Source organism: Neofelis nebulosa, chromosome 15 (genome assembly GCF_028018385.1).
Source record: "Neofelis nebulosa isolate mNeoNeb1 chromosome 15, mNeoNeb1.pri, whole genome shotgun sequence".
Classification (NCBI taxonomy): Eukaryota; Metazoa; Chordata; class Mammalia; order Carnivora; family Felidae; genus Neofelis; species Neofelis nebulosa.
In genome coordinates, this window is record NC_080796.1 from 15,531,222 (window position 1) to 15,652,855 (window position 121,634).

General features: G+C 38.2%; 1 protein-coding gene and 1 long non-coding RNA gene across 4 annotated transcripts; one reads left to right on the top strand and one right to left on the bottom strand.

Annotated features, from left to right (window-relative positions):
- Positions 1-5,538: 5,538 nt before the first annotated feature.
- GREM2 (gremlin 2, DAN family BMP antagonist) lies at positions 5,539-116,390 on the top strand. Of its 2 annotated transcripts, XM_058702431.1 has the most exons (3): positions 5,542-6,081; positions 10,869-10,948; positions 112,937-116,390. In XM_058702431.1, the coding sequence occupies exons 2-3, from the start codon at positions 10,893-10,895 to the stop codon at positions 113,442-113,444; spliced, it is 564 nt and encodes a 187-aa protein (XP_058558414.1). In that variant the 5' UTR covers positions 5,542-6,081; positions 10,869-10,892; the 3' UTR covers positions 113,445-116,390. The 2 variants fall into 2 exon arrangements, with proteins under 2 accessions (XP_058558415.1, XP_058558414.1); XM_058702432.1 differs by lacking the exon at positions 10,869-10,948 and having other exon boundaries at positions 5,539-6,081.
- Positions 104,042-110,847, bottom strand: LOC131496631 (uncharacterized). Of its 2 annotated transcripts, none has more exons than XR_009254580.1 (2): positions 110,747-110,847; positions 104,042-105,235 (listed from the first exon to the last, which is right to left on the bottom strand). It is a non-coding gene; the product is annotated as an uncharacterized LOC131496631 (long non-coding RNA). The 2 variants fall into 2 exon arrangements; XR_009254581.1 differs by lacking the exon at positions 104,042-105,235 and adding an exon at positions 110,035-110,343.
- Positions 116,391-121,634: the final 5,244 nt, after the last annotated feature.

Consider the following 121,634-nt stretch of genomic DNA (forward strand, 5'->3'; position numbering starts at 1 on the left):
CTTAGGGATGGGTACAATAGAGTGGGGAAATTAGTATTTTGAACAATAATACAATCAAGCACCATTAGCCACTTACTTCAAACAGTATTTCTCTTGGACAAAACAGATTGGAACCCCTTTTTTTAGAATTACATTCCAAGCCAATTTACAATCCATATAAAGAAGTTATCTTTCCATTAACAAACCAACTCATCAATCGGTCAATTTTCTCATAAAATTATTTATAAAATAAGCCATTCAACTAAACTTTAATGAGTGCCAGCTATGTACCAGGAACACTCGTAGGCACTGGATATAAAAAATCAAATGAGACATAGTCCCTGCCCGTAAGGAGTGTAGAGAGACTCATCATATAATTGTATTGTCTTAATTTATTCTAAAATAGAAATAGGCAGCCTAGTCTCTTCCCATATGGTACAACTCTGAGTGATTTGGGATCATCTCTAAAAATCAAATCAGTAGACTATATTGTGGGTGTTAAAGGCAATTCCAGAGAGGACAACCTCTTCCCAATTCATTTTGAACATAGATTCTCCCATCCACATTCAAATGCTGATTAGTGAATTTCTGCAGCTCTTGCTATCCATAGCATATGAAATGTCTGCTCTATTGAGTTTGGATTCCTTATGTTATTAAGTATTTTCTCTGGACCAAGCATTGTACAATCTCTCTGAAGCAAAATCTACTTTAATCTTCCTTGAAGTCTGCACTGTGGGTATTTTAACCTTATTTTATATATGTAAAAACCAAAACCCAAGAAGAAAAGCAGAAATCACAAACAGTAAGTGACTCAGCATTCACCCTTGTGTTGACATCAAAGTCCACATACCAAATGATAGTGCAGTAATGTCCATCGTCCAAAACTCAGCCTGTGGTTAATCTAAACTTTTCAGATTATGGGAGCTTCCCCCATATTTCACTGCATTCTTTTCCTCTTGTAGTCTCATTTCCAAGGAGGAGAAACTCACAAAACTTACCTCAAGCATGGGGAGATTTGGTATAAGAATGCATACAAACGAGAGAAATATAAATAGAGCCAGTGGAAGCTAAGAAAGATTGAACAACTGGACCTCATCTTGGCTTGCATTCTTAGTGCTGCATTCTTAGCCAAAACTTCATAAATGACCATTTTTAGCATGATCATAAGTAGGATATTCTCTTTTCTCTGATTTTCAGACTTTTTAAGCTTATGTTATTGCTATCAATTGTCAACTATAAGTGGATAGATGGAAAGATATAGATAGATGGATAAATAGGTAGGTAGACAGAGAGAGAGAGATACATAAATAGCCTTAGTTCAAGATTCTCAAAAGAGGAAATCTCCGTGACAGTTTACCACCATTATCTTTGCATGGATTGGCTGCCATTGAGCCTAGTCCAGCCTGATATCTGTAGCGATAGGGACATGAGTTTGATGCATTTACACTCATCTATGAAACTATCTAGTACTTCCTTAACTGGGCTGTGAGGTTGGGGAAAGAGCTGTGGGGTGGCAGGCACTATAATTGAGATTGTCCTGGCCATTATCTCAACCACATTTGTCATTACTAAATCTTATTTTAACTATCTCCTGTATCTGCCGTGTCATAAGCACATTGAACTCAGAGGTGGTTCTATCTTCCCTTTACTCTGAATCTGCCCTCTTAGCTTCCTTCCATACATATCTCAGAACTAAGAGTACAGTGCAGAGGCCTTGCTGACATCTAATGAACAGGAACTAATGAATCAAAAACACCCGCAGCCACCTGCTCCCTGGGTCTTAAGGGAAAATATAGAGCTTGAGCTGAATATGTGGTCATTCCCTTTCCTGTTAATTTCCCAAGCTCCTCTGTGGGTTGTGCTCTCTGCTCCATTGGGGTGACACAAACATGACAGATGGCACTCTCATGCTCAAGGAGTTTGTTCTGCAACCCAGTAAGGGCTATATTTTTTGCTATAAAACTCATATAAATCTTATAAATCACTCGTATGCATTTGGAGCAGGAAGATTGTGACACAAGAGAGATAAATGTTATTCCATACATGTAAACAGTAGAAATGTGTGAGTGGTAAAACTGTAGATTCATATATATCAGGGAATCGTAAATATTATTTCATTTGGAGATTTTGATGAGAGTATGCAACATTAATAAACAGTTTCTACCTTCTATAAAATGAAGATTTTTATCTGATGTATGACGATAAATTTAAATTGAAGAATTAAAATTTTTCACATATAAAAATCATTTTAATAATTTCAAATTTAAACTGTCATAATAACCTAAGGGAAATTATTGTAGCAGTAAAAGGACTAAACAAGCATTTATTTATACATTTATCAATAAATTGAGAGGTTAGAAGAAAGCTACTAATATGAATATGAGATAAGCAAGCAAAAATATCAGCATTAAAAAGGTATCTAATATAAATTGGAAGGAAAATGATAAATAGGTATAGGAAACATCAAGTATGATGCTTATATTATTAGGAATGCAATCAGTCTTCAGTATGCTAGTTATGTGGAAATCTCATATCTTTGAATACTAGAGAAAAATTGCAACCTCTTTTATTTTTCCCCATATATCATTTTTTATTTTTTTCCTATTACAAACTATACATATTATAATACCTGTAAAACGTTAAAAGACTGCCTGTAGTCATTTTTACTACAGAAATATACTTAGATCATAATCAAAGCCTTTTTAAACTTAATAATATATCATGAAGATCATTTGGTGAAACTACAAGTTCTTTTATAATATCTGAAGGCCCATAATAGAATCAAAGATGCTGTCAAACTGAAACAGACCATGGATCATCCAGTTTGACCCTTTCTGCGATGCTTTAATAATCTCTTTCAATGAATGTGAGCCCTTTCTTGACTACTTCAGTCCTTGGCAAAGCATCAATTTGCCAGGAAATCCTTACAATTAATTGCATCCCCTTATTATGAGAAATCTTACCCTATTTGGAACTTAGTTCACCTTCTTTACCTTCTCCCCAGAAGAGCACTGGGCTTGGAATGTTTTTCAAGTTTTTCCCACCCTTTACTGGCTTAACCATAACTAAATCATGTTAGCTTACTATCCTTTTCTATACAGACTTTACCTGTAAAATCAGGCTAATACTACTTATCCTATATTCCTCATAGGGCTCTTAAAAGATTCAAGAAAATATTTGTGAAAATGACAATACATGAGAAGCATATATGGATGATAAATATATTTCCTTTTTCACATATATTATTTGAAAATTGTTATCATGTTCACCTCAAGTCCTTTCTCCAAGACAAACTTCCCAATTCTCTCCATCATCTCTTATAAATTATAATATCCAGAATCATGTGTCTTATTGACTCCTCTGGATACATGCCAATTTGTGAACGTCTCCTGTAAAAAGTGCCACACACAGTGACCTTAACAGGATGATCCTGATGTGGCTGAATGAGTGGAAAATAAAATAGGATTGTTCTGCCATTAATCTGCTTGCCGGTCTACTGTAGCGCATTCTGAGATGCAGTTTTTCCTATTACTGCCACCTATGTCATGTACAAAGAGCAAATTGGATTGCAGCATTTGAGAAAGGTATTCGAAAACTATCTTTTAAAAGTAGCAAAATGATCAAAAGAATAAAATGTAGAAAAATAAATACTAATTTATTTTCTCTTAATCACGTGACTAATTGGTTAGAAGAGGTGTCTCTTAACCATCCAGTTTTGCTCCTCATTAATGAAAAGAAAGAAGGCTTGAATTATCACCTAAAATAAAGTTTAAGATTTCTCTGTGACTTTAAGTTATCCATGATTTTATTTACACTGTCTTTTCAGGGATACAAAGAGTGATAGTGAACCCTCAATAACAAGCAGAAAATATCATAACCTGCTTGTTTTTATCAGTCAATTCTTTCTTTCTAGAAAGACAACTCTAAGAAACTACAAATTATTGGCAATTTATCAGAACATACCATGACATGTCCTGGAATAATGTGTAAAATAACTATTTACCAAGTTGATCATATGATTTCACGAATTGTTAGCTCTTCTTTGCAAAGGCACATGGGAATCCAAAATCTGCTGTATTAACACTTTACTTTCCTTTGAGCTGAATAATTTGTATAGAACAGTAATCTCAAAAGATAAGAAGGAAAGCAATCATTGAATCCCCCAGCTCTGTTTGCTGTCTACCTTCATAACCTAACGCAAATCACTTTATCACTCTCTGACTCTGTTTCTCCACCTGGAAAATCTGGAAAGTCTTACCTATACCTCCTTTCTTTCTACACATGTTGAGACCTTTAGAGGAAATACACTTCACACATTCAAAGATTTATGACAGTGTTATTTTTTTAACTAAGGAAAAGGAACGGACTGGAGTTGTAAAAGTAATAAGGAGATGCCATTTCAAGTTGGATTGTGGTTGACAGAAACCAATGTGGATAAATGTGGTTTTGTTTTGTATTTCTTTTGTCAATTTCGGCTGGTTTCAGGTTGGCCTCTTCTGAAAATAAGGCTTCTTGGAACATGTCCAAGCAAGAAAAACAAGCAGGTAGTTTGTTTGGTGATAATAAATTTCAAAACTAATTTTTATTTCCTGTGACTTTGCAACAAAATGTGTTGCGAGCTGGGCTGAAACCAGAATATCAAATACTAAAATAGTATACAAAAGTCATAACATTGGGAAAAAATTTCAAGTCAAAAATCAAAATAGAGTTCAGTATTTCAGAAGCAATGTTTCTTATCAAAAATAACTGTCATTAAAATTTTCACAGGCACAAGTAAAAATGATTTTACGGGGGATGGAAGCTAAGGGAAGGTCTGTTTGAGAAAACACAGTGAAATTTTATTTTATTCTTAATTTTCCAAGCCAAGTTTGTCAGACTCAGAAAATTTTTCTTGGGCTCCTTCTCTGCTGAGGGGCCCATTTCCTCACTATTGGCATATACAGATTGAAATTTTTAATTCAGGAAACTTTATCAGCAGAGTTTCACCAGCTTTCTTTGGCCAGTGAATCACACTAAGAGAGTGTCTGTCTTGAGACCATCATGGACCGAAGACCAAAAAATAGTAAGAGAAAGCAGGCAGGCGTCACTGGAGCCTTCTGATACAACACACGGAGCCCACGCAGCACAAGAATTGGTCTGGCGTCATTGTTCCATGTTCACTGGATGCTGTAAGAGTCTGATCTGCATTAAAAACCTCTGCATTCAATAAACAAAAATAGGGATAATGACCAAAGCTCTATTTGGAGCAGAAAACAAACTCAAGCAATGAGTGTTTTCCACTGAATTCATTCAAGATTTTATTAGTTGAGCTCTCACTTAGGTTATTGGGCTCAGCTTGCCTTTAATTTCACTGACCTCAGTTATTCAAAACAAAAGGAGTCTGGTGTGTGTGTGTGTGTGTGTGTGTGTGTGTGTGTGAGTGTGTGCGTGTGTGTGCGTGTGTGTGTTCGCGCGCGCGCACACACGGACGCATCTCACACACACACACACACACACACACACACACACACACACACGCAGGCTTTGTACATTCTTCACATTGCAAACCCATCAACAAAAGGAGGAAGATCTGAGGGGAATGAGTGGTTTTTGCGGGTTTAGAGGATGGAGAATTTCTCTACATAAACAAGAAGGTTTGGATTGGAAGTCTGCTAAAAAAAATGTTACAGCTGACCACAGGGTTGTAAATCCAGACTGGAAGGAGGAAAAGAGAAACACTGCAAGCGAGTGAAGTGTGTGTGGCTGCAACGTTTGTGGCTTAGATGAGAAACAAGCGCTGAGTGAAACCGAGAAGGGGGGTGGCGGGTGTGATTTGTTTGGTGCGCGGAGCCAATAGAAATCCCAGACCGCGGTAATATCCCGGTGCAGCGCCGCGCCGAGTCAGAGCTGAGTCTCGCGCCCGTGCACATCTGCGAGCCGCAGCCCAGCGCGCCCCGCGGAGCCGGCTGCCCGCGGCCCCCAGCCCCGCGCGCCTCCGCATGCGCGTCCGCGGCACTCCGGCCCCCGAAGGCGGCAGAGGGAGAGCCAGCGCGCGGCCGGCAGTGGCCTATATAGCTCAGAGGAGAGGGACCCGAGGAGGAGGCTTCCATCACGTCATTGCAGGTATGCAGCTTGTCACGACTAATGTGGCACAGACAAGGTTTCTGGTTTCTACGTTCGCCGGGCACTTAAAAGTAATGGACATCGTTGGTTCCACTGCCGGTCAGAGTAGAAAGCACTGAGTGAGTGGCTCGCTTGATTCACCCTGGATAATCAAAGCTGTTAACATGTGTTCGGGGGCCACAGGGTGTATTCACCTATCGAATTATCCGTGAGTGTAAAACAAGGACCTTCAAACTTGACCGTCATCTCTTCCTTTAAAATAACATCAGTACCTGCATGTTGCCATGCTGCCCACTTCTGTATCTCGGTGACCTCCGTTGTAACTGTGACCTACAGCAACTCAAACACTATCTGATTGTTAGAAAGCAGGCTTTGAGCATTCCCACCTACCTATCAGGTTAATAGCCTCCCCAGAGGAACAGGAACCAGAGCGGACTTGAGCATGGTTTTGATCTTTAAAGCGAATGGCCAACGTGGACTAAGCTCTTGAGTGAAATATCTCTGTATCGCTTTGCTGTGGTTGAAGAAGAAGAGAGAAGGGAGAAAGGGATTTCTCAGTGTAATGGGCAGTGACTCTTCCTGTGTACCTGATTTATTTTTACATCGTCTTATGAGTGGAAAATGCATTTGTATTCTGCACCCTCAGGCAGGATGAGTTTCCAGACCTCATATATTACTACATGAAAAAGTCGTGAATTGGAAATGTATTATAAATGTGATACTTGTAAGGAAATGCCCATTTTTGGTTTGATTTTATTTGATACTAAATTCGGTAGACATCTGGCCATTTCTTTTCCATTTTTTCTTCATTTTATTTTGAGACATGAGTTTCGTTTAAAAAAAAAAAATCTATTCCCTGGGTTTTTACCATGTTTGATTTCAAAATTTGAAGATGGTTATATAACTTTTTTTTTTCCTGTTGATTACTTGTGATTAAATTAACATTGCTTAATGAGTTCGGTCTTGCCCTTCGAAAAGCCAATAGAGATTGAATGAAGCCTGAGTTAAAAGATTAGTCTTGCTTTGGGCGATCCTCAAATAACTGGTGTATAACTGCTCTGAATGCCTGGAAAACCAGCTTTTCCTGCAGTGAAGAACATATTCGGATTGAGGCTCTAGTTCAACAAGAGAACGTCACTGCAGCAGGTGCAGGAGCAATAGAATACCTTATCTTACTAGCACTGTTCTCTGTGGATTCTTGGTGGAACATATTCAAACCATCCGTTGGTAATTCGCAATCAATTCCCCATTCTGTCATGGCTGGTTTTCAGGGCACTCCTTATCCAAGACATGTGCCTGCCCAAGGTAGATAAGGAAGTTATAAGAAAGGTATTTGTTTTACATATCACAATGGAGAATTTACATTGACCCGTTTTTTTTTTTGTTTTGTTTTTATCAAATGAACATGTTCTTTTGTCATTAAGGAAAATGCATGCATGTAGTCATGAAAAATGTCCATATTTTTGCCATTGCCAAGTTTGAATGATTTAACAGGGTATTTTTGAAATCCTGTCAGAGAATATACATGGCAAATGAATATTTTATTTAGGAGAGAGCATTTTTATTTTATAGATGAATACTTTTCTCTTTTTACATCACAAAGGAAACTGACTGTGAAGAATTCACCTATTTAAATAAACACTAATTAATTGACCCAACTAAATTCTATTTACAGTTAAAAGTGTAGTCTTGTGTCACTATAAACATTTTCAATCTATAAATATAATATCTGAAATAAATTGAGGCCCATTTCCCTCTTGCCATTCAAACTCTAAAGCAACTTTGGTCATGTTGGTGGCGACAAAGTAAATTTGAGACTGAATGTATATACACACTTTGTCTGAACTAAGAGACACGATGGCTTTTTGAAGATAAATGTAAACAATGCTTTGATTACTTATTGTTTTGTGCTATCATTCTTCACTGAGAGAAGTAATCAAAAGTTCATTCCCTGTGCATTTTAGTATAGCCAGCCAGAGCTTTAGATGCCCGCAAGTTACCCGTTTGGTAAAGTTTAAACAAGGTACATGCCTTTAAATCTCTTTAGAGTAAACACCTCTTCCTTAGCCCTCTTCTTCTAAAGCAAAGGAATGGAATTAGGCTTCCAGCCTGGGCGCCCGAGTTCCTATTGATATGGAGAGGCCTGGCCAGCCTAGGTCAAGGACAAACATTGAGAGGCTGCGCAGTCACAGGCACACAACAGATTAGACCAGCCATGTTTGTACCCCAGGGTCGCTACAGCAATCATGCCAGATTGTAAGCATTTTCTCAGTATCAGGGTCCTTTAAGTATTTAGGAGAAAGTAATGAATTATTGCAACCAAACGTGCCAAGTATTGGGCTTAAAACAAGTCACACAAAGGACCAGCCCAAATAAGACAAATTGTTTCGAAGGGGAAAACATGCAATTACAAATTCGGCCTCCGGTGCCATCTATTCCTGTGTTCACTTAGCTGTTTCTCTTCCTACGACAGAGTACTCCTTTATATGAATTGGACGTGCTGACTAATAATGCATAGAATTACTCTTGATCACATGTCAGGCTGCAGTATGGTCCTCAAACCACTAATCTAAATACAGATATTTCCCATGGCCACCACTTTTAGTTGGGAAGATGTCTTTGGCCAGGACATCCATAGGACCCAGCTCATGTGGAACACTGATTTGCAGAGCAGAGCCCCACATGGCAGTAAGAGGACGAATAAGGAGAGGGTCAAAGCACTAGGGTATGAGAGAAGATGGCATAAAGATTGGCATCCTTGGGGCGCCTGGGTGGCGCAGTCGGTTAAGCGTCCGACTTCAGCCAGGTCACGATCTCGCGGTCTGTGAGTTCGAGCCCCGCGTCAGGCTCTGGGCTGATGGCTCGGAGCCTGGAGCCTGTTTCCGATTCTGTGTCTCCCTCTCTCTCTGCCCCTCCCCCGTTCATGCTCTGTCTCTCTCTGTCCCAAAAATAAATAAAAAACGTTGAAAAAAAAATTAAAAAAAAAAAAAAAAGATTGGCATCCTTAAATACGAAACCAAGAGTCAAAGCAATAATGAGTTTATTTCCTCAAATAAGCTTCAAGTATAAAATTTAGTGAGATTTTCTGAGTATTCTAAACAGTCGCATGTGTACACAGGTACCTTGCACACAGGTATGGGATGAAAATCGATACACTTGATGAGCTGTTAACACTCCTGTATACACAGGCCAGGAGAGGGCAGCATACAAACTCTGAAAAGTGTTGCCTCCTCTTGACCAGGGGGAGACTCCAATCTCCAAATAGCTGAACCTGTCTCCCTAATTGTCTGCACCTTCCTTCTTTTGGAAAGCAGAGTCTAGGGCCTTACTTAACAAGGGATACCACATTCAGAAAGGTTTGTTTCCACCTTTGCCTCCAGACTTGGTGCCGCCTGGCAAAATAAGGAAAGCAACATAGTTAAGAGAGAACTCAATTTCTCTTGCTTTGAATTAACTTCACTCTTTGAAGCTATTCAGTCTTTATCTTTGCTCTGCCCGCAGGTGGGTGGGGAAAAGGGAAGTAGGAATGCAGGGAATAAAAGATAAAAAAAGAATAAGGTTTCTTGAGTTGGTTCTCCAGGGGAAAGGCTTATGCGCTGCTTTAGCCATAAACCTAGCCTTTACATGAAGCATGTGTCAGAGGCAGGTTCAAGGCCACAAGAATACGTTTTATGTGCTGGCAATCAATAGTGTGTCTAGAATCCTCGCGAATTTGGTTTCAAAACAGAAGGGCTGGAATAGCGTCTCTTAGTGTTCCAGAGTTTAAGAGCATGTGCTAACAAATAAGAATTATGCATCCACCTCTTAGAATCTCAGAGATGGTCAAACCTAGTCCTTAGCACACCTGGTCCAGCCTTTTAAAAACTCAAGGCTCATAAGCCTCGCACTGTTGTCTCTTTCACGGATCAGCCAAATCATGGGGGCAAAGTATAGATGTGCATAGGAGAGATAATCACTCTTAAAGTGGGAAGCCTGTAACTGGCAGTGGTAATTTCTGCACATTTCGTCTCAATTTAGCTAGGTTGGTGATTTTAGCTACAGGATACTTTTGTCTCTTTGCCCTCTTTAGTTCAAATGCCACACAACTTGCTGCTAAATATGAAGGCCCTAGGAAGCAGCTCAGGAGGGGGCTTTAAAACAAAGTCTGAGAGGCCCAGAAAAAAACATTCTCGGTCAAAAGCTGAGGTTCCTCCTGGGAGAAGAGGAGGCAGAACGGACATTGGGCTGGGGACAGGCACATGAGGGTGAGGGAAGCCATGACCTCTGTGTCAAGAAAGGATAATTCTGAGGCTAATTCAGGAAAGTGGATCCTGGGACCTTCAGGGGCTGCCCAGCAAGGCTCAAGTTGTGTGTACGAATGAGGCCTTGGAGGCTCTGATCGCTGCTTCTCTCTGGTGCCACTCTACTCTGCTGGGAGGTATGGTGTCCTTGAATCAGAGAAAAAGGTTTTTTCAAGGACAAAGTAAAGATTTCTTGGTGTCTGGGAAGAAAGGGAGGTCACTGTGTGTCCTCCGCATTTGCAGTCAGATTAGCCTCTGTAACACTCCCATGTACCGTCTGGAACTATGCAGTGCCCCAATGCTGAGAAAGCTTGGATGAAAGGGGAGGATTCATCCAGGGTCACCACAGAACCAAACACAATGCTTTAATAGTGGGGTGTTAGCAACAAGGGAGGAAGAGATGAATCCTAGAGGCTGAGAATCTCCACCGTGGCTTTTCAGTTATTGTATCGCTTCGAAGCTCCTTTCAGTCAGAGAAACTCTGGTTTCCATCTCTTTTTTTTTTAGATTACTTTGCAATAAAGGAATCCCATGGCTGAAGGAGAAATCTCTTTGAAGGTACTTACCTGTTTGAGAGGCAAAACAGGGTAAGTAAGATCATAGTGTTCTGGCAGATACAGGAACCCTCAGGAAAAGACATACTTGAGGGTATGTTACACTAAGAAAACATTTCTGAATTATGAATGCAAGGGAATTAGAAACAAAGGAAATACATGACTTAATGGAAAAATTCTCCTGAAATAGAGTTTTTGAAGGATATGATGCCAAGAGCACAAATATTCGCAAACATGACTTTCATGTTATGGATTAGTAGCAGTTCCAAGCTAAAATTCTCCTCTCCTATAATTTATTTAAACAGCAAGAGAGCGGAAAAAGAGCACACACTGAGCAGGCGAACACTTGACTAGCTCATGTGAAATGCTAAGCCAAATTGACTTTGTCTAGTACAAATACTGTCTGCATTAAGAATCATTCCACCTGGTTCTATGACCATGATTCTAAAAGCTGGAGGAAGCTAATCTTATCACCTGTGGGAAACTTGCCACCTTCGCTCTGCTTTTATGCAATTACAACACAAACCCTGAGTAATGCATTATATTTTCTAATTGCAGTAGCGGCATTTGGGGAAAGTTGATAAATGTGTGATATTGTACTTAGAGTTCATTTAAATCCAGCAGCTCTGTAATGAGATTTCATTGCCAACTGCTTTTTCTAGGAATCTAAGTTTCATCAAATTTTCAAGCTATCTTTAATTTGTCCTTATTAATCACTTTACAAGTTAAGATTCGGCTAACATTTCTTGAATGCTTAACACTTACCAGATTATACTAGACACATTCCTGCATATTATGTGATTTAATCTTTACTACAACCTCGAGGATTTATCTTCTGCAAGTTTTATTGATTAAGGCAGTTGATGATAACCACAACATTTGATAGCTAAGAACGTGGCCATTATGCAAGCATTCATTCAACAAATAGCTCTTGAGCTTCTTGTTTGTATAGCAGTAACAACAGCAACAGTAATAAAATAGTATGGTTATTATCACCAGCATGACCCTTTATATTTCCACATACATTGTTGCATTTAATTCCTGTATAAGCCATTTGCTCGTACGGTTAAAAACAACAACAGCAAACTTCTTTCTATATCACCAACTCATCGCTAAATGATTAAAATTACATATATGGAAATAATCTTGATTGACTGTGGCTTGATTTATATCTGTAGTCACAGGAGTGTCTCATTTGATAGACTATAAACAAATGAAAAATATTAATCCTCAAGCCTAGTATCTGAGAGAAAAATGGATAGGTGTCAATTTTAACACTTTTGCTAAGGATGTGCTCGTGTCTCAGGGCCACATCCTCTAGCCTGCAGAGAGCATGCCTCGTTGTTCCTCATTAAATATTTGTAGCAATAGAAATGCTTCAGGGATATATATCCAAGACTTCAACTTGACAAATAATATGGGAAAGGTACTTAAGGTATCTCACTTTTATGAATTCAGAGAATGTAAACTTTGGGGTAAACAGACAATAACATTACTTTGTTTTAGAGAACCAAATGGTATTAAGACTCTTTTGACCTAGAAGAGTGTTATCTGGTTATTATTAAAACTTACTAAGCTGGGAAGCTCAGGAGAACTGGGATTTCACCTGTTCCTGTTTTTCACACTGGAAGTATGGCCTTAGGGACAACGTGCAATCTCTCGAGTTCACTCTTTAAAAGGAGAGAGTGGAAGTGGGTCATCATATTTCATTCCAGCTCTGAGCATCAGTTCTACATGCTTCCTTCTGTGACGATAGCTGACATTCCTTGAAGGATGATTGTTTGTTAAACAGTTTATAGGTATCGTATAATCTATACCAAAATCCTAGTACTCTTGTTATTATCCCCGTTTTACAGGTGAGATGACTAAGGTTTAGAGAGAGATTAAGAGCTTTCAAATTTAACACAGCCAAGCAAATGGCAGAACTGGGTTTCAAACCCCTGTCCTCCACCTTTCGCATAGTATGTTACACCTTCATTCACTTATTTATATTGTGTGTGGAGAGGATACCATGTGGGAGGCGCTTCAAGGTTATACGGGATAATTGTGAAGAGCTCAAACAAGTGGGAAAGACAAAGAATATCCTAGTAATTATAATGGTGTTTGCATAGTATTATAATACAGGATGCCTTGAAAGTCTATGGTATCATTTTGCCCTGTTAACAAAACCATTTGATTGACAATATAAGTCTACTGATTATTATCTCTTCTTTACATTATTTGGCTATTTCTTCCCCTCCAATAAACGATGGTTTCAGTCTCCCTTGTGTAATTATTTTTGCCATATGTTTACATCTTTCAATAAATTTTAGGTTCCCTTGTGGACAGAAGCCATTTGTTATTCATCTTTTTATTTCCCAGAGCAGAATTGGTGCTTAATTAATTGTACCTCTATTGAGATCCAATTATATCTAGTTTATGGCTAGGATCAGAGACTCCTGCTTATTATCTGTTGAAAGGTGCAGTCTTCAAAAACCTGTAAATACACACATGTAGCATAGGCCAAAAAAATGACAAATCCAGTCATCTTGGGAAAAAACTTTTTCATTTTTTGCTTTGTGTTGCTGATGCCTTGTGTTACACGTTTGTTTAAAATGATCATTTCAGTAAGAAAATCAACTGTCATTAAAAGTCAATTACTCCTCTTTTTAAAAAAGTATTGCTTTGACTTTAAAATGCTTAATAACCATTTTGACAGACTTTTCTCCTGTGAGAGACAACTTCATTATGAGAGGGTGCCAGTGCAAGTTTATCCTTCATCCCTTTGGGGTTTTGTGGGCTAGTTGTAACACACTGGGATACTTGCTGACTTTCTGGTCTCAGTGCTTTAATTAGGAATTAGCAAACTATCTCATACAGACAAAGTGATAAGGTTACTGAAGAATATGGAAACAATGTCAGTTTTTGAATTGGAGGGCTTAATTTAGGAGAAGCAGGAGAGTTCAAGAGGACTTATTTGCTGTCTGTGGTTGCAAGGAACAGTTTTTTAAAAGTCTCTGTGAAAGAATTCTTTACTATGGGGTAGTCTATGAGAACTCAGGGGAGTCTGTGAATTTGGGTGGAAAAAAAACTGCATCCTTGTTTCCACTACCCTGTGATTGTAATTTCCCATTTCTTTTAGTTACGAATGTGAGCAACAAACCACAGTGGTGTTAGCAGAACCATCACTTTGTCACCAATAGAGATCAGAGCTATTTTTCTTTTTTAACGTTTATTTATTTTTTTTTTATTTTTTTTTTAAAAATTTTTTTTTCAACATTTTTTATTTATTTTTGGGACAGAGAGAGACAGAGCATGAACGGGGGAGGGGCAGAGAGAGAGGGAGACACAGAATCCGAAGCAGGCTCCAGGCTCCGAGCCATCAGCCCAGAGCCTGACGCGGGGCTCAAACTCACGGACCGCGAGATCGTGACCTGGCTGAAGTCGGACGCTTAACCGACTGCGCCACCCAGGCGCCCCGGCGTTTATTTATTTTTGAGACAGAGAGAGACACAGCATGAACGGGGGAGGGGCAGAGAGAGAGGGAGACACAGAATGGGAAGCAGGCTCCAGGCTCCGAGCCATCAGCCCAGAGCCCGACGCGGGGCTCGAACTCGCGGACCGCGAGATCATGACCTGAGCTGAAGTCGGCCGCTTAACCAACTGAGCCACCCAGGCACCCCCAGAGCTATTTTCATATCACATTACAGTTGATACAGATGTCTCAAAATATCACACATATCACTACTTCCAAATTATGGTAATTATTATACCTATTTCTAGATCTTATTATTAATAGTTTATAAAAAAGGCCTCATGAATCTATATCACACTTTGTTTTTAATATATGTTATATTTTATTATATTACACACACACACAGTTTTCTTTTTTTTTTTCTTTTTTCTTTTTTTCGACGTTTATTTATTTTTGGGACAGAGAGAGACAGAGCATGAACGGGGGAGGGACAGAGAGAGAGGGAGACACAGAATCGGAAACAGGCTCCAGGCTCTGAGCCGTCAGCCCAGAGCCTGACGCGGGGCTCGAACTCACGGACCGCGAGATCGTGACCTGGCTGAAGTCGGACGCTTAACCGACTGCACCACCCAGGCGCCCCAACACACACACAGTTTTCTATTAAGAGTATACATTTCTGAACTTAGAAACATTATCCTGAAAAGGAGATTCATCAGACCCAAAGGAAGTCCCATGGGGGACAAAAATGTAAGACACCTCACTCTATAGGATGGTAAATTTGGCTTATTCGATGGCAGACTTTCTATCAGCTGAAGTTGCTTCAACTGGAATGAGCCACCCTGTGAGCCAAGGAAGCTTTGCTGGCAGGTGGCAGTGAGGGGGGCACTGGATTGAGTTCAGTTGAGGGGAGTCATACATCAGATATGGAGTTGGCCCTTGATGCTTTCACACATAACACTGAGGCTACATGGTCAAGACCAAAAGACAAAGACGTTGCTTTATTCAATTTGGATTTGCAAGGGTTTGAGCCAACCAGCTTCTATAAAGAGAGAAGAGTCCTGAAAGTCATGCCTCATACCACATATCTTTGCTAGTGTTTCTAGGCTAGTCTCAAACATCAGGAAGGACTTGTTGGATGAGTGAATTGGATGGCTGAAGGCCACAGTTGCTGATCAGATCTGGCGAGTGCCCTAAAGAGTCAGAGACTCTTTGCATGGCTTTCCCAGTCAGTCATAGATAGCTCTATGCTGCATTCTAACTGTCTTTTCATTTGTTTTCTCCCCTGCTGTCCTGTGAGATATCTAAGGGGCCATGCATTTTCATCTTTACATCTCTAGTCCAAGATGCTTAATGTTTGGCAAATGAATCGATGAATACCCCTGTAGAGGTCACTGTTGTTGCAGAACCAGTGGCCGCATTTTTAAATAATAAATTAAGGAGGAACATATGAGAAAGGATACCTGTGATTTTACTCAATATAAGTATCATTGTGAGATTGGCTCATGGAGAACATAGTTCTGGACCACGAAGTACTCAAATAAGACCCAAAAAAGAATCCTGTATATGGCAGGATGAGCAACTTCCATTCAACTCAATGGAAGTGTTGATAGCAAATGGCTTTCAGGATGGCTGGAGCCTTGGTGGCTTCCAGTAACTTCTAGGGAGGTAAAGCATTTTTTATTGTTACAGACTTTGTTTGGGAAGGCAGTGCCTATGCTGAAAGGCAGATTCGGGAGGGGGACAAAGAAGGACATATCGAGCACATACTATGCATTTCAGGTATTTCAACGTACAATATCTCATTGAATTTTTTATAAAAACGTATTGAGATAAGTGCTATTGTCCACATTTTACTGACAAAGAACTGAAGCTTATTAAGCTTCAGTAAATTTCCTAACATTGTGAAGCCATCAGGGGGCTAAGTAAGCGTTAAATTAGGAACTCCAAATAAAATTCACTGCCTTTTCACTACAACAAAGCTCTTACATACTGCCTTTTTCTTCAATAATTTTAGCTGTATTGCCTCACATTGATGTAGGGTTCCTACTAAAGACTCACAGAGACAACAGTCTAGGTAGGTTGTGTTGGGTGGATAATCAAACACAGAGGGAGCATGCACTGGTAAGCATGAACTTTGGAATCAGATAAACCAGGCTCCATTCCTGTCTGAGTGGCACTATGACTTAGTAGCTACTTAGTAGCAGTATTCCTCATTTAAAATTCCATAGTGTTGTTTTAAGAATTATATAAGATAATATGTTCAACCCAGGCACAAAGATGTAACTGTTGTTTTTATGTATGTATGTATGTATGTATGTATGTATGTATGTATGTATGTATTTAGCAGGCTTTTGGTATTAGTGCATTGGGGCAAAAAAGCAAAGCTTCTCAGAATGAGTACCTGTGAATGTTTACTAAAAGAACAACTCATTTCTGTGAATACTTTAGAATTGAGAGTTCGAATCCAATTTTATAAACTGAGATCAATGTTTGAGTCTTAATTTTATCTTTCAAATGTAATAATTTTTAGAAGAATTAAAGTTAATTAAAGAATTAAAGGGGCGCCTGGGTGGCTCGGTCGGTTAAGCGTCTGACTTCGGCTCAGGTCATGATCTCACCACGGTCCGTGAGTTCGAGCCCCGCGTCGGGCTCTGTGCTGACAGCTCAGAGCCTGGAGCCTGTTTCAGATTCTGTGTCTCCCTCTCTCTCTGCTCCTCCCCTGTTCATGCTCTGTCTCTGTCTCAAAAATAAATAAACGTTAAAAAAAAAAAAGAATTAAACATTAAATCTGAACCATTGATTCTTTGGACGATTATTTATGGATCCAGAGCTAGAAATGGCAGAATATAAGAAGATGGACTATATTTTCAAGGAACTTATAGCTAATGGGGAAGATAGAACATATATTTCAATAATAAAAACACAAGATGAAAACTGGATATAATTGGTAAGGATGTGGGCAGATAAGGTGCCAAGGGTGTTGGAGGACTGAGATGTCACTTCCATTGAAGAATTTTTGATGCTTAAGGCCTGGGCAAATCATACCGTGTGCCGTTTTTCATGATTACCTTTCTGTTTTCTCCACCCTATGACCTGTGTTATGTATTGGTCTTCTAACTTCCAGTTTTAGAGATACAAAGAAACAATTCATTTGATCTTCTCATTTTACAGATAAGGAACTGATAGCTCAGAAAGTCATGTGATTTTTAAGACTGCTAACTGGGGGCCCCCGGGTGGCTCAATGGGTTAAGCGTCTGACTTCAGCTCAGGTCATGATCTCACAGTTTGTGGGTTTGAGCCCCACATTGGGCTCTGTGCTGACAACTCAGAGTCTGCTTTGGATTCTGTGTCTCCCTCTCTCTCTGCCCCTCTGTCTCTTGCACTTTGTCTCTCTTTCTCTCAAAAATAAATAAACCTTTTTCCAAAAAAAAATTTTTAAAAGACAGTTAACTAGCTTTTTGCAGAACTAGTAGTAGAATCCCTGTTCCCTATCTCCCTGTCTATTCCTCTTTCTACTACACCGCGTTCCCCAGTGGACCTCCACCACTACGCTAAGCCTAAATCAACAGTACATGAAGTGCTGTAGGAGATTTCACAAAGGTCCAAGGTGCAGCCTTCAGGATGTGTGCCAAAGTGGGGGAGAAATCACTGTGCTTTGGGGACAGTAGAAGGATTTTGTATAAATGCAGTGGAGTTTGTTGTTGTTTAATTTGGATGAACTTTTCTCCTGCTCTCTGTAATACTAAATAATCCCAGAGCTTGAACTCTCCAAGGCTGAGGTCCGTTGAAATAGTCCCAGTCATTTTTAGAAGTCCAACAGTGTCTTCAATGCAAGTGATGAACAGATAGAAAATGGAATAAAGTAGTAGGAGGAGTAAAGTAGCCTTAAATTCTTCTTCTCAGGTCTCCAAGTGTCATAGTACATTTTGGCTTACTGAAATAATGGCAATGACTTTCCTTTCCTTCTGTTTGGATCAAGGATGGATCTTTCTTATGATATATGTAGTCAGGTTTTTCCTCATCCCCAACAACTAGTGTCTTCTCTGGTTCAAATGCCCTAGTTAGACTGGTTTACTTGGTCATACTTAGAATTACTTTCACCAACAAATGCAACCTCGGGACAGGATTTGGGAAAAGAAAAGAGTTGGTGTCAGAGTCCATCCAGAACTTTCTCCCCCTTTTTTGTCAGAGGAAGGTCACTCTCAGGAGGAAAACATTCTGCTCTTCCTTAGCCAAGTCATGTTGGCACAGTGCTTTTTTTCCTTCCTCTTTCCTTTTATTTCTGGAACCAGACATGCACAACCAGACGTCCACCTGGGACAGATCCCCCAGTAAATAGTGGGCACCTCCCTCCTTTACTCTCTAGTGAATGAATGAATGAGGCTCAGCGGTCCTTACTGTGGTGCCCCCAGATTACCATGAGAGTTGGCAACAGATGGACTGTTCAATGTGGGAGAAGATTATCCTTTGCAAAGTCAGGAAGATGTTTTACTCCAGGAGAGAAAGCAGCAGGAAGCAGGGCATAGATGAAGCAGGGTCTGTTCAAGGCAGGAAAGCCATACTCCTTGGCTACTTCACTCATGTTTGCTTCCCTACTCCAGTTGAGTTTACATGCCATTGACCTCAAGTAATTGGGCTGTGCAAGATGAAACAGCTAACTCTTCATAAAATTTCTTTTTATCCATATTTGGAGCAAAAATTGTGAACGCTATTCTTGGGGTTGAGTTAGACAGTATTGCTGATGACTGATGTCTGAATAGGCACCATATGGATTTGTACAAAGGGAAGAAAATAATCCTCAGTTGTAAAAATATCTTTGGTCTTCGCAAGGGTGATATGCACCCACATGTTTCTGTCAGGTGGTTTTGCTATAAACGATTATTCTTGGACTAATAGGAAAATTTCCTTTTATAGTGATTGTACATTTTCCCAGATTATCAGTGTAGCATGCAAAATCCCACAACTTTAGAAACTCAAAAGATCAAAGGCAGAGAGGCCGTTGGAGTCTTTAGACTCACCACACACCAGAACAATAGTTTGGCTACCAGAAAGCCCTTTTAATGACAACAAGAAAGTGTACTCTCATAATTGCCACACTGCACTGTGAAAATTGATATGCATTCCTAATTCCTGCATTAGATATTCCTGTTGTTTCTCAATGGCAGTAAAATTCAGATTGTCTCCATATGATTAAAACATTGGCCAATTGAGGTTTGGAGCTGTTTAGTCAATAGTAACTGCTGTGGTGTTGAACTGATTTTCTGTTTCAAATGACAGCCAAGACTATCAAATAAACCCAAAAATATTTATTAGGGAGGCTTCTGAATATATAGACTGTGGCTCATGACACAGACTCAATAATCTCATTAAAGGAGGGGAAAAGATTTTTTCCATCTGTGTAAACCCCTTCAGTAGCTGGCCTGAAGGGTAGGTGCATTGAAGATGTTTTTAGGGTGCGTGAAAAAACGAGTAACTTGGAGCATGTGGAGTTGAAAGTAAGGATCTATAACTGTTTAAATGTAGAAGAAGTCGCAGGTAATATTAGCAAATTGGCCATCAGTTTAGAACTTCTGCCCTGTTTCGCCAGGGTTCTGATTTACACACATACGATCAACACACATTATTGAGTGTTTACAGTGTGCCAGGCACTAGGAATATAAAAAAGGACTAAGCTGTGCTCCGGGCCTCCTGCAGCACCCGGTCCAGCAGGGGAGACACACGCTAACCAGGTAACGGCAGCATTCAATAGGGAGGGCTACCTCTGAGCTAAGTGAAGTGGGAACGGGGCAAAAGGGGCAAATGTGAATCACTAGTTTTGCTTTGTAGAGACTAGGAAGCACACGTTGTACGGGAGGAGAGCGTGCGCCTGGTATGCTAAGCAGTTTACAACTCCCACACACCATCTGCTTAGCAGTTTCGTTTTTGTTGTTGTTCTGCTTTTGTGAGAGTACAATAGATGTGCTGTGCAACTTTTTCCTAGTTCTTTGAACTAAGAGTAAATGCAGACAGTCCGTGGCATCTAAAATGTCCTGCTGGTCTGCCTGCCCGTGGCTCAGGAGGCTCCCTCGGCACTCTGCTCTCAGAACGCTCTGGCTTCTGGGTTTTGCTGCACACCAGAGACAGTGGTCTCATTACTGGCTTTTTCCGAAAGGATCGTAACCACGATCATAAAAAAGGATTATTGGAATCCCAGCAAGTCACATTCAGGTGTAGCTCTTCGGAAAAACATGATCCGAGGAAGGCAATGTGCCTCAGTAGAGTAGTAACGCTCCTTGTTTCTGGTTTCATATCTGGCGTTGGCTGGATTTTAGTTCATGACGAAGAATGGCACAGCAGGCTTGTAGTTTCCAGCCTTTATTTACTTGTCCACTGGCCAGAACGCAGGATGGAGAAAGTGAATATCAAAAGGTCAGATCCTTTTCTTTTTTTTCTTTTTTTTCCCCCTCTCCCCCAAGTACGCACAAGGAGATAACCAAATGTTTGTTTTTCTGTCAGAGCATAAGTTTGGGTACATCTACGTGACTAGAGGCAGCTGACCTGGAATCCTGTTTCATAACAGCGGCTTACCTGGAGTGCTCTAAACTGCTCTCCGCAGCCCAAGATGGCATTAAAGATAGATCCAGTCACCTTGTCATATCGGGTGGGTGCATGCAAATGACTGTGGTAAGTGGTGATGGGGGACAGAAAATAACAAGTGATCTGTATGTACTTTTGCATTTCCTTAGCTTCTCCCTGGAAAAACATAATGGATTTCAAACACTGACTAAGTTGCCCCTACATAAGAAATGTTATTATATAAAATGATTGATTAGATTCAGGGTTCTACCTTATGTTGAAATAAGGAAGATATCCATCTCTCAAACGAATTCAGAAATGCCAAAGATTTGATAATAATAATGACAAGAAAAATAATCTCTATCACCCATCGGGCCCGTCGATAGTAGAGCAATCTAATTATAACTGTTATTATAATAGCCACACCTCATTTAGGACTTACTATGTTTCAAGGACTGGAGTCAGTCTTTTTTACGTGCACTTAAGCCTTAATAACCATCCTGAGAAAAGCACTACTATCTCTGTGCTTCAGAAGCATGGATGTCAAGTTATTTCCCCTTAAGCAAAAGTTAAGCCTTCTGTCTATCTACTTCCAAAGCTCTAACTCATAACCTTCAGCAAGATTACAACCTACACACGTATTATTAGGTGTTTTACAAAGACAATCCCATTTAATTTTCAAAGCAACCTTAGAGTCACGTCTTATTGTTATTCCTTTCACACAAATGAAGACCCAAAGCCACACTTCCAGTACCAAGGAGCCAGAATTCAGACCCAACTCGGCCGAACTCCAAAGCCCATGCTTTCCATCCACTCAATATGCTGCCTCCAGACGTGTTCCAGGATGCTATCCTCATCCTCAGATTGCCTTTCCTCCCAGTGGGTTTTCTGGTGCCTGAAATTCCCTTAATAGGAAATAACACCTTCCATTCCACAATTTGGAAAGTGACTTGGAAAGAAAAACACTGCTGGGGTATTTGAAGATTGACCAAAGAACTCTGGATTGCCAAGGCCAGTATACAGGTGCACAGGGGGAGAGAGACACAGGAAACAGGGTACACAGGGAGGGGATGGGGGCCTAGTGCTGAGAGAGCAAAATAAGTTAAGAAAAGGAACCTGAGGATTAATGAGGAAGCAAGTACTGCACCATTTTCCTGAGGGCTAGGCCAGTGAATCACACTGCCTAGAATCAAAAAACAAACAAGCAAACACCCAGAAAGGTCGGAACTAAGTTTTTTCTTTAAATTTCATAGTAGTATTCCCTGAAAATATTATTCATAAGTAGATCTGAGGCCAAACATATATATATAAGCGTATATACCCTTAACTTGGGTTTTTCTTTGGTCTTGCCCTTATATCTCATTATGGATTTATTATTAAATGCTCTCATGTTCTACCCAGGTAGGGTGATGCCACTTCTAATTCTAAATGGCAGAAAGAGTTTCCCAGTCCAATATTCCTAGCTTCCTAGACTCATATCCTGTATTCACCCTATTTTATTTCCCCCCAAAAAAGGAAAATAATGACTCAATTTTCATCCATTTATTTCTATCAACTATTTATTGAATATTTCCTCTGTAGGAAGGACTTTAGCTCCAGAAAGCAACTGATTGACTGTTCCCCACAATGTCAAATGTAGTATGTGTTCTGTACATCAAGGAACTTAGTTTCTGGGAATAAAGCTGATGAGATGCCACTCAAAACTAGGTGACCATAAAATTTATTGTCCAAACCAGACATTTTTCAGAGGTTAAGTGGGTGCTGTTAATAAATATTCTGGGACAACAGGCAGAAGGCAGGCCATTACAGGCAAACAAGGGCATGGAAGAAGAGTGGTCTGGCCCCTCGGGGAGTATAAGCCCTTCAGGAAAACACAGTCCTGGAAAATCACATGTGACACTGAAGGCAATCACATATATTCATTGACAAGTACTAAGAACCTCCTGTGTGCCAGGGTGGGGCTGGGCACTATTAAGAAATCACTATTGGGGCACCTGGGTGGCTCAGTCAGTTGAGCATCTGACTTCGGCTCAGGTCATGATCTTGCGATCTGGGAGTTTGAGCCCCGTGTCGGGCTGTGTGCTGACAGCTTGGAGCCCGGAGCCTGCTTCGGATTCTGTGTCTCCCTCTCTCTCTGCCCCTCCCCACTCATGCTCTGTCTTTCTCTCTGTCTCTGTCAAAAATAAATAAACATTAAACAAAATTAAAAAAAAAAAAAGAAATCACTGTTGACACTCACAATCTAGTGAAAAAAGATACATGCATGACTTATGTTAGTAATAGTAACAGTGCCAGCCAGCATTCCCTGAGAACTGTCCATATGACACCCTCTCTGTTAATTGATTTTTTGTTCATTATCCCGTGTAATTCTCACTCAGTCCTATAAACTAAGTAGTATATTTATGCTGGCCTTTCAAACTGGGATACTGAGACTCAGCAAGGAGAACATGTCCAAGGTCTGTCAACATACAACTGGTGGAAACAGGTTACAAGCCTCGATGCGTGCATAGCCTCTGCTCATAGCCACCATGCTTTTCTGCTTCCCAGTGGAGGACACTAAGACAGAGGTCATGGTGGACGTAGATGCCCAGTGATGGTGGAGCACAAAGAAGCCTCCCGTTTCCTGTGGTGCATGTGGAGCATGCGGGGAGGGGAAGCATCACACAGGAGGTAGCATTTGCGATGGGCCTTGAAGAAATCCTGGAATATCATCAGGGAGTAGAGGAGTGGGATGGGGACATTCCAGGCAAAGGGCCAGCCAGGGAAGCAAATTTCTCCCGTTCAGCATCATGGTGTAAGGGGCAGTGACAGGACCTGTGTCTTCAGAGTGCTTGTCTCTGTGGTGGAGAGCAGAAGGCCCAAAGTTGACAGCATTTTGAAGGTGCATAAGCATATGATTTTCGGCAGTTTTCTGTAAGTTTAAGATCACTGTTAAGGCCAGAGATGGATGCAGAAGCTCGGTCCCCACTGCACCTCGAGCATTTCCTTTCACATGACAAACTGACTCCAAATATACTGCTGTCACTAGAAAGTAGTTTCTGTCACATCTCAGAATTGTGATAGACTCCATGTTACACAGTAAATCAAGGAATAAATCAAGAACAGAAAGACTTCGGAAAACCCTATTTGTCAGATGACATCAGGTGTTGGACTTCCACCCTATGTGAGTTTTGAAAATAATCACAATGTACCACTCTAACTGCTATTTTTTTTAAGTTTAAATGTTTTGTTTTCCCTGATGGAAATATTTTCAAAATTGTTTATTTTCCTGCCCTATTAAACATAATGTACTAAAAGTGATAAAACCCTCCTTTGTAAAATCATTATCATCCTAGAGAACATCAATTGTGCCGTAGGCCCTCATGTTTTATTAAGCACACATTTATTTATATTAATTTAATAAGTATCTATAGTGTGCTTGCTATGTGCCAGGTACTGTTCCAAATGCTTTATAACTAAGTCCTGTCATCTTTATGAGGCTGAGACATTTCTCATCTGTATGCTGTGTACTGAATCACATAAGAACTCTATTCCTTTTCCTCCTTCCAATCTGTGGTTTCTTTTTCCTTACTTTCAACCATGGTGAATTTGTTTCATTAGCAACAGAAAGCCAAATAACAGAGCTTAGTAAAATTAAGTATTAAATAAAAGTACACAAGCTTGTGGAAGACGGTCTTCTAAAAAAATGGAGAAGATTTTGTGCATGAATTTTGCACCACGTATTTTTGCTATTCAGAGATCATTTTAGCTTGGTTTCCGGTTCTTGACTGCATTCAAAGATGTGAGATAAATAATATTTACATATACGAGGAGCCACTTTAATCATACAGCTCCAGGAAATACAAACTTTTACCTTCTATTCGAGCCATGGATACTTACCTACAACATAACTTCGGGCAATTCATATACATATGTTCCTTGGGTTATTCTAACGTTGAAATGTTGAGAATGAGTTGTGTTATGTTCGTGGAGGTACAGCAAGAAATCATGTGCTTGAAGGGAAGAAATTCCACATGATAAACAAAGGTAGGGCTTCCCTTCAAATAATCAAAACTGCCACTATTGTGATGATATCTCATTGTGCCCATTTATTGGCACGATAAAAATAATTATAAAACAAGTAATTCCTTTCCACATGAACTCAGTTTAGGAATAAACTGTGTCTGACAGTTCTGATTGCCTTTCACTCTAGAGATCATTGGGCGTGTTAATTAATGTTCTTTCATTCAGCCTCCAGGTGAAACTTAATTTTAGAAGTAGTCTTAAATCAGGCCTACCAACCTTTATACATTGATTCTTTAGTTTGATGCATTTTTTTTATTCAAAAGCCAGGAAGAAGTGTCTCTCAGCTGTAGCCTCAGCTTTATGATTCTTCCAGTTGTAGCCTGGAGTAGAGGCTCCAATCACAGATTTTTATATCCTTGAAACAAGACTGTAAAATTTTATAGCCAATTGTAGGACCATGGTCTGAAAAACCTATTCAAACATTTCAAATATGAACTTCATCATACAGTGGAATTAAGAGTCATTTATTTTCTATCAAAAGCATCATAAACAGCTCCGTACCTCATAGTAAATCAGGAAACCAGATTGCCCGGGAAGGTACTGGGTCTACTAGTTTGGATGCTGGAGCTGTTTCAAAAGCTGCTGGATGACCTCCAAAGGCCCCCTCCACTTCAAAAAACTCCCTTTCTTTTCAGCAAGTCATGACTTATGACCAGGTCTTGGGCAACTCAATCGATGGCCATCTGCAAGAGAGCAATCCATTTCCAGATCATTAGGAAAATTACCAAGCCTAGCACTTAGTTGAAATAATGGCCAGAAAATGCTGGAGGTGGGAAATGTGGGGAAGAAGGAACAAATGTAGTGAAAGGAAATTCCACCTAGAAACGATGCATCAGCTAGCAAGGAAATCCAAAACTGTATGATATTCTACACACTTGAGCCAGTATGTTTCAGAGACCATAATACAAACCTCCATAATCAGATGCTGAATACCTTATTTAGAGATATCTCAAAGCAGTGTAATGTCTTTCAGTTTTCTAACAATATTAATCCTACTTCATTCAATTTATTCATTCAACAATTTTTTTTTTTTTAGATTCTTGTATGTATTAGTCACCCTGCTGAGCTCTGGGGATGCCCTGAAAGACTGTGACTATAGGATCTGTGCCCTCACAAGCCAATTACAGTGGCAGAGAGGGTACAACAAACAAATCATAAATAATTTTGTTAGTTTCTATGTAGAAAATTGCACAAATGTTACTTTAGATTGGGTGGGCAAGGGGATTTTCCTTGAAAAAAATGTCAGTTAAGAAGAAGCCAGCGCAGAATTGGAGGAAGATGGTCAGAAGGTATAAACCTGTGGTACAAGACAAGTAAGCACCAGGATGTGACATGCACCACGGTGACGACAGCTGACACTGCTACAGGATGTATAGGAAAGTTGTGAAGAAAGTAGATCCTAAGAGTTCTCATCACAGGGAAAAATGTCTCTTTTTTTTCTTTCTCTTTTTATTGTTTCTATATAGATGATGGATGCTCACTAAACTTACTGTGGTAACTACTTCACTATATATGTAGGTCGCACCATTATGCTGTATACCTTAAATTTATGCAATGATCTATGTCAGTCATACCTCAATAAAACTTGGGAGGTGGGGGAAGGAAGCCAGTGGAGGCTGGAAGGAGGAGCAGTGTGGAATCCCTGGGCCAGAGATGAGCAGAAGTAACTTCCAGGAACTTCTAGAAGCAAATGTGCTCAGAGCTAAGTGTACCAATGGCAGTGGCACGATATGAGGTGGAAAGCAGGCACAGCCAGATACTATACAGTGTCAGAGTCATGGCAAAAGACTCTGATGTTATTCTGTGTGAAATTTATTCTATAGCAAAAAGATGACTGAGTACAACACAGTAGCATTTAATAAAAAACAAAAAACTGTGTCTTCAGATAAATATTCTTGAAATACACACTAAGTAAGACACTTCCTTGCTCACAGATCTGCTGCTCACCAAATAAAATGATACCCCCCAGGCACTAAGAGTAGAGTCCTTTGGCATGTAATGTTAAACACGTCTCTCCCATCTCTGACGATGTGCTCTGTGAACCCGTTACCCCACTCCACTTGACGTTCCCTGAACACATATTTCATTTTTCTTTGCTCATGCTGCTCTTTTCTCCTTGCCCCTCCCCACCCTGACATCCGCCTGTTGAAATCCTACCCATCCTTCCAAGTCCAGCTTAAAGGCCACCTGTTCCATCAAGCCTTCCCTGCTCCCTCTGCCAGAATTTATCTTTCCTTCCTCTGTCCTCCCAAAGGACTTTCCACCTCTCTTAGAGTGCTTACTGCACACTGCCTTGAACTATAACTATGCACATCACTGTCCCCCCTTGAGTCCAACCTACTAAGGTTCAGCTAAATGGCACTTAGGAGTTTATGACCCCATAGAGTGCATGGCAGAGACAGTTTACCCTTAGGTGACAAAGGAAGTGAGAGAGGTGCTGCAGACGTAACATAAAGAGGATGGGAAGCGGAGATTATGATCAGGAATAAAGCAAATAACTATGCTTTTAAAATACTCTGAATAGACTATACATTTCAAGGTTGAGACTTCATAAAAGATATTCAGGCAACATATCCATCCCAAGCTAACCTCACTTTTGAAACACAACTGCTACTTAGTAAAGATACAATTGTCTAATAAGAAAACAGATCCTCTGGTAACTAGCTGCATGACCTTGTACCAAATATTCTTAACCTCAGAGTCTACAGTTTTTCAATATGAAAAATAAACGTGGCCTTCACTGCTTTGCTTTTCTGTGAATACATCAAATGCTATACGGATGTGCAGTGAGGAGAGCATTCCTGTCTGGTGACTGGGTGAATTCCTACGTTACTTCTGCAACAACACAGAGGTGGTGCCTTCAGCACCCTCCTGGTGAAGAGACCATAACAGGTGTCTTACTTTGGGTAATCCCAGAAGCAGACCCTGGGCCAAGGATTCAAGTGCAAGCAGTATATTGGGAAGTGCACAGAAGTGACCAGGGAAAGCAAGGCAGTCAGTAAGGAGTGCATTTTAAACCAGCAACCATGGTGAGCAGTTGGCTCTAAATCCTGTGGGACAACACCAAAGTACAGTGCAAAATTCAACCTCAGAATTATCTTTGCCCAGAAGTGAAAGAGCTGAGATATTAATACATCTACATCTGTCAGTCAGTTACTGGTTGAGGGTTGCCCCAGGGAGAACATGGACTCCCAGGCACTGCCAGCTGCCTGTGCATGCAGGCACAGTGAGCTCGGTGTGGCGGTGTGATGGCAGTCTTCCATCAAAGAGGAAGGCGCTAGTTCCTGAGAACAGGTTGGAGTGCACAGAAGTGGTAAGGAGACTGAGGGAACATGGTGGGGCTCTGGCAGGCTTTACTCTTGTGGCTTGCACATCAGGTCAAAGATTAGAGGGGCGCCTGGGTGGCGCAGTCGGTTAAGCGTCCGACTTCAGCCAGGTCACGATCTCGCGGTCCGTGAGTTCGAGCCCCGCGTCAGGCTCTGGGCTGATGGCTCAGAGCCTGGAGCCTGTTTCCGATTCTGTGTCTCCCTCTCTCTCTGCCCCTCCCCCATTCATGCTCTGTCTCTCTCTGTCCCAAAAAAAAAAAAAACACGTTGAAAAAAAAAAAGATTAGAGATTACACCACATAAGTGAGTTCCTAGTAAAGACCATATCTAACATACACAGGGTATTTTTTTCATAATTAAAAAAAAAAAAGAAAGAAAACCAAGCATTTGTGGTCTATCTGGACTAATGAGGATGCCATTCATTATAGTATATTTCAGTCTAATCTAAATTTAGCATTCATAACTTCTATGATATCTACACAGTGGAACACAATCCAGTGGGTAAGAATAATGTATGAAAGCTTATTTATTTACATGACAAATGCTCATTAAAGTGACAACACAAGTTAAAAATTTTTGGACATAAGCATATGTATATAAGTATGCATAAAAGTCTGGAAGGAAATATTTATACACAGTGTACATTTTAGCAGAGGTTATTTTTGGGTGGCAGTTTTCTCAGGGATTTTATTTTCCATTTATCTCTGCCTTTTTATTTTTCTCTGACATATTGCTTAGAACAATTTGACTTTAGAATAGCAAAATTAATCATACCCAAGAGTAGGTCAAACGATCAGATTAGAGAGTAAAATCAATTTAATCCAGAAATATCTATAATATATGTCATATCTATTTCCAGAATTCTCCACTGACTGCTTTAATGACTGATATGTATTCAGCCCTTTTCTGCAGTCTCTGATTTTGTCCAATTTAATTCACTTTCAGTAGAAGAGTGGGTTGCATGGAACCCTGGAAGGATATTTTCAAACATGTTTCTTTGCCTGAAGCATCTTTAGAGATTGAGTAAATCCCTGAAATCAACACTTTTGAACTTCATTCTTTAAAAGCCATCTTATTTATAGTGAGGTAAATGCTTTTTCAGCTCTCTTTGAAGGAAGCAACATATGAAGGTTGAAGGCTGCCTAACTCTGTATTCTCTGGAAAATCACCTTGAATGTGTAGGGTTTAGTTATTATTTTCCTTTGGGATTGGGGGCCTGGATTGTGGGTCTTTCCTGGGCCTTTCTCCCCAGGCCCCCCTCCTTCCTTACATGCCAGCCATCGGGCACTAGATATCTTTTATGCTAATAATCATAGCCCTGGACAATTTTCTGCACTTGGAGAACTCACTGAGCATAGACAGGGTATGATAAAGAGAGAGAACTATGCTGTAAGGTTACTCGGTGAGAACTGTAAAGATCTACTTGTTCTTTACAGAGAAGGGAGTCAGCATCCATTTCTGCTAAGCAGCAATCAGGAGAAAGTCAAATTAGATTAATTACCTAGAATAAAAATGGACTTGTACTTTTGCTAGTAATGGATTCCTAGTCCAGAGAACTTTGCAAGTATTAATAGCATGCTAGTTCTTGGCACATGATAATCATTAGTGAGCAAGGAACTCTATCCTCCTGAGATGATTTAGCTTTGTCACTATGTAGTAATCTTTGTCTTAATGTTATGTTGAGGCAGGGAGAAATTTCCCTTCAATCTGCTTGTGAAGCATAACAGTTTCTAGGATAAGTCAGAGAGAAGGCTTCCTGCTCTAATTATGTGTGGGTTTTGTTTGTTTTTAATGTGGGTTCTGAATTAAATATAGTAAAATTCTTCTAAATTCTTTTCTTTGAGGACCCAAGTGGGAAAATTGTTCTGAGAAGGCGCTCAGTCAATGCAAATTCTTTTTAAAAGTGCAAGCTTCCTCCCTGCTAGTACTCTTAAATCAGTGTTCTTGAAACCCAGGATTAGCCTTATTCGTGGGTAGAGTATGTTGCCATGTATCCATTGCGAATTTTTGAGGGGTCTTTCACCAGCTAGGAGCTTTATTTCTTTTTCTTTAATCCCCAAACTGTTGTCTCTGTTAATTACATCCCCCCTGGGAAAAAGAATAGTGTTTAATCTATTTAATGCCAGTTTTTCATTCTGATTTTAACCCCTTAATCACAGCTGAGTTGCATGTGACAACAACAGTTAAGGGTGGAAAATTGCAGGCAGCCTTCACACTCTGCGTTGGCACAACCCTGAGAGTGAGCACCTCCCTAAATGTTGCACCCAGGCAATTCACCTGCTTTACCCTAGTACCAGCCCTGTTATGTAGGTTATGCTTACATAGCATACAAAGAAACTTACCTGGATTATCTAATTTGATTCTCACTACTATCTCATGAAATCAAACAAATATGATAAGGAACCTAAATTTGTAGGTAAAGGTATTGCAGTTAATGGATAGACTGGAGCCTACAGCTTCATTTTAATGCCACACTGTGTGTACTAAACCACACTCTTTTTTCCAAATGGAAAGGAAACTACAAAAATGGGAGGGTGGCAGCAGTAACCAACTCTGCAGTATTCCTTGCACATTCTTGTTCAGGCACCAGGAAGGGAAGGAGATGGCCGTGTGTCTAGAAGATTCAGGTTCAAAACTAGATGTGATGCAGAATCAAATGGACAAAAACAGGATGAGGGAAGAAAGCAGGAAGAAGAGGATAGAAAAAGGTGATTTAGAAGTCTGAATTCATGTAGAGCATATTTTGGTCATCAGAGCAAAATTATAGAAGGCAATTCAAGCCCTGTTGTTTGAATGGAGCACTTGCCTCAAAAAAAGGCACTGGCTTCAGGCATATTTGGTGCAGCACCCGCAAGGAAAGTTCCTGGTATGAATGTTTGGTGAAATAGGAAAATTGGCAACTTCTTATTAGCTATTTGTCACATCTTTTTATTTTTCCTAAATGACATCTGCATTTTTTGTGGTTGGATACCTCTGATGTTTACTCAGGCTTGAACATATTCTTATCCTCTTTTGCCCCTTTATCCTCCATGAAATTAATGCATATTATGCTGAATAAGCAACATTTTCTGCAATTAAGGATTATTTCCAAAGTGTCACATTCCAGAAATTGTACTTTCAGGTGGTAATTCAATGTAACTATAGATCATAAGACAATGTACAGGTAGATTCAAGGAAATATTTTTTTTAGGACTTAGGCAAAGAAAAATCCTAAAATCCCATAAAGGGAGATTGTCATTATCACTAAAATAAAATATGGTGAGGAGAAGAAATAAAATACAAAGAGGTCTTAGTAGAGCATATCTAAAGTGGAAAAAAAATGTCAGCAATGGAATCCAGAAATCGTTTCCCAAGAAACAGATTTTCCTAGATTTTATTTACTCTTTGAATTCAAGAACAAATATATAGATAAGTTGAATCACTATGTTGTGCACCTGAAACTAATGTAACATTGTGTGTCAACTGTACTCAAAGAAAAAAAAAATCTAAAGAGAAAAAAAAAAGAAAGACAAAAGAAAAACATACAAATAATTGGTCCTTGGTTCAAAGAAGAGAAAAATAATATAACAGATTTCTTAATAAAGTTTTGTTCATATGAGACAATAAGAATCCAACATTTTCAATTCTTGGAATGAATTATAGCAGTGGTTTTCAAAGTGTGGTTCTCTGACCAGCATCATCAATATCACCTGAAAACTTGTTATAAAGGCAATTCTCACCTCCACCCAGACCTCCTGAATCAGAGATCTGGGGATAAAGCCCAGAAATCAGTGCTTTAATGAGCCTTCACATGATTCTGAAGTTTGAGGACCACTTTATTACAGAATCTCCTTACAGGTTCCAAATAGATATCTATTGAAGAGTTTACTTGAACTATGAATATTAATGCTTTGCTCTGGTGAACCACCATAATCAATTATATATTCATATTAGCTTATTTTGTAATTAATATCTTTTTAAACATTAAAGGCAGAAATCTTTGTATTGAAAATTTGATGTCAGAACCCTTATTTAGTCAATAGCTATTTATATATGTAAATTAACAGGCATAGAAATGCTCAATTTCAAGTTTAATTCTTTATCTAGAAAATATTTCATGCCCAAAAATGCTTCTGGAAATCTAAAGCAGTACAATTGAGAAAGAGAATTCATTTTTAATAAAATATCAATTAATTATTATTTTATAGACATATTATTTATTATATAATACATTAATATAATTATATAAATAATATGTAACACTTAACATATATTATATTTATGTTTATGTTTATATTGTTTATTTTCATTTATGTTATATTTATTATAATATCACTCTATATATTCACATTAATGTAAAATATAATTATATAAATCACATACAATATATTATATATGTGTTATATATTACATTATTATAAGATGCATTACTTTTATAAATAATAAAAATGTAAATTAAGTAAAATTATTAATTTTTATAACTTAATTTAACTAAAATGTTATTTGATTTAATACATTTTATTAACATTTTTATGAGGCTATAAAACTCTCTTTAAGCTTTTTGATAAGAGTCAATTTGATTTAAAATATTTGGACTTAATATTAGCTACAATCCATTCAGAATTGACTACATATAGGGTCCTCCTAGTCTTTATAGCAATTGTAAAAGATGAATACTATTAGCTGTATTTTGCATATGGTAACTGACAGCTAGAGGTTGAGTAACTGGCTTGAGATCAGAGGGCTACTGAAATCTCAGAGCTGTGTTAAAAACTCAGGCTGTCTGACTCCAAGTTCATGCTCCTTTTTTTTTTTTTATGTTTATTTATTTATTTTGAGAAAGAGGGTACTAGCAGGGAAGGGGCAGAGAGAGAAGGAGAGAGAATCCCAAGCAGGCTCCATGCTGTCAGCATGGGGCCCAACGCAGGACTCAAACTCACAAACTATGATATCATGACCTGAGTCAAAATCGAGAGTCAGATGCTTAACCAACCAAATCACTCAGTTGTCCCAGAGTTCATGCTCTTAACTAGCTGGCTACCCCCTGCATTATTTCAGGTTTTTAAATGCAAATATTTATATAATATATACAATATCTTGAATATTTTACAACTAAATTTTGCATAGAAGATGAAGTATGTAGTAGTAATTAACAAGTTAAGACAAGTGTCTCCATGAACATTTTGTCAAAGAGAGTTATCAATTTTTTAAACAAGAACTATATATTGATTAAGCATGCCAACAAATGAAAATACTTGTTGATGATTAGTATGAAGAGAAAGCTTGTGAAAATTCAATTTTTATTTTCAATACGCTAAGAAGAGAAATTTAACAAAAGCCTAATTTATCTATTCATGTTCCACCCTTGCATACATATTACTGTGAACTATTTTAGCAATAACATGAACTTTTGATAATGTTTTACAGTTGCCCAAATTTCAAACATCTTGGAGAGAAATCTCCATTTTTAGAGACATACTGGCTTAGGTTTCTTTGAGTCTCATGAAGAGCAACAAGCATATATGGCTGACCCTAGCTACTCTCCTTTTATAGCTGCTCTCTGTACTGCCACATGGAAGAGTATGGTCCCAAGGTAGGGATGGACTTAGAGGCAAAGTGTATCTTCTCCCAAGCACATCTTCCATCCTTGAAAGCCTACATTGTTCCTCATGTCCTCTCTTTCTGAGAAATGCCCGTCTAGTTACTCGTCATTTGAGATCCTAACCACACTTCAAAGCCCAAATAATATGCCGTTATGCACTGCAACAAAACTTTCCATGTGATCCCAGACAAAATCCTTCAGAACTTTAGCATTTCATCCACTCCCATGACATTCACACTATAGCTGCTCGTGTGGATGTCAACACCTTATGACACTGCAGTTACTCTGAGGGGGGAGAAAACATGTCTTCGACATCCTTGCATTCCTGTAACCTCTACTGCAGCATCTTGCACATGGGAAAAAGAATGCTTGCTCTGCATTAGAGTTTATTTTTAAGGTGCCTTCACCCCAGATACCACTTCATCCTCACATCTACCCTGTAAAGTAGGCATAATCATGATTCTCTTACAGTACATGATGAATCTGAGAGTAATAGAAAGTATTTGGCTTAGTTGCACTCTGACTCTGTGCTCCTTCCAATGCACATCTGTCCTGAAATATTTGTTGAATGAACTGACAAATGTGAAACTAAATTAATCAATTCTGGGGTAGTTGGTATCCTCCTGTAAAGTTGATGTTACGGCCTTCCATTGCTTTCCCACAATCTGTAGACTTCTCTACAAATCTCTACGTTTCTCCACAGAGAGTAGTGGCAGAGAGAATTTGGTATGGATGTAATTGCTATGTGGAATCTGGCAGCTATGGCTTAGGGAATTCATCCCTCCTCCCTGAAGGTTTTCGAGAAATGCCCTCACAACAAGTGTCTGAACAGGAGGGAGAAGATCTTCTAGTCTCAAAAGTGCCAAATACCAGATGAATTCCTACCTGAGTGTGAAGATTGTTCCCTTTCAATCAATTTCCTTCTTATGAGACTCAATATATACTATTTATTGTATTCTGGATAAGTATCACTCCAGTAAACAATTGCCTACCATCCCTTCCAAATCATTTCAGTTGGGTATCTCAATGAGAACTGTAAACTAGGAGTCTAACCAGGGGAAGGAGGAAGCTGAGAGTAACAGGGAATGACAGCAGCACCCTGATTTCAGCTGATATTCAGCTCAAGCTTGTTCTCCATGCCCCGTTGTGTAAAGAAAGCCTGAGATATAAAATTCTCAAATAAGATTCACCAACTCCCTAATCTTGAGATTTTTTAAGAATGCAGATTTTCAATCTCTGCTCTAGGACTTCTGATTCATTAGTGTCTACCAAAGTCTTGTAATCTATGTTTTAACGTAATTCTAATAAAAGTGATTAGTAGATCACAATTTGGGAAACAAGGGAATATAATGTGCCCCTGTGAGTCCAGCATGTGGATTACTTGTGTGATCATTTTAACTTGCTGTTTCCTCCCAAGAGCCCTTCTTAGATGTTAATCTTATTAACCCTCATAAGCAGCCGTAAAGCTTGCCATGCATTTGGCTGAAACCCGTAAGAATTTATGGCGAAGCATCTGTTAAGAATTCCAATTTCATTTATTTTACCATCAGTGAATTTGAGATCTCAGAACCTGAGTGGAGGCAGGTTGGAAACAAATAAAAACAAAATAATTGGGAAATATGACATACAAACCAGCAGCATTGTTCAGAAAGCCTCTGTCAGGCTAAATAGTAGAGTAGCAAGTGCTTTTATACCCATTGTTTAGAAGAGCACACTGGAGAAAGAGAATTGCTTTGCCAAGGGTCATAGAGTGAGAAGCCAGAAAGAAAAGAATAAGCCAACACCCTACAGTCTTCAGACCACACACCTTCAGCTTCCTGCTCTTTGAATTTAATGCCACAGGTATACAAAGATTCATGACTTGCTCTCAAGAAATGATGGCCTCAAATTCTTGGATATTTTATTTTTAGAAAATAAGTTGCTTAGTCACCTCAATTATTCTAAAAAATGTAGATTTGCTTACATGGATTTGATTTGTACTTGATTAATATTCATTGTGAATTTTCCATAAACCTATAGCTAAAATCACAAAATATTTTATATAGAACATACACATAGGTAACCATAAGCTTATGATTTAGAAATTGCTAATATCATTAACCAGGTAATTTAATAATTTGTGAATTAATCAAGCTATCTAAAAACTTGGCATTCAGACTAACATCCCAAACTATAATTTCTCAAAGAAATATGTTTCATGATGCTCTGGTTTTCAAGTTAGGACTAACACCCTATTTTAAAAAACATACGTGTAAATAAATAGTAGACCCACCTCTCATTATCATCCATGTATATAAACTTTATTTTTTAATGCTGTGTCCAAATGGTGGGAACCAAACATAAAAAAAGAAATTCCTTCAATACTCAAGAGCAGCACAACATATTTGTGTGTCGTTGTCGGAGAAAGTTATGTTTATAGTAGAGAAGAGGAATCTAAATTAGGAACACACTGAGTTTTCCTTTATTTCCAATTTTTTTCTTGTATGACACATGACAGAAGAAACATGTTTTTAATTTTAGAACTTCTCTTTGTTGAAATAAGTTGCGACAACATCACTTTTATAGCCGACTCAGTTCCATGTTAGTTTTCAGGAATGGAACTTCTATTTATTTTGATACTGACACTGCCAGGAATGTTTTTAAAACTCACTTAAAGAAGAGATCCTGGCTTTGCATGACTTTGTAAAGGAAAATAAGAAAGACCCACTATAAGCCAAAGATGAATTTTGAAGCCTACTATAAATAGAGACAAAATAATTCACTTGGAAATTTTGTATAAATATTTCAAATATAAATCTGTTGATTTGTTTATTAGATGAGTACTGAGACTGAGCAAGGAAACCATGTAGCACTTTACTAAGAAATATACATCAGAAACAGAATAAAAAATATTGCCAAGTATTCTTATGTATTCTTTTCTGAAATATTGATTATGTGGTTATTTTAAAAATAAAATACTGGAAGCAAATGTAAAAAGAACTAGCAGAGCTCAATGAATCTCAGTTTATTGAGTGCAATATAGTTCCCGTTGGGATACTTGAAATTTTTAGAAAAAAATGTTATAATTTCTGATATGTTCTTTATCACATCCAAATGCTTAGTTGTTTTTACTCTAAAGAGTTCGGTTTAAAATTTTTGAAAGCCTTCTGAATATTTTAATTAGAGTTGTATTCTTTAAGTTTCACCCCTCCCCATTTCCACTACAGTACTAAGTCAACCAGGGATGCTTGGAAGCCTTTGGGACTATGGACTCGTGTGGTTTCACGGTTTCTTAAAAAATATTTTGTAACCAAACCAAACCAAAGCTATGATTCTCCAGAATTTGTGGCTTGCCTGATATCTGAACAGAAAATATGGAAGGGTGATGCTAGTAATGTGACCAGCTGTCACAAATGCTGCATTACATTCCCTAGAAGAAAGCAGGAAGCTCAGTCAAGAAAGGGAAGGCAGATCCATTTACAAGATTGGAAAAACACTACATTTGGGAGGAGGGGGGTGGAGGAACTAAACCAAGGTGCAGAGAGAACATAGCCAATTCTATTGCTGGCCCCAGTAATTCAAAGTGAGTAATCTATGAATTCAGACTTCTAGTTCAGCTTTCATGCTTGCCTTTATGGATTAGCTGGTGTACATCATTGAGCTCATAGGTTTTCTTTCTTCATTGTCTGTTTTCTAGAGAGAATTCATTTCTATAAGATATGCGGTTGTTTGCCATGAGGAGTTGGAAGAAATGTTTTTAAAAGTTACTTCCATAGGACACATAGCAGTTTGATTAATTTTGCTTCTTACTTTGGGAAAATAGCCTTTCTTTCTTGGGTTTACTATTGATAATGCTCTATGATTTTACAGAAGTGATTTTGTTCTTTCCTCTTTTTTCCCCAGTATAGCATGTATCACCCAAACTCTGATATTGTTATTCATTCTCCTTCTGTATAATCTTTTTTTTTTAATGAACAATCTTGCTGTGATGGTACTTGGAATGAACAACATGTTAATAATATAAATGCAACAGCACGCTAAATGGAAGAGAAGAGTTACCCTTTAGGAAAATTTCCTAAATGAAAAATGAAATGTTATTGAAAACTAAGTTTCAGTTAAGTAAATCTTAGGTTCGTATTCTCTTCCACCATGTAATCTTAGATTTGTTCCCATTGGCCTATGATCTTGTGGTCTTATTTTTTGTGAAAAAATTAGAATAACTCTCACCACACTTACCACAAAGAGTCTTCCAAAACTGTCCACCTCTTTGCCCTCTCCTTCCACATTCTCACCACCCCCATCTGCCCACCAATAGTTCCAGTGTTCTACTTCACTGACTTCCAAGCTGGCTGTCTGGAGCAACTTTAACTTTACTAGTTCTACCTGCAAATATCTGATATTCCTCTTCTGTTCTGCAAGTAAGCATTTCCCCTTATTTTTAGCCATTGACATCTTCTGTCCTATCTCAGAGGAAAGCACCCCTTCCTCTTCCAAGGGCTTACTTTTGTGTACCAGAGCTCTTGCTTGCATGAAATAAATGCACAGGTGAGGTAACATCAGAAAAGCACCAGGACTATGTTAGAGAAGTTATTGTTTCATCATTAGGCTATATAAAACTAGATTCTTCTCTGAGAAATTACTCCTTAGATGTTACCATTTTGCATTACCAGTTCCTTTTTTTTTTTTTTTTTGTCTTTTTAGGGTTGAATCCTGTCCAATAACAATAACAAAAAAAAAAATGTAAAGATTCCTCTGACATGAGATAATTGGCTCTTAACTCATTCCTGGATCCCTGTCAAAGTTCAATCTCATCTCTGAGATTGTTAGCTCTGGATTTACTATCCCAGTCTGGAAAGAAACAAAGCTGGTTTCTCCAGAGCTGTTAGACTGCACAGCCACTTTAGGAAGTATTAGACCACAGTCCTCAACAGAAGGCCTGATGAGGCCTAATGTTGAATCCAGACTTCACCACTTATTGACTGTGTGACCTTGGAATATCAATCCCTGACCTTGTGCATTGAGGTAGAAAGCCAGGGCTGGTACAAGGGCAAGACAAGAACACCTCTGGTACAACATTCAAGAGGGTGCCAAAAACCTAAGTAATCAAGATAAATAATATTTTAATGCAATATTTTAAATAATCAAAATTAGTGCAAAAAAATCCATGATGAACAAAATATCAAAGTTTTAAATATAGGTGGTGTCAGCAATGGTACTGTGTCAAGTTATATATACTAAGCTCAAACCACAAGGGATAAAAATCCAAATAATCTCGATCTTATCTTTATTAAAATTTTGATATTTTTACTCATCATGGATAGTTTTGCATGGACTTGGTGTTGGCTTGGTTTTGGGTTTTCTTTTTAGCATCTTTTAAAAATGTTGTTTCTCAGGGCGCCTGGGTGGCTCAGTCGGTTGGGCGTCCGACTTCAGCTCAGGTCGCGATCTCGCGGTCCGCGAGTTCGAGCCCCACGTCGGGCTCTGGGCTGGTGGCTCAGAGCCTGGAGCCTGCTTCTGATTCTGTGTCTCCCTCTCTCTCTGCCTCTCCCCCGTTCATGCTGTGTTTCTCTCTGTCTCAAAAATAAATAAACGTTAAAAAAAATTTTAAAAAAAATGTTGTTTATCTTAATTACTGAGTTTTTTTGCTCCTACTTAAATTTTGATTTGAGGGAAGCACCTTACTTGCTTCACCCTAGTCCCAGCTCTGCCCACATGTTAGCACTATTTTGATAGATTCACTTCCAAAGGCAGGTGACTAACTCTAATACAAGATTAAAGACTCTATGATTCAAATGAAAGATACATCATTTTATTTTGCCAGTAAAGCAAGTTGAGAATTAGTGTCAGCTGTGTTATCACAACAAAACTCCTTTTTCATATCATTTCCCTCCTTATACCTCAATGTGTGGTGCCAGTCTAGACACTTGGGTAAAACAAATGCTTAATTTAATGATTATGCAACTAGTCACCCTATTTGACTGCTTGCCTGAAATAGTTAGGGTTTTCAGTGAACATTTTTGAATTGATGATATCCCATATCACAAGAAAAACAGGGCCTTATCTATATGAAACAAGATTTATGGGAGATTACTTCAAAACTGTAAGAAAATTGATTTTTAACTCTCTATAATCATTAGTCAAAGGCAAAGTCCACCTGGGGATAAAATAAACCAGATGTTGTCAATGTCTCTCCTTCGTTGACATAGGGATGTAACTTGTCAGCTGCTGGAGAAGACTTAACTCTTTAAGGTAATTTGAGTTAATGGTGGTGTGTCTAATTATATAGAAAAATAAGGTTTAGAAAAGTCATTCTATGTCTCATCTGTCAAGTACTTTCATTATTGTTCCAGTGCTACTGATTCATTCTATTACCTTATAGACAGTTAAAGCGATGGGAACACACCAGTGCGATAAACTCAATTTCCTCATTAGCTACTGCTTGAAATTCTTCTACAAACTATGTGCGATGTAAAAGATTTGTCTGGATACACCAGAACACAAATATCTTTTTAAATAATAAAATAAAAAAACTCCTAATAAATTTATTGGAATATTCCAGCTGTACTTAAAACTAGAGAAGACAAGAGAAAGGGAAGAATAAGCTTATTTATCATTACTTCGGCATCAATTACATCTTGGATCAAAAGGTGCCAAAATTCTCATGGGGCCCTGTGGGTGTAATTAGACTCCCTCTTGGAATCAGCCAATTCTCACTGGTGATGCTGACGTAGATGCCTGATTCTGGCAGTCAGAATGTCTCAGGAACTAGAGAATTGATGATGAACCCAGCACTTGCATTTGGCTTCATTATTTCCTCAGTGCTCAAACACAGTAATTCAAATTCTTCAATTAGAAAACTGAGAAGTAATTGGTAGTGGAACTTGAGGACCCATGTAGCACCCCTAAAAAGTTCATTGCATGGCAGAGACTACAATAAATACCAGATATGAAACTGACCTGAATCCTTCTCTAAAGATATGTCCTAATCAGGTATGTAACACTGGGAGGGGTCTTGGAAATCAGTCAATCCAAACAGCTCTCATTCTACAGGTGATAAAACTTCAAGGCTACTCACCTTTTAGAATAGAATACAGATTTATGGAATTTGTTATCCAATGTTCCTTCTACTAGTCAGTTCTGCTTGCTCATAAGGATTGCCAGTTTTAAGTTGAATATAATTAGAAGATCATGGAATAGAATCAATTTTTTCCACAAGGTAGAAAAATACATTCACGTGAAATTTCAGTTTAAAAAATCTGGATTTTTCTTTTATAGACATACAAGTTCTTTTTTTTTTTTTTTTAGATGTACTGGTTCTACATCAAAATTAATGATAACATTTTAAAGGTGTTCCAAATGTTGAAATATTATATGAATGAAATTGGTAATACACAGATGTTTAACCTGGATAGGCCAGGTCTCTCCTATATGCACTGTTTCCTACTTAAATCATAAGATTCACTAATTGTATGCCCATAGGGTATGGGGCACTTGGCTCAGAACAGTAATGATTAATATCAAAAGAGCAAGGAATTTAACATAGAATTATATGCAGATGATTACATCTTGTACATTTTACTAATATACTCACTCAAAAACAACGTGGCACATGACCTACAAATACATGATTACTTAGGTTACCCGTCACTGTCATTTTTGGAATGACTTTATTGGTGGTAATAAATGAAGAAGTGAAACTACAAAACAGAATTATCAGTACTACATTGACTTTTCCAGGAAGACACTTTGAAAACCCCTGATATAGACCGCAATTCCATCAGTAGAGTATTGCTGTCTAGACAATAAGTGTTTCAGGCATTTTATTAAAATGAGGCATATTTGTCCTTTACTAGAGCTTCCTCAACTTTCTGCAACTTATTCACAAAACCTTCATATCCTAATTAATTTAGCTTTAAAAAGGTAGTATCAGAGACCTAACAACACTAAGCCCAGGGAAAGTATTTCAATGCCTATGAAAATCAAACAAGCAATTCCATCTGTACATCTGCAACTTGAAGCTTCTGAAGAATACAAGAGATTTCCAACCAAATTGTAAGAACATAATGGATCAGAAGTCCACACGACCACCGGGAAACCAGCGGGAAGCAAACAACAGCCAATACAGAATTAACACACATTTTCAATTTCATTTTTAGAAAGCTTTAGTAAGGTATAATTGTACAATAAACTATGCTTAGTTAAAATGTAGGATTTTGACATATATCACCACAATCAGGACAGTGAGCTATCCATCACCCTCAGAAGCTTCCTCTAGCCCCTTGGAATCCCTCTACCACCCAGCGCATTTTCTAGAGTTTTGTATAAATGGAAACATCAAGTGTGTCTGGCTTTTAACTTGGGTGATTGTTTTGATATTCATCTATGTTGTTGTATGTATCCTTTTGTTCAATGTGTCCTTATGTTCAGTCTTTTTTTCCTCTGTTTGGCTCTACCACAATTTGTTTATCCATTTACTTTGTTGATGTGCATTTGAGTTGTTATAAATACAGCTACTACAAACATTTTTGTGCAAGTCTAGATACAGAAATACTTCCTTTTCACTTGGTTAAAGCCTAGAAATGGAAAGACTGTATCAAATGGTAGGTGCAGGTTTAACTTTTTTATTTTAACTGCCAAACTGTCTTTTAAAGTGGATGTACCATTTTACATTTGCACCAACGGTGAAATAGTTCCAGTTGCTAACACTTGATATGGTCACCCTTTTTAGCATTTTAACAAGTATGCAGCAGTATTATTATGACCTTAATTTGCATTTCCCTAATGACTAATGATGTTGAGTATCTTTTCATGTGCTTATTTGCCATCTGTATATCTTCTTTTTTTTTTTTTAACATTTATTTATTTTTGAGACAGAGAGAGACAGAGCATGAACGGAGGAGGGTCAGAGAGAGAGGGAAACACAGAATCCGAAACAGGCTCCAGGCTCTGAGCTGTCAGCACAGAGCCCGACCTGGAGCTTGAACTCACCAACCGCGAGATCGTGACCTGAGCTGAAGTCGGACGCTTAACCGACTGAGCCACCCAGGCGCCCCTGTATATCTTCTTTAATGAAGTGATGACTCAGTTCTTTTGCCCATGTATTAGTTTATTTTCTTATTAATGAATTTGGAGATGTTAGGATATACTGAGTCTGGATACAAGTCCCTTATCTGATATCTGTTCTACAAATATTGTTTCCAAGTCTGTGGCTCTTGTCTTCATTTTTTAAATAACATCTTTCACAGTTTATTTTGAAGAGCAGACATTTTAAATTTTGATGATAAAATCCAATTTATCAGGCTTTTTAAAAAATACATTTTACCTTGGGTGCCATAGCTAAGAAATATTTGCCTGGCCTACAGTCACAAAGATTTCTTCTGTTTTCTTAAAGGAGTTTTTATTTTAAGTTTTACATTTATATCTATCACAAATAAATTTATCACAAATAAATTTATATCTATCACAAATTTGTGATTTTATATGTGATTTTATATCTATCACAAAATTTTTGCATACAGTGCAAAAGTATGGATCAAAGTCCACTTTTTCAAATATGGATATTCGGTTGCTTCAACACCATTTGCTGAATAGTTTGTCCTTTCTCCACTGAATTACCTTTACATGCTTGTCAAAAATCATGTGTGGATACATGTGTGGATCTATTTCTGGACAATCTATTCTTTTTCTTTGATTAATTTGTCTATCTTGATGCTACACCACACTATCTTTTTTTTTAAGTTCATTTATTTATTTTGACAGAGAAAGAGAGAGAAGGAGGGAAGGCAGAGCAGAGAGAGAGAGGGAGAGAATCCCAAGCAAGCTACATGCTGTCAGCACAGAGCTCAATGCGGGGCTTGATCTCACAAACCGTGAGATCATGACCCAAGTTGAAAGCAAGAGTGGGATGCTTAACCAACTGAGCCACTCAGGCACCCCTACACTATCTTGATTACAATAAATTCATAAAAGGTTTTAATGTCAGGAAGTGTTCACCTACAAATATTGTTCTTCTTTTTCAAAATTGTTTTGGCTATTCCAGGTTCTTTTCATTTTCATTTGAACTTTAGACTCAGCTCAGTATCTACAAAAAAATAGCCTGTTTGGGTTTTTATTGAAATTGAATTAAATCAGTAGATCTACTTAAGCATAGTTATCATCCTAACAATATTGAGCATTTTAACCCATAGACAAGATGTCTCTCCATTTACTTAAGTCTGCTTTAGTTTATGTCAGCAATGTTCTGTAGTATATAGTGTACCTTTTGTTAGTTTTATTCCTAAGTATTTCATATTTTTGTTATTATTATGATATCACTTTTTAATTTCAATTTACAAATGTTTGTTCCCACTATATAAAAGTAAAATTGATTTTATATATTAACCTTGTATTCTGTAATCTTTCTAAGCTCATGTGTTAGTTCTAGTACCTTTTAATAGATTCCATCATATTTTCTACATAGACAGTTATGTCATTTGAGAATAAAGACAATGCTACTCCTTCCTTTCCATCTGGAACCTTCTCTAGCTTTCTTTTGATTAGTGTTAGCATGGTGTACCATTTTGCACCCATTTACTTTTAATCTATTTTCTTATTTATTTTAATCTAACTTCATATTTAAAGGGTCTTTATTATAGATATAGCTGCTTTTTCATCCAATCTGGCAATATCTTCCTTTAATGGACTGTTTAAACCATTTACACTTAATGCAATTATTGATATCGTTAGGTTTAAGTCCGTCATCTAACAATTTATTTTATATCTGTTCTCCTTTACTTCTTTTTTGCCTTCTTTTGAAATAAGAAATTTTTATGAATATATCTTACATAACTGCTTTGTTGGCTTATATCTATAATTCTTTGTTGTTATTTTAGTGTTTGCTGTAACATTTTCTTTTAATAGTTTAAAGATGTTCCCCGGTCTTCTCGCTTGCATTCGTTCAGAAGTAAAATCTCTTCCTATCCTTACCTTTGTTTCTTTGTACATATGTCTCTTTTATATTGCTGCTTTCGTAATTTTTGTATTTCCTCACTGTTTTTGAGCAATTCAATTATGATGGTCCTTGACATAATTTTCTCATGTTTCTTTGCTTGGTGTTCACTGAAATTCTCAGGTCTGTTGGTTTATAGTTTTCACCAAATTTGGGAAATTTAGGCTATTTTTTTCAAATATTTTTTTCTATTTCAGCCCCTCCTTTGGGGATTTCAACTGTACATATATTAGACCAAATGAAGTTATGCCTCAGTTCACTGATGCTCTTTTCATTTTTTAAGTTATTTTTTTAAGGTGACTCTTGGACAACACAAGTTTGAACGGCACAGGTCCACTTATATAGGGTTTTTTTTTTTATATAATAAACACAATACACTACTGTAAATGTATTTTCTCTTTTTAATGATTTTCTTAACAGCATTTTCTTTTCTCTAGCTATGCTATAAGAATATAGTATATGATACATATAACATACACAATATGTTTTGATCAACTGCTCATGTTACTGGTAAAGCTTCTGGTCAGCAGTAGGCTATTAGTAAAGTTTTTGAGGATCCAGAAGTTATGTGTGGATTTTCAACTACACAAGGGGTCAGCACCTTTAATTCCTGTGTTGTTCAAGTGTCAACTGTAGTTTCTATTGCTGTGTCTTCAAGTTCATTAATCTTTTATTCTGCAATATATAATCTTTCATTAATCCTTACCCAGTGTATTTTTAATCTCAGATATTGTAGTTTCCATTTCTAGAAGTTGTTTGGGTCTTTTTATATTTTTTGTGTCTCAACTTTCTGAACATATAGCTATAATATAATAACCTTTTAGTATAATTCTTTGCTAATTTTATCGTTTGTGTCCATTCTTAGTTGGTTTCAATTAATTGCTTTTCCTCTTTATTGTGGTTTATAGTTTCCCAATTCTTTGCATTCCTGGTAATCTTGGATTGGATGCCAGACGTTGTGAATTTTACCTTGTTGGGCACTGGATAATTCTATAATGCTTTAAAAATTCTTGGGTTTTGTTCTGGGGAGTAGTCAAGTTACATGGAAGCAGTTTGATCCTTTTGGATCTGTAATCCATTTAGATAATTCTTTTCCTGGCCCTGGGTAGTTTCTTCACATGAATTCTCTGATCAGTACTCAGCTGAACGCTATAAGAGGACCCACGAAAGACATCTGAAATTCTCTCCCTGTGCTGTTCTTTCCACTTATAGACTCTCTTTTGAGAACTCTAGCTACCTTGATCTCCCCGGACTTTCAGCTTTATCTCTTCAATTCAGGAGGTCTATAGGGCTCCACCTGTGCTCCCTCTCCCTGCAGTACAACCTAGAAACTCTCAAAGCAGTAAGCTGGGGCAATCATAAGGTTCACCTTTCTTGTTCTCCATCTCTCAAGGATCAGTGTCTTTTGTTTCCTTGGGTTCATTGTTTTGAAAACCACAGTTTCAAATATTTTGTCTGTTTTATTTAGTTTGATTTTGGTTTTGGGGTTTGGTTGTTTGAGGCAGGAGCACAAATTCAGTCCCCTCTTTTCTAACTTGGCCAGAAACAGAGATCCTCAATTTAATTTGTAACCTGTTATAAAACAAATCTACATTTTCTTTTGAAGGATGTTGTGTTTTTATATTTCTCAGAATCTTTAACTAATACTTTAAAGTTTGATGCTGAAATATCAAAGTAAAAAATGTCCCCCAGTTTCAAAGAAAAACACAAAAGCTCAAAGATTAAATGATTTAGTGTCCATCTGTGGCTTTGATGCAAAACACTGCAAATAAAAAATCTAACATGAGCATTCAGAGTTAAATATGACTATTCCCTACACTGTCAAATAATTCAGTGACATTAAGTTTATGGAGGAAACAATAAATAGGAATAACTTCAGGTAACCAACAGGTAAACGTTAGGTATGTACTGCCTAAAACATTGCTTTAATCGATGACACTCACTGCAATTAGTAAAAACATAGTCCACAAAGCCATATGTAAAATATTCATATCTCAAACCTTTCTCAAAAGTAAATACACTATGGCATTAGAACATATAGAGGCTATGCATAACCCTGAATAGAACACTGTCCTGAACTAAATTTGTTAAAGTGTTATAAGAATTCCACAATCATATATTTAACAACAGGAAATCTTCTATCCATATAGAATAAAATATTAACATAAGGCAAACACCAAGACACATATAAAAGAAAGTCAAGGGAAGATCCAGGTTTCGTGGGGCTTAAAAATTAATTTGAGGAACCTCTTCAAGGAACAGAATCTAAAATTACAAATATATAGCTCTGACGAAAAGAAAGTCAATGCACTATTCCTAAAAGGCATCAATTACTGGAAGTTCATTCACCCGTGTACAGGAGTGACTGTGAACCACATAAATGCATCCTACCAAACCCAGAATGAATATATTTCCAACTCTGCTTCTCCTAGAGGTGAAAAGTGCAAAGTAGGCCCCTGGCCATGCCGGTATTACCTGACGAGGGAAAGTATGCAGAAGGGCAGGTTGAAATGGAAAGATTTTCAGTATTAACCAATTGCAGCTAATATACCTTACCTTTGCAAATGTTACAAAACCATATGACCATGTGAGTATATTGCTAGCCTCTAGGGGACCCTGAGGTTACACTTCATTAGCTTTATCCTAGATTCAGCTCAGAGAAGGAAGGGTAAGAGACAAGGCAGTAGTACATACTGATAATAGGGCTTAAAATTGTCACACCTTCACCTCTCTCCAAAGTAGTTTTAGACAATTCAACTCTGGGTGCTCCTATGGATCTTCTTTTTATATATCCCTAAACACTGAAAGTTCAAAAGCCATTGGGAACGAGTCTGTCTTATTTTTTTTATTTGGCCAGGAACATAAAGTGGAAGGAAGGTTAATGGGAAAAAGTGGGTAAGGGATGGGAAGGTGGGCGAGGCAAGGCCATCTAGGTAATGTGGTCCTACCAACACAGACATTTGCAAGATGCTGTGGGATTCCAGGTTGCCCTGGTCATGCTAGCAGTTGCTATGGAGACTGCCTAAGTTACACATGGGTCCCCTTGACTAACATCCTGGGAAACTCAGACAAAAGGTAGCAATCCTATCCCATACTTGGATTAATAGCTGGGCACAGAACATTTTTTTCCATCCTCCGCTATTTTGTTCTTGTCTAAATCAATTTGTTATGCCATTATACGACAGAATGTATCCATACAGGGAATTTTGCTAACTTGCCTCTTACTCTTTAATGTACAGCAACAAACAGAAGTTCATCCTCCCTGAATTTAGCCCAAGGAGCATTATGTTCTCCAGACACAGGACTTCATGCTTTTGGGCATATGCAGTGGGTATGTAAAGAGATGTTAAATTCAAAACAAATATGTTTCTGCATACATACACTACAAAGTCTGTAGTTCTACAAATGTCTATATAGGAAATTCTAAAGGGAAAGCCCTACGTCAGATATAAATAATTTCCTCTAGAGACATTGGAAATCCCGGGACATTCTCCAGGATCCTGTCTCTTGGTGTCTTTCCCACAGAGAAATATTAAACTCATGGCATGGATTACACCTACAGTGAAAGGCGAAACTGAACACCAAGGCAGCCCCTGGAGGATTAGGCTCTGCTTTCTGACACACCACCTGTTAGCGTAGGAATCGTAATCCCTCAGAGCACAAAATGGCTGTGTCTCAGAGGCAGGGCTGCTTCTAAAGGTTACGGCAGCTCTGTCGTTTTTCAATTTCAGTTATTCCATTAGACGGACGAGGTAAAATGATGTAGTAGAAGGGCATCATCCAGTGCCGCAACCATAGATCTGTTGAGCTGGCGTCACATAGTTCACCAAAGGAATGGGACCTTGGGACCATCTGTTGATGTTTACAATCGCTTTGCCCTTCTGAGTCAGCAACAAGCAGGCGATTGCATCACCTGCCTCTAAGCAACTACCATCACCCCAAATGCACACCTCATCCAAAAAAGTTTATGTTTTTTTCTTTTGGTAGGGCATCTTTCAACTAGCAAGAAGAAGCATAGTATTGCATTTAGTAGGCACAGAGTAGCTTGTAATATATTTAATTAGTCAATATTTCATCAGGCTATTTTACATCTTATTAAAACAAGAAATCCTTTTATGGGATAGAGAGAAAAGAACATGGGTTCAGACTATAGTGCCCAACACTGAACCCACACTTAGACATTCTGTGACTTTGGTCAAGTTTCTTACTCTTTCTAAGTGTCAGTGACTTTTTCTCTAAATGAAGATAAAAATACCTATTTTGAAGACGTGGTGGGAGGGCTAAATAAGCAATATCCACGTATCTGACAAATAATAAATATACAATAGATATTTCCATTTCACAGTTTCTATGGTGGTTTTTTTTTAAGTGCTGCATTATTTTGTGAGATTGATGACCAAATCTCAGTTTTAAGCAAGTGTCTCAAGGAAATTTTTTCAGTAAAAACCTTGTATCAGGACACAAAAATGACTGATTCTGTGAAAATTTTATCTTACTATTATTGAAAGAGCTATTTTATGTAAAGTAATCTATTTATAGAACCAAAAGGCTTTATTCTTTTTAACTGCATTCTTCTTTTCCACTCTTGCCTGGTCCTATTATGGTGGACAAATAAAATATAATTAAAATCAATTGGAAAACTGGAATCTACCAACTTTACTTGGTTTTGCTGTGTTCAAACTTACCACATACAACCCTTCAAGTCTTTTAACTCCCTTGTGGGTAATCTTTCTCCCAAATAGCAACCCTTGCTTTCTGCATTCAGTTAATCTACAAGTATTTATTGAAGACCTATAATAAGCCTGTATCATATTAACACTATGGAGTCTGCAAGAAAAATAAATGATGACAGATTATGTAATAATTATTGGTTCACAAGCCACTCATTGAACTTGTCTCCTTCCTTCTTGGGCTCATCTTGAAAGAGATGATTTCCACACTTCAAGAGCTTGATGTCTAAGGAGATAAGTTTAATACCCATGAATCAATTAGCAAGAAATTGCTTACTTATAAAATCTTAAGTCATGTGATCTAAACCTAACCTAAATCATTGGCCAGGGATGGCATATGTCACTAGGGTCAGGTGACCAGGAAATACATCATAAAAATGTTTGGATTTTAGCTAGATATGAAAGACCAGGGAAAACGTAGGAAATAGTTAGGAAATAGTAGAAGGATATTGCCTATAGGGGGACAGAACAATCAGCTCTTGGAAAGAAACCAAGTAATTTATTAGGCATCAGGGAAAAGAAACTGTAAAGGCATTGGTTTCAGCTGGATGGAGAAGTCTTGGATGCAAGGCTTGGCGTAATGCTGATTTGTTCTATAGGCCAATATAGTGCCAGTTGGGAAGCAGTAGGAGAGGTGGAGGATGAGTGGAGGCCAAGGTTTAAGGAAAATAGTAAGCAGTAATATCATACAGAAGTTTAAATTTGTTATTTGAGGGTCTGCCTCTTGTCACATTCTCCCATGAATTTACTATTTTCCACATAAATGTTGCATTCAACTATCTTCATTCAAGTCATTATATTTTTGACCATATATTATAGAAACAAAGAAGAGTAAGGATTAATCACCACTTTCCAGGAGCATACCATTTAGCCCAGAATGAGTCCCTGAAACAGTTTCTGGCAGTCCAAAAGGTCATAATAATACTAAGACATTATTGGTCTTTTTAACTGTGTTGACATTGGCAATTATGGTACAAAAGCAGTGGCGGCTAAAACTTAAAGTGTCTCAGCACCAGTCAGGGCAGTGTCTCCAAACTGTATCATAGTCGTATTTGACCATGCAATCACAGAAAAAAAAAAAAAAGAACCCTGCCAGTTTCAGTTTCACCTAAGGACATTCTCAACAGAGTGGTAAAAATTCCTAATTTTATTAAATATCAACCCTTGAGTAGATGTCTTTTTAATACTGTATGTGCCAAATGAGAAGCACACAAAAAACATTCTTACTGCACACTGAAACACCACGACTGTTTCAAGGCAAAGCACTTGTGTGACTGAGTTGAACACCATTGAGTACCAACAAACATCAGGAAAACTAGGGTTGCTCCAACATGTATATCTGGAAGAATTTAACAAAACGGAACAAAATGAGTCTGTCACTTCAAGGAGAGCAACTGACAGTATTTATTGCCAATGGAAAACTCCGACCTTCCAAGAAAATATTAGAAGTTTGGAAAATATTATCTGTCACAGTAGTTTGACAGCTTGTCAAAGACTTTCTTGATGAGACTGGCAGTGATATAATGGCTGATTTATTTCATATTGTATAAGTGTGTCAGCATTTTCAGGATCTTTGCGTTTCAGGAAGCCAGTGCATGATGTTGATAAAATCCTGTTTGAATACAAGATCCATTTGAAGTGAATGGTAGACGGATGAGTTTTAATGTAACAGAGTTCAGGAAGTTAATTGATATCATTTTAAATTCCACATTTCAACTAACCCTTAGAAACAATTTTATGTCAGGTTTTGGTGTACTACCAAAGAACATTCACAATAAGTATCTAGAAAGGGTACATAATTACATATCTTTGTAAGGCCAGATTTTCTTCATGTACTTCAACACAACAGTTTGAATGCAGAAGCAGATTATGAAAATCCAGCTGTTTTCTGTTAAGCCAGATATTAAAGAGATTTACAAAAGATCTAAAAGAATGTTATTCTTCTCCCTATTGACAAATATACTTTTCATAAAACACATAGTGAATCTATAATAATTATTTGTAAATTTTTTTTTCAACATTTTTTATTCATTTTTGGGACAGAGAGAGACAGAGCATGAACGGGGGAGGGGCAGAGAGAGAGGGAGACACAGAATCGGAAACAGGCTCCAGGCTCCGAGCCATCAGCCCAGAGCCTGACGCGGGGCTCGAACTCACGGACCGCGAGATCGTGACCTGGCTGAAGTCGGACGCTTAACCGACTGCGCCACCCAGGCGCCCCATAATAATTATTTGTAAATGAATTAATAAGTTAATTTAAAAATTTCTAAGTTTTAATTGCTAATATGATTAATATGATAGATACAACCCACAGAAACAAAAGCTCTTCATGATTCTCAATAATTTTTTTAAGAGTAAAAAAGGTTCTAAGACCAAGTTCAAGAATTGCTGGAGTAGCCAGTTGTGGAGTGTCCAAGGAAGACTTTACCCACTTTTCAGTTGTTTCCTTATCTTTTCAATTAGTAGAAATCAGTGTAGAAAAAAAGAAAAAGAAATCAAAGTACTTCACTAATTATCAGAGTTTAAATTATAATTCAGGACTTGCTGAACTTCTTCGATCTGCTTTTACTAGTTATGTATTTTCTTTCCATAGTTACTATTTTATTCATTTATTGGAATGCTTTATATACTTTTAGGCTTTGTTTCTTTTTGAGTTTATTTTTTTAATTCATCAAAGTTGCATTCTCACAGTTTGGAGGCAAATTTTTCTACAAAGCTTAATTAAGAAATCAGAAACCCCTCAGATGCTAGTCCATCACCAAATTTTCAACTTTTGAAAGGCAGTTATTTCCAATGTTAACAGCTAATCTTTTTGGTATTTACCTCTATTTCTGTATATAACTTGCTTATATGTTGAGATGTTAATTTTTCAGCCGTTAGCATCCGTGGAAGATGAAGATTGAGATTTGTCACCTCATGGCACCAAAACCATCACTGTCATCTCCCAAATACACACACGTGTTCCCTAATACACATCCTCCTAATACTAAAGATTTGGTTAGGTAAAATATTAACTCCATATACCGTTATAAATATGTAAACACAATTCACTATGGAGCTATGCGGTGCACTATTGTTAATTTCCCTTTCCTGCATCTTTTATTTTCCCTGAGTTAATAATTGGTTGTTATTTTTATATTCTTTCTATTTATTGCTTCTCCAGCCACAAACTTTCCATAGTTGCATCATCTCCTGTTGATATTTTAATCACATTAGCTGTTCTCTGATTTTCATCTTACTGAGGTAGTGTTTGTGAGTGCCCTCTGACCTGGTCCAGTCCGGAAGCTGCTCTGGGGCCAGCTGCACAGCAGCCATCTTTGGGATCTCTCACACCAGCACAGCTCACCAAATACTGCATCTGTTTCTGAGCCCATGTCTTTCCCTTTATTATGTTTCTCCTTAATTTGGTGTGGCACAGTCTGGTAACTTCATCAAAAAAGACACATGGAAGATTGAATTTCCTACAATGTGCATGCTTGAAAATACATGTATTACTTCAATTGTTAATGAAGAAATAAAAATAAGTTTATTAATTTGAAAGAGAACTGCAGTTTGAAAATCATTTTGCCTCAGAATTTTGAAACCCTTGTTCCATTATGCTCTGTTTTTTAGTAGAGCTGTTGAAAAGTCCAATGCTATTTTCATCCGTGGTTATTTATGTAAAAACTATTCTTGTTTTTTGTTGGTTTTCCTTTCTGGAAGAATTTGGGATTTTCACCTTGCCTCACTTTTGAAAATTCTTAACAATGTATTTAGGTATGGAGTTTTCATTCATTATGATAGATAATGGTGGAGTCTTCTATTGCTTGAACATTTTCTTCAATTATTTTCTTGATAATTTCTTCCCTTCTACTCCTTCTGAAATTCCTTTTATTCAGATAAATCCTGGACAGGTCCTTTAATTTTTTTTAATCATCTCTCTCCTGTTTTCCATTTTTTATTGTTTTGTTTTCAGTTTGTAAAGATTCCCTCAACTTTATCTCCCCATTTTATTACGTTTTTCTAATTTTTTGCGTTATTATTATTATTATTAATTATTTTGCTGTAGAATTCCTTAGCTTCCAAGAGCTCTCTTTTATTCCCTGAAGAGTCCTTTCTTGGTGGTGTTTTCTTTTTTCCCAAAGGTTCCGTTGAGGATGTCTTCCTTGAGGATGTCAAGATTTTTTCTCCCTGAATAGTTCTTTCCTCTGAATTGTTTCTGCTCATTGGTTGGCTGATTCGGGGCTTTCTTTAATACTAAAGGCTTTCCTCAGATGCCTACCACACATCCTCGCAGTTTTTGGTACAAATTTAAAATTGAACTAAAAAACTGATTGGCAGTGCAGTACTGCTGAATAGACTTGGTAATAGTAAAATGTACTATGAGTGATCTATGTTAGTTCTTTATTTGGGGAGGCCCCAAAGGCAATATCACTAGGCCTTTTCCATCGCACATTGGGTTAACAGATTTCCCTGGGAAGGCTCTTCCTATCCTGTCTAGGAGATGGCTGCCAGAGTTCTGGTTGCTGAGTTAGGAGGATGTCTGGAGACTTCCTGTTCCAACATTCCCTCAATCACCCTCTTTTTAACAAGTGTCCTCACTTTATAGCTGTCTTTTAGTCCAGAGACCTTCTGCTTTGACCATCTCCAAAGAATGAATGTACATGTGTGTATTCAAAAAATAAACATATACATCACACTCTGGGGCAAGATGATCTCTTTCTACATAGAGCAGTAGAGGTGCTAAAGTCTGACTCTGTCCTAAACAGACCTTAAACCAACTTTCCTGTTTTTAGCCCCAATTCACCCCTATTTGTGAGATTCCTTGTGTACTTAATTACTTTTTGACTGCTTCCCTGCTGGCTTAGGGTCTTTAGGGAATTACCAACCCCATCCTTCCAGCCTCCAACATTTTGTTGCTATTGTCTGTTCTCCTGTTTGGATTTGTATGCATTTTGATTTATATCTCTTTTTTAACCTAATACCTTCATCGTTTTCTTTAAAAATTTTTTAATGTTTATTTATTTTTGGGAGAGAGAAACAGAATGCAAGCAGGATAGGGCAGAGAGAGAGAGAGAGAGACACAGAATCTGAAGCAGGCTCCAGACGCTGAGTTGTCAGCACAGAGCCCGACGCAGGACTCAAAACTCACAAACTGTGGGATCATGACCTGAGCCAAAATTGGACATTTAACCGACTGAGCCACCCAGGTGCTCATCCTTCATCTTTTTCTTAATATCCTGTCATTTAGGCAGTTTTTTGGGAGGCATTGGCAGTTTTTGTATTTGTATGTGTTCAACTTGGTACCTTTAAATAAAAGCCTACTTTGATTTTTATTACTTATTGTTCAGCAAAATTTCCCAAACTTGTCAGAGATTTTATATTCCAGGATTTGCAGAGACTAAGAAAATTTTAAAGATTTTGTTAGATTTTGAACTAATTTATAACACTAACTGAAGATTTATTCATTTTCAAACATCAAACGTAACTTAAATGAATATAGTATGTAAAGCCGCATACAGATACTGGAATCTGATGACAGAGAAAGCTGTAGCTTATTAATAAATGGTGACTAAAGTCAGTCTCTCAGCATTTGCAACAAGTATTTATTGAATAAACACTTTTAGGATATGTTCTACTAGAAACTCATATAAACTGTAAAGAGATGTCACAAAGCTAATTTTTGTCCCACCTTGGAAAAATAAATTTGACAGAGAAAAGAAAACCCAAGGACTATTAAATCAAAGGTGACTAAAATGTCCTGGCAACTAAAATCTATCTATTCTGTGGGAATTATGAATTGACTGGAGGTTTTGCATCTGTTTCAAATAACATTATTCTCCAAGGATAGCTGGGGTGAGTAGTTAATGAATAACATGCTTTGAATATCTTCCCAGTACAAATATCTTAAACTCAAATCATTGAAGATCTATTTTATACTTATCTCTTGATCTGCCAATAAATTACTCCTAAAAAGATCATCTGCAACCAAAATAAGGGTGACATCAACATTCCCTGAGGTATATACACTCAATCCTAGTTTATGTACAGCTTTCTCTTCCATCCTCAGAGATGGTAGGAGGGCACACCAAATACTGTCACAGTGTCATTTTGCATCATTCATTTCTGCTTGATCTTGGTACTAATCCTCTTTATTTAAAATGATATTTGAGTTATACACCCCACTTTAGAAACCAACATGTACTCATTTTCACATTGGCAATAATCATAGCTATTTCTTCCTTTTTTAAAACTTTATTCATTTTGAGAGAGAGAGAGAGAGAGAGAGAATGGCAGAGAGAGAATCCCAAGCAGGCTCTGCATTGCTAGTGCCGATCGAGGAGAGGCTTGATCTCATGAATCACGAGATCATGAACTGAGCCTAAATCAAGAGTAGGGCACTTAACCAAACCAACCAGGATCCCCAATCGTAGCTATTTCTAATGCTTTTTAGGCTATGTTTTACACATATAAACTGTATCCAGTCCTTATAATAACTCATTATTATGAATGTAGAACCAAAGCACAGTGAGGCCTGAACTTGGATAGAGATTCTGCATTATTTAACATGACAAAATATGGCCTCCTAGTTATGTGGCCATAATTCTTAAATTATGATTGATTCCTTTTTTAAAATTTTGTAATTCTATTTTAGGGGTGCCTGCGTGGCTCAGTCAGTTAGTGACTGACTCTTGATTTCAGTTCAGGTCATGATGGCACAGTTTGTGGGATTGAGCCCCACATTGGGCTCTGCACTGACAGCATGGAAGGAAGTGAGAGGGAGGGGACAAGATATGCCAACTCCAACTCTAACAGGGGAAAACATGCTGTGGTTATGGGAATGAGATAAAACTGTGAAGAATAAAGGAAATGCAGTGCACAAACGATGAAACTTAAATCCCGATTCTGTTTTTCTGTGACCACGTGAAATTTTTATAACAATTTAGTAATCACTGCTGCTCTGCTTATGCAAACGTGTTTGTCCATGTCAACATTTACTCGTGGACATCAGTGCTTACTTGGACAGCTGTGGTTAGGAGATATCACTACTGCAACCAAATACTATCGGCTCTATGGGAAAAAAAATCTCATACTGTACCTATGTTCCTGGTGGTACCATTCTGGAATAGATTTAAGCACTCTGAACTAATGCAACATTTGTGTATTTACCAGCTTTTTTGTCTAGGATTCCTGGGCTGAAGTCTGAAAATTTTTAGCATTATACAAAAAGGACTATCAGAATTAAATAAGTACAACTCAGGAACTATGTAGTATCTGAAAATTATACACCATGAAACATTTCAGCTTATTCAGTTCTAACTTTTCTTTTGAAACTAATTAGGGATTTCTAAAATCTGAACTTTAAGTTTAGGTGCTGAAAGCTTCCAAATTAAAAAACACACTTTCTCTAGAAATTATAGGCTAACATCCCTGATGAATATAGATGTAAAAATCATCCACAAAACATTAGCACACCAAATTTAACCATACATTAAAAGGATCATACACCACAATTAAGTGAGTTTTACTCCTGGGATGCAAAGATGTTTCACCATACACAAATTAATACATGTGATACACCACATTCACAAAATGAAGCATAAAAATCACATGATCATCTCAGCCTAAGGGTTGGTCAGCAGATGAATGAATGAAGAAAATATGGTATATATGTACACAGTGGAATATTATTCAACCCTTAAAAAGAAGGAAATGCTGCTATTTGCAACAACCTGGATGAACCTAGAGGGCATTACGCTAAGTGAAATGAGCCAGGCAAAGACAAATAATGCATAGTATTAAAAAAAAAAAAAGTCAAATCTGTAGAAAGAAGAGTAGAATGGTGGTTGCCAGGAGCTGGAGAGTGAGGGAAATGGAGAAGTTGGTAAAAGGATACAAGCTTTCTGTGATAAGGTCTGAAACTGAATGTATAGCATGGTGACTACAGCTGATAACGCTGTATTGTGTAATCAACATTTGCTGAGAGCGTAGAACTTAAGTATTCTCATTTTAAAAAAGAAAATGAAAAAAATAAAGAAGGTAAATAAAAAAAAATTTCTGCCTTCTATTTGTTCTTGATCATTCTTCTGAACCAGAAGAAAACAAATTAAATTTCTTAAAAATATTCTATGGAGCTATAGTTATTGTAAATAATGTAAAGACAAATAAGACCCTGTTTCTGTTCTCAAAAGAACCTAAAATCAAATGAAAGAAAAATAAAGTGGAGAATGGCTAAAACATGTTTATAAATTATTATAACAAGGAGCATGAGATGATCTACTTCAAATGAGATGGACAGTGCAAGAGAATCGCTTATGTGACTGGAGAGGAGGCAATTATCTCTAATTTCCATGGGCTACTCAGGGCAGACAAATACTTTGCTACACTGGCATTATTGGTCATCTATAGACTGTGTGTCATGAATCTATGAGCCATATATGCTTTGTTCTTTTTAGTAGTTCCAGTACCTGGAACATAGAAGATGTTCAAAAAATATGTTTGAATTTGCCAATTCATTCATTTTTTTATTAATCCATTCAGTCTTTTGTATCTTCCCCACTGCTCTTCCAGAGTCATTAAATTCTCATTTTTTAACGTCAAAGAATTATTTTTTTAAATTTTTTCTAATATTTCTGAGACAGAGAGAGACAGATTATGAGTGGTGTAAGGGCAGAGAGAGAAGGAGACACAGAATCCGAAGCAGGCTCCAGGCTCTGAACTGTCAGCACAGAGCCCGACGCAAGGCTGGAACTCACAGACAGCGAGATCATGACCTGAGCCAAAGTCGGACGCTCAACCGACTGAATCACCCAGGCATCCCAAGGAATTATTTTTAAAAATCTAAATGTGCTACCAAAAAGGACACACTTAGAAGAAGGGAATGATCTACCCCAAAGGGACCTGGGCAGATTCATTTTTATTTGGAAAAGGGAAGGGAAGATGGCAGCAGAATCAGATAGGCATTCATGAGTTGGTTTATTTTTTGTCTGTTTATCAAAAGTTTAAGCTCCAAGGATTACTGCAGGGTGCAACTCTAGTTGTCCAATAAATTGTATTTTTTTGAAAGGAGGATTTTAGATAGTGACTTCAAAGAGAAAACACCTAAAAGACAGCTTCCCTAATGTATAATTTTACTTTAGATTATTTCCATATTTATGCATTTATTTCTAACTCTAACTTATATGTCAAGTGTCTTTGAAGACTCATGTTAGAGCAAAAAAAAATTTTTTTCATTTTCTACCTTCCTCATTTTCAAAGTGAAAATCAAACGAACACATTACTTTTTTCTCAATTTAATTTGAATTGGAATAAATGAATTTTTAGACTTCCAACTCACAACTCCATTTTACTGTGTTATGTGGCTTTCCTGAATGTGTAGGCAGAGTTAAAGGCAGTGATGGTCCTCTGCTCAAGAAGTTATTTCTCACTAGTTGCAAAGAACATCTCTTTCCTTCTTGGGTTATAAGTAGTATTTGAGAAAGAGGTGCTGACTCTAGAAACTGTTCCAAAAAACCTGGAAAGTGATAGATCATAGGTCACTGCTTTCTTCCAGGATAAAGAAGAAAGAAATGATGCAAAAAGGAAGACAAGACATTAATGCATTTAGCATCCAAGTCTGGAGTTGATGATTCAAGCAACTCTAGAGGCTGGGGACTTTCTAGACTCATGGGACACTGGCAAGCCCCTCAACCAGGGATGATTGTTCACTCTTGGAGAAGAGTTCATCCACCTATACCTGGAATTTGTTTTTCTTCACTTTTTTTCTCTAGGTCAGTGTATTCTAAGGCAGATTCACATTGTCTGTAAATCTGTGGAGTATTTTCCATGGAATTTTAGGAGAGGAATTAAGAAAACCAAACTCTGTAAGAGTTCAGATGTTATCTGTTGAGGAACTAAATTCTACTTAGATTATTTATAGACCTGTGCACAGCATTTCTTTATACTTCTCCATATACATCTCATTTCAATTGCTCTCAAAAGTATTCATTGTGTAGATAAACGGTGGCAAGCCTGAGACCTCATACTGCCTTAAACATGAAGTGTTAACTGTTTAAAGTGTGTGAGCTCCTTTATGATTGTTAATTGGGAACGTGTGCCTAATTAAATGTGAAGTCCTGTCAGATTGTGTCAATGTCCATAGTTCGTGTTGAATTTAGGGGATTTTTACACATCTGACAGATTGGCCAGTATGTAGAGAGCCCTAGTGAAGACATCAAAAGAAAACCATGTAATTTAACTCCTAGGGAATGGGGAAATGACAATAAAAATTGCATGTGCCATTTGCCCTGCGGCCATGAAAGCTGCCACATACCAACTGCAAGAGAATTGAAACCTAGTTTAGCCTTCCACCCTCTGGCTAGATTCTCCTTTTAGGCCATATCATGGTCAAGATGGAAAGTACCTTTACTTTTACAATGTATAAGCTTAAGGTGTACAACGTAATGTTTTATATGCATACATTATAAACTAATTATCACAATCAGTTAACACTCATCACCTCATCTAGTTACAATTTTTTCCGTGTGATAAGAATTTTTAATATATACTTACTTAGAAACTATCAAATATACAACACATTATTATTAATTATAATCATCATGTTTCACATTATCTCCCCATAAGTTAATTATCTAATTAGCATAAATTTGTGCCTTTTGCCCATCTTTACAAAATTCTTCCACCCCCTCACCCCTCCACCCCTTCCACCTCCACCTCTGGCAACCACAAGTCTGATCTTTGCTTCTAATGAATATGGTCTTTTTAGATTCTACAAATAAGTGAGATCATATAGTATTTGTCCTCTGTCTGACTTATGTCACTTAACATTTGCCTTCAAGGTCCATCCACATTGTCACAAGTGACAAGATTTTGATTCAGGGGTCACTTTAGCTCAGTGGTCAGGATACAGACACTTCAAAGCCTCTGTGATTTCCCGTAGACTTCTAATATTCTTTGGCATCTCAGCATGCTGAAATCAGGTTGCCATATACTATTTCCCATACAGAGTCTCTTGCAGAAATACCACTGAATTTCTTTCTTATAAGATGTTTTCCAGGTACCTAGACAAGAATGCAATTGATAGAAGAGAAATGTTTAAAATGAGATTGAGAATCTTCAAATATATAGAAAGTGGTCACCAACTACTCTTAATATCCATGGCATACTACATAAGAGAAGAGCTTAATAATTAGGAAAAGGTGTTATCAGTTTACATAGGCATTTTTCAAGAACTTTAAAATATAACATCTTATAAGATTCATCCCTACATCAAAGTGGGCTAGAAGAAGTTTATCATTCTTCATTTACAGCCAATGAATATGAGCTCAAGAAGGCTGGATCTTGCATCACACAGCTTGTAGACAGCAGATCCATGACAAGACCAAATCTACTGATGCCTGTCCTGGGGCTCTTTATGCTCCACCAAAAACTGTTTTCCTATGCACAAATACATTTTTTAAAAAAAAATAAAGCCTACTGGGGCGCCTGGGTGGCTCAGTCGGTTAAGCGTCCGACTTCAGCTCAGGTCACCATCTCGCGGTCCGCGAGTTCGAGCCCCGCATCGGGCTCTGGGCTGATGGCTCGGAGCCTGGAGCCTGCTTCCGATTCTGTGTCTCCCTCTCTCTCTGCCCCTCCCCTGTTCATGCTGTGTCTCTCTCTGTCTCAAAAATAAATAAACGTTAAAAAATAAATAAATAAATAAATAAATAAATAAAATAAAGCCTACTGCCAAAGAAGACATACAAATGGCAAGTAAGCATATGAAAAGATGCTCCACATGATATATCATCAAGGAAATGCAAATTAAAACAATGATAAGATACCACACACCTATAAGAATGGCCACAACCCAGAGCACTGATGACACCAAATGCTGGAGAGGATGTGGAGCAACAGGAATGCTCATTCACTGCTGGTGGGAGTGCAACATGGCACAGCCACCTTGGAAACAAGTTTAGCAGTTTCTTACAAAACTTAACATACTGTTACCTTATGATCCAGCAATCATACTCCTTGGTATTTACCCAAAGGAATTGAAAAGTTATACCTATACAAAAACCTGCATAAGGATGTTTATAGTGGCTTTATTCTTAATTGCCAAAACTTGGGAGCAATTAAGATGTCATTTAATAGATAAATGGATAAATAAACTGTGATATATCTAAACAATAGAGTATTTTTCAGCACTGGAAAGAAATGAGCTAACAGACCATTAAAAGACATAGAGGAACCTTAATGCACATTATGAAGTGATAAAAGCCAAACTAAAAAGGCTACATACTATGTGGTTACAACTATATGACATTCTGAAAAACACAAAGCCATGAAGACAATTAAAAAGATCAGTGGTTGCCAACAAGGGGTGGGGGTGGGGGGATAATCAGGCAGAACACAGAGGATTTTTAGGGCACTGAAAATACTCTGTATGATATTATAATGATAAGAGACACATCATTATACATTTCTCCAAACCCACATGATTTACATCACCAAGAGTGAACCTTATGGTAAACTATGGACTTTGGGTGATTATGATATGTTCATGTTGGTTCATCTTTAGCTAAAAAAAATGGTACCATTCTGGTGAGTGATGTTAATAATGGGAGAGGCTATGAGTGTGTGGGGTCAGGTGTTATATGGAAAATCTTTCTACCTTCCTCTCAAAAATTTTGTCAACCTAAAACTTCTCTAAAAATATAAAAATCTCTTTTAAAACTATGAAGACTACGAAAAACTGAAATCACTTTCAAAGATAACTATTAGAAATTATTTTAGTTGAATACTTTAAATGTAGCTGATTCCTATAGGGAGAGAAATAAATTACCCTAGAATCCTAATGCTATTGCTACAAGAAAAAACTATACTCTCTATGGAAAGTTATCCAATTAATAAATTATTTGAGTTAAGAGAAACTTCTAAGAGGCAGCATGATGCAATGGAAAGTTAGCTAACTAAACTGAAAGTTCTGGTGGATTGTCCTGGATTATTCAGTAAATAGGTGTGTAAACCTAGACATATCATGTTATTTTTGAAGTCACAGTTTTCCTGACATACAAAATTCATAAGGAATGGTGACATAATCTGTAGGATCCTTTCTGGCTCCAAGAACCTCTGATTTTCTAAATGATTCTTCCTCCTGTCTCCACTAATTCAACAAAGATTTGTCTTCAATAGCCTCAACTAGTCTGAACTCAGCATTCAAGGAGGGAAAAAGAAAGAGAACACACATCTGATTTCTAAGTGTTTTTTTTCATTCTTATTTGTGCTTAAACTTTGCACCTCATTCAACTGTTCATTTAAAAAAATGTTCAATGACAAAGAGGCCCCAATACTCAAAATATGTATTCATCTCTGAACTCAGATCTCAACACGAATCAACCAGATTTTTTTTTCAAATGTCAGGGACTTAAGATCCACAGTCATTTCATTTCAAAGAACCAGTGTTCCATCTAGCTTTGAATCCTTGTGGATGAGATCCAAATGCAAAGTCCCTTCCAATGTTAAAGAAGACTCTGTGCTTGGATCAGCTCCACTGAAAGCATGGGGAAGATGAGAAACCAGCCCAATTCAGAATACAACAGAATAAATCAAGTGGAAGAACATTTTGCAATATTTAGCTCATTATAGAACACTTTTAGTAGGTTCTTTAGGCCATGGAAGATTTTTTTTTTCAAAATCAGTATTTTCCATTCTAATTTTCCATTCTAATTGATCTTCATGGTCTTGTCATACTATTTGCAATATGTCCAGATATATGAAAGACCTAATTTAAAGAATATAGTCTGGGAATGTTTGAAAATGCCCATTTATTGCATACGTCAGCACAATATCTGCTTTTGATCAATCAAAACATTGCAATTTGCAATGAAAACCATTTTAATTAGCATATAACAAAAGTATCATTAAAATCTTTTCAGACTGACCAAAAAGGAAATGCCATTATAAAGCTAGAAAATTAAAGATTAGAAACTGGGTGTTGACAATGTTTAAAAGAATTCTATTTTCATCTTTCATTTTAACAGAAAGCAATCCTTTCTAGCTTTTGAGTTAATGCCATTTTTGGCCTTATTCCATCTCCTCTTACTCCCCAACCCCCCACACCAAATCTCACTGGGGCCTTTAATTATGCTGCCCCCCACATCCTGAGTCACATCCACATTCACTCAGTCTTCTCAGCATTGCTGGAGAAAGCAAAAAATTGTGCCATGAGTTTAAAACTTACTCATTTATAAGCTCATAAGATCTTCATGGTTTAAATTTGCCCCTAATCCTGTTTTACCTTGCCTCCAGAGTCTTTTCTCACAGTTCTATCCTTCTCAAGGGCTAACTTGTTTCCATAAATGGAACTCTACCTTTCTTTTTATTCCTTGCCACCTCTGCACAACTCAGAGCCACATCTTTTTCACAGGCTCAAAGCACATATTCATAGCTTGCTGGACCATCTTATCTCAGAGAAAGAGCTGCATCTCCTCTATTACAAGACTAGTCCCCCTCTAGTCATTCTGTACTATAAATTCCCATATCCTCTTGAACTTTCTGCTGCTCTGATGCACAGTATTTCCTGTTCCATCTTTAATCTTTTACTCCTTATTGATTCTTTACCTTGTAAATCTGCTCAGACCTCCTAACACATAGGCACACCCTAACTTCTTTTTTAACCCTATGGTGACTTATCTCTTTCTAAATTTGACTCAGTAATTAACATATTACCTTCAAGCTCCTTCCATTTTCTATCTCTACTTCTTGCTTTACTTCTTAAGTCTGATCTGACTTTGGTTGCTACTTTGCCTGGGTCTTCTTTTTTTTTTTCAACAGTTAACAGTGACCTTTTAAATATCAAAGCCAAAGATCTTTCTTTCAGTCATTATTCTCCTGGATTACTCTTATCTTCCTCTAAAATTCCTTTCCTCCTTTAGTTTCTGTGATTCCACATGGGCTTAGTTCTTATTTTATTTTTGAAATTTTCTTTTAAATGAAATTCACTGGCTTCATTTTTCTTCATTCCCTCCCTGAACATGGACATTCATTTTGTATAACCTTTTTCCTTTTCTCTCAGGAATCTCAACTGAATATTTTCATGGCTTAAAGGGACACTTTTGTCAAATCCTCACTCTTGAACTCTTTATCTTTGCCTATTGATTAGACAGCCCTTACTAAAAGTCCTACAATTACTTCAAACTCTAAATATCTTAAACTAGACTCATGTATTTTTTTTTGGCAAAACTAGTTATTCTTTATAAGTTATTGGAAACACTATTTTCTTATCAACCCAAACCCAAAGCTTTTGAGTCTTATACTAAAATAATACAATATAGACCATAGTATAAGAGCTTTAAGAGAACTGCTTACAAAGTTCTAAGGACTAGGATGGAGAAATTAAATCTGAGCAATTGGGAAAGATTTGGAAGTTTCAAAAGAAAGTCTTAGATATTTTATGAGATTAAATAACCTAAATCTTCTTTCTATGTTTTTTTATATAAACATAAAAAAATCCATATAAATTCTTCCCTTTTTAAAAAAGCAAATGTTTATCACTAAATCTTATTGTCTTTCTTTACAGTAACTTAACATTCCCTTCTCTTTCTCCTATCACATATTTGTGATTCTCAAATCTATTTACTCATTTATTCAATAACTTGTCAGTCAGCATTTAAGGTGCCATAACCTGACTTCTTGGTTTTTTTTAATATAATAAGTAGATGATTATAATTTTCTCCCAAAGACTTCCTGTTCCCAGAATTTTCCTTTAAGTGCCATGTTAATCCTCCAAAAACAACTCTTAATTCATTGACTATTTTGTTAAAGATCTTTTCAGTTATCAAAACCAATCTAAATTTCTTTGGTATCTAACATTCTTAGTCTAATGCACCACTCTGTCTTCTTAGAGACACCTTCCTAACTTTCTTTCACATAAAAATACTCCTCTCCCATCTCTCCTTTGTGACCATGCTAAATGCATTCCAGCTTCCAAGGCATTTCTTCACATTTTTTTTGCCAAGAATACCTTTCATCATTCCCTGCCCTTTATTTTTTATTTAAGAAAATTTTTTAATGTTTATTTATTTTTGACAGAGAGAGACAGACAGAGCATGAGGGGGAGGGGCAGAGAGAGAGGGAGACACAGAATCTGAAGCAGGCTCCAGGCTCTGAGTTGTCAGCACAGTGCCCGACACAGGGCTTGAACTCACAGACCATGAGATCATGGCCTGAGCTGAGGTAGGATGTTCAACTCACTGAGCCACCCAGGTGCCCCAATCCCCTCCCCTTTAAATCCCTTTCTTCCTTTTAAGGTCAGGCCAATTTTCACCTCCTTCATTAGGGCATTTACAGGGACCTTACTGTTCAGTGTCTTCTCTCTTGTGAACTCTGGTGTCACTATTTCCTTCCTTCCATTGGCATTTTCTACATGATAACCTATGTTGCTATGCATTTTTTGACATTGTGCGTGTGCATTTTACTTTCCTAATTGTATTTATTATAAACCCACAAAGGACAAGTTGCTTCTTTGTGTTGCCAGCATCTAAAATGGTACTTTAAAATATTAAGCAGACAAGGCAGGTGATTAATATTAATGAGCTGACAACTACTTCTTTCAATTAAATACAAATCTTATCTTATCTCTCATTTCCAAAAGATACCATGGACAGTGCCAACACATTGCAGTACATTTTACTAATTTCTGAGAAGCCTACCTTTGAAGCACAGATGCAAGGAGTATTGTTTGCAAGCTTCTCTGTAGTGCATACCTCCATTGAATTTAGTGAGTTATGTGCAGAACTCTGTGATAGGTACTGTGGGAGGGCAAGATAAATGTGATGAGACACATGCACATGTCCCTACCTTTTGGCTCTGGCAGTGAGCGGTTTTGTGAGACATACATAAAGTGGACAAATTATGAAGTGACAAATTCTTCCTAGAGAAATTGGAAACAACTGTGAAGAGATGGGGATAAGTTGGGAGTAGTTAGTTAGTTTTGTTTTAAACATTATTTATGGGGCACCTACCTGGCTGGCTCAGCCAGTAGGGCATGCAACTCTTAATTTTTTTTTAATATTTATTTTATTTTTGAGACAGAGGGAGACAGAACGCAAGGTGGGGAGGGGAAGAGAGAGAGGGAGACACAGAATCTGAAACAGACTCCAGGCGCTGAGCTGTCAGCACAGAGTCCGATGTGGGCCTCGAACCCAGGAACTGTGAGATCATGAACTGAGCTGAAGTCGGACGCTTAACCGACTGAGCCACCCAGGCGCCCCTATAGGACATGCAACTTGTGATCTCAGGGTTGTGAGTTCAAGCTCCATGTTGGGCATAGAGATTACTTAAAAATAAAATCTTAAAAATAAATAATAACATATATTTTGACTTAAGTGATAACTAATTAATAAGTATTACTTGGTTAATTAAGCAACTGTCATTGGGTTTTTTTTGTATAGTTTTATGCAAAACTGTCTTTTGATTGTATTATATTTTAGTGATCTGTAATATTCAATCTAATTTTGTCTATGAAATGAATTGGTGTGGGTAATATGAAGTCTTGAATTTTGAGAATTGTAAAACTTTTCATGGGCCAGAGGGATGAGAAGATTTAGAGTGGTCTGATAGTTTAGTTCTTTACAACACATACACAAATCATACATAAAACAACATTAGCAATTAAGATAAGAAAAGGAAAAGAGTATAGCATTCAGTATGCCAAAATCACATATTTCAAACTACAAAGATTATAAAACAAAATAAAAGAGATGTGTGAAAGGGCATAGATGAACTTGAAAATGCTTAAAAACATAGGAGTGGAATCATTTTTCTAATAATAATAGAAACCACATAGCTGTGATTGATACAAAGAGTTTTTCAAGTCACAGTTGGGGCATTTTGAATATATGAACCTTAGTTCTATTCTTGGTTCCATAGCAAAGGATATAATATGCTTTTAAAATTATAATAGTCTCATATATAGTTTTTCTCTTAAAATGTCAAATTTCAGAAATAGTGCTAAGCCTATGTATCAACCCTTTTAAAATGTAATTATTTACTTATTGCTAGGAAAGATCAATGTCAAGGTAGGTTTACTATTATAGCAAGTTACCTTTGATGACATTTTTTGTGTTTATGTCAAATATTTTTTAAAGGTGTACTCTGTTCCTAAAACTAACATGAAATATTTGTGATAATTTCTAGACTAATTATCTGACACATTTTACTGAGCACTTTCTCTGTTTACTCTGCTGGGTTGTAGAGTCATCCTAACATGAAGCAAGCTTGGCCCCAACCTTAGGTAATTCATAATCTGATGGGGGGATAAAATTACAGACAAATAAACATGATATAGTGATCTAGAAAATTCAGCCTAGGACATTTAGGGATGCTTCACAGAGGAATTGATGTTTTAATGAGATCTTGAGAATGTGCTGGAAAGAAAGTAGGAGGCTTCAAAAAGAAGGTGATTTTTTTGTGGGATTTTATAGAGTTTGTATAAATGGAAGGAATTTTTTCTTCCAGTTGGTGGTGAATAATTTTATAACAACCTCTAATTTACTAGGAAAAAAATCTAGATAAAAATCTACCAGGCATAAAAAAAATATGACACCTTTATCCCAAATCAGAAGCATTAGCAAAGTTTTATAGCAGATTCGCTTGGTGTTAATTTCTTACGCCAAAGCTTCTTATGATTCCAGTTCCATTAAAACTGAGGGAAAAAATCCAAAGAGTTATCCAGCATTATAGAAAAAACGGATCAGCTCCTAAGAAAGTAAAATGCTGAATCAGTTGCCATAGAGTGACGAGAGATAGCTCTAAATTCCATTGCATCTGGAAAGATGTGAGAGAGCAGCAAATTGTCAATTTGTCAATTGGAAAGGTTTGTCAATCTGGAAAGATGTGAGGGAATAGCAAATTGTCAGTTTAATTCATGATTTCTCATGAATTAAATTTCTTGATACTATTGACATCAGGGACAAGATAATTCTTTCTTGTGGAGGATGGTCCTGAGCACCGTAGGATGTTTAGCATTATCCCTGGAGCCTATCCTTCTAGATTCCAGTAACACTCCACTCCGCAGTAGTGACAACCAAAAATGACTCCAAACATTGACAGACATCCCCTGGGGAGCAAAGTCACGTCTGGCTAAAAACCACCAATCTAATCAATATCTAATTATCACTCCTAGAAATGGGACACAGAGATTACTCTATAATAAATGTAATAAATTACTCTGTAATAAATTACTCTGGATAAATGAGTGACAAAGCCCGCAGCAGCACTGTTCACTTCCAAGTGTGTAGCTGCCCAGCCCAAATTACCTACGCCTATCCTAGAGCCAGTGACCCAAGACACATCTGGGACCTTCACAACAATGGTGCCCTCAGACTTAGAAAGAGAAACTCAAGCTATTTCCTTGTTCTGCTAGGAAAAACACAGCATCAGTTCTTCAATTTACACCTAGTTTGAGGATTTATCAGTATATTTAATCCAGAAAAATATCTTTATCATGCACAATTTATGAAGACGCAAAAACAAACGCCCGAAAACAAAAATAAAAATAAACACTGAATTTTTGGTCCACTGAGAGTTACTTTAACCTAACTCAAAAGTAGATCAATCAAGGGAAACATAATGGAGACACAAGATAGCAGTAAAATGAAACCCATCATCATATCCTAGGAAACCAATAAGTCTTTGCTTATGGCAAATGGAAATACATGTAATGTTCCCAACAGAGGAGAGGTGGGAAGTCAGTTAACCAGCAGGCCTTAAGAATTTGGCTAAAGAGAATGTCTCACAGGAAAGGAGTTTCTAGGGCTCCCAGCCAGGACTAATGTTCCCATGGCCTTGGCCTGTTGACAACCAAAGGGGCAGCTGCAGCCCAGGAAGAGCCAGCCTTGCCCTTTGGCCTTTCAGTTCACTGTGGCCATCTATGAGCACCTCTCGTGCTCCTCTTCCTAGCCTTAAAGCCATACAATCTGTAAATATCAATATTTGTTTTCATCTCTAGCTTTTAAGGATGGTGAAAATGCAGCCTGAGTTACTTAAGCTGATCCAACCCCTTTATCTACAAAAAAAAGTTTTCAAAATGGCTTATAGCTGAGACATTAAATTTCTCTTAGTGTTCACCACAAGAATGAGCCAAAGAGAAGCCAGGTTATTCCACACAAACCCATTTACTTTCAGTCTGAAAAGACAAACTGGGAAAATGTCAAGAAAGCAGAACAAAACAGAATTTTCATTATTGCTGGTGATGTAGGAATTGACACTCATCAGAGTGTCATTTTCCTGCTTAGTGACTGTTTTCTCTTATGAAACACCTTTCTTCTTTGGGTTTATATATTGTTTAATGTGTTTTCTGATGTAGTGATTCCAGTCTTCCTAGATCACAGACTCCCAGATCAATTTTAAATCAGCATGTGCTCTAGGAAACAGTCCATTCAAGGGCAAATCTTCTGGTTCTGTTCTATTTGTTTTCTTGGTTCTATTCATGTCTTTCTCTCCTCTTTACTTGGCAGGAATTGAAGGACTAACGATGTCCCTTTCACTCCCACCCCCACTCCTTTAGAAAAGGAGCTTTTCAATGCAATAAGTTAGTCTAGACAAAGAAAATTAAGGTAATTAGTAGAAAGCTTGCAAATGTGCTGTGTAGGAGGCCCTGTCATTACAGACCCTCACCCAGGCTCCTGTGGTTTGGTGTGTGTACAGAATAATAGTTCTGGGTTTCCTCTCTGTAGAGAGGACTCAAATAATTTTGGCTTTCAATTAGAGACATAACTGCAGTTTAGTCAGGGGCATGGAACAGGGTAGCTGACTACTATGCCAAGCTAATGTCATAAGACATGAAATCCCAGCACATAGCAAGAGACCCTGAGGCATCTGAGTTACCACAGCCCTCATACACAATAAGACACCAAGACTAGCAATTAGGATGCAGACAGAACAAATATTTACATTTTGAAAAAACAGAAGAGGAGGCATCAACAACAGCATGAATCAAAAGCCACAAGATCTCAGATGTGGGTAAGCAAAGTGTCGCTGTCAGTGTGAAGCAGGAAAGCAGAACTGGTTTCCAGTATTTGCAATTCAGAAATCTAGATTACTGGAAAATTTACAGTAACATTGCCGTTAAAATCTCCACTTCATCCGTGTTACACAGAGTTTAACATGACAAGTCAATTGCCCCTTTCCTCCTTCTACCCTCCAAAGCCTACTGTTAGCTCCAAGTCATTTCTTCATCATGTGTGTATGGATTATATGTTCCAGCGAGTCTCACTACATTATTTCAGGAGGTCTTTCAAAGTCTTGGAAGTATTCAAGCACATTTTAAAACTATGCATCAATTCATAAATTTATTTTGTTAAAGAGCCTGATGTGAAAGAGCGACCAGAGAATGTGGTCTAATAGACGAAAATTAGGCCCTTGGATGGGGGTCCAGGAAAGGAGAGCGGTGTTTGACTTTTCCCTTCTCTAGAAGTATTAGAGGGTTTTTTTTCTAAGTACTTTTAGATGGTTCACTCATGCACGCTTATCTGGAGAGGGGGAAAGATTCTGGCTTATCAGGCACATAGAGAGGAGACCTATCACCAACAGGAAGACCCTAAGTCAGCCTTTGTTGTAACTGGAGTGAGGCATTTAGTTTTGACTAATTCTGGATTCACTGGCTATTATAAGAAACCCAGAGGGGGTGGTAAATAAGGATGGAAGGAATGGGTCCTGCCTAGTGAGGAAATGCAGCTCAGTGCACATGGCTTGGCTTTCACGTGGCAAATGATGCTAACTTTTCCCTTCCAAATGTCTCTAATTCTGAAATTCTATAAGCATGAGATGGTGTCTCAGCCCCTTTTGATCTACATCAGCCCATAATGGATGTCTGCCATGTGCTTGGCATCGGTACTTGGGAAAATGACTTTGCTGCCAATTATCTGATACTGTTATTTCATTTCTAAAATGTAATATCTAAAAATTGTTCATTTGAGAGATGTTTCAAAGCATTTTTAGCCAGCGTGCCAAGTTTCAGATTCATTTTGGGAGAGACACATACACATAGTATTTCACTGAATTTAATATTTTATAAATAGGCAATATTAATTGAGTATATGCTGGCAGCCAAACTTTGTTCTAAAAAGTTCTTATATGTCCTTAATACAGACGTGGATGGAAGGATAATTTGATGATTCCATACTCTTGTAAACCTTTTCCCAGGTTATTGAAGTTAAGGAAGCTACTTTATGTTATTTCTACTTAAATGGGTTGACATTGTTAGGGGAATAATAAATCAAGAAAGAGCTAAGAAAAACCATTCTCAAGATGATTTTTAAAATATCTCTTTTAATTAAGACAGTCAAGACATAGGCACAGACCTTGGCATTTGGGGACACACTAAAGCTTAACCCCTGGACATTTTAAGTTAGTACAGAGGTAATAGGAGTAATTAAATTTAAAGCCCCTGTGGCCAAGAAATTTCACTTTCTAGACAATCTTATTTGACTTTTTCCTCTCTCTATTGACTTTTGTTAGTTTTAAATTCTATTGTTTCAAATATATGAAATCTATTGAGGTTTAATGTTTCTTTAGTTTTAATAAGGCAGAACTCGGTCTTTTTATTGGAGGAAATGGAGTCTTTCAATCATTTCAGGGCTCAATGTCTGACACAAAGTTCCATAGGACATTATGGAAGTTATTGCGTAAATCATGTGTATTTTTCAGAATTTATATTATTGATTTTTTTTATTTTTATAATAAAATGCTACAAGTAGAGGTTATTGAACTCTTTCTGTTGTTTCCTTGGGCATAATTATCTCCCTTCTTAATTTCCTGGAGTGCTATTTCCTTCATTTACCATGTTTTTGTTAGCTTTCATCCCATGTTCACAGTCATGTCAACACAGTAGACAGCTTCACAGAATGGAGAGGCTACCAGACATGAATCTCCTCACCTAGAGAACTTACTTCCATCCACAAGTCACCATTCTTTTCTCCCTACTTTCCATCTTAGAGAATGCAATGTCCAATCTTGCCCAGTCTTTTCTCTATTTCCTCTATTTTCACACTCCATTTTTTGCTCTCAATTTAAAATATATTGAAATAGCTTTCACTTAAAATTGAAATTTAAAAAAGAGTAAAGAAAGAAACGAGGAAGGAAGGAAGGAAGGAAGGAAGGAACCAGAAGAGAAGAAGGGAGGGAGGAAGGAAGGTTGTAATTTCTAAGGTCTGTTCTAGTTCTATATTTATTTTCTCTCCCACAGCATAAACAAAACTGCTTTAACTAAGGTACCTACTTTGTTAGGAATTAACTGGTCATTTCCATCCTATCTTCTCTAACATGGTGTGGCAGTATGCTTTGTTCAGCACTCAGCTCTTTGGTACTCTTGCCTTTCTTGGATTCTGCGTGATGCTCCTTCCAAACTTCTCCATCTCCTTTCAAGGAATTTTATCCTCTGCTCGTCCCAGATATCATTTTTCTCCAAGGTTCAATGTTTACCTATTTTAAACCTCACATCACTCCTGGAAGATCTTATCCTCATGCACATAACAGTTGGCTTCCAGATCTACAACCCATGCTGGAACTTTGTGTTACACATGAAACCCATATTTTCAATATTTCATACTAGGGAAAAATTGCCATACCCCCTCCTGGATTGAGAAAATTAAATGGTTCAGGCACAAGCATCAACTTCTCACTCCTCTTTATACAAATGTACCAATTTACTCTTCCATCATTACATATTTTCCCTGGAGTCAAAGGCAAATTACCCATTGATCATTTCAAGGTCAGCACATCTACCTGTGCATTTGGCTGAATGCCCCTTCATTCTCACTTCATTACAGATCTTGTTCCAGGATTCATTATAGTCTCTTACTATATGATTTGGCTGTGACTGTTGTAATTTAAACCTCTTGCTTCCTTCTACTTTTTCCCTTTCTGCTTTGAAAATACATGTACTTATAATCTAGCAAAATAAATTAATGGATAAATAATAAACTACCTCTTTTTGAGCTGCCTTTCTTTTAACCACTCTAGTTGAGTGCTGATCTTTTGCCTTCTCTCTCTCTCTTTCTCTCTCTTATGTTTTAAAGTCATTTTTTTTTATTTAAGGAATTTCACATGTGATTTCTTCCACTGTCAAATACCTTAGTTCCTCAAAAATCTGAGTCATAATCTTCAAGGTAGCACTTTCATTTTTTTTAATGTTTATTTTGAGAGAGAGAGAGAGAGGGAGAGAGAGAACGAGAGAGAGAGAGAGAGAGAGAGCATGAGCAGGGAAGGGGCAGAGAGAGAGGGAGAGAGAGAATCCCAAGCAGCTTCTGCACTCTAAGTGCAGAGCCTGATGTGGGGCTTCAAATCATGAACTGTTAGATCATAACGTGAGCCAAGAACAATAGTAGGATACTTAATTGATGAGCCACCCAGACACCTCAAGATAGCTCATTTAAAAAGAACTCTTCAGGGGCGCCTGGGTGGCTCAGTCGGTTAAGCGGCCGACTTCGGCTCAGGTCATGATCTCTCAGTCTGTGAGTTCGAGCCCCGCGTCGGGCTCTGTGCTGACAGCTCAGAGCCTGGAGCCTGTTTCAGATTCTGTGTCTCCCTCTCTCTGGCCCTCCCCCGTTCATGCTCTGTCTCTCTCTGTCTCAAAAATAAATAAACGTTAAAAAAAATTTTTTTTTAAATAAAAAGAACTCTTCAGGGGCACCTGGGTGACTTGGTTAAGCGTCCAACTTCAGCTCAGGTCATGATCTCATAATTTGTGGGTTTGAGCCCCAAGTCAGGCTCTATGCTCACAACTCAGAGCCTGGAGCCTGTTTCAGATTCTATGTCTCCTTCTCTCTGCCCCTCCCCTGCTTGTGCTCTGTCTCTGTCTCTCAACAATAAATAAATGTTAAAAAGGTTTCTTTTAAGAATTTTTACTCAATCCCCAGTCGTCATCGTTAGCCCAAAATTCCTTTGGTTTGTTTGGGCTTCTTTGATCTCTGCTTGAATATGGATATACTTCAAAAATTCTCTATCTGCAATCTTTAAGATCCAATTTCTTCAAGCAATTTACTTTAGGGCCCTAGAAGGCAAATTGTAGGAAATACATTGATTGCTATTTTGGCAAATCATCTAAGATACATTATTCCTTAATAGTTTCTAATATTGAAAAGTCTAGTTGCATCCACTCTTTACTCATGAACCTAGCAAAAATTGTTACGGGTCTTATTGTCACTGCTGTGATGGAAACATAACCTGTGTCTCAGTGTAGCCACTTTTGCCTTCCCTTCTTAATCACTTTTCTTGAAAGACTAGTCTGTACTGGCAGCCAGGCTAGGCACCAGCCCTACCCACCCTTGCACCATGGATGTGGCCTCAAAACAACAAATGGGTGTATGCATCTCACACAGGGATGACGCTTGAGCCCTAGCTCTAGTAGTCAGAGGGAATTGTGCTTTGAGCTCCACATGATATCTCTTACAAACGGCCACTCCTTCGAGACTGAGAAAGTGAGTTGATTTACTTAATACAGAGAGTCAGGCAAAGTGAGGAGACAGAGGAATACATTCCGAACAAAAGAAAAAAAGAACAGAAAAAGACATTAGTGAAATTGGAATAAGCAATCTATCTGATTGAGTTCAAAGCAATGGCCATAAAGATGCTCACTAAACTCACAAGAAGAATGGATGAATACAGTGAAACAGAAAATATAAGAAAGATCCAAACAGAAGTTACAGAGCTGAAGAATAAAACAACTGAATTGAAAAATATAGTAGAGGGGTTCAACAACAGACTGGAGAATCTGAAGATCAGATTAGTGACCTGGAAAAACAAAGTAATAGAATTCACCCAGGTAGAGACACAAAAGGAAAAAAGAGTTTTAAAAATGAAGATAACTTAAAGGACTCTCTCGGACAACATCAAGCGGAATGACATTGGCATTATAGGGGTCCCAGAAAGAGAAAAGAAAGAGGAAAAAGCCAGAAAACTTACTTGAAGAAATAATGGCTGAAAAATTCCCTAATTCTGGAAAAGAAACAGACATACAGATCCAGGAAACACAGAAAGTCTCATATAAAATGAACCCAAAGAGAGTCACACCAAAACACATTATAATTAAAAAGGTAAAAGTTAAAGATAAAGAGAGAATCTTAAAATCAGCAAGAGAAAAACAGCATAATACACAGAAGAAAAACCCTACAAGGCTAACAGTAGATTTCTCAGCAGAAATCTTTCTTTGCAAGACAGAGTGGCACAACATATGTAAAGTCCTGAAAGGAAAAAAAAAGTGCAACGAAGACTTCTACCCAGTAAGATTATCATTCATTATTGCAGGAAAGATTGAGTTTTTTTAGATAATCAAAAGCTAAGGTAGTTCATGAACACTACATTGTCCTTATAAGAAATATTATAGGAACCTCTCTAAACTGAAATGACACTAATTAATAACAGAAAACATACAAAAGTAAAAATCTCACTGGAAAAGGTAAATGCATAGTAACAGTATGCACTTTTAAAGCAACTAGTTTAATCTTCATAGTAAAATAGTGAGAATCGTAAAAATAATTAAAAATGAAATAATTATTTAAAAGATGCATAAAATAAGAAAATTTGAAGTGTGACAACAAAAAGGCAAAACATGGATTCATCTATCAATAGACACTTGGGTTCCTTCCATATCTTGGTCATTGTAAATAATACTGCAATAAACATAGAGGTGCATATATTTTTTAAATTAGTGTTTTTATTTTCTTTAGTTAAATACCCAGTAGTGGAATTACTGGATCAGGTGGTAATTCCATTTTTAATTTTTTGAGGAACTTCCATACTTTTTTCCACAGTGATTGTACAAATTTGCATTTCCATTAGCAGTGCAGTAGGGCTCCTGGTGGAATTTAAGAAACAAACAAACAAACAAAAAGAGGCAAACAACAACAAACAGACTGTTAAATACAGAGAACAAACATGGTTACCAGAGGAGAGGCAGGTGGAGGATGGGTACAATAGATAAGGAGGATTAAGAGTACACTTAATGAGCACCAACAAGTGTACAGAATTATTGAATCATTATATGGTACCCCTGAAACTAATGGAATACCGTATGTTAATTATACTTGAATTAAAAGATATAAAAATAAAAAATGCAAAATATTCAGGGAGAAAAAGAAATAAAGTGAATCAACATCAGAAAGGAAGGAGTAAAACTGTCACTATTTGCAGATGACAAATATAGAACCCAGAAGACTCCACCAAAAAACTGTTAGAACTAATAAATGAATTCAACAAAGTAGCAGCATGCATAATCAACATACAGAAATCTGTGGCTTTCCATATACTAATAAACTGTCAGAAAGAGAAATTAAGGAAGTAATTTCATTTAAAATTGCATCAAAAAGAATAAAATACCTAGGAATAGATTTAATCAAGGAAGAGAAAGATCTGAAAATTATGACACTGATGAAAGGAATTGAAGAAGACATAAATAAATGGAAATATATTCTATGCTCAGGGACTGGAAGAATTAATATTATTAAAATTGTCCATAGTACCCAAGGCAATCTATAGATTTAATGCAATCTCTATCAAAATTCCAATGACATTTTTCAAAGAAGTAGAGCAAACAATTCCAAAATTTTTATGGAACCACAAAAGATCTTGAGGAGTCAAAGAAATCTTCAGAAAGGATAACAGACCTGGGGGTATCATGCTTCCTGATTTCAAATGATACTACAAAGCTATGGTAATCAAAACAGCATGATATTGGCATAAAAAAAGACACACATATCAGTGGAATAAAAGTGAGAGCCCAGAGTTAAATCCACACATATATGGACAATTAATTTATGACAAAGGAACCCAGAACATCCAAAGTACAGTCTCTCAATAAAAGGTGATGGTGAAAGTGTTTAACCACATGCAAAAGAATGAAACCAGACCACTATCTTACAATATACACAAAAATTAACTCAAAATGTATTAAAGACTTGAATGTAAAACGTGAAACTGTAAAATTCCTAGAAGAAAATATAGGTAGTAATCTTTTATTGGTCTCAGCAATACTTTTATGGATATGACTACAAAGGCAAGGGATCATGCTTCCTCAAGCAAAGCAAACAAGGAGGATTGCATCCAACTAAAAAGCTTCTGCGCAAGTGAAAGAAACCATTGTCAAAACAAAAGGAGACCTATTAAATGGGAAAAGTGTTTTGCAAATCATATATCTGAGAAGGGATCAATTCCAAAATACATGAACAATTCATACCAGTCAACAACAATAAAACACCCAATTAAAAATGAGCAAAAGATCTGAATAGACAGTTATTTTTCCAAAGACATACAGATGGCCATCAAGCACATGAAAAGATGCTCAGCACCACTAATTATGGAAATACCAAAATCAAAACCACGATGATATATCACCCCATAGCTGTTAGAATGGCTATATCAAAAGACAAGAAATAACAAGTATTGGAGAGGATATGGAGAAAAGGGAAAACTACACATTGTTGGTGAGAATGTAAATTGGTTAAGCCACTACGGAAAACAGTATGAAGATTCCTCAGAAAATTAAGAATAAAACTACCATATGACACAGCTATTTCACTTCTGGGTGTATTCCAAAGAATACAAAAATGCTAATTCAAAAAGATACATGCATTCCAATATTTATTGCAGCATTATTACAATGGCCAAGAAATGGAAAAATGGAAACAACCTTAAATAGCCATTGATGGATGAATGAATGATATAGATGTCTCACACACACACACACACACATACACACACACACACACACTGGAATATTACACAGTCACTAAAAAGAATGAAATCTTGTCATTTACAATATTGACGTACCTTGAAGATATGCTAAATTAAATATGTTAGTTGGAGAAAAACAAATACTGTATAGTCTTACTCATATGTAGAATCTAAAAAACAAATAAAACCAAACTTATGGATACAGAAAATAGATTGGTGGTTACCAGAAAGGAAGCGGGGTGGGGAATGGGTTAAACGGGTGAAGGGGTCAATTGTATGGTGATGAATGGTAGCTGGATTTTAAGACTGAACACTTGGTAGTGCATACAAATATTGAATAATAATATTTGACACCTGAAACTTCTATAATGTTATATACCAATTTTACCTAAAACGAAGAGCAAATAGTCTGCACTGTGTTGCCAAGTTCTCACATCCTTGTCAGTTTTCAGCCTTATGCAATTTGGTCACTGTGACACCTGCCACAGTAAAATTGCTCTGACAAATATCATTCATACCTTGCATGTCTCCAAATTCAAAGGATTCACTTGAATCCTTATCTTATTCCTCCTGGCCACAGCTAACATGGTATATCGCTGCCTATTTCTTGATATTATCTTTCTGTTGGTTTATATGAAAGCCTTGGCTGAACTTTGCTTTCTATCTTTTTACCCAAAATTTGCTGTACAAATAATGCTTTTTCACATTTATTCTTTAGACGTTGTCATTCTTGGCTCTTTGTTCTTTTTATGATCTCTTCTTTTTATAATCATCCCTCTTTACAAACTCAAAGAAGTGTTGTGGCTAAGAAAACAAACAAAACACTGGTTTTGAAGACAGAGACAAACCTGAGTTTGTAAGTGTCAGCTCTTACACTTAATTTCACTAACAGCATAACCCTGGATAAGTTACATTATCTTATCCATATTTCTCATCTCTATAAAAAGGATTCATATCCAGATGTTTACATCCAAACTGTTATCAGGGTATTAATGGGGTAATGTATGCATCAATATAAAGTATACACTACTCAATTCCTGTACATAGTGATTAAAATTATAGTTTTATAGTTTTATTAATATTATTGCCATTATAATAATTTTTAACTAATACCTATGCCTAATACACATTTGACACTGTTATTTGTTTATAATCTGTCCTTTTCTCAAATATATATGACCCAAGGTAAGCACACCATGTCTTATTTGGTATGTGGTAGGAACATTTACCTACCTGAATGAAACTTCACAGGCAACTCAAAAATATCATGTTCCAGACTAAACTGTGTGTCTCTTCAAGTCTTTCCTCCTTCTGCTGACTAGTTGCCCAAGAATAGAGCCCGCTACCATCCATTTTGTCAGCCAAACCAGAAATTTGGAGACACGGCCACTAGTGTCTCCTTCTCTTCTACTTCCAATATCTGTTCCATCACCAAAATCCTTTCCATCCTGCTTCCCCACCTCCACACATCACTCATATTCAACTGCTTCTCTATATTCCACCAGTTGAATCCTTTGAGCTTTGGGTGGGGGCTGCATATTGTGAAACGTTTTAAAATCTTCTTCCTACCTCTAGACAGGGCCACCCACACCCTCCATCCTATTCATGTCTTATCGCTGCTTCTGAAGAGACTTCCCTATTACATAAATATATTTAAAATTCTAGAGGGACTCTAATGTTTTCAGGATGGAGTTCCATACAGTCATAGAGTTTTACGGAGTCATCTCCCAGTATTTATCATACACACAGTGCCTCTCTATAACTGTGTATGATAAATACAGTTTTCAGAAAATGTGATACCCCCACAAACCCTTGAACTCATCTGTTCTCTTTGCCTGGAATGCCTTTCCCTTTCCTAGCCTTTTCAGCTAGCACATTTCTATTGGTTCTTAAAGTGCCAATTCAGATATCCCTCCACTTCTTGTTCTCTGAAGAACTGATTTTTATTTCCCTGATCTCTACTTTCAGGTACCATGCACACCTGTCTCATATATCTCATAGTACCTACTACATTTAATTTTAAACACAACCTTTCTTGCCCAACTCCTTCACAAAACTAGAACTCTTCCTACATAGGTTTAATGCTGTAGTCACCCCTGTATTGTAATATCAATCATAATGCCTATGGTATATAAGCACTCGAATGCTGCTGGTTGAATGAATGAATGCACCAATACAAATACAGTTCAGAAAAGTTAAAAAGCTTGAAAAGTATGAGGGAACCAGTGTACAATTCAAAGCAGAATTCTAGGGGCAGTAAACTGCATTGGTTGTGAGCATGACTTTAGAGGATAAAGAACCTGGGTTTGAATTCCACTTTGGCTAGTCACTAGCTATCTATTTTTGATAGGTACTTCAACTCTCAAAGCATTATTCCTTACCTGTAAAGTGGTAACAGTGAGGTTCTTGCACGGATCAATTCATGTAACTTCTATGATATGGTTATTACAGTACCTGACATAGATTGGCCCTTAATAAATGTCATTTACATTTTTATTACTTGTGTCTGGCAATTTGCTTTAAATTGTACTTTTTAATTTATTAGTCCTTTAATTAAAATTTGTTGTAAGAATGAAAATAAATTGTATAACTCTGGTTTATTTTGGAAAATTTTCTTTAAGTTCAAGACTCATAGATGTTTGGGATGGAAGGGACGATAAAGACCATTTAGTTCAAAACCCTCATTTTTTATAACAGGAAATAGGGGCTAAAAAAGATGAAGAACTAATAGATCACATGGCTTGTTAGAGGCTAGTTAGTGAAGATCCAGGACTAGAACCAAAGCATATATCAATGCCTATTATTCCCAGTTGTTTGGATTGATGAAATTTGTGACTATTAGATCTGAAGAACAATGAGAGCACCTTAAGATTCTTGAGTCAATGTCAGGGAGGAGAAAGATGTCAAAAGGGTGGAAAAGTGACTGGCCTTGCTGCATAACCACACACCAACTATACTATTCTGTTTCTTTATTTCCTTTGTTTGGGAGGGTTTTTTTTTTCCAAAGAAAGGAAAAAGAGTTCTGTGGAAAATTATGAAATACTATTATATACAAATCTGATTAAAACTCCAGTGACTATAAACCATGAGTTGAGATGGACACATTCCCCAGGGCTGGCACGCAGATCTGATCATGTTTAATCTCACCACTTCTGTCCAGCTCTAACTATGTTGCCTTCCCCTATTAACTTATCTCCCAGAAAAATCAAAATTTTAATTATACCATCAATTTGTCTGAGGTACTCCAGAAGGGTAGGGTAAAGAAAGAAAATCTCTATAAATGGAGATTGAGAGAACATACAAGAAAAATATCAGTTTGTGCCAGAAAGAGAAAAAAAAAATTGCTAAATAGCTGAGACTATTCCTTCCTCTTGTGGGAATCTAAACGGGAGCTTCTAAATGAGTCTTCCTTGGTTAAGCAAGTTTCTTAATCCCACAAACTTCTTGGGAATAAGTTCAGTTATCCAAATTATTTGTCAACAAATCTGATTGAGAACTCAATAGAATAAAATAAAGCCCTTAATAGCACAGGCTTCTACCTGTCTGTCTGCATTTCAAAGTTTACAGGATTGTCTATTTTTCTTCTGAAATTTCTTTAAAGCAGCAAAAGTTAGCTCTAGGAACAACTGTCTCTCCATCCAGCTTATTGGTTCACTTTGTACTATTGTTCACAAGCATTTGGTTGTTAGATAAAATGAATGATTCCCTCAAAGTGTGAGGCCCAATTTTTATAATTTATATGCAAGGAAAAATATGAGAGACATAACATTCAACTTGGAGTCCTTTATACATACATGTCCACTGCAGAAAGACTCTCTGGCTTTTTGTTAATAGCTGCTCTCCATAGAGTTTATCATTTCATTGCCTGGTATACATTGATCTTTTCATTTTTTAAAAGAGTGATTTCATTTAGTATTGTTCCATGTCAGAATGGTTAGTGATGATAACATTATTTAAAACTACGTGTAAAGTTCCCCTTGAATTGTATGTTTTTTTATGCACTACAATTTCAAAATACCTTTCTTTTCATGGAAGCCACATGTGATCCTTTTGATCCTTACACTCTAAAGGAGTCATATATTTTAGAAAGGAATGTTGAGAGCTGGGCGTATAGGAAGTATCTGGAGAATAGCTTGGTTTTTCGTGTGAACCAAAGATTATCAGAGAATTTAGAGCAGGAAAAACTTTTAGAAATCATCTTGTCTGGAAGGTCCCAAAGTATGTCCCTAGCTTGTAACACTAGTCCGGTGAGATACTTCTCCAAAGTTTCCATTGTCTGAGAAGTCAGGAAATACTTCACACTATAACTCTCTTTTAGAGACTCACATATCACATTAGTCACATTTAAGTCTTTCAGAAAAGGAGGCTGTATAGCCATGTTAACCCTAGTCTCCATAATTCATTTGGTCACAGAACTCTATTATTCCATGGAATGAACATTCTGGGATTCATGTTTTAGGAAACATTGAACTACTCCCTTTTCTTAAGAAACTTGGGGCCCAATCACGTTGTCAGTGGTCAGTTATTATCTAAAACCAGAATCTTGGAACTGAAACATTAACTAGCATTTAGAGATAACCTATGTTCTAAGATTACTTTATCAAAGTCCTTGGGTAGTAAATGTAAGGACTTGCTTTGTGTTTGCTTATTAATAAAATACATTGTTTTTATCTAAGCAACAACGGTATGGTCAGTGTCTTAGTGTCTGTGGAAATGAACCTGAGAAAGCCCAGCCTAAGGGGGATCAATAGTACACTGACATCATTTGGGAAGTACATCACCAAAGCATCTACTCTCCAGGAGCTTAGGGAAATTTATACAACTCATATACTCACTGCACTACCATTTTTCTAAGTCATTAAATATATTCGGGACTTTTTGACAATCCTGGAATTTAGTGAATAAAACAGAGCTGTGAGCAGACTTAAGTTGTTTCTGTTTTTTGTTTTCCTTTGTTTTTTATTTATCTGATATATTCATTACTAACCATTTTGAATAATAGATATATCAGGTAGATATTTACACTAGCTTGCTTTAGGGTAGAAGCCCCGTGGGTTAGGCTGCTGGGAAGTCGTGTCAAGATGAGGCATGAGATCAGCAATTTGGGAGGATATACCATTTTGCTAAATGAGCTGTCACTTTCCTATGTTCATTCTGGTTCTGACTTTCTATGCCTTGTTGTTATTTCCTAAATTCTTTGATGTAAGCATGCTGTCACAAGCTTAACAAACTGTAAGAAAACCAAAGTCATAGGCAATTTTTAAGGAGAAGTCTATCCAGTGGCTCAAATGAGTCAATCAAAAAGGCACAATATAAATGACCATGCCATCTCTGGGACACGACTTTGTAAGAACCCATCCATTTTGACTTCCCTCACCTCACAAGAAAGTCCTGCAGAAAAATGTCTTCCCCAACACCCTCACATACCTACTGAACTAAGGCTAAAAGTTTCTTGTCATCTTAAGTGGTCAGATAATAAAGGAAACTGAATCCAAACAGTTTTGGTCCTATTTCACCTTAGGGCAACTCTGGCTGCTGATATAGGGATTCATCAAATGCTCCCTTTAAAAAATCCCCAAGAGCCCTCTCACTGGGTTGTAAGAATCAGAGATGTAAAACAATTCAAGTTAAATGATTCTCCTTGATGTGGCTTTGGCAAAACTTGATGCTAAATCTAAAGCTCTACTTGGATATAAAGAGCTGTTCTAAGGCTAGAAAGTCATAAAACCCCAGCAGGCAGGCTGTTTATCATTTCCCTGGCAAGGCCCTGGGTAATGTTGGAACTGAGGAGCCAGAACACTTGGACATGCATGGAGGGGGCCTGTGAGATGTGTTTTCAAGTCAGACTTGTCTAAGGAACTCACTGAACATGTTGAGAATGGGTTTAGTACTAATTATTTATTTAATTAACTTTATGTAGTTGTTTTGTGGTTCTAGGTTGGGTTTTTTTTTGTTTGTTTTTGTTTTTTTTGTTGTTGTTGTTTTTTGTAAAGAAAACAATTCTTACCATTTCCAAAATATTTCTTTTTCAATCCAGATACAGCTTTCTCCTTATGGCCAATTATGTTTCTGAAATTTTAGGAATTGGAGATAGATGAATAAAGAAAAAGTGAGTAGCCAGTGAGAATCATGGTTGTTTGGGACTTAGAATTTACCAATTGAACAAACATTGTTGAGCACCTACTTCCCTAAATTCACATAGTAGATCCAATATCAGAAATTTCAAAATCCCATAGGAAATCTCATTATTTAAAAGGCAATTGTATCGTTCTGAGTAAAATTTAATATTCAAATAAATTTTTAAATAGAGTTCCAACTTCTAGGAGCCTCTGCTTCCTCAAATATAACAGAAGAGTAAGGAGCCTACTATGCCTCTAAAGGTCCCTGGAGGGACTAAATAAGATGTGTGTTCATTACCTGGAACATACCATCAAGGATTCTATTGTAAGTGCATTTTTTTAAATACCTATTTTTTTTGTATCTGTCTGAAAGTTATTTTTGGGCATTTCCACATTAACCCACTTTCTATAACTTCATATTCCTCTGCTAAGAAAGCAGAATCAGTCATGGGTGATTTCTATAATCTTACATATTGCATGATGGGATAAGCAAAGACAGAATTCAGACACTAGTGGATTTGCTTTTGTCTCCACATCTTAGTGGCTATGTGATCTTGGACAAGTAATTAAGGCCTTACTCTGTGTATCTATGAGGTTGGGAAAACAGTATCACATGTGGGGGCCTGCATTAAGGATGAGAGATTATAAATATTTATTCCACCTGTACAATAAGCACTAACTAAATGACAGTTTGGTGCAGCTAGAGTCCTTCTCCTCTTCCTTTTCTGCCACACCTTACTCCTTTTTCTTTCACCTTCTAAATGGCTTTCCCAAACCCACCAACACACATATTCAAAACACTTCCTACTGTCAACAGCAGAAATGGCATTATAAAATATTTTTATTTTCTTTCTAGTTCTGTTGGGTTGTCATAAACAAGGTATTTTCTGTAAAATCTGAGTATACCCTAAGAAGTTGGTCCAAAACCAAAAACACTAAAATTAATTCTAATGTTCTTTAATGATTTAAAACCACTGCAATTATCTTTGTTTTAAAGACTCTTAGTGACACCTATAAATGGCTTCAAGGTTTACATATTGTTAAACCTATCAAGATAAAATTTCCCTTTCTTTAATAAAAATTAATACCGTTTCGTATATGGGCTCCTGAGACAGTGGTAGAAAATGCCAACAGGCTTTGAGCAAGATTAATCAACATGCCGTGGATACCAACGAATGTATTGAAGAAGTACCCTCTCCCCAGAGTTGACTTAATTCGGGCTTCCGGTTCACCAGCTCGCTTTCTGTTTCCCTTCCTTGACTTCTCAAAGTGTCTTGTCACTAGCCTGGGCTTTGAGGATCGCTGTTAGTGAGTACTGCTTAGCTAGTGGAACATCAGCTAATAGGGTTAAAAGGTAACAAGATAACTGACCCCATCCTGGGGGCTCAAGTTTCTCTCCAGCCAGTGCACTTAGGCCATCTCTTCATAGGCCCAGAAAAACAGTTTAGAAATGCAATTTTTAACCTGGCAACATTAACCTTTTGTGCCGTGGTTCAATATTAAGAGACTTTCATTATAGTCCAGTTTTTTGGAAGCAATGAAAGAAGTGTGCATCTGCCCAATAGATGCTCTTAAAGACACGTTCCTGTAAGCATGGAAATTTGGAATTGCCAAAAAGATGGACGGGGGTCAGAGAGGGCCTGGTAGATCAGTAATAGAATATTTAAATCAAAGTACTTCTTGGGAGGGAGCCAAGTTAGAGAAGAAGGCCAAAGTAACCTGATCCGGGCCATGGCACGGATGATAGCCTGAGCAGCTGCACCCAGGGCCTTTCGGACTGCTTGCCTGGATGGCCAAGCAAGCCAGGGAGAACACGGGTTTAAATGCTTGCTGGATTAATGCTAGAGGCACAGAGGAGATTGAGTTGCTTTGATTTCTACAGAAACCAGCATATTAAAATCATGTGCTTGTTATACAAAGGGCCTTAATTTTGATAAAATCATCACCCCAAACGACCCAGCCAATGTATTTATCGTGATGACATAATTATAAAATATGATTCCCAATGTCTCATGGATGGTTTGCCCACCACCCAGATCATGCACAGCATCCAGATCATGTTATAAAGGTCTGGTAGACCAAATAATGTCTTCTCAAGGGTGTGTACAACCTAATTTCTGGAACCTGTGACTATCTTACCTCATGTGGCAAAGGAGCTTTGCAGTGGTAATTAAGTTAATGATCTTGAGATGGGGAGATGATCTAGATGGGCCCAAAATAAACACAAGGGTACTTAGAGGAGAACCCTTCCAGACTGGGTCAGAAGGATATGTGAGTACAAAACAATAGTCAAAGAGATGCAACCTTGCTGGCTTTCAAGATGGAGAAAGGGAACCATGAGCCAATGAATGTGGGCAGCCTCTGGAACCTGGAAAGGGCAGGAAGTGGATTCCTTCCTAGAGCCTCCAGAAAGGAATATATCCCTGTAGACACCTTTATTTCAGTCTACTGAATTCCATGTCTACAGAAGTGTAAGATAATAAATCTGTGTTGATTTAAGGCATCAAATGTGTGGTAATTTGCTATGACAGTAGAAAATGAATACAGGAGGATTACAGGTTCCAGGGCAGGATCCTCCCCCTGTCCTTTCAGTCTCAAAAATTCCCCTGTAGCTCCAGGCTCACAGCCAGGAGAGCCTTAAGAAACATACTTGGGGCTTGCTGTTCATCTCTCCAAAGGAGGTACTTCCAAGAGAAGACAAGGAGCCATAGTCCTACCTACAACACTGCCTCTAAAAGGAGACTCAGCACCAGGGTACAGCTAAGTAATCTTGAGCCAAGAAATCATGACATTTCCTACTCAGTAAGTGTGTAATTGGAGATGACATGGGGATATAGGAAGAACCTTGTACAGAAGCTGATGTTACAGGGAGAAGGGAGAGTAGGGGAATGAGCATCAGTCATTTAGCACCTACACCCTCTAGGCGCTTCACATGCCTTATAACATTTAATTCAGCTGAGGTTATGAGAAAGTGAAGACAACTAAGACTCAGAGCAGTTGTGTGAATTGCCCAAGGTTCTATAGAGTCTCTCCACAATAGGAACACAAGGTGAGAACCAGGTGTGCCTGGTCCAAAAGCCACGGACTCTCCACAGTCCTGAGCTGCTCCTGGTGTGGCTGTTAACGCCCAATGCTTCAACATCATTATCCTGAGGTCACTTGAGGCTTGTTCTAAAGGGGCTGAGGCCCTGCTGATATGTCTGTTTTGGTCTTGGAACTAGTTCAGAAAATTATGGTAGGAAAAAAGGGTACAAAAGAAAGGGCATCAAAAAGGAAATGTATTTCAACCTAGTATGTTTTGTTTGTTTGTTTGTTTTGTGATACTTGGGAACATCTTCTCTATACCTAGATTATTAAGAAACACTTCTCTGGCTTCTTCTGATTCTTTACTTGTTTAGTTAAATCTTTGATCCATGGGAATTTCTACTGGTATACTGTAAGCTATTGACTCAACTTTATATTTCACACATGACTTTTCAGTGGTCCCAACACCATTTATTGTATAGCCCATTAATTCCTCACTTACTCAAAATACCAACATAATCACTTTCTAAATATCCATATGTATCTGAGTCTTTTTCCAAACCCTATATTCTGTCCTATAAGCCAATCAAAAAACAAAGAACTCGATAAAAAAAAAATATTGCAATACATATCACAAAGAATGTATGTAAAGGATTTCTAAAAGTCAGTTACAATAAGTGAAGGATATGAACAGACATTCGTAAAAGGGGATATATAAATAGATCTTCAAATAAATGAAAAGCTACTTAATCTCTCTCCTAATGTGGGAATGACAGTTAAAAGCACATTGGAACACCACTTTTTAACCTATGACATTGGCAAAAATCTAAATGTTAATAACACACTATGTTCGCAAAACAATCTCGTCACCAAGAATGTAAGTTGATTGGCCTCTAAAAGGGGCTGTTTAGAAATACCTATCAAAATTAAAAACACACATAACCTTTGACCCAGCAATTTATATTAAAGGTGAAATTACATATATTGAAATAATCCATGTGTGAAACTTTTCACTGGCATCCCGAATATATATGCACCCTGCATATAACGTTTCACTGGCACCTTTTTTTATATAAAAAAAAAATCTAAAGGAATATCAATAAGTTACTAGTTCAATAAATTCTCATAATGCATTTAATGAATTACGGTGTGGATCTCCCAAATAGTGAGACCTCTCTTTATGGAGAGTTACTGTTATAGAGGTTTTTTTAGGTATATTGTTAAATGTCTCCCCAAAGAACACTTGGGACTATCTGGGGGACATTTTTTGGTGTTGTGTCTGTGAGGGAGGGAAGGGCTGCAACTGGTATCCAGTGGGTAGAAGCCAAGGATGCTACTAAACATCCTACAATATACAGGATAACTTCCCCCCCGCACAGAGTTATCCAGTCTAAAATGTCAATAGCGCCAAGAAGGAGAAATCCTGCTCTAGAATAACGATCAGAAACTGATGATATTATATGCCTATTAGGCTAAGAGAGGGACGACAGAAACTCTCCACTCTGTTCCATTTTATTACATGCTTGTATACGTACTATTTATTTTAAAATAGTCATTGTTAAAAAAAAAAGTCATTGTTGGATCTCCAAAAAAAAATCTGTAGGGGGTGTGAAAAAGTTTTTGATTTTACTCATTTGGTGTTTTGTTCTTGAGTCCTCTTGTCCCTTGGAAAGTTTCAAGGACATATGTATTGATTGTTTCAACATAGATGGAATGTTCACTCCTGGAAAGGTACTTCAAACAATAGAGTAAAACAGGAGAATGAAGTTACAGTGTATTGTATCTGGCCAAACAGGCTTTGGTCTTAGCAAACACCAGAGAAAATTGTAACCTAAATTACTAGAAGTTACAAATGTGTAAGTCAATGTTTTCTCAGGGGCAAGGACAAACATTCCTATACAAGGGAACTGATAGGGCAGAGGTGCCTTTTGATTAGAACTCCTGACAATGGTGCCTTTAGAGGTTAAAGGACCTATAACATTTTCTCTGGAATCATTTCATAAATCTACTGTAAATTTTCATTAGTAGTCATTCCCACTCCATGTCACTGCTAGATACTGACAGAAAGGTGTTAAAGTTGTATTTCCCATTAAAACTCTACCTTCCCATTTTAATTACTACTGCTCCAAAACTGCTTTATCAAAGTAAAGCATTCAACAGAGCCTTGAATGTGTCAGAAGCCAAATTCACTGCGATCAAGGTAAGACTCTGCCCAGAGTATTATTTATGGCTTTCCTTGACAAAGATGTTGCACAAGTCTGTGCTTTATGTTTACTTTTTATTTTAGTTTCAACACTTTCTCAATATCTCCCTCCCCACCTCAGGATTTTCTGTGACATTTCAATTATTGTTTTAGGATTAAAATTATATTTAAAAACACGTATCACACACAAATATATATATCACTTATATGAACAACCCAAGGTATAATAAATATTACCAGTCTTATCAGTTTGTTTTCTGTATTTATGAGTCTATTTCTGGTTTTGTTGGTTTATTTGTTCAGAAGGGGTTAAGAGTTACAAACTTCCAGCTATACAATAAATAAATCACAAAGATGAAAAGTATAGCATAGGGGATATAGTCAATAATATTGTAAATATCTTTACATGGTGAAGATATGACTATACTTATTGTGGTGAGAATTTCATAATGTATAGAATTGTTGAATCAATAGTTGTACACCTGAAACTAAAATAATACTATATGCCAACTAAACTTCAATTTAAAAAATCCAGTCCTCCACTTTTATTTGTAGGAAACCTGATTGAATTGCAATATATATACTTCCTTAAGGATATACCTTCTATCCTTAAGGATAGAAAGAGTTGGCCATTGTAAGCACAATATGAGAGATCTAAAGAAAACTCTCCATTGTGAATAGATAATATTCTAACAGATGTCATTAATACATGATATCCTGTCATGTGTGCTTCCTTTGGGATGCTTCCTGTCTTTTTCTGTTTCATACTTAAAATATATAGAAATAAGAAATCCTAAGCAAAAGCATACTAATGACATTTATAAACTGCTTCCATCACTTACAAGACAGAGTCAGGAAAATATGAAGCCTTTGTAACTCAGAGCAGAGAAACCAGAAGAGACTAAGGGACTCAAAGACAGAACTTAGTGGGATCATAAACAAAGTTTACCCAAACTACAGTTATATTAGGAGTCTATTTTGGTACTTTATTCTACTTTTCCTGCTTTCCAAAAAAACATGAAAGACAGGATGCTGAAGCAGATTGTTGATTCTAAGCTAAATTGAAAAAAAAAAAAACTCTTTTGTTCACTAATACAAAATATTATACAAAAAAACTTTTAAAAGAAATATATATGTGAAAAAATAATTCCCCCTCTCAACGAACTTAAAATCTAGATGGAAAAACAAAACAAACCACTTTCATGAAAGTGTTTTGTTTTCCATCTAAATATCCATCCATGAAATATCTGCTTCATGGCTGTACCTCAAAGCAGCTAATCTGCAAGCAGAGTGTGCATTTCACTCTGTCCCAGAGTCTCACCCAAGTGTCACTGCTTTTGAAAACAAAGTCAAAAGCAAGGTAGGTATTCTGCAGCTTGGATTCCTGTGTCTGAAGAATGAACAAGAAGACCACTAGGACCCATTCCAGTTTTAAGACATGACACCTATACTCAAAGACTTTACAAGCAAATTAGGGAAACTGAACAAAAGGAAAATGCAGAAATGGTGACGAGATGAGTTGCACCCCCCCTCCAAAAAAAGAGAGTGGGAGAACCATGATCTTGGGATATACACAAAAAATGTTTTCAGAAGTAGGTGAGTTCGAGCTGGCTTTTACAAATTAGAAAGCAACTTCTGACAACCTGTGGATGACCTTTTCATAAAACATTTTTAAGTCTTTTTCATCATTTTGCTTTAAATTTATTTTATGGGAAAATGGAAAAACTTCGATTATATCATCAAAAACAAGAAGCGTGCCTTTCTGTTTCCAGAACGTACTAGACAAACACTAGGATTAACTTTAGGAGACCAAGAGAAATTGAAAGGTAAAGGAAGAAAGACCAAATGTGGCTTCACTTTTTTTTAAGTGTCAAGTGAATACTATATACGCTAATACCCAGCTTATCTTGACCTAAAGTCCAAAAATAAAGAAACTTAGTATGATTGGTTGGTTTACCAATGAGAACAAAGAAATTTTATTTTTGGAAATGGTGATCATAAAAGCTAGGTCCTATTATGAGGAAAAATAAGAAAGTGAGAAAATAAAGATGACAACTAAAATGAAAAGCAAAGAAAATAAAAAATGAAGAATCTAGAAGAGAGACATGATAGAAGAATCCATCCAGATAGTGACACAGGCAAAAAGCTATGGTCAGGGAGAGAAAAAAATACCAATTACAATTATAGCCCCAACCTAAGAGCATTGAGTGTATGAGCAAATGACTTTATTCACATCACTAACTTTTGTTGTTCACATACTCCTAATATGTGAAATGTACATTTGGAAAACTTAAGGGGTGGTCCTTCAATTTCCAAAAATATCTGCTTTTTAAAAGAATGCATTGCAAGAGTCTTTCATGTAGTGATGAACTTTTAGCTTTAATACATTTAAAATGAATCAATTTCTAAAATGTGGTTTCGACCAAGACAATTATCTCTTGAAGCTGACAGCCAGTTCTCTTCCTTCCCCAAACTCAGGAAACTTGAAAAAGCAAAACACCACCAACACCACCACTTTATTGCACTCCGAAAACCCACAACAACACTGGTGTTTAGAAGTAACTGACATTCTATCAAGAAATAAATTAATCAGGGGGGCACCTGGGTGGCTCAGTCAGTTGGGTGTCTGACTTCGGCTCAGGTCATGATCTCATAGTTGGTGAGTTCAAGCCCCGCATTGGGCTCTGTGCTGACCGCTCAGAACCTGGAGCCTGCTTCAGATCCTGTGTCTTTCCCCCCTTCTCTCTTTGTCCCTCCCCCACTTGTTCTCTCTCTCTCTCTCTCTCTCTCTCTCTCTCTCTCTCTCTCTCTCTCAAAAATAAATAAATAAATAAATGTTAAAAAAAGGTAAATTAATCAAGAAATAAAAACATGCTGTCCTAACATAAAGACAGTCTTTACTTTGAGAGTTTTTATTTTCTAATTACCGTCCAGTAATGCTGTGCAATCCATGCAATTTTTTTTTTTTTTAATCCAAAGCCTCTTTCGACCAAAAGCACAAATTTGGGGCAGGATCAGAGTGAAATATGTTGCTACACAGAAGGATGTTTCTCTTCATGAAGCGGATGTTTCTGAGTGTGATATACTTCTTTGGTCAAAACATAATTTTTGAACAGAGCTAGTTCTTATAAATTCATGTAGTTAGCAATCTAGAAACTCTTACACTTCAATAGTTGATTTTGACCTTCAGACATGGGAAGAATTAATAGCTAAAAAGTGAAAAAAAGGAAAGGACACATTTCTCTCTACATAACATAGACCTTTCAGAATTGTTGCCAAACCTTTAGAGAAAAAGCAAGTACATCTAGCAAAATTATTGACATTTTTCACCATGAGTTAATTAGCCATGTCTCTTTGATGGCTGAATTTGACAAGTGATAATACTTCAAAACTGCAGTTTTCATTTCTTCAAGAGTATCTCTCTATTCCCTTGCCTTCCAAGAATGTATAGTCCTTTGAAAAGCACAAGTAAGTCAACTACAGCCTGAATTAACTGGGAAAAACTGACATCTTTAGATACGTGAAAAACAACTCTTTGGCTTATGTGAAAGGAGTTTAACAGGCATGTTTTGCAGGAATGATGATATTTTGTTCTCAACACTGTGAAAGGGAATAGAAAAAACACTGATGACAAAACCTGCTGTTTCATAAGGTATCACCTTCACTGTCTTGGCATCTCTGAAGTATCTTTGAATGATGCTACATAGGATTTGGGTTTTTTAAGGTAAGGGTTTATGTAGTGGGTCTATGTCACAGGACTCTTATTTTCTGCTGGCACTAGGTATACTCCTAGCTATAATGTGGTATTTCAGGATTTAAATTGCTTTCAACAAATTCATAATTAAAAATAAATCAAAGAATTTATCTTGAAGAAACAGTTGCCATCCAGTGTTAACCAAGGGCACACAAATGGGCCCCAGCAGATTATAAATGTGCTGGAATAATCCCCTTGGAAATAGAGGGCAGCCAGGAGAGGCCTGGAGCAGACAGTTCCTGAATTCTCTGCCTCTAAGTGTGAACACTCAGAGAAAATTAAAAATATGGGTCTCCTTATACAAAATTTACTAAGAATTTCAAAATAGCACAATAAGTTCCTTCCATTTTTAATAACATTTTGTGTATCTAAATGATAGAATTAGAAGGACACGTTGTTAAACTATACATAGGTAAAGGACATTTTCATTTTTTAGTAATTGTGGTATATTTGCAAAGAGCAAGGAACATTTTGTCAGACATAAATTTGAACCCTGGCTCTTAATAATGATGGATTTTCAGTTTCCTTAGCTGGTCATAGATGAAGAAACTGTGGTACATAGATAGTTCAAAACTTGCTCAAGATTTTACCAATGGAAAGTGTTGGAAATGGCATTGCAACCCAGACAGCTTGGTTCCAGGGCAACCGTATCACTGCTTAACCATCATCTTCCCATATATGTTGCATAATATTGGACACTTGATCATCATAAGAACAAAAATAAAACCCACAATTCAGGCCCAGATTTAAGGCTCAGTCAGTATACGATGACTCTTTTATACCTACAGTTTTCTAGGTCTCTGACATTCAAACCTTGAAACTTTTGCATTTTTGGAAAATAATATAAACCAATTGTTTTTATTTTTATTGCTTAAATCTAGACATATGATTCCTAGAAGCAATTCAAGCAATAAATAAAATAAATAGATCAATCAATAAGCAAATCAAACAAATTAATCAACAAATCTTTTGAGACACAGTAGATAGTACTATATCTAATTGAAATCCTTATGAAAAATATTTTCTGCCAAGACGACCCCAAATGTATTTTTTCAATTTCCTCATAGATGCTCTTCTGATGCCACCGTTTTAAAAAATAAAAACAAAAATCAAGTCCAATGAAATCCCTAAGGAAGATAAGTAAACTTAGGGAACAACAGTATAAAAATAAAATCACCACTATCCACTTAATGCCTCATTTTGATAATGAGAAAACAGACTAGATTTTCGTTATCAAACATACTGATTTATTATACAATTGCTGATAATTGTGAATTTGCAGATTTGACCTGGGAATACTTTGTAGCTCCCAAAGAATTGCTATTAAGAGTCAGGGTTGGAGAGAACTCAACGACCTTGATTCTAAAGCAAACTTCTCAGAAGTCCATGGAGCACACTGGGGGCAGCAGTGGGGAGACTGCATGGGAGGTCTACCATAAAGGCTTAGATCTTTCTCATTAGAAGAAAGATCCATGATTTCAGTGACTGAGATCTAGAAACCTTTAGGAGCCAGAAGAGTCATCACCTAGTAATTTAGCATCAACTCTGTGGTTTAGTGGTGGTCTTTTTCATGTTTAAGAGGGGGAATTGTTCAAACAATATAGTTGGTTTGAAATACATCCAGGACCAATGCAAACACCAAGTGGGCTGCCCAGAAACCACACATTGTTTCCTTCAGACAAAAGATAATGATGCACTAATGAGTTTTACCCTTTATTGCCCTCTCTGGAACACAGCCTCAGGAAGAAAACCCACAAAACAAAATTGTTAGTCCCAAAATTTACAATATTATGCAATGACCCCTATCCCTTTTTCTTTAAGTGCTAGTAGTTGTGTTGTTAAGTATTTGTGTTGTTTAACTCATAAATCCCAACCTCATATAATCTCAAAAGTGCCCTCCCAGAGAGAGAAAGGAAATGAGTAAATGAGGAAAAATAATAAAAGCCTTGCTGATATAGAGTACCTCCAAGGGACTTAAAGCGCTTCTGAAATATTATCTTATACTAATGTCTTTTGACCTTATCAAAGGGGAGTTAACAAAAATTAATACTTTAAATTATTCAGGGGGAAAGTGAGGCAAAAAGACATTGGACTAATAGGTCCATTTAATAAAAAGCATTTAATAAATAATCAAAACTGTGAGTGAAGAAAAAGTTAAAATTCAGTTGGTTGGACCTGAAGATTTATAGGATAAGTTGGAGCCATTCGTTGTTGTTTCAGTGAAGAACAAGCTTAATGGCATCACTGCACACACATACACTGAAACAATCCATAACCTTTCCATAACCTCATAATCTGACCCTCCTCCCCATTCCAACTGCCATCTCCTTCCTATGTGCTCATGCACAGCAAAATTCCAAAAAGTGTTGTCTATAGCCACTGTTCCTACTTCCTCATCTCTCATTTTCTCCTCATCCCTGTGTAATGTGGCCTCCTTTTAAAGCATCTCCACTGAAATAGCTTTTGTTCAGTTGACAGTGGCCTCCATGTTGTCAAATCCATGGACCATTTGTTGTTGTTGTTTTTCTTTTCACCTACTTGATTTCAGTAGCATTCCAAAGAGTTAACCACTCCCTCTTGAAACATCTTCTTCTCTTGGCTTATGTGACATTTACTCCTCATTTACTTTATTCACCTCTGGCTGCTCCATTTCAATCTTTTTTGCTGGTTTCTCCTTCTCTGCATACCTTTGTAAGGCGGGAAGGCCCCAGAGCCGTTCTTAGCACTCACTCTTCTCTGGTGTCTGCCTAAATATGCTTATCTGTGTGCCTGGCTTTAAACACCATCTCCCCTTCACTGTCACATCTCACCTTTAGACTCATTAACAACTTAACTGATCCTTTCCATTTGGTTGTCTACTAGACGTCTCACTTCACATGGCCAAAATCAAATCCTTGATTTCTGACCTAAAACCAGTTTTCCCTTAGTCTTTTTTATTTCAAGAAATTTGCTTCACTCTCAAATCTAGCCAAATATATGTTGTGTTGTTCCCATTCTCAAAACATGTCTCAAAACCATTTCCTTCTGTTTTTCTCTACCACCATTATTTCTCATCTAGATTATCCCAGTAGCCCCCCAAATGGTCTCCAAATTGCTTTCTTACTCATGTACTCTCCTGTCTTCACAGAGCAGTTTTTAAGGCATGAAATTATAGCATACCACTTTGCTACTTTAAACCCTGTACTGGCTTCTCACTGAACATACAATAAAGTCCAAACATTCATTGTAGTCCAAAAGATCATACACGATCTGGTCCCACTTGCCTCTTCCCCATGTCTTGATACTGTCCCCCAGCTCACTAATCACTAGCCACACTGGCATTTCTCTTGCAAGAGCATGACAAGCTGTCCTCACCCCAGGCTGTTCCCATGCTAGCTCTTCCCTCTTTCCAGAAATCAGAGTATCATTCCTTCTTGGGCTCAGGTTGTATGGCCTCCTCAGACAGGCCTTCCCTAACCACTCGATCTAAGGACACCACAGCCAAACCATTTTTCTCCCATCATTCTGGTGTTCTTTCTTCATAGGACCTGCTATCTGAAACTTAGTTTTCTGTCACTTACTGTGTCACTGGGCACTTACCTGTGCACCTTCACTAAATGTAACTTCCAGGAAAAGTGGAACTATGAAATAACAAATGAACTATGAATTTTTAGATGCGCACTGTAGTGAGTATTTTACGAAGTATTTCAGATGAAAACTTTATATGGAACGATTAAGACACTTTATTTTTTTACATTCTTTTCACGTTTATTCATTTTTTGAAAGAGTGAGTGGGGGAGGGGCAGGGAGAGAGGGAGATACAGAATCTGAAATGGGCTCCAGGCTCTGAGCTGTCAGCACAGAGCCCGACGCGGGGCTCGAACTCACGGACCGTGAGATCATGACCTGAGCCGAAGTCAGATGCTTAACCAACTGAGCCACCCAAGCACCCCAAGACACTTTATATACAGTACTTGCATTGCTTTTTAAATCAATGTGTCAGGTAAGAAATGTAGTGCCATTAGTAAGGAGCAAAGTAATTGCAATTGTTAGAAATTCTTATTATTAAAGCCCTCTACCTACAAGTTTCGTAATGGAAAGCTTATGTACAAAAAAACCAGAATCATCAGTAAGTCTTGTTAAAAGGTGGATTATTGGACCCCAAAACATCCCATCTCCTCCCCCAGAGTTTCTGAGTCAATAGATCTGGGGGATGGAAGTGAGGGACAAGTTCTAGAACATGCCCAGGTGATATAAATGTTGCTAATCAGGGAACCGCATTTTATGAAACTCTGATCAAAATGTATCTGTAATTAATTGTGAAAAGAGGAAAAGGGCCCTAAGGAAGAAAATAGGAAATTTTATCCATAATTTCCAGAATTCTTCTACTAACCTATTATTGAGTTACCCGGAGAAATCATTTTTAAAATATTTTACATTTATTTTAATATAAAAGGATATTGTCCCATTTGATGTCAAGACTCCCCCTTTTATTTTTTTTTTAATTTTTTTTTAACGTTTATTTATTTTTGAGACAGAGAGAGACAGAGCATGAACAGGGGAGGGGCAGAGAGAGAGGGAGACACAGAATCCGAAACAGGCTCCAGGCTCTGAGCTGTCAGAACAGAGCCTGACGCGGGGCTCGAACTCACGGACCGTGAGATCATGACCTGAGCCGAAGTCGGACGCTTAACCGACCAAGCCACCCAGGCGCCCCATGACTCCTCCTTTTATTTTTTATTATTTTTTAGTTTTAGTTTTGAGAGAGAAAGAGCGAGAGAACATGAGCAGGGGAGAAGAAGAGAGAGGGAGAGAGAGAGAGACTCAAGCAGGCTCCATGCAAAGCCTGCCACAGAACTTGATCGCATAGCCCTGGGATCATGACCTCAGCTGAAATCTAGTCAGATGCTCAACTAAGCCACCCAGGCACCCCAAGACCCCTCCCTTTATTACTAGATATTTATTGAGCACACATATAGACACTTTATACTGATACTCTGTTCACGTTTCCTTTATTCTTCACCAGCAAAGTCTTCTCCTATATTTATTTGAAGAGAACCTCCCCCAAATAATGTTTGCTTCTCACTGTTCTCCTGTGTAGGATCTTCAAAAATTTCTATTATATTTAAAAATCTTTGACATGGTAAACTGAGAAGACAGTAAGTCTATCAAAGGTCATTCCTTCTATCAAAGGCCATTCCTCTGCTTCTGCTCAGCCCCTGTCACTTCTGTGGGCTCTTTCACTGCCCAGGAGTTCTGAACTATTGGTTTCCACACTCATTCTTATCAAGGCCTGCAGCAGCTACCTCAACCATCTGTCCCTGGACCAAGACACTTGATTTCCTAAATAAATGCTCAAACCCGTTAAATTTTAGAGTCCAGAGATCTCTGTGTGATACTCCAAAACTCACATACACAGGTAAATACTTATAGCAGTAATACTTATAAAGTTGAAAATTGGGACACAATCTAAACGGAAGAATAATTAAGTGCACTGAACACATATCTATTAGAAAATTCTATAGTCATTGAAATTTATTTGTGTTTCTCTTTAATGTTTTCTGAATTATCCAAATTTTCTAGAAGTATAAAACAGAATTTTTGCCACCATATGAAAATATTATTTTAAAGACAAAAACATTGTTTAAAAAGAAAAGCATATTAACGTGGGTTATACATAATGCTATTTTTCAACCAAGGCAGACATCTCTTTTATAATGTCCTTGAAGGGCAATCATGGAACTTTTATTTACGTATGTTCTCAGAGATAAAGTATTTAATGTGCTATAAACCTCTTCGTGTACTTTTTTTTTAAATGGTTGATTTTTACTGATTTAGATTTTAACTATAAATGGAATTTGTTGAAGACATTGTTTATTTTAATTTCTCTGCTTTTTTTTTTAAATTAGGACAAAATTCACGTACTATAAAATTAACCATTTTAAAATGCACAAGTCGATGACATTTTAGTACATTCACAAAGTTGTGCCACCACAAGCTCAATCTAGTTTCAAAACATTTTCATTACCCCGAAAAGAAATCTTGTTCCCATGAATTAATAGTCCCCCATTCCCCATGCCACTTCCAGCCTCTGGAAACCTCCAATCTGTGCTCTGTCTCTGTGGATTTATGTATTCTGGACATCAGTTCACTTTTTAAAGAGCTATAGTTGTTATCTTTTAAAATAACATACATTCAGCAAGAATACTTCGCTTTGGCCTACCTGCTTTGGAGCAGCCAGGAGCCCTCTAAATACTGATGGTAGCTCGTAGGGATTCCTCTCCCTTAACACCCACCACTGCCATTGCCAATACCTCTGCCAAATACCTATGGTTTTCTAAATATTAAATGTACAGGTTTCCTTATGTGGCCCTTTTTACCATAGTTGATACCTGCTATGGATTCTCTTTAGCTTTTTAAGCTCCCACTCCATGTGTGTTACCTGAAAGGGACCCAAGCTTCATGGAAAAGTAGAAGAGAAGGGCAGGCAGGTCATGAGAATCAAATGAGTTGGTTCCTTTGCAGGCCTCTGCATGCATGTGAAAGCCAACATCCACCACATCTGAATTGCACTGGCCAGGTCCCTGGTTCAGACCCTCTCACCTGGGCCCCGTGCAGGGATTTCTCCCAACATTAAGATCCATGGAGCTGCAGAGGCCACAGTACACAGGCGTGAGAGAAAGGCATCCTAAATGGAAACATACAGCACAATACTTGCAAATCGTCTCCCTCACATCTTCCTGTCACAAACCATTAAAGAAATCCTCTACTCTAAACATGGGGAAATTGCTCACAGAATGAAGAGATGTTAGATCTGAATTTCAATTAACTTTAACACTGATTGCTCCATATCACTGGATTAGTCTCTAGTCCTTATTAATGAAGATATAATTAACGAAGTTTGCCCTGGGCAATGGACCAGAACCTAGATAATTATATTTTAGACAAATAACTTAGGATGTGTTTTTCAGAATATGGAATGCTTATTACAAATGCTATTTCTCAGATTCCAGCCCAAATCTTGAGAATCAGAACTCCTGCAGTATGAGGTCCTGGGATCTGCATTTTTAACAAGTTCCCAGGTGTGTCTCACTTATAGTGAAGTTTGAGGACCACTTATTAAAGAAAGAGAGTCCTATATTGAATCTGTATTGAATGCAAATAGTAGATATTGTTAATAGAACTTGCTCTATAGAAATATGTGCCGATACTTGTGTTTGGAAACAATACACTAGAAAATATTCGATAAGCTTGACGTAAGGTATAACTGGCTTTATTTGACGTTAACGAGAAACATTCTCTAGAATTACTTCAAAAGTTCAGTAGAAGTCTTTTTATTTACATTATTTATAATTAGGGTGATCCAAGAAAAGATCTAAACAGAGAGTTATAAAAAGCAGAATGGACACCAAACATATCATGAGCACATGTGCACTCAGTAAATATTTGCTGCCTGAATGGTACTCTTAAAGTTACTCTATTTCCTAAATAAAAGGCAAAGGACTGATTCCCAATCTCTCAGGCTTTCTTCTTTCTCAAATATCAGTTGTATTATGACTGTTTGAATATTAGCAATTATGACATCTATAATTTCTCTAAAATATTATATATTTGTTCATTTAGTCAATAAATATTTATTGGTCATTTTCTATATGCCAGGACCCATGCTGAGTTCCAGAGATATGGTAGTGATCAAAACAGACTTGATATATATTCTGATGGAGTCTTGCATTGAAGAGGACTAGCAGCTTAGGTGTTTGGGGAGAAGATTATCTGAACATCAAGGAAACCTTAGGAAAAGTACCAGGAACCTCAATCACAGGCATCAGCTTGGCACTTGCCTCATTTTGTTCAGCTTTTCAGGTGATATTGGTTGGGTTGCTGATGTGGTTCAGAAAGTAATTTCTGTCTTTCCCAGTTGGTCCTTTTACTCCATTTGGAGTACACTGTTAAATATTTGGACGGTTAGATGAATTACTGCTTACCAACAACATTTCAATGTACAGAAACCAGAATCTATTACCTATTATCCTCACTGCAATCTTGCTCCCACCCTATCAAGTCTCTAAAACTCCTCCAGCCAAGACTGATGAAACATCAATCCAGTGAACACTTCTCAATCTTCTCTCATCTGACTTCTTAAAGCCTAGCTCTACCCTTCCTCTGCCTCCTTTGTAGGTTTCCTCTCCTCAGTGTCTGGAAAAGCTTATATCCCAGAGTTCCACCTGCAGCCCACTTCACGTCTTGCTCTACCCCTGAGTGATCTTATTACCCCCACATAATGATATCACTTCAGATCTACACTGTGAGGCCCATCTCCCAGATTGCTCTTTTGAGCCATGGAGACTCCTTTATCATTGCCAGCCAGCTCTTCCTCTCCTATTCTCTGTCATGGGAAAGGCAGCCTTTCATCATCTTCCTGTTGCCTGAGGCAGATACCTGGGTTTCCCAATCTTCCTCATCCACATGTCCATTCAATTACGACAACATGCTAAAGTTCAAATATCTGAAATGTTTCCTTCTCTTCTAACTTCATTGCCCCTTAGTTCTGTCCCACTTGGTTTCCTTCATGGATTACTCCAACAGCTCACTAACTAGTCTCCTACTTCCAGAGTCAATGTGACTTTATCTTTATTTATCTCATTTCTATCATGAAATTGATATCTTATTCATCTTTATATCCCAGCCCCTAGGAAAGTGCATAGAACATGCATAATGTTCAATGAATGAACAAACCAATTAATGTTTATAGCATTAGTAAAAGTATTGCCCAGTATAGGTGTATAGAGATGGGTTTGCGTATTAGAATTCATTTTAAATAAGTTTTTCATACTTTTTTTTTTTTTACTTTTCCCATGACTCCACATCCATTGGCATAAGTCTTTTGGTTGTCTTGGTTATGTTTGTTTTCTTTGGTCAAAAGCCTTAAATTTACCCTTTCATTGGTCCGAATTCACTATCAGTTGTCAATAGGAGCTAACATGAAAAAGGCAAGGTGCATAAGATTTAACAGCAACTGAACCAGACTTCTTGTTTCAATGAAATTACTTAACACGGGACTTTCCAGTCCTCTGTGGACCCACTAGCCAACAGAGTGTTTTGAAAAACCATCAGAAAAGAGAGGCTGCAGAATTCAAGAGACTGAGCGTGTGAATAGAAGAGAAACAAAGTCTGAGATCTTTCTTCATAACATTTACTTGGGGACATAAAATTTTTATGTATCACAGAATTCAAGAATAAATTATTCTTCTTGCCCAGTATCATTAACACAATTCTAATGCTTAGAAGTAGTAATATAATAATATACTTAGTGTACCAGTCTATAAACATTTTTAGTTCTAAATCTATATAAGCTCTCACAGTCTTTGACATCTAAAATTTGCAGGGAATATCATTTAAAGAATACTGCAACACTGATGTTTTAAAATTAGATTGTTACAATACTTTTTAATGTCTCCAGAGGAATGTAAATACTATAATAGCTAATTACCATAGCTATATTTTATGCCCACTATTACACATTTAAAAAAAATACATGTAGAAACCCCTCCTGAAAGGAAATTTTACATCATTTTTCCTTGAATTCATATGTCTTTCTAGTTTTCCCCATAGAATTTATCCTGTTATAACACGCTTTATGTTTAAAAGTCTTTTCTTTTCACATTGTCCTTCTTTTTCTGTGACCAAAAGGTATATATGCAAATTTTAATTCTCTTGTTGTAAGCTTTAAGTATTTAAATATTTCCTGCTGATTGTTTACTCATTAGAGTATAGAATAGTATTTGATCAAAATAGCATAATAAGTCACAAATTAGTAAACAAATTATTAAATACAAAAAGGTAAATTTTAATTATTTACCTCTGTTAAAAAGATGCCCCATACATGGAGACTTACTATTGTTATTTATAATTTCATGAATAAATACTAGTTATTGCCAGGAAGAAACAAGATTCAGCAAATCAGCAGAAAATTTCTACCATATAGTGTGTGTGTGTGTGTGTGTGTGTATGGTTATATTATGTGCACAATTTATGCTAAAGAAATATGTTCACAAGAAAAGGTTGTAATAGAAATGTGTTTTCTAATAACAATGTCTCAATTTCTTAAAACCTTTCAAACTTATTTACATGTAAAATATCACATCAACAAAAAATTATTTTTGGTGACAGATCATCCAACAATTTAGGTCTTCCTTCAGGGTTGATTTAAAGCAAATTATTGGAAACACTCTGACATGGAAAAGGATCTATGAAAATGACTTTTACTTTTTAGTGAGAGCACCAACATTTAGAATTGTCTTTTCACTTTGTACCCTGGAATCTTTGTTATACCCCAAGCAATACAACACAGTAGAAGCGGGGTGGATGAAAGCTGTCATTTCCTTTTGTCAAGTGGGGGAAGGGACACCGATAGAGGCAGGAAGCAGTGGACTTGCCTGTCCCATTGCAGACACCTTCAGTGTAAAGACAACTTCTAGGGCAGATCTCTGAGAAGAGAAGGAACAAATGGAGGTTGAGAATTTGAAAATTGCTTCCTTCAAAGCCACCCTTGAACACATACCTCTTGGAAAGACTTTCGGTAACCCCCAGGACTGTACTTCTGCCAGTTGGAAGATGAGAGATGCCACCCAGACCAAGGTGGTAACAGCAAGGTTTAGCAGTGAGGCAAGAAAGACAATAAGGTCTTATTAATGGATTTAATATGGGAGAAGATAGGATACTCTCCATACCCAAATAAAAGTGATTTAAATACTAAAGAGTTTATTAACTAACAACATTGAAGTCCAGATAAGCAGCTCTAGGGATAATTAATTCAATGGCTTTCCAACATAATCAAGAATCCAGCAGCTTTCCATTTTGTGCTTTATATGGCAAAGGTTTGACATTCACCCCATGCTGTATCTTCATGGTGGCTGCCGAAGCATCAGTTATCAGATCCTTGTGTCACCACAACCCAGACCAGAATAAGTTCTTCCAGCATGTCTCTTTTTACTGGGGAGTAAAACTCTTTCCCAGGGGGTTGTTTCTCACATTTTGTTACTCATTGACTTAGACCTATCAACTCTGTGCTCCATGGTATGTGGCAGCATCCATGAAGAACCTGGGCTCCAGCACCTGAACAGCATCGTGCCTCTGGCTCTCAGGAGGTAAATCAACGAGAGCCTGCCCTAACTCTCATCTCTCAGGCCTGGCTGAAAGGATAAGTGCTGTGCTCTTCACTGAGATAGTAACTTTCCGAAGAGATGAGTGAGAAAATAGGATGAGATTTGGAACACATAAAATTTGAGGTGCCTACAGAGCATCCAGGGAATATTTGGTGGAGTCTGGGAATCATAAGCAGATAGCAGCTGGTGGCTGAAATGGGCACAGATGAAATTCTTAGTAGGAATGTGAGGAAAGAGAAAACAGGAAAAATCCTTGGGGAACACTAACCTCTAAGAGGAAGGCAGAGAGAGAAAAATCAGTAAAACACATCAAAAGACTAAAGAGAAAGAATAAAAATACTCTTGTCGTGAATTCCAGAGGAAGTGAGCAGGGGGTACACAGTTTTGTGAGGCTTCGGTATATGCTATGTCCCACTGTTATGCACTGTCACACTACAAGTGAAGCAAAGTAGCTGGAATTAGAGAGTGAACAAGAAAAGTTGATGGGGTGCTTGGGCAACATGCTTTTTATTTTGCTCAAAGCATTTTGGACAGGCCACTCTGTTTTTATGTGTACGCTGATGGAAAATCTTTACTCTGCTGTCGAAGACGTGGAAGCCTGTTGTTCTAGAAGCTCATCCTGAACACACAAGGCTGTCCCACAAGGGCTTGAGGAGTGCAGAATTACTGAAGTATGACGGATTCCTTGAACCACAGCCTAAAATCTTCATCTGAAAATGATAATAATAATAATAACAACTATGATGATGATGATGATGATGACGATGAAGGTTCTGCTTAACGGCTGCAGAGAATAATGTCACTGGCTATAAAATCTTTAATAGATTGCTCATAATTTCTTCCTTCCTTTCAAATAAAACTCATGGTCCTTTTCGTTCAGAGAGTTCTTGGACTATGACTGGATCTCAGTTCCACATTCCTCATAACAGAAACATGGAACGGGGGGTGGCAAGTGCCATTAACACCATTTTACAGGGGAGAACCCAGAGAAGCTTAGGAGTGAGTCACATAAGGTCATGAGATGGGCAGCCTCAGGCCCAGAAACCATGTTCTCACTCCCATCCCCAAGTGACTCTGCTCTAGAGAAAAGCAACCATGTGTGGATAAGCTTACAGCTTTCAAAGAGCTTTCCCATCCGTTTTCTTATTTAACTTAATGCTTTGCTGCCATGTTGCCTCAGTGTTACATTTCCCAGACTGAGTTCATCCCAACAATTTTTTCAAAGATTAAGAACCCTGATCACAAATTCCTAAATGATACACTTGCTACCCAGAAGTCAAAGTAAGTGATGATAGTATCATTTCTTCTTTGGTTGAAAACCTTTTTTAAAAACATAATATAATTTTTCCAGATGAAATTAAACTTCTCCTGGAACAAAATGATAGTCAGTGTTCCATTCAGGCACTTTCACTTGGAAAAGTAAATGATCCATGTGGATTTGAAACTTTTTTTTTTAAGATTTTTTAATCTTTATTTATTTTTGAGAGAGAGAGAGAAAGTGACAGAGCGTGAGTGGGGGAGGGGCAGAGATAGAGAGAGACACAGAATCTGAAGCAGGCTCCAGGCTCTGAGCTATCGGCACAGAACCCGATGCAGGACTCGAACTCACGGACTGTTGAGCCAAAGTCTGACGCTTAACTGACAAAGCCACCCAGGTGCCCCTGGATTTCAAACTTCTGAGTCATGTGGGTTTCCCTGATCATTCTGCTTTGAAATCATAAGCCACTTCCTATTCTTCTCATGACAGTTCAGATTTATTTGACAATAAGTTTCATATTAAAAAAATAAAAACAAATAAAAAATAAAAATTCAAAAGAAGATTTATAGTTACTACTTCTTATTTTTCCTTTCCTAAAATTTTAATTTTCCTCCTTTACTTAGAACAAGTTGCAATCACTCCCTTTCAGTGTACAGCTACAGTATTTGAGCTCGGTGATCAACTCCCTTATAATTGGAAGAATGCAACTTAAAATAATAATAAGACATCATTTCAAATTTTTCAGATAGGCAAAAGGAAATAAAGGATGCTGGTCATTTCAATGAGTGTAGAAGGATAGGAGGACAACACTTCGGTATCACCCATATTGCTTTATTTCTTTCAAAATTGAAAGAGATAGCAAAATAAAGATGGGAAATATTAATATTGTTTTAATCTTGGTGGTGGGTAGAGAGAGTTTATCATATGTTCTAGCTTGCCCTATGTTTGAAATATTTCATAGTTAGAAATTTTAAAATTCGGAGCTACTTTTCTAGCAAAAGAGAACAAAGATAAAAAGAAAGCAATGGCTGAATTGGGAGAGAAAACGTTTGGAACAGGATTTGGCAAAACTTTTCTGTGAAAGGCCAGGCAGTAAATATTTTGGACTGGTGGGCTCTTCCATCTCTGTTCCCACTGCTCACTCTGTTCTCGTGACACAAAAGCAGCCATAAAGAAAATGTAGCTAATAGGCATGGGTGTATTCAACGTGACCTTGTTTACAAAAACAGACCTCAGGTTGGGGTAGGCCCACGGGCCTTAGTGAGCGGCAGATTACGGTGGCTGAAAGCAAGTGGTTTTAGCAGACAAGCGATCTAGGCTAGGAGGAGGAGGCCTGAGCCAAGGAATATCCACCAGCAGTTGGAGAGCTCAAGCACAGCCTCCCAGCCCAAGAATCCACGTCGAGATGAAGTACATTTGGCTGCTGAGGTGCTAGTAGTAACACTCACAAAGATAATCTCTAAATGCTAACCCTGTTGGGGGTTTTGTTTGGAGTTTCCTGTTTGATTTGGATTCTGTTTTCACTTGGGCCATGGGAGCAACTTTGTCTCAGATGTGTGCGCTGATATTCAGCCTTGGGTGCTTCCCTTCAACCTTCCAAGGATATCCTAAAATTCTCAGGTCACAGAAAACGTTCGGGCCGCATCCTACCTTCCACTAATGCACAGCTCTGTACTGTCTTGACTCGACCTCTAAAACTCAAGAAGGTCACTCTGGGAGTGAGTTAATCAGCTTAACTGAACCCTTGGCCTCTGGTCACTTACATACACCTTTCGGCAGGGAGGATTCAGCACTGCCACGGCCTTTCCTAGAAATTAGGAAGCATTATTGCTCAAGCTCCTATTGTAGAACCCCTGGACACTTCTAGGAAAGGTTGGCAGAAGGGGCCAGTTGTTCTTTAGCTGCCTACATACTACCCTCGTCTGTGTAGCCCCTGTTCTGATATCAACAAAGGCCAGGCCCGGGGGGTGTTTCTTAAGAAGAAAGTGCTTCTGGGGCGCCTGGGTGACTCAGTCCGTTAAATGTCCAACTTCAGCTCAGGTCATGATCTTGAGGTTTGTGAGTTCGAGCCCAGCGTCGGGCTCTGTGCTGACAGCTCGGAGCCTGAAGCCTGCTTCAGATTCTATGTGTCTCCATCTCTCGGCCCCTCCCCTGCTCATACTCTGTGTCTCTCTGCCTCTCAATAATAAATAAACGCTAAAAAAATATTTTTAAAAAGTAAAAATAAAAAAAAAAAAAGAAGAAAGTGCTTTTGCTACCTCTCTCTCCCCACAGCCTACTTTGACCAACCCCGCTGCTTAGCATATCAACATTTATGGTCCTGGCACCCCTTGCAAATTTATAACTTTGTCAGGCCACAAGGGTGGTTAATAAAACCAACAAGATTTATTTACGAGTTTCTTCTGAGACAAGCCAAACACAAGATGTGAGGGTAAGATGAAAGATGTTCGATGCAAACAACGAAATGCAAATTGTATGCATTTCTCTGAGTAGCAAAGTGCTCCAAGGCAAAGCTGGATTCTGCAGTGCTAAATTCAGGTCCTGGTGGGGCCACCGACATGTGTGTGCAAGTGTGTGTGAAACAGTGAACTGAAGAAAGAGGCATGCCTGTTCTCTCCTGAGGAACCCCACACACTTCAGGGCCACTGTAGTATCTGCCATGAGCAAAACCTGGCTCAGAGCCTTTAGTGTGCCCTTGAACCCTTGAAGTGAAGAGGATACAGCCTAACAGTCGCTGCAGCAAATACCTCTTGCCTACTTACCTGTCCTGACACTGAGATTCCAGATCCTTGACAACCTTCCTGTTGCTATGTGTGAAGGAGTATAAAGATATGAGATGGAGGAAAGGAAAGAGAGGAGCCTGGGCTGATCCCAGTCACCTAGCTATCATCAGCCCCTTTTTTTGGTCTTGAGAATGGGAGATTTGCTTTTCTTCTTAGGTTCTTATGAGGCATAACTTCTAAGGGTGATTGCCAGATGTTTTGAAAATGTTTCCAAGTGTTCAAAGAATGCATGTTGTTAGTCATCACATCTAATACTGTGACTCTACGGGGTTTTGCCCCAAATTGATCAGAACATGTTTTAGTTCTGTTCTCCCTGACAACAGCTAGGACCTGTTGAGTGAAAGCATGCATTTTTTTCGCCTATCAGAGATGCATGTGAAGCTGTTCCTGGAACTAGGTATGGAGGACCAGGGTGACTCTGTAAATCTTTCCTGGCTGGGACTTACAAACTTTCGGTTGTGTTTACTCAGAATGTTAATAATTTTGGAAGTTATTAAGATGGAACCAACATACTTTCTTTTTAAGAGACTATTGAGATCACAAATCATTCTGCAAATATAATAAGCTGTGTAAGTTGAATGAGTCCAATACTCAATTGCTTGCCATGAGTCTGCTAGAAGCATGGCCATTTTAATATGACAGTTCGTGTTGGAACTAAGGAGGCATGAGGAAAGTCCTTTAAAAATTTGGCCTCATAATTTCAGTAATTGCATTGCACAAAATGTTTTTACAAAAAAAGAAAATCTTTCCCTTTTTCCCCGGTCTGCTCTAAGTGTTTTTACTTCCCTTGCCTCTTGTCATTACATCTATCTACCTCTGCAGTCTTGTCAGTGTCACTGCCTGGAAGAACGTTATTTGGAATTTAAGCGACCCATTTACCTGTTACTTCCTGGGCATCTCCTGCTCCCTCTCCAGGAGGAACTGATGCTCTTTCCTTGTGCCCCTACGCCCTGGGGGCACTGGTGCCAATGGAAATCACCCAAAGCATTTTTTTAAAATACAGATCTCAAACTCCACCTCAACTCTACTGATTCAGAATGTTTTGGGGTGGAGTTGAGGAATCTACATTCTAAAGCATCCCGGTGATTCAGATGTTCTCCGTCCCAGGATCACCACCATGGAAACCTATGCCATTGTGTCTCTAAAACTATAGCACCGTCAACTGCATGCCTTTCTCTAACTTCTAAATTGCAAGCTCAGGGGCGCCTGGGTGGCTCAGTCAGTTAAGCGTCTGACTTCAGCTCAGGTCACGATCTCGTGGTCCGTGAATTTGAGCCCCGCATCGGGATCTGGGCTGATGGCTCAGAGCCTGGAGCCTGCTTCTGATTCTGTGCCTCCCTCTCCCTCTCCGCCCCTCCCCCGTTCAAGCTCTGTCTCTCTCTGTCTCAAAAATAAATAAACGTTAAAAAAAATGTAAAAAAAAGAAATTGCAACTCATTGAAGGCAATGAAATGCATGGCATTCATGGTTCCTTCAGCACATATTTATTGAGCACCTATAATGTACCAGGCATTGTTCTGAATGCAAGACATATAATAATGGAAAATAGGCGGTCCTTCCTTCTTGGACCTTAAATCGAGTTGGAAAAGTCAGACAATGCAAAAATCAGTAAGATTATTCAATTCTATAGGATGCTAAGTGCCACGGAGAAAACCAAGGCAGGGAAGAAGGAGACAATGAATGCCAGGGTTATGGTGAAGTTACCTATTAAGGCCTCACTGGGGAGGCGATAATTGAGCAAAGACTTGAAGACTGTAGAAGAAGGCCATGCAGATATCTGGGAGAAAGGAAAACATAAGCCTTTGGAGCAGAAAAATGCCACATATGTTCTGGAAACAGAAAGGTGGTGAGTGTTGCTGGAGCAGAATGAGCAAGGGGGACAGTGTAGGTGACGAAGCCCATGAGGTAACGATGGGGACAGCAGATCTTGTCAGGGCTCATCTGACACTGGAAGAATTTTAGCTTTGTCTCTGTGGGTGGTGCTGGAATTCACAAGGCTTATTAAGGTTTATTCCAGGATAAATACTCAACAAAACTTGATGAATGAAGGAATTCTCTGCTAGACTATTTGCAAAAGCCTCTTGTGGCTTACACTTAGACTAATAATAATGACATAAAGAAATATTTTAGCATAGATATTTTAACACCAATATTTTTAACAATGAGATAGGTATACTCACCTGGAGCTAGCATGCCTGGAGCCAGGATTCAAATACTTCACATACTGGCCATGTGATCTTGATAAGTTGTGAAGCCTCTCAATGCCGCAGTTTCCTCATCTATAAAATGGGAGAAATAATAAAAGCTATTTCGTAGAATTTTGATGATTAAATATGCTTATACATGAAAGGAAAATGTAAGAGCAATGTTTTTTTTTTTTAATGTTTATTTATTTTTGAGGGAGAGGCAGAGAGAGCCCACAAGAGCAGAGGAGGGGTAGAGAGCAAAGGAGACAGGAACCGAAGTGGACTGTCCTCTGTGCTGACAGTGGAAAGCGCAATGCGGGGCTCCAACTCACGAACCCTGAGATCATGACCTGAGCCACCTAGGCGCCCTAAGAGTGATAGGTTTTGAGCACCAATAAATACAAACTATTATTATTAGCAGAAATATATTTAAGACATTGATAATACTTCAGAGAGTTAATATACTTACTATAAATTTTAGCCATGATGTTTATGCCTGTTATGTAATTAGTATACACTCTGCAACTATATAATTTTTATATACATATACCTACATGCCATTTTGTACATGTTAAAAGGGTGTACGTGTGAAAGGGATGAGAGTCTCGGGGCGCCTGGGTGGCTCAGTCGGTTGGGCGTCCGACTTCAGCTCAGGTCACGATCTCGCGGTCCGTTGAGTTCGAGCCCCGCATCCGGCTCTGGGCTGACGGCTCGGAGCCTGGAGCCTGCTTCCGATTCTGTGTCTCCCTCTCTCTCTGCCCCTCCCCCGTTCATGCTCTGTCTCTCTCTGTCTCAAAAAAAAAAAAAAAAAGAAAGTTAAAAAAAGAAAGGATGAGAGTCTCATGCAGTTCTACAAATGCTAAAATACCCAGCGAGGCAATGAACACATGTGAGTATGATGGTGAGGGTGGCAAGGGTGAAGAAGGAACTACAGGTGTCAGGATATAAGAATCATCTCTACTGAGAGGCACTGCTGTCCCTTGAGGGTATTAATGTAAACATTACAATGGAAACTGTGAATTAAACTTCAGAGACATCAGTTTGCTTTCTACAAAACATGTTTCAAAGGAAGTTTTCTTCCAGCTCCCATCCCTGCACACTTGTGTCACCAGGCCCTAATATGCAGACGGAAGATACAATCTCTTGCATTGTCTAAGGCAGTTTTAATACAGCCTTCGTTTCTTAATTCACAACTGGGAAGTGGTTTCCACTATAAGAAACTAACTCGTGGCTCACTTGAATTAACGTGGATATCTTCGTGCAGATGTTAAATGTGATTTTTTATTCATAGCAATAACAGAGGTGTAAATACTACTTTTCCTAATCTGTGGCCATTCCTAAGTTTAGTACTCATTATTTATTTATTTATTTATTTAATATTAATTTTGGGGAGAGCACAAGCTGGAGAGGGGCTGAAAGATGGGGACACAGGATCCCAAGCAGGCTCCAGGCTCTGAACTGTCAGCACAGAGCCCGAAGGGGGCTTGAACTCACGAACTGTGAGCGCATGACCTGAGAGGAAGACTGACGCTTAACCGACTGAGCCACCCAGGCGCCTCCCCCCCACCCCCCAAGTACTCATTGTTAAGAAACTTGTGGAACCATACCCACCTTTCCTTTCCTTTTTGTTAATTTTCTTGATCATATATCCATGTCTAGCGGTTACTTTCGGTGGCTCTGGAGGCAGATGCCTGGCTCGAAATCCTGGGACATTCTTAGTCATTGTGTGGCGTTGGGCAAATTACTCAATGTCTACGGGCCTCAATTTCCTCCATTACAAAGTGGGGCTAATATATGCCACCTCCCATCTACTGTTTTGAGAATCAAATGAGGTCGACGCGTGATGCGCATAGGGTAGCACTGCGCAAGGACTAAGTGAAAATGCAGTAACATTTATTGACTATCACCGGAACTCCAGCAAACTGGCTTGGGCTAGTTTTGACAACATTTGCTTTTTAATTCTTCTGTAGTTGTCCAACGTGTGTTCGTGTTCTAACTGTCCTGGCACTGTCTCGCCCCCGTCTTGCCTGCGGGGCAGTATTCAGGACAGCGTCCTTGCAGTCCGCAAGCACTCTCCCCTCCAGCGGCCCCACCTGACTGCAGCCCTTCTTAATGAAACCACGAAGACCGGCTGCCCGCCTGCACCCGCCACAGACGCCCCCTCTAACTCTTCTCTCGTTGCAGGATGTTCTGGAAGCTCTCCCTGTCCTTGTGCCTGGTGGCCGTGCTGGTGAAGGTGGCGGAGGCCCGGAAGAACCGGCCGGCGGGCGCCATCCCCTCGCCCTACAAGGACGGCAGCAGCAACCACTCGGAGAGATGGCAGCACCAGATCAAGGAGGTGTTGGCCTCCAGCCAGGAGGCCCTGGTGGTCACCGAGCGCAAGTACCTCAAGAGTGACTGGTGCAAGACGCAGCCGCTGCGGCAGACGGTGAGCGAGGAGGGCTGCCGCAGCCGCACGATCCTCAACCGCTTCTGCTACGGCCAGTGCAACTCCTTCTACATCCCGCGCCACGTCCGCAAGGAGGAGGAGTCCTTCCAATCGTGCGCCTTCTGCAAGCCCCAGCGCGTCACCTCGGTCCTGGTGGAGCTCGAATGTCCCGGGCTGGACCCTCCCTTCCGACTCAAAAAGATCCAGAAGGTGAAGCAGTGTCGGTGCATGTCGGTGAACCTGAGCGACTCGGACAAGCAGTGAGCACCTGCGGCGGGACGCAGCTCGCCCCGCGCGCCAGTTGGCTGGGCCGCCGCCGCCTGCGTCCCCGTCCTCTGAGCCCACGCACGCGCTGCCCGGTGGCCCCTTCCGCAGCAAGCACGTTTCCTGGGGCCCACGGCGCCCTCGTCACACGCGCGGGCCACAAGCGGAGCTTCGCTGCGATGTGTTCCTGACCGACCGCGGGCCTCTCCTATGCGTCCCAAACGGGCTGCGTTTCAAGGCCCGAGGGACGTGGCTGGAAACCCACCATCCACCAGTCAGCGGCCGGAGAGGGCCTTTCCCGGGCTGCCCTGCCAATCCGGCATTGATGTTTCCACCATGTGGAAAAGCGAGTCTTTCCCTGGCCTCACCCTACACTCCAGCTCCCCCCCCCCCCCACCTTCCCAGGAAGTGAAGGATGCGGCCCTCACGCCCCTCCCGCTGGGCCAGGGCCCTCCAGCTGAGAGGTTCCCTTGGGAAGGGAGGGCTGCCCTCGCGCTGCTGTGATGCGGTTCTGGACAATGTCCGGACACAGGGAGGTTCTTCTAAAACCCCAATACTGAGAAGACGACTTGAGCCACTGGGATCATGAAATGGGCTTCCCTGGGGACCTTGCTCAGCAGGCCACACTCTCCCCTACCCCCGGCCCCCACCACCTCTTCCTCACTTCCCCCACCCCCCCCTATCCGTGGACTCAGATGAACCCCGATGTGCATGCTATTATTGCTGCAATTAGAATATTATTACACACAAAGGTCTCCATATTAACGCTGGTTTTGTAATTGACCTGTATTGTAAAGAGCTGTTAAAAAGCACTATAGACCTATCCATGTATTGTTTCACGTGTTTGGACTCTGGCTTTGCAGCACTATTCTGAGTCAGGCCCACAACAAGGTGTTTCACTCAGAAATAATGCCTAGTCAGCAGTTCATTGTCATGCACCTATTCTTAGATTGGGCAGGGAGACGCCAGGTGATTTTACATTGTGATTTGACAATGAATAATATTTCACTGAAGGTCCTAAAGCATTGCAGCACAATATAGGAAGTGGATTGGGATGGAAGGGTGTAGGGAGGGGACTCACTGGGAAGTCATGAAGGGGGAACTTAAAAGCCCTATGATATTTAATATGCATATGCGGTGTGAGAAGTTATACTATTTTACTGCCATGGCACTAAACAAAAGATATTTCCTGGTAAAAGAAATATTTAAAAGTATAAGGAGTCAGTTCACTTTGTGGTGTGGGAGGAAATAAAAAATAAAATATATAGAACGGAAAGCTAGTTAAACTATCCTACAGAAGCTTCCTTTTCAAAGAATGGAATTTTTGAAAAAACAAAAAGATGACCAACTCATTTTTCATTTTTATGAATCATTGAGGTTTTCATGTTGTGCACTCTTGGCATAAGAAAGTTGACATAATTTATCATCCTGAAAACTTATACTTACATTGAGTCCCTTTGCTAGATTGCCCCGCAAAGACTTCCCTGTGAGTAACGTTTATGGAATCTGTAAATGTGAATTAGATGCCATTGGCGGGAAGCAGCACACTTTGAAGACCTTTCATTGGTAATTCCCCCGAGCACTCAATCTCAAGTGCTGCTGCCAAAGGCACTCAGAAAAACCCATTTCCAGGTTTGTGAGACCCTCTACAAGCTGCTCGGGGAACTGAGGCTTCCTGACCTTTGGCAGCGATGGGGGATCTGGAGGTGTTCACCCGGAGAGCAAGGTTGTGGCATGACGGTGAATCCGTCTCCTGCCTCTACGCTGCGGGTTTCATTTCTATCACTTCTGTAACTCCATGAGACCTGAGCAGAATGTGCTGTTGCACAAGAGGGTATTGGTTTTAGAAATGGTTATACGCAGCCCTAAATCAGGAGGCAGAACTCAACAGAAATCCTTGAAGGCTGGAACCTTGGGATAGAGAGAAAGAGTGGAGAGTGTGTCCAGCTTTAGAATTTATTTTTCCATTTAATGGAAAACCTCAAGCCAGACTCCGTGCGGGACCCACAGCAGAAACGCTGCGAAGGAAGGAAGTCCACATGACTGTACCTGAGGTCAATGGGGTAGAGTAGGGTAGGGGTGGATGGGAGTCTCTGGCTGACAACAGAGCCAACCCTGTCATTTTATTAACACAGAACCCAAGTAGATAGGGGAAGGATTAAGCTATGAACTCACGGAATACAAACATGAGCACACACTCTTTGAACCCAACTGTGGGAGTAGCAATGGAAGCAATATGGTATGCTGCAGTGTGAAGCTCCTTCTGGGGGTATGTACAAAGTTTACCTTACAATGGCTCAAATTGTATTTAATTGTTTTTTTTTTGTCTGTTTATAAATGAAGAAAAGCTATAAGTATAATGTAATTATTTTATAGGTGTACTATTAAATTATAGAACAAATAAAGATACTCTAGGATTATATGTGATCCTGGTGTGATGTGCCATAAAAAAATGGGATTCAGAACTTGTTTCAGTGGGCAATGAAGGAGCACTGTGTTCAGAGTGCTTTTGTCCAGTCATGGTGAATTCAATCCTTAGTCTACATCATGCAACCAATCCCTTTGGGGCCTGGCACCATCAAAGAGAATCAGAATCAGGCATTCAAGGATCAGAGGTGAAGGGGATGGCTCTCAGTCCTGGTCTTGGGGAGTTTCCAAGCTTCTTACAGATTGCTCAGCAGCTGAAGACAGAATTCTTGAGCTCTTCTCATTGTGTTCTTTGAATAAGAAATACAGAAGTTCATCTTCCTTGTAGTGACCAGGGTACCACATTTGTCTGTTCAACAAGCCAGAATTTGTCCTGAGTTTTGTCCGTTTTCACAATCACCTTTCAAACATTTCAACATTTCTTGATATCACAGTGTTTCTGTTTTTCAACTAATTGACTTATATGACATTCACGTAACTCAATTACCAATAAAAAATAAACACTATAATAAAATTGCATACGGTTGATTTACTCTATGGATTTCAAAGGAATGAAGTTTAACTTAATAAATAATTTATCTTAGTTTATTAAATGGGGCAGAATATTCCACTTAAATGAGGATAAGATATTTCAATTCACTTGTTTCTGAAGTTGGCTGATAGATTTTTTAAGTTATAAAGTCAATGAAAATGAATTTTTGCTATTGAGTGAACAACATAAGAATGTATGTATCCCTAGAAAGTTCCTTTGATGATTGATCTACACCACTGATGATTAGCTCTACATCATCGATAACCAATAAGACAAAATCATAAATAATACAGTTAAAACTTGTTTATCATTGGATTATCATTTGAATCCTTCTTTTTTTTAATTAAAAAATGTTTATTTATTTTTGAGAGAAAGAGAGAGAGACATAGAGTGCAAGCGGGGAGGAGTAGAAAGGGAGACACAATCTAAAGCAGGCTCCAGGCTTTGGGCTGTCAGCACAGAGCCCAACGCAGGGCTTGAACTCATGAACTGCAAGATCATGACCTGAGCTGAAGTTGGATGCTTAACTGACTAGGCCATCCAGGCACCCCACATTTAAATCCTTCTTAACCTCTACCCACCCTTGCCTCTTCCCCCAATCCCACTGCTGCTACTTCTCAGGCACAGCAGTCAGTGATGCCATTTACTATAAGGGAAAAGTGGGAAAACAAGTAGTTTCTGTTGTGGTGGTGGTGGTTGTACCTGTTGGCATTTCTGGGTTGTTGGTCTCTCTATTACTTAGTCTGGGATACATAAGGGAGGAGGGCAGAAGCAAGGGAAATCCCTGTAATGTCATTCCTTAGATCCCAAGTTTCCTCCTTGATCTGCCTTTTTTTCTCCACCTCTTAGAGCCTTATTATATTGGATATATCTATCAAATATATATATTTGATAGATATATATATTTGATATATATATCTATATATCATATATCACTCAATACGTATATATATATATATATATATATATATATATTTTCCAGAGTCTATAGTGGGAGAAGTAGGCAGATTGTGTCTACACCATGTTGTCTGGAGTCAGAAATCCTATAAATCTTTGTAGATGTACTACCTATTCTCTAAGGTTTATGGTGTGTAAACCTTATAGTTTGGTGTATATATTATGTATAAACAAAGGCCTCCAACATACTTGCCTTATATCTCTCATCTGTTACTATTACATGATGTCAATCATATGGTGAATAAATATGACATTTTACAGAATGTCCATAAAATCCAGGCTATTTCAGATTCCATCTTGGTAAAGGATGTAAGAACTGGCATAGACTTGGGGCACCTGGGTGGTTCAGTCAGTTAAGCGTCCGACTTCAATTCAGGTGATGATCTCGTGGTTCATAAATTCGAGTCCCTCGTGGGGCACTGTGCTGACAGCTCAGAGCCTGGAGCCTGCTTCAGATTCTGTGTCTCCTTCTCTCTTGGCCCCTCCCCTGCTCACCCTCTGTCTCTCTCTCTCAAAAATAAATAAACATTAAAAAAAAAAAGAAACAAAGAACTTGCATAGACTTGAGGGCAAGACCATAAACATAAACCACTGTTCATCCCATGGGAACGCCAATGGCATCCACTTCTCTTTCCTGATAGTTACAGCTAAAAATATATTTCCTATATCAAGTGATGAGTGGTGTTTTAACCTGCTCTAGCAAAAAAAAAAAAACAAAAAAACAAAACAAAAAAAAAAAAACCAAGCAAACAAAAAACACATTGAGCAAAGTAACTACAACTGGGGCTACTGTCCTATCACCTGCCGTGTTCTGTTTAATTTTTGCAGGAAATGGTCTGATGAAATACATGGGGATATGATAGGAGTTACCATGATATTCAAGTCTTTGAAAGTTTCATTAATTTACTCCATTCCCTTTGGGATTCAGCATTGTTTTTCATTTACTCTTTTTGCTGAGGTAGGAAGCTTTAGGATCCCTACTTGCCCCTCCCTACTACATTCGTGCTTACTCAAGAAGTCAAGGAATTCATGTGAAGGTTCTTCAAACTACCACGGGTGTCCCTACCAATTAGGCATTTGGAGATTAGGGGAAGGACCAATAGACGAGTGGGCCCTCTGAGAACCAGACTTTGGCTAGGACTCTGATGGCCCTTATATATCCCTCACTTTAATATGGAGCCATGTTGGCTTACTGGGTCTCCAAGTATTTGTGTAAATTCAGAACCAGTGTTCAATAATCTTCAAAAGTTCTGAGTATTCCCCTTTATCACCATAGCACATTTACCTTAGTAAGTAGTTCTAAATTCCCTGGTTAAGTACTAGGGGAATAACAAATGAATATATATGCCTTGGTATTGAAGAGTCCTTACTTCTAAAGAATCAGCCCCTCCTTCAGCCAATGGGTTCCATTCTGTCTGGAAACTGAGCAAGGAATCGCGATTTTTACTGAGATACTGCCCTGTCTCTGATAATCCATCATTGATTTTTTTTGGCTGTATAAATTAAATAATATCCTTGTTGGTAGCCCATCTATATCATATCCAGGAACACCATGTTCTATTATCCAACTCCAAGCTGGGATTTTCTGGATATCACTCCAATCCCATCAGTCTTTGCAATAATTTTGCCCACAATACTCCTGAAAGTTAAGCACTGGCATCTGGCTTATATTATTTTGAGATCTTGCTCAAAATAATATAAGATCCATCAGGGAGCCTAGTTTTATAGCGTCTCTTCCTACCACTAGCTCTGGGCTACAGACAACAGGCATGGCTGAGCTTCTCAATGCTGCTGCTCCTCCTGACACAAACATAGGCAACATTCCTTTGGTGAATGTAGGTTCTCCTGGGACCTTCACTGGCTATTGGTTTTTTTTAGCTTCACACAGCAGACACATAGGGAAGCATGCCCACTTCTCTAAGCCTATGAATACTTTCCTCCACCATACACCATGGAAACTCTTGAAATTTTATTTCATTGAATATGGATCAGTTTTTGTGATACCCTGAGAATCAGGCTAGTACCTTATCATCATTCCTGGGGTGTTTGCCACAATGTTAGATCCTTAATCATGGGAGAGTGTTCCCATGGTTATGTCCAGCTTAATGTTCTGCTCTCCATCCCTGATCCGGTACCCTCAGGACATGATCCCACACATACTTTCCTGGTTCCTGCAGTGACTTCACTCTCATCCCTTACCTGACCCAGCACATCTTGAGTAGGGGTGGGTGCCTAACAAGAGGCCTATCAGGTTCAAGGGAATTGGGGAATCTGAGATTCTTGACCACATTTACCAAGGCATTCCCATCCCAATTTTAGGGGTTAGTCCTTCCTTATTAGGCCTAACCTCGGCACAGAAGACGTGCTGGAGCTAAGAATCCAAACTTTTCTAAAGCAGCACCATTTGTACAATTGAGTCTGCCTGACTGTAGGAGACTAATTAAACTCTGTCAGACCATATTGCTTTTGTATTCTGATTGAATTGGTCATAAATCACCCTGAGTCTTCAACAAATCAATGCCATTTGGAAGTTGTTCCCCAATTCCAAAGTCCTTAAAGTCACACTGTGCCTTATAATTCTTTTTTTTATGTTTATTTCTTTCAAAAGAGAGAGACAGAGAGAGCAGGGGAGAGACAGAGAGAGATGGAGACAGAGAATCCCAAGCAGGCTCCATGATGTCAGTGCAGAGCTCCACATGGGGCTCAAACTCATGAACCCTGAGATCATGACTTGAGCCAAAATCAAAAGTCAGACATTTAACCGACTGAGGCACCCAAGTGACCCATGTACCTTATAATTCTTAAGCACCAAAAGTATTGCACTGTCTAGGAGTCCCCACACCAACATCCCACCTCAGTTTATGCCTGGGAAAAATATTAACAGTTCATGCTACAGCATGCCAGGGCCCTGTCAACTGACTGGCAAGTGATCCATCTCCAAACCCTGTGTTAGAGTACACTTCCTGGGACCACTCCTGGAACTATCTTAGATTGGTTTCCCAAACTCTGAGACCAAGTGTTTTGTGCAGAAGATTTATTGGGGAGTGGTCTCAGAACACAGACCTGTAAGGAAGTGAGGAAACAGGGTTGTGTAGTAGGAAGATTAAACTGGTTGCAAGTGAGGTCTCATCTGATCCTTTGTGGAGTTCTGGTGCTGTGATAGTGATTAGAGTTGTCCCAAATGGGAGCAAGGAGGACAGGGGTTTGGATCCCACATTAGCCAGTCACTGGCTTCAGGCATCCCCCGGAGGAAGCAGGCATTCTCTTTCATTAAGGTCCCCTCTTGGTGAAGGATCCAGCTTTGAGCCATCAGCAGCTGATGTTCACTGGGGTCAGGGGGTGAGGTGAGATGGGATGGGTACCTCATACTCTCATACTCTGAAGAGAGCATCTGAGTAGATACCATAATATCCACCTTAGCATGTGTGTGTGTGTGTGTTAGGGGAGAGAGGACAGAGTATGGGAGGAGGGGGGAGGCAGTAAAGAATGTGGGTGACCTTGAAAGAGAGGCAAAGGAGGTTCCACTTGATTGGATAGGAAATAGAAAATTGCTGGCAAATTTGATTGAGGATCATTCCAGTCACAATACGCAAGATGACTGGAGGGAACAGAATCCATATCCAGTCAGGCCAACTCAGTAGCTCTTATAAGAAGTTAGACTGAAGATTAGGGCCAAAGTAATAGAACTGAGTCTGAAAGAGAAAAGTACATGAAATATTTGCAGAATTTGGTGACTGAGGAGGAGTCTGTTAGTGTAAAAGATGGGGAACCCCACACAAGTGAGGTGATGATGAGGGTTTTTAGAGATGTTAGGTCTGCAGTGATAGTGAAATATTTTATTTTTAATTTCTTTAACGTTTATTTATTTTTGAGACATAGAGAGACAGAGCATGAAAGGGGGAGGGTCAGAGAGAGAGGGAGACACAGAGTCTGAAACAGGCTCCGGGCTCCGAGCCGTCAGCACAGAGCCCGACGCGGGGCTCGAACTCACGGACCGCAAGATCGTGACCTGAGCCAAAGTTGGACGCTTAACCGACTGAGCCACCCAGGCGCCCCTGATAGTGAAATATTCTAAATAAATCTGTCCCATTTGAAGAAATAGGACTGGAATAGAGCAACAAGCTACACCTGGACAAAACTAGTAAAGAAGTGAAATCATTATTAAACCCATGAACACAGGTGAGACTTCCAAACGAGAGTGAGAGAATAAGGAAAGAGAGAACAAAGTTACATTTGGAAATACAGATGACCCTTGAACACAACACAGGTTTGAA

What these genes read in the sequence shown, in the direction of transcription:
- GREM2 (XM_058702431.1), top strand. Translation starts at nt 10,893, where the DNA reads ATGGCTGAAGGAGAAATCTCTTTGAAGGTACTTACCTGTTTGAGAGGC. An exon ending in TGTTTGAGAGGCAAAACAGG is followed by an intron (nt 10,949 to 112,936) that starts GTAAGTAAGATC and finishes CTCTCGTTGCAG; the next exon opens with GATGTTCTGGAAGCTCTCCC.